Raw genomic sequence first — 127,614 nt, forward strand, 5'->3', positions numbered from 1 at the left:
GTCCCTGTGGATCCTGCTGGGATTCCTTTGGAACAAAAAGGAGCTGTGACACTGGGACAAAACAGTCACACTGGGACTGCAGCTCCTGGGGCTCCTCCCTGCCCTCACCAGGAGTTCAGATGGCTTTGGTGGATCCCTCTGTAGTAAATCCCCAGTGTCACTGGGCTGGGGACACTGGTGAGTCCCTGGTGTCATTGTGCTGGGGAGAGCAGTGAATCCCCAATGTCACTGGGCTGGGGAGAGCAGAAAATTCCTGATGTCACCGTGTTGGGGACACCAGTGAGTCCCCATTGTCACTGGGATGGGGACACCAGTGAATCCCCAATGTCACTATGCTGGGGACAGCAGAAAATTCCTGATGTCACCGTGCTGGGGACACCGGTGAGCCCCCAGTGTCACTGGGATGGAGACAACAGTAAATCCCCAATGTCACTATGCTGGGGACAGCAGTGAGTCCCCTATGTCACTGGGATGGGGACACCAGTGAATCCCTGATGTCACTGTGCTGAGGACAGCAGGAAATTCCTGGTGTCACTGTGCTGGGGCCACTAGCAAATCGTTGATGTCACTGTGTTGGGGGGCAGCAGGGAATCCCTGGTGTCACTGTGCTGGGGGCACCATTGAGTCCCTGGTATCACAGTTCTGGGGAAAGCATAAAATTCCTGATGTCACTGTGCTGGGGCCACAAGCAAATCCCTGATGTCACAGTGCTGGGGAAACCAGCAAGCCCCCAGTGTCACTGTGCAGGGGACAGCAGCAAGCTCCTGATGTCACCATGCTGGGCACAGCAGTAAATACCCAGTGTCACTGTGCTGGGGGACACTAGTGAGTCTCTGGTGTCAATTGTGCCAGGGGACAGCAGAAAGTTCTTGATATCACTGTGCCAGGGGACACCAGTGAGTCCGTGGTGTCACTGTGCTGGGGACAGCAGCAATTCCCCAATATCACTGTGCTAGAGACAGCAGTGAATCCCTGATGTCACTGTGCCAGTGCCACCAGCGAGTCCCCGGTGTCACCCCCGGTCCTGCCCTGCAGTTCCACCTTCAGCCACAGGGCGGCGCAGCGAGCGAGCCCTCAGGACGCTGCAGTTCCTCCCGGCCACCGCCAGGCGGCGACAGCAGCGACTGAAATGCAGCCAAAATTTCAGACTTTTCCAGTTTGTTAGACTGGAAAAAATAAACACAGAAACCTCGATTTCCTCCTCACAGAATCGATTTTCTTACAAATTCAAGGTGTGTATGCTTAATTTTTACATATATATATATAAAAGTTATATTTGTATGTTTAAGAGCTATATGTATCTGTACTCAGAATTCCTTACCTTCTAAAATTTCTGTGTATTATACAGATGAACAGGGTTATTTGGAGAAACCCTCAGGTATTCTATAAATTAATATTATTTTTCAGTATGTGTGTGAATAAGACATTTTAAAGCAAGGAATTAAAACATAGGAACAGGAAGCCAGAGGGGGATGGAAGAAATTCTCATTGAATTCTCAAGCATTCTCATGTTTGGCTTTTAGGTTTTTATGCTGAAGGTGCAAAGCAATGAACAGAGCAGGCTATCAGCATCAGAGGGAGGCGAACAAGGTGAGCACTGAGCCCTAGACTGAACTCAATCCTACTTTTCAGGCCTCCTTCCTTCTTCATCCTCTCTCTCCTTCCCCCTTTCTCCCAGCTTTCCTTCTTCCTCCTCCTTTTTCTAACCCTGTAATGACAGAAAACTAAAATGGAAATGTAGAAAGAATATTGGCACAAAGGAAATAATTAAAGACAGGCAGAGTCTGCCAGGCCCCAGATCTAGCACTTCTCTTCAAATCTCACAGTGCTAAAAGCAGATTGTGGACCTTGTGAGAGGTTTCAAAGACATTAAAGAGACAAAGACTCCAAAACAAAAAAAAACCAGCAGCCATACCAATTTTATTATTTCTGAAAAATGGAATGTTTCACTTACAGAAACTTAAAAGCGATGTCTGACCAACACCATGTTCATTACAAACAAACAAACAAAAAATAAAACCAAACCAAACCAACCCCAAACCAAAGTTGACACAGGATTTGGCTACAGCACAGCAGCAGTCTGGCATTTTTAGAATCACAACCTCAAGGTGACCCTGGGTTAATAAAACTCCCAGCCACGGTCAGGGGGCATTAAACCCCCCCTGGGGCACGGGAGGCGTCAGTAGCGGCGGCTGAAGCGCGGCTCACCCAGCCTGGGGCTCCTCTGGGCGCCTGCAAACACCCCGGGCACAGCCTGGCCCTGCACGGCCGGGCCCTGGCTCCCGGAGAAAGCTCCGCGCCTGCAACGACAGCAGGGCAGCGCTGAGCCGACAGACAGACACACAGACAGACACACAGACAGAGAGACACACAGACAGAGAGACACACAGACAGAGAGACACACAGACAGAGAGACACACAGACAGAGAGACACACAGACAGACAGACACACAGACAGGCTCCCGGAGAAAGCTCCGCGCCTGCAACGACAGCAGGGCAGCACTGAGCCGACAGACAGACACACAGACAGACAGGCAGACACACAGACAGACAGGCAGACACACAGACAGACAGGCAGACACACAGACAGACACACAGACAGAGAGACACACAGACAGGCTCCCGGAGAAAGCTCCGCGCCTGCAACGACAGCAGGGCAGCGCTGAGCTGACAGACAGACACACAGACAGACAGGCAGACACACAGACAGACAGGCAGACACACAGACAGACAGGCAGACAGAGGCTCCCAGAGAAAGCTCCGCGCCTGCAACGACAGCAGGGCAGCGCTGAGCGGACAGACAGACAGACAGACACACACACAGACACACAGACAGACACACAGACAGGCTCCCGGAGAAAGCTCCACGCTTGCAACGACAGCAGGGCAACGCTGAGCGGACAGACAGACACACAGAGAGACACACAGACAGAGAGACACACAGACAGAGAGACACACAGACAGAGAGACACACAGACAGAGGCTCCCGGAGAAAGCTCCGCACCTGCAACGACAGCAGGGCAGCGTTGAGCAGACAGACAGACACACAGACAGACAGGCAGGCAGACACACGCGCAGACAGACACACAGACAGACAGAGGCTCCCGGAGAAAGCTCCGCACCTGCAACGACAGCAGGGCAGCGCTGAGCAGACAGACAGACAGAGCTCACTGCCAGGGCAGCACTGAACAGACAGACAGAGCTCACTGCCAGGGCAGCACTGAACAGACAGACAGACACAGCTCATTGCCAGGGCATCACACACCTCTGGACAGACAGACACACAGACAGACAGAGCTCACTGCCAGGGCGCTCCTGGGGAGCTGAGACAGCTCAGGGAAAATGAGATCCAATTCTTATCTTGGTGCAGATGTGGAATGGGTTATGGAGATTTGTTTAGCAAAGGGTGATTAAGAAATCAGAGGGTGAGTAAGAAAAGGGTGTTAAGAAATCACCCTTTGCTAAATAAATCCCCTTAACCCATCCCACATGTGCACAACAACAGGTGCAGCAAGTGCAGGCAAGAATTGTTCCTCATTTTCCCTGAGCTTTCTCACAGATCCCCAGGAACACCCTCCAAACACCATCACCACAGTCCAGTTAAGGAGATTTGTTTAGCAAAGGGTGATTTCTTAAATGGACTCTGGGGATGGTGTTTGGAGGCTTTTCCTGAGAAAGCTCAGAGAAAATGAGAAACAATTTTTATCACTTGCTGCACATATGTTGTGCATATGTGGAATTGGTTAAGGAGATTTATTTAGCAAAGGGTGATTTCTTACTTGGACACTGAATGGTATTTGGAGGGATTGACTAATTACATCAAAGCTGTGTTGGACTGTGTGGCAAGGGTGATGGGTTTTTCTGAAGAGCAGAATTTAGTATTAGTACAATAAAGTGATTGATCTACAGTCATGGGGAGAAACTTCTGGACTTTTTGCCTTTTTAAGCAGACAAAGAATATTTTAGTCACTCCATCAACAGGGGGCATATTCCTACACTCTGAAAGGTGTTTCTTTAATTTGTTGGGGTTTTTCTTCCCCCTTGCCAATCCAGGCTTATACAGATCAAAGTATCATAAAAGAATTATAAACATTCTGACAGAGGTTCTTACCCTGATGTCCCTCCTCGAGTCATCCCATGGCCTGGTCCTGACTGACCAGGCATGCTTCTATCACCACCTAATTCAAAAAGATAAAAAAAAAAAAAAAAAAAAAGACAAGTTTTTGTGTTTCCCTAATACAAATGTCACCTTGTTCCCAGAATTGCATTTGATTTCTCAGTAATTTAACTACCACTAGAAGGTTCAGCAGCAGTAATTCACAGAAAAGAACCACAATCACACTGGTAAGCAGCAAGTGTACCTTGCCATCTCTCATGATCCCGTCCCATCACTCCTCCATCCACATTTCCCTGCCATGTACGATCTTGATGCCCCTCTAACTTTCGACCATGATCTCCCCAGTCACGTCCATCTCTTAAAAAAATAAAAGAACATCTTCTAGGTATGTCCCCTACCCACTGAGCAGCACAGGGTAAAGCCAAACACCATACCCCATGCCAAAGTGTGTTAAATGGTTAATCAAGCTACAGCTGTAGCCACCCAACCACTCAAAGAGAAACAATGACAGACAATGCTGAACAGCATCCTTCACACAACAAAACTGGGCTTTTTTCATCCAGAGACATCATGGATATTGCAATGGACTGAAATACTCAGGCATGGATCAATTCACTGGCTGCCACTCCTCTGTCTGAAAATCATGCAGCTGGAATAAGCCCAGCTTGATTCACTGGTTTAAAGAGAAACCACTACAATTCAGGTGAGTCCAAGTTCTCTACCCCACCACTGCAGACTTTTCATTCAATTTCCTTTAAAACCTGACCACTGGCCATGAATGAGAGTTGTGTAGCCCTTACTGTAGAAACAGACTGAATCTCATCTGTAGAAATGAAAGTTATTTACAGGAGAAGCACAGTCAGGAGCTGAGCTAACTGAGCAGCTCTTTACTCACTACAGAGCTTCACGTGGCAATTCCCTGCTCCTGCAGATGCTCAAAGATCTGGAGAGAGGATTCACACTTGTCAAGCTCCTTGTGCTGTCACCCTCCAAAGGCTCACTGAGGAGATGTGAAGAACCCCAAATCACTTCCCTGCTGTGGGAGGCACTAACCGGGTCTGTGGGGGGATCCCTCTTCCCTCACTCATCCTCCTGTCGGAGCCGTAGCCCCCCCAGCTGTCCCGGGAGTGCCGCTCGGGGCCCCCGTGCCGCTCGTCGGGGTAGTGCTGCAAGGCAAGCAGGACACAGTCACAAACACCAACACAGGTTTTCTGCTAGTGTAAGAGCCTAAATGAGGCATGTGGGACTCTAGGTGGCTCTTTAAAATGCATCCAAGACATTACAGCAGTCCAGGGTTGTGGGTGACAGAGCCTGTGCCTGCAGCTGTCAGCCCAAGCTGCAGCCAGGCCTGCAGACCCGCATTCCTCATTAAGGCTCTTTTGGATGGCACCGCACGTTGGGCGCCACTGTAAGAGCCTCAATCAGAGATGTGGGACTCCAGGGGCTCTTCAAAATGCAGTTTATTGTATCCAAGAGGTTACAGCAATCCAGGATTGTGGGTGACAGAGCTGTGCCCACATCTGTCAGCTCCAGCTGCAGGCAGGCCTGGAGTCCTGCATCCCTTATTCAGGCTCTTGCTAATGGCGCCCCACTTGGGCACCACTGTAAGAGCCTAAATCAGAGATGTGGGACTCCAGGCAGCTCTTCAAAATGCAGTTTATTGTATCCAAGACATTACAGCAGTCCAGGGTGGTGGGTGACAGAGCCTGTGCCTACAGTTGTGAGCCCAAGCTGCAGGCAGGCCTGGAGTCCCACATCCCTCATTCAGGCTCTTGCTAATGGCGCCCCACGTTGGGCGCCACTGTAAGAGCCTAAATCAGAGATGTGAGACTCCAGGCAGCTCTTCAAAATGCAGTTTATTACATATAAGACATTACAGGGTCATGGGTGACAGAGCCTGTGCCTACAGCTGTCAGCTCCAGCTGCAGACAGGCCTGGAGTCCTGCATCCCTTATTCAGGCTCTTGCTAATGGTGCCCCACGTTGGGCGCCACTGTAAGAGCCTAAATGAGGGATGTGGGACTCCAGGCAGCTCTTCAAAATGCAGTTTATTGTATCTGAGACATTACAGCAGTCCAGGGTTGTGGGTGACAGAGCTGTGCCTACAGCTGTCAGCTCCAGCTGCAGGCAGGCCTGGAGACCCTTAGTTTACGTTACCAATGCATTATATACTTTTCTTTTGGTCACAATGCATTATATACTTTCCTTTACTGAGCATCTTAATACAGTACAACCAATCTATACCTTAACTATTATCTATAGCCCATCATAACTACTGTAATTTCCATATTCATGTTACTACTCTCCAATCACTAAAAGTTAGTACATTACAGTTTAAGCTAGAAGTTGTTTTTCGGTTTTCTTGCAGTGGAAAATTCTGAGACTTTTTTTCTACTTGAAACTTTGCTGACTTGTTTGCCTGTGCTGTCTTTCTGCTCGGTAAAAACATCTTTGAGGTGGATTTATCCTTTGTTCTAAGCCATAAAAACCCCTTCTAACTAACACACCCTTTGCCTCCTTGGTTATCCAGTAAGACTGGCTCAGCAATTCTTTTCTTCTATATCAAAACTTGCTTCCATCTCTATTCCTTCATCAGACTCTACATTTAAAAATCTTTCTGCTAAGTATACATATCTGTGAGATTTTCTTGTCAAACTTTCATTCTTCCCAACATTCTAGGATTGCAAAAATTTGGTTTTTTGGTAAAAAAATTATAGCGCTCTCATTTTTTCAAGGTTCTGTTGTAGGGCATGGCTCATTCCAGACATTTATTTTTCACTGGTGGGAGAGATCTTTTTTGTTTGCTAAGGTTTTTTATGTTCTTGGCTTCAGGTTTTAAATTTTTATATAGAATATCTGCTCACTTCCTACCTCTCTTCAGAAATGAAAGGTTTTGAATCCCATTGTGGCATTGATTTTCACACCTGTCCTTTTACAGCCTTGTTTCACTTAGATAAATGTGAGAGAAGGCATCCATTGCCAGCAAAGTAAGTACAGCAGCTCTCTCTTAACACCTAAGATGGTCAATGAAAAAGCTTTTACTACCACACATCAGCCTGAAAAGATGCTCCCATCACTCAGATGTTTCCCCTTGCCTGTATCTCAGGCTACCACCCCAGAAAGCAGGTAACCTAATGATTTCCTTTATCCTTATTAGCACACAAAATTAGTTCTGCTCAAGTATCTCAGGTGAAAGAATTGTGTTTGTGTTGTGTGCACACTGTGTCCTTTCTGCTTTGGGGTCAGCTTGGTTTGATTTTTAACTGAAGCAGTAATTTGGTTGTAACATACCTGCCCATCTCGATCTGGAATTCCCCTTGCACAGTCTCTCCTGGAACAAAAAAGACAAGTTCCAGTTGAATCAACATTGTTATTCTAATTCCAGGGTCTGCATGAAATAACACATGAAAAGTTAACTTTCATTAGGCTGTAAATCTGGATGCTAATGTTCAGTGGCAAGATAACTCAAAAGAGTTCTTATTTCATAGCATAAAAAGAGGTAAAACTAACACCTATCACTGTAATATGGGTAAAAAAGGCAGCACTGAGGATGGCCAGGTACTCAGTGACACAAAGGGAGAACACTGAGTGAATCTAGCAGTGTCAGAAAAGAGTTACAAGCAAAAAACAAACAGCACAGTTTTCACCAGAGATCCCTTGAGAGCAAACAGAAAGAAATCTCATTGGCACCATGCAGAAAGTATTTTCCATTCTGTGGTGCTAAAAACCTGCATTAGCCAGGCTGCAAAGATGAAAACAGGGAAAGTTTTAAAGCAAAAGGAAAAGGCTAAGTCTTAGGGATTCATAAAGCAGACTTCCATACAGCTTGAGAGGAGCTGTTGTATCTCCATCAACATCATGGCAGACTGCACTAGGACTTGGCTTATAATCTTTATGCAGCCTCTTTCTATGTTCCTTGTAGCCACATTTCCCTTCACAGAGAAAAGCAAGGCACAGTTCTTCCAGAGAATATTTCTAACATTCACATTTTCTGAACCTCAGAGAAAGAAAAACCAATTCTACTCTTATTTGCTGTGCCTGTGTTGTGCCAAAGCAGAATGCAGTATGGATATAGTTTACCCACAGTGATGGTGTTTTGGTTCCTTGGCCTGTCAGGGCCAGGTGTGTGTGTGTGTGTCAGGACTGTGGGCTGACAGTCATGAGATTCCGGGCAGTTGAGTGCCTGGCAGATTCAGTTTAGATGTAAGGCAATATAGTAGAGAATAATATAGTATAATAAAGTAATTAATTAGCCTTCTGATAAGATGGAGTCCTCCTCATCATTCCTCCCTACCACGTGGGTCGCCCTCTTTCCATAGTCCCTAACCCACAGAAACAAAGGATTACAAGCACATGTGCAATCAGACATGAGAAATGCACAGGAGTGATTCCTTTTACTCTGCTGACACGAAGAAGACACCAAATCAAGCCACAACAAGACACCAAATTTCTCTGAAGGCACAGGAAGGACAAGAAGAGGCAGTGCCTTGCCAACCTGTCCAAGCAGTGCTCCTGGTAGCGGCCGCGGTCGCGGTGGTCGAAGTCGTGGAAGCGATCCTGGCGGCCGAAGTCCGAGTGGTAGCGGTCATCCAGCGCCAGGCGCTTGGCCTCGGGCCAGTAGGGGTCATCCCTCCTGCACACACAGGGCTCACATCAGCAGCAGCCCCAGAAACACCTCCCCTTTCCTGCTCTCTCAAACCTCATCCAACCCAGGAATTAAAAATCTACGTGTGTTAAGCACGAGTCGCATTTTGGTTTCAGAGAAAATTTGGTTTACCAAAAATAGCTTAATTTTAGTACGTGGTGATGTGAGAAGAGAATGAGTATTTTTTCCCTTACCATTCAGAGTCAATACAAACAACTCTACTATTCTATTAACTCTATTAGTACTACTCTATTAACTCTAATCGTACTACTTTACTACTACTACTCTATTAGCACAACTCTACTACTCTATTATTACTATTCTACTCTCTATTACTCAAAAAAGTAACAACTCTGTGTTGTTACTACTCTTGGTCATCCCTCTCTGGGAAAGAAGAGTAGACTTGAACAAGGCTTACAAGTGGACAAGCACAGTATTTGCTCTTCTTCAAATTTTATTAGTGTTAGAAGCAGCACCTAAAGGGTCTTTTAGCTGTGAGCTCCCATGACTGCTTTATCCAGAGTGCTCCCCATTCCCACAGGCTCCCCAAGGGGATGTGGCTGAGGAGTCTGGAGCACCACTGCCCTGCTCCTCACCTGCTGTCAGGATCATAAGGCCTCCTCATGGCGGATCTCCGCTCCTGCTCGTAGCGCAGCTGCTCCTGCTGCCGCCGCAGCTCCTCCCTCTCCCTCTGGATTCTCTCCTGCTCCCGTCTCCTCTCCTGCTCTATGTGCATCCTCTCCCTCTCCAGCCTCTCCCTCTCCAGGCGCTCTCTGTCCAGGCGCTGCCGTTGGAATTCCAGCCGCTCCCGCTCCCTCTGCAGCCTCTGTCTCTCATCGCGCTCGTGGATGGCTGCGAGGCGCTGCTCCCGGTCTCGCCTCTCTCTCTCTCTAATTTAAAAGAGATATTTAGTTTTTAATCGAGATTCTTCAGTCCAAGCTTTACTGCTTCTTTGCTTTAGGTTGTGTTTCTTGTTTTGTTTTCCCCTTGTTATGTTCTCCCCCTTCTTTGCAATTAAGCTTAAGGGAAAATAAAAAACTCCATACAAATGACAGATGCAGAAATTTTCACCTTTGTTTAAGTAACACAGTATCTACTCTTAAGTCAGGTCTGAAAAAGCTTTCAGAGAGTACAGCAAGTCCTAAGACAAATCTGATGCACAAAAAGTATTTACAAGCTTCAGGGGAAAAATCAAGGAAATTGAAATCCAGTCAAGTGGAAGACAAAGCCTGAAAGCACCTATGGAAGTCTCATGAGAGCATTGATTTCAGCAGTAAAATCCTCCATCACTTGGCATTATGTCTGTTCTAGCAGTAATTAGTATGAAACCAATCTGAAATAGTAATTAGTCTGAAATCAATCTGAGATGTCACTGTTGGAGGGTCAGCACAGCACTGCTTTGAACAAAAACTCAGAAAGGTAAGGGAGTTAAAGGTACAGGTAAGAGGTAAAAAATGTCTTTTAAAGTTCAGAGGTGCTGGGAACTCACCGGCGCCTCTCCGTCTCCCTGATTTCTCTCTCCCTCTGCCTCTGCCGTTCCCGTTCTCGCTGCTCCTTGATTTTATCAAAGGATAAAATATCCTGCTTTTCCTTGCTCTCCGATTTGCGGTCCTGGCTCTTTGTGCTCTGAGATGAATCAGAACAAGGCATGAGCTGAACACGGTGCATTTCCTAGGCAATTACCTACACTATGTCAACCTGAACAAAACAGGCTGCCATGCCTTTCTCAGAGGTAAAAAACAGTGGAATTCCAGGGAAAACTACCCCAAATTTGAGCAGAACTTCTAAATATTACAAATAAATACTAAAGGAACACAACCTGACTTGCAGTGATTTCAAACAACACACACCAATAACATTCCAAGCTCAGGGAAACACATCATCCTAACACCATTTTCATACTGCAACTCGACTTCTTCCACTAGGTCAGCAGTAGAAAAGTATAAAAAAGGTGAAACAGAAGCATTTCCCCTCTGCCACATCATTAAAACCCTGATGCTTTTCCAAAAGGATAATTGTACCATATTGTACCCCTTCATCTCTGAGCACATAAATCTATTTGGCACCTGTTTTTACACAAAAGCTTCTCTGGAAGTTGGCCTTACCCTCTCTTTTGATGCAGAGGTTTTCACACTAATTACTGGCTCTCCTTTAGATTTATCCATTACCACTGTCCTCTCTGTTCCTCGACTTGCTAGAAAACAAAACAGAGCCAAAATAAATGGTACAAAAGACATTCAGCAATTCTTGCAAGATTCAAAACTGTGAGGACACTAAATAGTAAAAAGTTATTTTAATGAGGTTTTTAATAACTTATGGAACTTATTCATGATTTAAATAGCTTGCCAAGATTTGGCCAACATGAGGATGGGAGCAGTAAATTTATCAAAAATTACAGCAATATTTTCTGGCAGGGATGACAGCTAAAAGAATACAAATTTAATTTAATTCTTCTGTCCACAAAATACATTATTTGCCACAGTTAAAAAAAAAAAAGCCCAAAAAAAGACACAAACCACACATAGTGTCAGGTCTAAACCCAGTGGCAATTCCATAAGAATTATGGAAACTGTTTTAAGTTATTAGAAATTAAAGTAAAAATTTTCAAGGTGTTTTCTGATGTTTGTGCCAGTTTTACTAAGTAAGCTCCTTTTCACTGAATTATCAATCACATCTAATAATGTACAAGTATCCTTGAAAACATTTCTGAAAGACAGCCAGCATCACCTGATTTGCTTGCCCTGGATCTATCAGAAGATCCAGTCTTTTGTTCATCCTTTTCTTTTCCTTCTTTTTCATCTTTTTCTGATTTCTTAGCATCCTCTTTTTTGTCAATCTTCTCCTCCTTCTTAATACCAACAGATCTACAAAAAGCAGGAAAGCAAAATGCCTCTTTCAAAAGCAACAAACCACTTGAAAAACCAATGTTGGAAGTATCACTCCCTAACCACACAGTCTACCAGAAAGATTGACTAAATCCTAGAAATATTTGTCAGTTAAAAGAAGAGTCCAAGACAGAGTCAAAACAGAGGACAAATGACTGGTAAAAATAATGGTTTATCTATAAATAATTTGATTTAGTATCTCCTTATACAGCTAACAAGTTTTTATACTAACACTAAAGAGCTTTTTATTTCTGGACAGAGAGTCAGTTTAGATGCCCTTACTACTGTAAAACATCAATTTTCCAAGTATTATTCCTATTTCAAATGCAGGATAAAACATTAAACAAAGATTTATTACAGTTACTGTTCAACTTGGTCACCTGGCTGTATTTGAAATAAGTGGTCTTTAAGTATCATAAAATACAAAACAACACTTTACTTCTCAGATTTGGACTCTGCAGAATGGTGCCTGTCTTTTTCCTTCCTTGTTTCACCTTCCTTTTTGTCAGAAGGCTTTTTTCCTGCTGGTTCATTTTTTGCCTAGAAATTCAGCCAGAAAGAATTCCATAGTCAGAGACAGAGATTAAAACTGCATGATTTTATTTTCTTACAATGTCATGAAGTAGCTGCCACTTACCTTTTCCACAGAAATCATTTTACCATGCAGCTCTGTTCTGTGGAGGTGATTAATGCACTTGGTGGCCTCCTCAGAAGTTGACATTGTCACAAAGCCATAGCAGCGAGCGCCAGGGCTGCGAGCATTTGTCACCACTTTTGCACCAACCACCTTTGGGAAAAAACAAAATATTCAGTGTTTGCAGGTCTGTCACTAAATAAATTCTAACTTAATGACCATTTCTTAGAAAGATTTGGATGGGAAAGGACTTCTAAAAGCCATTTAGTTCAATCAATGCCCCCTTCAATAATGCAGCTCAGAAAATTCATCTTCAAGTTGCTGAGCAGGGCAGTAGCTTAAGGCAGATATACACAGAGAAGGGTGAGTGGGATTGTAAAAAGCAAAATAAAATTGAATAAAAATTACTACCACTTTCTGGTTTATTAATTTACATATCCACTACATACCTTTCCATACTTGCTGAAAAGGTTCTTCAAATCTGTAGCTCTAGTAGAGGAGGAAAGTCCACTAACCCACAAATTTCTGCCAGAACCACTTCCCACACGGCCTGAGGCACAAAAAACATAAGACCACATGAAACACAAATGCAGGAGAACAAAATTCAGAACCCTAACTCCTCCACATTTTTCCTTCATAAAACTCTCCATAGTAAATGTACATTTGAAAACTCTTAAAAAGTTTGTAGCTACAGATTTTCTTCCTGCACTTCAATTACTTTAAGGAGAATTACAAAGTATCAAATGTTAAATCACAAAAAAATACTTATTTAAAACTCAACTCTGTTTGTTAATAATGTTACAGAAGTTACAAAGAACTGTTATTTTAGTTATATTTTGAAGGGCTGTGTTACAACTGCATTGAGGGTTCACTGAATTAACAGTCCTCTTTTTTACTCCAAGTCCTTTGAAAATAAAAAACCCAAAAAACCCCCAAACATGCACCTACCTTTCTCATCTTTTGTGACTGCTTTTGTATCTTTGTCTTCAACAGGGCTAAAGACAAAACACCACATTACTCAAGAGATCATATGCAAAAACACCATTAATTCTAGACAGCACAACTAAAATTGGATACCTACCAGTAAATTAGTTCCAAAATAAACACTATTATTGGCAATTTTCTAGAAGAGTGACAGGAAATAGGGATTTGTACCCCTAAACGGACAATTCTGTTTCCCACTTCTTCCTGGCCAAACCAGCACATTAGATGACAGAAATAAGAGTAATTTGGGAAAACAACCTTTGAAGGTTGAGGAAGGAAAGAAATCAAACCCACTGTTCTTAAGAAAAAAAAAAAATATATCTACACATGGAGAAATAAAAGAGACCTTTAGGAATAGGCTACAATTTCATCAGTCTCGGAGGCCAATTGAAGGAAACAGCTTATTCGCATCACTTAAGGACCAATGATAAAAGATAGCATCTGGTCTAGAACGGAGAAAAAACAAACCTCTTTTTCTGATCACCGCCCTCACTGGCTGAGGACTCTTTAGTGGCAGGGGAAGATTCCTCAGAATTAGCTTTGTCTTCTGCTCTCTTGCCATCTTCTTTGCTATCTCTGGCTTCGGCACCTGCGCCTTTCTCCGCTGCCTCCCCACTAGAGGCTTCCAGGCCTTGGGAGCGTTTGCTACTCTGATCGCTTAGGGTCTCTACCACTACACCTTCAGAGTCCGGGGCCTCTTCCTCGGGGCTCTGTTCACTTGTCTCCCCTTTTGCTACCACTAAACGCTTTGCTTCCTTCCTTGCCAAAGCTTGGGCCGATTTGCTGTCCAAAGCTAAAGCATCTTCCTCCAGCTGAGCGGCAGCGAGAGCGTCCTCTTCCTCAGCCAGCCTCTTGCCTGGCCCCGCGTTACTGGCTTCCTGCGCACGCGGCCGCTCCGCTTCGGGAGGTTGTTCTTCGTTAAGTAGCTCAGATTTACAAGTTTCCCCCAAAATGTCGAGTATTTTCTCATTTTCTACGGATTTAACAGGAATAGAATGGCACAAGATTTAATCACCAGGGAAATACAGCAAATCACAAATGTGGAACTGGCATGGCTGCCACACTAACACCAAGAGAACTGCTAAGCTACACAGAGATTGGAAAACCCTAGTGTACACAGTGTTACACCTACCACGCTAACTGCTCTCTCACACCCTGCCAAATCAGCCCTAGCACCTCAACAGCCAAGAAAAATGCCCCCACAGATTTAACAAAAAACTTCAGGCTCAGCCTTCATATTCTTCAGCAAATCGTTCAGCTCTGTTTCTTCTCTAGTTAGCTTCCAGAGTCCGAGATGCTTAACTCAATGTATCAAGGCACTGAGAGTTCAATTTTCCAAATTTCTGTTGAGTTCTTTTAGCAGAGACAGTCCAACATGAGAACTGGGCATCTTCTGATGGTTCTGAGTGTGTATGCAGTCCAGACAGCGAGTGAGATCTGTAGCAAATTCCTGATGGCAGCGTGCTCCTTCTTCTGAAGTCCAGTCACTCCTGAATTTCTGTTCTGCACCAGAGCTTTGCACTGCCTACACTCCTGTATTTATATTTATTCACAGAACCACTGTACAGTGTGATATCACAAGATCTGTTTTCAGAACCTTTACATCTTTAAGGCTCGTTCCTTAACTTCACTCTGCAGTAACAGTTCTAGGGAACCATTTCATGGCATTAAACAAGTTTTCCAAGGGTGGTTATTCACAGATCTGGTGATATGACTGGGTTTCCAATCTCTATGACCCTGCATGACCTGGATTTTCCACCATAATAACGTACACTACAGTAATGCATTAAAAAAAAGAACCAAAAAAAACCAAACAGGGACGCAAAAAGCCTAAATGAAGAATGAAACTGTTTAAATGCCCAGGAATTTTTTTTTCATTTAAAAAACAATAAATCAAAGTAACCAAACAAAAGCAAACAGTACCTGGCTCCAAAGGTAACTCTTCAAGTTCCTGTAGTGAAAAAGATTTTAAAAAGGAGAAATATCATTATTTTATAAGCAAGATGCTAATCTGAATGACATTTTTTATCAACCCATTACAAGAAATTATTCAGTAAAAGCATTACTATAATTTAGCCTATTTCAGCTTTGAAAACATTGAAATTCAAACAAATTTCTCAGAAGAAAAATTTAAGATGCGTTTTTAACATCCTCAAACTTTATGTATGAAGTCTGTGAAAACTTTAAAACCTCTCCAATTCAGCCACCTGTTGAACACATGTTACACATTCACATGGATAAATAAATCAATAAATGTAAGCAGAATAAAGGAAAGATTATCCTCATGTTACCCTTCTCTACCCTGTGTGTTTTGAAGTCTCCTTTCTGAAAACAGCATCAACAGAAACACCAGCTTCACCTGGAGCTGGTGCTCTTAACCTACCAGGAGTGATCTGGAAACAAGGGCAGCATTTCAGGAATTGACAGTTCCAGCTTTCTTCTCACCCTGGGATATGTACATTTTTAATGGAAGTTAAACACAATGGAAGGCACTGAGCTGGTATTTATATCAGATAAAAGGAGTCCAATCTACCACCAAACTCAATGTGATACATACATCATAAATATATTTTATATATGTATATACATATTTATATACATATATGATCTGATAAAGAAATCTTTGTTTCTATGAATAAATCCAAAGGCATTAATTCCCATTTTTTGCAGAGGAAGAATGCATCCACTATACACACACAGTTTCAGCATACAGTATTATATTGTGTATTTTATGCTTTTTTTGTTTGTAAAGAAAAACTGGCTACCATTTACCTTTATTATGGTTAAATCTGATGAAGAAGCATCTAAACTGTTCCCAACATCTTCAAACTCTACCTTTAAAAAATAAACAGGAGACACCTTGTTATTTATAAAGGAATATTTTGAGTGAAATCTGAGTGAGAAAATGAAGATTTGTATTTGCACTGACAGCTGTTACCCAGCACCCAAAACAACCAATAATGGTAAAAACTGAGTGATAACCACCACTAACTGAATAAAATCTCTCATTATTTCTTAACCATGATGGTAAGCTCACAAACATCTTTCAAGTATAGGGATTCCAACAGCAAAATCTGATTTTTATCCCTGTCATTTAGAGCAACAACAGAGTCAAAAAAACCTACAGGACTTGGTAATTATTTCCTTCACTGATGAAAGCAGATGATGGGAGCTGACCTGGCCTCAAGATATTTACTCACTCAAAAAAAACACCCTTTTTTCTGAGTATTTCCATTTGATTTGTGTAGGACAAGGATATGCCTGGGGACAGGAGGCCAAACTTATTTCTGCAGCTTTAGAAAAAATATACATAACTTCTGAACCTCGTAGTCAGTGTGGACACACAACAAAGAGCAATACTCCCCCTTTAGATGGGGCAGAAATAATTTTTTCAAATGCTTTGTTGTACATTTCAGGAGATAAAGCACTTGATTTATCTCAAGGGGATAGGGATTATCCTCTAGCCCAGTGTCAATAGCCAGATAAACACAGAAAGTCAACATAATAACATTTTCAGCAACTGAATAACTGCAAGACCCAATCTTAGCAGAAAAATAACATTGAATATAATTCCCTGAATGGTGCTGTTCAGCTGAGGATAAAGTAAGCTACACTATTTGTATGCCTCACATGTTCTCTAAAATAAAGAGATTAAAATAGGAATAATATATACATTATAAATAATAAGGTGAAGCAGAGTTCAAAGCATGATTAAAAACAAACACTCTGTAAACTGCTATTAATACAATCACATATGTACAAACAACACTTAGGTATTTTAAAAATTAAGACACATATTTCCACAAATATGTAAAAAGAAATGCAACTACCATAAGAACCAGTACAGCTCCAAATTTTCTCAAGTACTCTTTAGCTCTTTTCCCAAGTACTCTTTTAGCTTTAGCATTTTGCTATTTAACCCAGAAATAAATAAATTTTAAAAAGAAAACCCCGATTCCACACACAAAAGAGATGCATACCATCACTATTGGTATTTCTCTTGATTCTTCTTTCATTTCTGAAAATTGTGGGGATGCCTCCAAGTTACCTACAGCAAACTCTGTAGGTTGATCTGGAAATTCTTTCACTTCTGCATCAACATTTTCTTTGCTATCAGACAGTGAGTCAAGAATGTTATGGGCACTGTAATCATCTCCACAATCTACTGCATTGCCATTGTCTATCTCAGCTTCATCTAACACACTGATATCCATCATGTCAATGTCCTGCAAGGTGTCCAAACTTGCTTCAATATCATCCTGTGAAAAGAAGAAAAAGGACATTGTCACAGTCAGGGTGACTTGAGAGCCACCTGCCACCATCATCCCCTCCAGAGGCAGCCCCTGTACCTGTCCATCTCCAGAATCCTCCTCCAGGCCATTGTCCTCCACTCCTTCTTCATCTGCTCTACGTCCTAACAACATCATCATCATTAGAATGAGAGCAGAAATTATAACTGCACCCCTCAAGCTTTGCTTTTCCATCAGAGTTGGTGTTTCCTTCAGTTTTTGCCCTGTTTGTGAGCACCCAGTAAGTGACAAACAAGTCACAGTCCAGCACCTGGCAGCAGCTCAAGCTCTGTGACCTCCCCAGAACATCGGGCTCAGCTCAGATTGCAGCAATTTATTACCTCAACACTTATGAGAAGAAAAATAAACCAACCAAACAAAACACAGCATAAAATACTGAAATAACCCCACTCTAGCTGGGGGTTTCACTGCAGTGCTCTGCCCACCAGATGGGAATTATGGGAATTATCCCAATTAATGAATTACTGAAAACACTACACCAGCCTCAGCACCAAGGAGCAACTCCTCAAATTCAGAGCAGCTGTTTGACCTTTTATGAATTTTATTTTCCTCAAAAACACAACACAAAATACTGAAATAACCCCACTTTACCTGTGGGCTTCACTGCAATGCTCTGCCCACCAGCTGGGTGTGAATTATCCCAATTAATGGAATTACTGAAATCACTAAAAACACTACACCAGCTTCAGCAGCAAGGAACAACTCCTCAAACTCAGAGCTAAGCAGCTGTTTGACCTTTTATGAATTTTATTTTCCTCAAAAAATACAAGCACATCACAACTGAAAAGTGAGAAGGATTTTAGAGCCAAGAGGAATATTTCATCTATTTCCATCCCCACATTAAAGGTGCTGTAACAGACATCAGGTGTTTTTCTGAGACTTGGAAATCAGTAAGATTTAAAAGATCTCCTTCACCCAGAGTTGTGACATTTCACATTTTAGCCTGCATTTTAGCAATTGCACCATTACTCCAAATCAGAGGTAATGATAAAAATAAAACAAATTAGCTGGCAAAACAGTTGAGTCTCATCTCACAAATTTACATTTTGTGTAAACCAAATCTAGTAATAAAAAGTCTCTCTAACTACCTTTGTTGGTTCTTTTTGGAGTTTTCTTCATGATATTTTCTGAAACCACTGGAATTTCATCAGGATTCCCTCCTTCCTCCTCAATAGCCTAATAGGGGCAAAAGAGAAAGATATAAAAATAGACATTAAAAATTTCATTTGTACATTTTTGTTGAGTTTAAGAGCTGCACACCAGAGGCTAAAAAATTCCAAACCATGAATCAGCAACTTGGATACACAAACAAAAAACCACCAGAGCAAAGCAACAAGCAGGGAGAAGGCAGTGACATGTTGGTGTAAGGTTATGGGAAAACTGTCAGCAAAAAAAGCCAATCCCATAGCATTTGGAATTGTTTATCATCAGTCTTACAGATGAAACTGTAAATTGCAGTGTTTCTGTATTTGTGACCACGAGGAGAATTGTGTCAAGTACAGAGCAAGCAGCTGCAGCATAAGCTCCATGGAAAGCCTCTATAATTGTATTTCAGTTCTATGTAAACTATAATTAACTATATGTTGCTTCAAAATTTTAAATGTTGTACATGCCACTTTACACGTGGCTTGAGTTGCTGATAACGCTTAAAGTTCTTAAAAATGCTTTCTGATGAGAAACAGATTATTAAGCTGCTTCTTTTACGATAGAGTGGCTAAAATAGAAAAAGAGCTGTTGTTTTTAAATAGCAGTACGAGTTTGGGGGTGACAGATGTGCATAAATGCGATTTGCACGTCCAAGATCTTGAAAGTGAACAGCATTTGGAACTGATCACAGACACACGGGTTGTTTTGACAGGGTAAAAACCTCGGCTCTGAGACACAGCAAGGAGATCAGAGAAGGGATTCCTCATGGGATTAACACACTCAGCGGTGTGATGAGGATACAGTGAAAGGGCTACCAGCTAAACTGCCAGAAAAACGCAGCAAAAATCCCGACAGACAGAGCACAGAACCGTAAATCCAGCAGCTCAGAGAACAGCAGAACCCTGTGGTGCACGAAGCTGGAAATACCCGGGCCGTGCGCTGGGACCGGAGCGGGCTCGGTGACACTCGGTGACAGCAGCAGCGGTCACAGGGTGAGCCCGGGCCGGCCCAGCCCAGCCGGGCCCCGGGCGCTCGCACCGATCCCGCCGGGCGCCGAACGCTCGCACCGATCCCGGCGGGGCTCGGGCACTCGCACCGATCCCCTCAGGGCCCCGAGCGCTCGCACCGATCCTCTCAGGGCGCCGGGCGCTCGCACCGATCCCGCCGGGCCCCGAACGCTCGCACCGATCCCCTCAGGGCGCCGAACGCTCGCACCGATCCCCTCAGGGCCCCAAGCGCTCGCACCGATCCCCTCAGGGCGCCGAACGCTCGCACCGATCCCCTCAGGGCCCCGAGCGCTCGCACCGATCCCCTCAGGGCCCCGAGCGCTCTTTGGCGCCATTTTCCTCAGCGGTGCCGCCGGGCCGGGGTCGCAGCCGCTCTACGCACCCCGAGGCAGCCCCAGCGCCCTCACCTTCCTCAGGCGCTCCATGAGGACGCTCTTGTTGCCGCCGCTGTCCAGGTTGCGCTGCTTGAGCTCGGCCCGCAGGTCGATCACGCGCAGCTCGCTCAGCGGCCGCCGCCGGCTCTCCGACTCCGAACCGGGGACGCCAGGCCCAGCCAGGGACGCAGCCTCCGCCAGCCCGGCCGGTGAATGACTCTCCGCCATGGGCCGCGGTTCGGACCCGTTCGTGCGGGGCGAGGCGGGGAGAAGGCGAGGCGGGAGAGCCGCAGCTGCCGCCGCAGCACAAAATGGAGGAGACCCGGGGCGCAGGGGAGAGCGAGGGGGCGGGAAAGGGAGGGAGGCGCAGCGCGCATGCGCACCGGGACCCGGGCGGGCCACTCGCGCCGCGGCGCCGCCAACTCCGGAGCGGCGATTACGTCACGCGGCCGGCCGGCCCCCGGTCCCCTCTCCCGCGCATGCGCGAGAGCTCGCGAGCCGTCCTTGGACGCGGGCGACGCCTTTTGCGCCTGCGCGGGGCGATTCTCCCGCCAGGCCCCGCCCGCTCAGTCCCGCTCGCGCACGCGCACAGCGCGCTTTGTTTCCCCCTCCCCTCGGCGCGTCTCGCTCCCCACCATTTTGTGCCGTGATCTCCAGGTTCGCTGCTGGGTTGCGCTGCGTTCTCCTGCGCGTTCGGGCTCGAGGCCAAATATCGAAGGGGCCTTGATGGCGGAGAGTCAATCAGCGGCCGGACTGGGGGATTTCACATCCCTTGGTGGGGCCGCGGCTTTTGGCTCGGAACCTGAAACCCGGCGGCTGAGCGAGCTGCGAGTCATCGACCTGCGGGCTGAGCTCAAGCGGCGTAACCTGGACAGCGGCGGCAACAAGAGCGTCCTCATGGAGCGGCTCAGGAAGGTGAGGACGAAGCGCGGCGGGGGAAGCGGGGGGGGAGAGCGGCGTGCGGCCATCCGGGTCCTTTGTCTGTGGCGCTCTCGGCGCGTGCGCAGTCGGGTCCGGGACCCTGAGGGGAGCGGGGCCGGCGCTGAGGGCTGAGGAGAGCGGGGCCGGCGCTGAGGGGAGGGCGGCTCCGCTGCTGCTGCGGGCACCCGCGGGGTGTTGTTGGCCTGTCCCCTTTGCTGCCTCCGCTGCCTTCGCGCTGTTCTGTGGCACCGCTCTGTGGTGTGGGCGCCTGTTCTCCATCGCTGCTCTGAGCGCGGCTCGGGTTGCGCTGAGTACAATGTGAGATGGCCTCGGCCTGTCCGTCACCGCCTGACCCCGGTGTCCGCGCGTCCTTCCCCGCTTTACTCTCCGGTTCCCCCGACACACGCACACGGGCCTCTTCCCCGTACCCATTCTCGTGTTTCTCTGAGCCGTTCGCAGAATCGGTAAGCTGGGAAGGGATCGCACTGGGTCGTCTGCTCCAGCAGGATTTTGTCCTAGAACCCATGGTACAGTATTTCGTCCTGACTATGTCCAGTGACAGAGACTGCACACCCTCCCTGGGCAATCTATTCCAGTGCATGCTTACTTGCACTGTAAAGAATTTTATGCTCCTATTGAGGTAGAACTTTCTGTGCATCAGTTCCTGCTCTGATGCTTGGCACCGCTACACTTGACCCTGTTCCATCTCTCTGACCTCTCTGGAATGTGTTCCCACAGACTTCCATGAGACCAGAACAGCACGCTCAGCCTTGGCTCTTTTAAGGGGTCTAAAAAGCCTGCATATTAAAAGAAACCTCATTCTCCTGAGCAAGTCTCTCCTAGTTTTATACTGTTAATATGTTTATCTGCAGAGCAGGGAGCTTTGCTAAAGCTCCCCAGCTCTAGATTTGCCTGTGGGGATGTGTTACACCCTATTATTTAGCATTTCTGACAGGTGATACAGCTGCCTGGCTGTATGACCTGAGCTAGGGAGGGACACCAATGTTTTTCTTTAAAAAATCCTAAAAAATGCAGTTGTGGTTAAACCCTAGCAGGAAGCCAAGCACCACATAACTCTGTTATCAGCACAAACTCCAACCATAGCCCTCTGTCAGCTGCTGTGAAGGGAATTAACTGCCCCATCCAAAGCCATTACAAATGCACAGCAGCAAATCATACTGGATATCATCTGGTGTCTCCAACAGGCCATTGAGGAGGAAGGAGGAGATCCTGATGAAATTCCTGTGGCCTCAGAGCTGACCACAAAGAGAATGCCAAAAAGAACTAGCAAAGGTACAGTGTGTGGATACTTGCACTTCTACTGTTTGCATGGTGCTAGAACTTGGCATACAAACTTGTTTTCTCCTGTTGAATTAGTTTAATTTGAAAAAAAAAATTGCTTTTTACCTTGTGGGAATGGTGGAAACTCCATTTGTGGAATGGAGTGGGAAATGGTAAAACTCTCTTGCATTAATGAGCAATAACAACTTTAAACCTGTGTCTTATTAGGAAGTTTTGAAACTCAAAGATGAAACTGTAAATTGCGGGTGTTGCTGTATTTGTGACCATGAGTAGAATTGTGTCAAGTACAGAGCAAGCAGCTGCAGCATAAGCTTCATGGAAGCCTCTATAATTTGTAAACTTTAATTATATTTAACTATACATTGCTTCAAAATATTAAATGTTGCACATGCCATTCTACACGTGGCTTACTTGAGTTGCTGATAACTTGTTCTTAAAGTATTTTCTGATGAGAAACAGATTATTAAGCTGCTTTTTTTTAAGACAGAGAGGCTAAAAATAGAAAAAGAGCTGTTGTCTTTGAATAGCAGTATGAGGTGGAGGTGACAGATGTGCATAAATGTAATTTGTATGTCCAAGATCTTGAAAGTGAACACTTAATTCTTAAATCTGTTTAATTAAGGGAGGTGTTTTCATAACAATCTTAAGGTGTTACTCTTAAATGGATTACCCAGAGGCTGTTGTGTCTTTTTAGGTATTGAAGTGTTGTGCAATGAGACTGTAGCTTTAGAAAAATACTGTAGCATTAAAAAAAAAATACTGCTGGTAGTTCATGCTGTGTGCTTTATGGGGTGGCAAGGGGGCCTCAGTTACATCCATACAGACCCAGACTTTGAATCAGCTTTTTCAAGGATTACTTTTATAACAGATAATTCACAAAAGCTTAAACAAAGTACAAAATGTAGTGCTACATCTCACCATAGTGCTGCTGTTTGTAGGAAGAAAGCCAGAAGAAGAAGGTGTGGAAGACAATGGTCTGGAAGAAAACTCCAGAGATGGGCAGGTAAGTGAATGATGATTGCAGTTACTAAGAATGTGCATTGTGTGACCTGCAATAAACACACATTTACCCTTTTCTCTGTGTAGGAGGATATTGAAGCAAATCTGGACACCTTGCAGGACATTGACATGATGGATATCAGTGTGCTAGATGAAGCTGAGATAGATAACAGCAGTGCTGTGGACTGTGGGGAAGATTACAGTCCTGACAATATTCTCGATTCCCTGTCTGATAACAAAGATAATGTGGAAGCAGAAATGAAAGAGCTTCCTGATCAGCTGACAGAAAATGAGGTGAGTGAGGAGAGGTCTTTGTAATTTTTCAGAAGATATTTGATAGAGATATGGGCACATGAAGAAGGGATTTCAGTCCAGTGGAATACAGGACATGAATGTGGTCTGGATTCTATTCCCCATTCACAGCTCTCATGTCCTACTCTTACAAATGGTAAATATTCTTGAGGCTTGAAATGTTCTCAGTAGACAAATCACCATCTTCCTTACCTTGCAGCTTTGCTTGCTGTGAAAGGAGCCTGGAATTGAAAATGCTATATTAGTTTCTGTATTCCCTCTTCTGTCTGTATGTTGTATGTGTTAAAGTGTATATGTGCATACAGCCAGCCATCCAGGTATTTATATGTATAGGGAGAGAGAAAAAGAAATTTTCAACTTGGGTAATTTGGATATTATTTCTGCAGAAATAATGCTCTGGTTTAAGGAAGCTGCTCTGTTTTCTCATACAGATTGATAAAAGAAGAACTTCTTGTGTTACCCTGTTCTGATATTGTCACTTTGACTTGGTTTTGAGAGCAGTTTGCAATGTCATTTGCAGACAGACTGCATTATCCATGTGTCACATTCACTCCCCAAATATTATCCTCTTGGATCCTTGTGGGTTTGTTTTAATTTATTTTAGGTTGTTCACTCATTACACAACATATTCTTTCTTTGGAGTCTGCATATCTGCTTCAACTTCGTATCATTTACCTTCTGTCACCTGAAAAGGGAGATTTTCTCCAAGCCTTTGTGTTTGATTGGTCTGTCAGTGCCACAGGAAAGCCAAGACCCCCAAAATCAGCATCCTGTTCTGGGCACCCCTCACTGGGAGTGCCCTGGAGCAGAGAGTGGTTCCAGTGCCCTGGGGAGGGTGACACAGTCCAGACCCCTGTCCCAGCTCTCCTCAGCTGTTACTCACTGCAGGCACTGGTGGTGCCCTGAAGGACTCACACTGATCCCTTTATGGAATAACAGCATTAATATAATAAAAAAATTACAACAGGTAAAGGTTCCAGGATTGCTGCTGGTATCTGTCTGCAAAATACCCCCACCACATTAACCAGCTTTAATTCCTACCAGAAGCTGGCTGGAGTTCATCATTCATCACACTCAGAGTACAATTCTTACCCACCAGACATCCCTAAAGGGGAAAAGACAGGTTCAGACTGTGGCAGTGGAGCCTTCCTTAACTTCTCCCCACTTTTAACTCACTTTTATACTATTTTTACATTCAGGTGGAGCTTGTGTGACTCTGATTTTCCATCAGTGAGGGTGGGCATGCTTTGGAGGTGGGTGACACCAGTGTGACATCTGAGGTGACTCTTGGCACAGAGCTGGGTCAACAACAAGAAATCTTCTGTCTTTTCCTTTGGCTGAAAGCTGCTCTGAGGCTTAGCAGCTGCAATTTACCACTGAGTCTCTTGCAGGGATTTCAGTGCCCCAACAGACCAAACAAACTCAAAGGCTTGGAGAGAATCTCCCCTTTCATGGGACTGAACACAGTGGCAACAGCATCCCCTTCACCTGAAATCAATTTTGTGAGATTCTATAAATTAACTTCATGTAATGGATGAGTTTTGATTGCATCTTACCCTCCCCTCATTAAACAAAAAAAAATTTTGGGGTATGTTTTCAGTTTGGAAGAGTGTAAACCTAAGTCATCTTAATTTCTAACTTTTTTTTCACTTAGAAATTAAAGTTAAAAAGTGGGAAAGTGAAAAAAAAAATGTTCAGTAACCACAGAAATGTGAGATAAGACTCTAAGAGTAACTTTGAAATAGACAATGTCCTGTTGAAATTAAAATGAAAAGTAATTGGAGAAAGATATTTAAATATCAGGTATGTTCACACATTGCTCCTCATTTCTGGGTCACACTCTGAAGTAGCAATTGAGATTAAAATATTTCTGGTTTTCTTGAAAGGGAAAATTAAATACAGCTGTACTCTCCTTAAGCTGCTTTTGGTAAGAAATACTTTCATTCCTTTCTTACTCTTTTAGGAAGATTATGATGAGATTGAAAACAATTTAGAAGCCTCTTCAGATTTAATTGAAATGAAGGTAAACTGAAAATGTAGCTGTATTTCCTAGCTGTATGTTTTAATATGAATATTTACTGAATTCTCATACTGCAAAAAAGAAAATGTGACCATAACATGAAATTGTACCAGAATCCAAGACCTTGCTCAGCACAGTGTGTGAATTGAGGGTGCCCTGTGGTTTTTTCCCTACTTTTCAGTCAGCTCTCAAGATTTCCTTCACTTTATGGCAGATAAAAAGGGGCTTGTACTTCTGATTTCTTCTGTCTCCCACAATTATATGAATTAGTAGCTGGGTTTGTTTCTTACTATGTAGTTAGAGTTGTGGTATACAAAGGTACTTTATTGGTCTTTTTATAATTCAGATTTATTTGGGAGAATGCAGTTATGGCTGATATTTTGATGTGGCTTTATTGTGCCAGAAAAGAAAATATAAAATACTCCTTATATAAAATATTCCTTTCCAGTGGATGGTGAGAAAAAGAGCTAAATGTGGTAAATTAATTTATTTAGTTTTCAATTTTGGGATTGAGTAGGGAATTGTTATTATTCTGTATTAGAAAATGCATTTTATAAAATCCTCATTCTGTCATCTTTCTTTCCTAAACAGAAAATGGAGAAGCTACACTTGGAGCCAGGTACTGTTAAAGAAAAACATATTCCTGTCTTTTCAACTAATACTTTTTAAACCATTAACTATTAAAAAACCCAAGCAAACAAACATAATTTGCATTATTTTTATAATGGACAATCCAGATCATGCAGGGTCATAGAGATTGGAAACCCAATCATATCCCCAGATCTGTGAAGTGATGCTTGAAATACTTCCAGTGAAATGAAATGGTTTAAAAACCTGTTAAACTACATAAGTGGATTTAGAGAAGTTTAATCACAGTTATAAAAGCTAAATATTCTACTTGTAAACAGATCTTGTGATATTGCACACACCTTAACTCTGTTACTATGTAGAGAGCAGTGAAAGCAGTAAAAAGATATTGTAGGGCATTAAAGTTTAAAGATTAGTTACTGGATACAGAAGAAAGAAGAGAGTTTCTTCATGGAAATTTCATACAGATACTTTTCCCTTTCTGGACTGCAAACACACTCATGCACCATCAGAAGATGCCCAGTTCTCATGTTGGACTGTCTCTGCTAAAAGAATTTCACAGAAATTTAAAAATTGAACTCTCAGTGCCTTGATACATTGAGTTAAGCATCTCGGACTCTGGAAGCTAACTAGAGAAGAAACAGAGCTGAACGATTTGCTGAAGAATATGAAGGCTGAGCCTGAAGTTTTTTGTTAAATCTGTGGGGGCATTTTTCTTGGCTGTTGAGGTGCTAGGGCTGATTTGGCAGGGTGTGAGAGAGCAGTTAGCGTGGTAGGTGTAACACTGTGTACACTAGGGTTTTCCAATCTCTGTGTAGCTTAGCAGTTCTCTTGGTGTTAGTGTGGCAGCCATGCCAGTTCCACATTTGTGATTTGCTGTATTTCCCTGGTGATTAAATCTTGTGCCATTCTATTCCTGTTAAATCCGTAGAAAATGAGAAAATACTCGACATTTTGGGGGAAACTTGTAAATCTGAGCTACTTAACGAAGAACAACCTCCCGAAGCGGAGCGGCCGCGTGCGCAGGAAGCCAGTAACGCGGGGCCAGGCAAGAGGCTGGCTGAGGAAGAGGACGCTCTCGCTGCCGCTCAGCTGGAGGAAGATGCTTTAGCTTTGGACAGCAAATCGGCCCAAGCTTTGGCAAGGAAGGAAGCAAAGCGTTTAGTGGTAGCAAAAGGGGAGACAAGTGAACAGAGCCCCGAGGAAGAGGCCCCGGACTCTGAAGGTGTAGTGGTAGAGACCCTAAGCGATCAGAGTAGCAAACGCTCCCAAGGCCTGGAAGCCTCTAGTGGGGAGGCAGCGGAGAAAGGCGCAGGTGCCGAAGCCAGAGATAGCAAAGAAGATGGCAAGAGAGCAGAAGACAAAGCTAATTCTGAGGAATCTTCCCCTGCCACTAAAGAGTCCTCAGCCAGTGAGGGCGGTGATCAGAAAAAGAGGTTTGTTTTTTCTCCGTTCTAGACCAGATGCTATCTTTTATCATTGGTCCTTAAGTGATGCGAATAAGCTGTTTCCTTCAATTGGCCTCCGAGACTGATGAAATTGTAGCCTATTCCTAAAGGTCTCTTTTATTTCTCCATGTGCAGATATTTTTTATTTTTTTTAAACGCAGTGGGTTTGATTTCTTTCCTTCCTCAACCTTCAAAGGTTGTTTTCCCAAATTAGTCTTATTTGTAACCATCTTCTTAATGTAAGTCTGTTTAAGAATCTGACTTCGTTATTTCTTGTCAGATTTCTTAAATCCAGTATACAAAGGTGTGTTTTCGTTTGCAACATATTTTCTGGTAGGTATTTAATTTTAGCTTTTTTCATAGTTTATATTTAGTCACTTTTCTTTCTGACTTGAATAATGTGTTTTGTCTTTAGCCCTGTTGAGGAGGACAGAGATACAAAGATAATCTCAAAAGATGAGAAAGGTATGTTTGTTTTTAGATGTAGAACTTGAATGATTGCTTGGATGGCTGCTTGTCTTGGATGAGTTATTCAGTAGAAATTGGTTGCAATCTATGCAGCTGTTAAATAGCATAAATTCACCTCTTTCTGCATTTTCTTAGTAATGTCTAAATAAGTATTTTCCTTTTATGCAAACACTGTTGTGTTTGTATCTTGATTTTTAAAGGTCAATGTTAATACATGGCAATTATGTTTTTTTGGCACTGGAGATGCCCACTAACAGTTGTTAGGAACCTTTTGCAATTGTTTGCTTTACTATACACTTGGAATCCTCTTTCCCATTTTCTGTTTTGCTGAAGTAATTTGAGATCCAGTATTCACATTTAAATGCCACAAATATTACAGCTTAATGTTGCCTTGAAATTATATTGATTTTATTAAACTTCTGTCCACACAGATCCTATCTATGGTGCAAATAGGCATCATAAACAAGAAGAATATATTTTGATCAGTGACAAATACCTTCATACTTCTTGCTTTTAATAACCAAGCGAGTCTTTGCAGCACTGTTCTCTTACATGCTGCTGGGCAGGACATCAGCACTTTAAAATATGGAAGTTCCAGCAATTCCTATAAAAATCAAGAAGGTCATTGTGAGGAGGAATTGGATTGGTTTTAATTGGGTTTTACAACCCAGACTCACCTCCCTGTCAGCTGCTTTTTCCAGGATCCTGGGTTATGCCTGTTTGCACAAGCTGCTGGCCCTCCCTTGTTAGGGTCAATTTGCCTCTTGTTTCCAGTCTGGAATCTCAAGTTCTCTTATTTCAGAATATTTCAAGGAGTTTTCTGTGCATGCTGTCCTTTACCTGAGGACTTGAGTGCATTATTTTTGTGAACTGAGAACACCCTTCCATGAGTTTGCTTTCAGAGCAGCCTTGAGGAATTTGGGTGTCTGAAACCACCTTGCTTCTGCATTCCTCTGTGCTCCACAGTATTTGTTTTATTCATGTTCTGGCTTTGTGAACAGCAGTGAGAGGGAACTGCTTGAGTGTAACATTCTCTGCAGTGACTGAGCCTGAAGGAACCTAAAATAGTATGTACAAGTCAGGTGTGACTCATACATTCCTATTTCCCACTTGTATGAAAGGGTTTTATTTAGGATGAAGAGTTTTCCATATTCCATGCAAGAATTCTGAAAACTGTCTTGTCAACAAGAGTGCAGAAAAATAAATTTATGAGCTCGCCCTGCTGGGTTTGGCTGTTGATGGATGCACATCTGAAAGATTTCTCCAGTGTTGATGGTTCACTCCCAATTCCTGCATTGTTCTTGGTTCAAAGTTAAATATTTTCAAGTCCCAGTATTTCTTTGTCTTAAAAGTGCAGAACCATTGCAGGAGCACTTTTTAAAGCCTTGTGGGAGGGCAAAACCTGACATTAAGACTGATCAATCCTTAATCAAAAAGGATATTAACATAGTTTTAAAAATCTTTTAAAAATGCATTGGTAAAATAGCAGAAAAAAAGAAAAATGAGCACTTTCTTCAGGATTCTGGTGCCAGAGTAACTACAGACAGTAATTTTTAAATTGTAGAAATGTGTGGAGTAAAAGCATCAAAGCCTTTGGCTTAGCTTTTTAAAATACCAGCACAATGCATCTCCCATGTGTTTGTGTGCATGCACTTCTGAGCCAAATGATGGCACAAGTGTACTCACCTTTATACAAAAAAAACACCTCTTTTTGGGTATTTTGTAAGAGATTGATACAAATCACTGCATTCTTCCCTAGGAAACCTGTTTAAATATTAATTTAATTAATAAATATAAATTTATTCTTAATATAAATTTAATATTAACTATGTTCTCAGTTACTTGTGCCAGTGACTGAAATTATCAGGTTGTAGAAGATGGAAAGGCACCCAAATAAAATAGCATTTTGGAAAGGTTCTGGGAAAAATGACTTCTGTAAAATTCCATTTATCACCAAAAAAAAACCCAAAACAGAAATATAGAAGCAGGGAGTTGGATTGAAACTCATTCACTGAGGCCTTGGAGCTGCCCAGACTGACAGAAGGACAGGACAGACATTTCAGAGGAGACTGGAAACAATCCTTGTGTGAGTGCTTCATGCAAACACTGAACCTTGGGCTGCAGTTCATCTTTAATCACTTCATGGTGGGTGTTCAGACTTGGCAAATTCATCAGCATTTATTAAATCACCTTTGTAGCTGAGCTGCAGAATTGGCCAGGGGTTTTCTGGAATTCTTGCATGGTTTAATTTAGGTCTGATTTCCTAAATTCCTAGGCCAGGTCTTTCCTAAGGTCAGACTGAATCCCAGCTGAGGATCTGTGTGGGGAGAAAGAGAAATTCCCTTGGTTTCTTGGTGGTGACTATTTTTCTTTGAGAGGAATTCTGCATCAGCATTCCCTTGGAGTTAGGATAAAAATAAGATAAAAATTAGTTAATATAAAAAGACCTGAGCACATGTGGGGTGCAGACACAGTTCCCACAGTTCCTCTGTGTTCTGTAAATTACTTGGATTTATCCTGGCATGTTTTTAAGGGCCTCATTAAGTCAGAGGTGCCCTAATCCAGTTGCTTTCTTGAAGAATGATATATAATATTTCTATATCAAAGCTCATAGTTCCACCCAAATTTTTGCACTTGTACTGCTCCTTACCTTCAGCAAAGCAAATCATGGGAGGAGAATATCACACAATGCATTTCTTGCTCTGTGATTTAAAAAAAAATTAAAAATTTGTGATCCTGCTCTGTTTTAATTCACATAACAATTCAAGTAATTAATCCAAATAATTAGGATTTGGGGTATGTTTTGGTTTTTCTGTTTGTTTTCCCACCTAGGTCGCAGTGCTAGCAGTTCTGGTAGAAACTTTTGGGTGAGTGGATTGGCTTCCACCACCAGAGCTACAGATCTGAAGAATCTGTTTAGCAAATATGGGAAGGTAAGGAGTTGTTTATTAATTTTTGTTGGTGTGTTTTTCTTTTGGTGTGTGGTTTGTTTGCACAAGTTTATTTGAAACTGTTAATAAAACTTTTAAAACTCTCATCACTGAAAGTACCCATGAAAAGATTCTAATTACCAAAAATACTGTGAGATATCAAGGAAAAATGCACATTGAATGACTGGAGGTTTTTTATTCTGTTGCCCAGAATATATAAAAATAAATATAAAATTCCATTTGAAATAGTCAGTAACTATACACACACTTCTGTGCTGCAGTGTGGGATTTTCACCTGAAAATTCACAGGCAATTGAATTAAATGCTTATTAAAGATTTCCTTAGGAATAAGTAAAATATGCAGTAGATGTTGAGACAGAATTACTGGGGAATATCTTAGAAATTGCCTTAGTAACTTAAATTTCAATTTATCAGGAGTTGGCAGTTCCTTTGAAAAACACTTGTTTGGGTAGTTTGGGATATGGGGACGTGTTTGGTTTTGCAGTTGCTGTTAAGGACAGACAAAATGTCAATATCAACTGGAAAATTGAAAGAGTTCAATAAAAAGCTGATATCAGAACCATTAGTGAGGATTTTTGTCAGACCTCTGAATCCTATTTACAGATTACTACCAGCAGATTGTAATAAAAGCAAATTGTGTGTGCTGGCAATCAACCATTGGATGTTTTACTGATAAAAATACTCTGGAACTTAAATATGATTTTACAAATAGGTTCAAAAATTGATTGGTTGTAGCACAGCTTGGAGTTTAAAAGTCATGGGACTGGTAAAACCTTTTTAAAGCTCCTTGTAATGCTATAGTTGCATTGATTTGCTTAGAATTCCATCTGGTAACCTAAAATGTTGGTCATGGAGATGTGCCACAAAACTTTAATTAAAAGCTAAACAACAGCCAACCTAGCATTTGGCTCTGATAGATGTCATGGTACATTGAGTCATTTAAATAAAATATTGTTATTTTCTTCAGGGTGTTAACAGAGTTCCTGGAAGTAGATGTACTTGTGCAATAAAGCAAATGCTCAGAAGTAGGTTCTTTATTCAGCTGTACTTTAAAACATCTCTCCTGAAATATGATTGATTTCTGTATTACAAAGTGAGCTGTCCTGAATATCTGAGCATATATAAACACCATTTGGGTGATTTTTCAAGCTCTAGTTTCTGGGGAAACTTCATGTTTCTTAAAGATTGCAGAAACATTGTTGATCTGCCTCAGCAGAAACACATAAACATTTTTTGGAGGGAAGGTGGCACTTAGCAGCTGAGCATTAATGTGGAAATCTGCTTAAAAATTTATATTGGTATTTACTATTTTATACTAAAGCAAAATGATGTAAAGTTTAGATGCCTTTTAAATAAATTTTATTGTCACTTGTCACAAATTTTATTGACAATTTTATTGTCTTTCTCTGGACAAGATTTCAATCTTTAGCTCCCACCTCTTGGTTCAGCTTTTTTAGCATTCCAGTGATAACAGAAGCATGGTTGGCTCCAAGCATTGCACCTTTATATGTGTTAATCTCTCAAAACCAGAACTTTCCTGCCTGGTAGTGGCCAGGAATTAAAAAAGCAGAAATGGAGCTTGTAGTTGGTGCTGTTTAACCTTGGAGACTTTTCACCAGGGAGAGTAATTCCATTTTTTTCAGCACTTAGCAGATGAACATTAATGTGGAAATCTGCTTAAAAATTTGTATTGATATTTAATATTTCATACTAAAGCAAACTGATGTTGTTGATGTAAAGTTAGATGTCTTTTAAAACAAATTTATTGTCACCTGGGAGGTCTTTCTCTGGAAAATAATTCAATCTATAGCTCCCACCTCTTGGTTCAGCTTTTGTAACATTCCAGTGGTGACAGGAGCATGGTTGGCTCCAAGCAATGCAAAACCAGAACTTTCCTGCCTGGTAGTGGCCAGGAATTAAAAAAGCAGAAATGGAGCTTGCAGTTGGTGCTGTTTAACCTTGGGGACTTGTCCCAGGGAGAGTAATTCCAATTTTTTGGCACTTAGCAGCTGAGCATTAATGTGGAAATCTGCTTTAAAATTTGTATTGATATTTACTGTTTCATACTAAAGCAAACTGATGTTGTTGATGTAAAGTTAGATGTCTTTTAAAACAAATTTATTGTCACCTGGGAGGTCTTTCTCTGGAAAATAATTCAATCTATAGCTCCCACCTCTTGGTTCAGCTTTTGTAGCATTCCAGTGGTAACAGAAGCATGGTTGTCTCCAAGCATTGCATCCTTGTTAAGCAGAATCAAAATCAGAGTCTCAAAACAGAAACTTTCCTGCCTGGTAGTGGCCAGGAGTTAAAAAAGCAGAAGTGGAGTTTGCAGTTGGTGCTGTTTAACCTTGGGGACTTGTCCCAGGGAGAGTAATTCCAATTTTTCGGTACTTAGCAGCTGAGCATTAATGTGGAAATCTGCTTAAAAATTTGTATTGATATTTACTATTTCATACTAAAGCAATGTGATGTTAATGCAAGGTTAGATGCCTTTTAAAACAAATTTATTGTCAGCTAGGAGGTCTTTCCCTGGAAAAGAATTAAATTTTAGCTCCCACCTCTTGGTTCAGCTTTTGTAGCATTCCAGTGGTGACAGAAGCATGGTTGGCTCCAAGCAATGCAAAACCAGAACTTTCCTGCCTGGTAGTGGCCAGGAATTAAAAAAGCAGAAATGGAGCTTGCAGTTGGTGCTGTTTAACCTTGGGGACCTGTCTCAGGGAGAATAATTCCTTTTTTTTTTTGGGGAAGGTGGTGGGGGCCAAGGTGGTGACCAACGCTCGCAGTCCCGGCGCTCGCTGCTACGGCTTTGTCACCATGTCCACAGCTGAGGAGGCCACCAAGTGCATCACCCACCTGCACAAGACAGAGCTGCATGGCAAGATCATTTCTGTGGAAAAAGTGAGTACTGGGCCTCAGAGATGCTGAATTCCCAGCAGATTGTGCAAATGGTCGAGGCCACATTCTCAGCTGATGATGTGCAAAATAAATTTCAGGCAAAAAATGAACCCGCTGGGAAGAAGACAAGTGAAAAAAAAGAGAGTGAAGCAAAGAGAGAAACAGTCAGTGAGAGGTACTGTGTTAAAAATTCTCCTACCAAAGGTGTTTTGCTTCAGTCTGTGTTGATGTCAGAGAAAAGTTAAATTACAGTAAGAATTTCTGTGGCAAAAATTGATAAAAGGAGTACAGCTTTTACTACAAGACAGACTTGAGTTGATGTTCAGTGCCTAAATTAAAATGTTCCTATTGTGTGCTTTAAAGTAGGCATTGGAAGGTTGCATTTTCAAGCACACCTTTAAGTTTTAATTTTAATTTTTAATTTAGCCATATTTGAGGTTTAGTAATGATTGTGGGGCTTTCATGTCTTAAATCTGTAGGAAAGATATGAGAATTTTGATCTGTGTATCACTATTTCCTCATTACCTCCTGTCTCACTGGAATAGGGTTTCCTCCAGGTCCCAGACAGTTAAAACAGAATTGTGCAAGATCTGTTCCCAGATCATGTTCCTCTTGAGCACTGTGCTCTTCCTCTCTAGCATTGCTGAAAGAGGCACTAAGAGAGTAAATTAAACACTGAGAACTTTGCCTTGAATTATCTTCTTGAGGCATAACTTCTGTTAAATGCTATTTGCTGAGAATTTTTTGCTGTTATTTCACCCAGTTGCCTGACAAAAAATGATTCATTGTCATGTTGTGTAAGAAACTCTGGGTATTAAGCACAAAGTGGTGTGAATTTGTCCTCATGCTTCCAGTTGAGATTCTGAATCCTGGCCCAGTTTGTTGACTACTTGGATAGTCTGAATATCTTGTTTTATGGTGCAGGAAGTTGTGGGAGGAAATATTTGGAAATCTAATTATGATTGTTATCACATCAGAATTCTACTTTGTTGCTGGCATTTCCCTTGAATTTTTTTTTTCTCTTAGTCTGTATTAATCTAATCTTTATCAATATCTATCCACAGACCTGGTGGTGCTAAAAGAGATGAGAAATCTGACCAAAAAGATGATTCTAAAAAAACAGAAGATAAAGATGAAAAGGAAAAAAAAGATAAAGATGACCAGAAGTCTGGTTCATCAGATCAGTCTAAAACTATTAAATCAGGTAATTGGGTTGTTGGTTTTTATACAGATATGTTGATGTAGGAATATTTAATTGTAGGTAGTTCTTTCTAAAGATACTGGGATTGTTTCAGATACTTGGGTGGAAATCCAGAATGAGTAAGGGGAGATGTTTAACATTAAAAGAGGTGCCTGGATTAGGTGGAGTGAAAAAATTGATTTTGAAGAGAGAGTTAAATGCCAATTTTCACATTTTAGAGAGCATGGTGTAGCAATGAATGGTGAAGGTCATAAAATTCCTTTCTTTCCACTTCTGATTTATTTAGGAAGTAAAGGAACAGAGAGAACAGTAGTCATGGATAAATCCAAAGGAGAACCTGTTATTAGTGTGAAAACCTCTACTACATCAAAGGACAGAGTAAGTGATGCTTCTGCATGGAAAACATTTTCCTTAGAAACAGATCCTGAATACTGCCAGGCTCTGTACAACCCACACTTGTCTTGCCAGTTTGTCCAATTAGAGTTTCTAAAACATGGTTTTAATTAATAAAATCCCTCTCATTTGGCTGGTACAGCACTCAAATCCCGCCAAACAAATGGGGCAAGGTATCACTGTATTAATATATGGTGTCTGTAATGATGAAAAATAACAACTTTTGGAAAAAAACCGTGACCAAGCTTTGAGATGTGAACTGTACAAATGGAAACAGAGCTCAGAGGATTGTTTATGGTGGTTTTCCTTTAATAAATTGAAGTTTCTCTTTTAAATACAGAGCGTTAAGAGCCAGGACCGCAAATCAGAGAGCAGAGAGAGACAAGGGATTGTCCCCTTTGACAAAATCAAAGCACAGAGGAAAATGAGGGAGGCAGAGCAGCGCCGGTAAGAGCAGCACTGACATTCTGTGGGGTTTTATCCCTAAAATGGATACCATTTTCACTTCTAATCAAATAAAACAAAGAAAAATGCCTTCAGTTTCTTTTCCTCACTTGTAATTTTGTTCTATTTTTATCAGTATCTATGGAACTTAATTTAGTTATTTAATTATTTTTGATGGGGCTTTTTCTTTGTTTTCATATTCTTTATAGGTTTCATAATGTTTAAAGGTGATAGTTTCCATCCTTCAAATTCCTTGTTAGAACTGTGACCTGGATTCCATGTTCTCCACACATTACAAAACTTCTATTTCTCACCTAAAAGTAGTCAGATTGAAGAGGAGGAAAATGGTTTTGTTATATTTATTGAGGAGGAAAAAGTTTCTCCCTCCTAGTTAAATTCATGAGCTTTAACTCAGGAATCATTTTCCACCATACCATCCTGCCTTCCTTCACAAAAATAAAATACTCTTCACAAATACTTTATGTCAATGTAAGAAATTAACTGTGAGTATTTGAATTCAGACTCTTGTGACCATATAGAAATATTTGTTTGCATTTGGATTCAGATTCTTCTGACCATACAGAAGTATTTGTGGGCATTTGGGTTCAGATTCTCCTGATCCATAGAAGTATTTGTGAGCATTTGGACTTAGATTCTCCTGACCATATAGAAATATTTTGTAGGCATTTGAATTCAGATTCTCCTGACCATACACAGCAGTATTTTTGGGCATTTGGATTCAGATTCTCCTGATCCTATAGAAGTGTTTGTGTGCATTTAGATTCAAATTCTCCTAACCCTATAGAAGTCTTTGTGGGCATTTGGATTCAGATTCTCCTGACCATATAGAAATATTTGTGAGCATTTGGGTTCAGATTCTCCTGATCCATAGAAGTATTTGTGAGCATTTAGATTCAGATTCTCCTGGCTATATAGCAGTATTTTTGGGCATTTGGGTTCAGATTCTCCTGACCATATAGAGTATTCCCCCCTGGGGATGGGTTTTGTAGGAGTAATTTGATCAGTCTCTAAATAAATTTGTGTACATTGTATCTTCCCTCCATGTGTGTTAATTTCAAGGGGATGATGCAAGTTTGCGGCCACTGTAATTTTAATTTTTAGCACTCTTTTGACTTCCTTTCTTTGCTGAAGTATTGGAATAAGGCTCCCAGTATTACCAGTTAGATTGTGCCTGGGCCAGTCTGACCCTCGCTGCTGGGCCAAAGGCAGCAACTGTGGTGTATCACCCCAGAGATACCTTGGCTTGCTGGAGAGTGCAGCTGGGCACTGAACAAGTCCAGGCTTGTTAGGAACCCTGTTTACCTCAGGAGGAAAGCTTCAGGCGATGGTGAAGAGAAAAAGGAGAGGATTCTGCTGAAGGGTTTAATGTCCAGAGGTTTATTCCATGGTTACAGAGGTCTGAACGTGAGCAACTGCTCCAAGGCCGCATGGTCTGATTCACCTTTTAAGCTCAGGGACAGGGGGAGGGGAGGGGACAGGTGAGCACCAACCAGGTGAGAGGGGCAGGGTCTCAAGGGAAAAGGGACACCCAGACAGGCCAATGACCCCCAGGCCTGAGGGGCATCCTTTGAACTTGACCAACCACACAACGCCTTGCTGGAATGTTAGGCCTGATGGACAGGACTCACTCAGCATGGGGGCGAGGGGGAAGGGAGAGAGGTGTAGGCACACCTGGGGAAGTGACCTGGAAGTCCAAAATGGGACATTACAGCACACCACAACACTGAAGCATTGCCTGTGTCACTTCTGTCTCTGCTCCACAGCACCCGCGAGCGCCGGGAGCGGCAGCAGCACCTCCAGACCATCCGCGAGCGCGAGGAGAGGGAGAGGCTGGAGATCGCTCGGGAGAGGCTGGAGATCGAACGGCAGCGCCTGGAGCGGGAACGGATGGAGAGGGAGAGGCTGGAGAGGGAGAGGATGCACATCGAGCACGAGAGGAGACGGGAGCAGGACCGGATCCAGCGCGAGAGGGAGGAGCTGCGGCGGCAGCACGAGCAGCTGCGCTACGAGCAGGAGCGGAGATCCGCCATGAGGAGGCCCTATGACATAGATGGCAGGTGAATGTGCTGGTCTCACTGCTACTGAGGGAACCCCAGCCAGCCCCAAGACAGTGAACAGCAGGGGAGACACTCTCTCATGTCCCCAAGGGTACCAAAGGCAGCCAGGCTGATCACCTGCAGCACAAGAGACACTGGAAAAACGGAGAAGATGAAGGGGTCTGCTCTTAGCAGGGGTTAATCCAAGGTTTATTCTAGGAGTTCTGGAGGAGCCCCTACACCTCAGGGGGCTCCTGCTGAGAGCCCCGGGAGAGGTGCCAAGGTTACATTTTAAGGGAGATGGAAACCTAAAATAGATAACATTTTATTAACCCTAATAAGGGATGGATACTGGGAAATGGACATTTAGGTCAGTTTATGGGGGTTGACCCCTGGCCTCTGGCTGATCACTCAACATCCTGGACCAAAGCTTCTAGATGGAGAGGATGGGATGCTGAGTGATTGACACAGAGACAGGGTGGGGATTTGGGGATGATCTCAGCAAAGGAAAGGGATTACACTGGTAAAGGGGGTACAATCTGGGGTAAACCATTTGGGAAAGATACAGGGATACAAAAATAAAACTATTACAAAGTATAAAAACACACTACAACTGGTAAAGCCACCAAATCCTCATGATGCCAGTGGGAAATGGCACTGCCAGATTCTGTCTCATCTGCATAGACTGGAAAAAGCCATACAAGTGCTCTCAGCAATTTTTGGTTGCATTGAGATGGTTGTGTTTAATAACCCAGGTTTTTTGACACCCTTTTGAACCTAATTTCCCTTCTTTGGGTTTGGAAGGAGGAACAATATCAAAAGGCATTTATTGAATATCAAAGATACCCTTGTCGCAGGGAGAAATGACACATCTGACTCCATTGATATCAGAAGGCTAATTAATGACTTTATTATACTACATTTCACTACATCTAGACTGAATCTGCACAAGCACTCAACTGCACCAAATCTCATGACTTCCAGCCAACAGTCCAAACACACATACCTGGATTCAGTTGGTCAATGAATCCAAACACACCAGAATCCATTACCAATTCCCTTCAGGTAAACTCTCTTCCACAATACATTCCACTTGTGCACACCAAGGGGAGCAGCAATTGAGATAAGAATTGTTTTTTCTTTCTCTGAGGTTCCTCGCTGCGATTCCCAGAAAATATCCTTGGGAAGTTGTGCCTTGCTTTTCTCTGTGGAGAGAAATGCAGCCACAGGCATTTATTCTGTGGGCTGAAATGAGTCTGTTCTTTGTTTCAGGAGGGATGATCCATACTGGACAGAGGCAAAACGAATGGCCATGAATGACAGGTACCACTCAGACTTCAGCCGCCAGGATCGCTTCCATGACTTCGATCACAGGGACCGTGGCCGTTACCAGGAGCACTCAATAGACAGGTTGGTGTCTCACCTCTGCTGCTGCTGACAGCAAAATACAAATATGTATTTCATGTCACATTTTGCTTCTATACTCAGTTTGCATTTTATTTTTCAAATGGCTGTGGAATTTCTCTTCTAAAACTATGAAAAGATCTGTACAGTGCCATGAGTTAAAGCTTCTCCCAGGCTTGGTCAGAGTTTTTTTCCAATCTGTTTCACACATTCATAGGATTCTGAAAAATAGTATTGTAGGCACCTAGAATTTTAACAAGAAGTTTTGGTTTATACATTAGGACTAACTCTGTTTCCCAGAAATCCAAAATGTGGCATGTTTTCCATATTTGCTGTTTATGCCTTTTGTGGATAATATGGCATGATGTGAGAGCAGGATTTTTCATCTATGTTGTTAAATAAATGGATTTTTATAGACTGCTGTGGGTTTTACTATCACAGTCTGATTCTAATTGTCTGTTTCTAGGAGAGATGGATCCAGAACAATTATGGGAGATCGGGATGGACAAGTGAGTTGCTTTTATAGAGCTACAGAAATATCTTTACATCTTATAACCTGGTTTTCTATAGTGTGTGTGTGTCAGATTACATTTCAGCAGTTGAGAATTACATTATATCTACCAAAATATGTTGGAGTAATCAGATTGTTTTCAATAAGATTAAATTAAATTTGAGTATTTGTTTATTATAAAAGATATCGTTATTCTGATAGAAATCAAAGCAAGTGAGTTGTGTCAAAATACACTATTCCAAAAGATAGCTTAGAAGAGGCAAAGGTACAAAGCAAATTCACTTTACATGGTTAAAACTGAACTGTAGAGATGTTTGTGGTTGAGGGCTGGGGAAAAGACTTTCAGGGCTCATTCAAGCAGTGACAGGTGAATTTTATGGAGTCATAGACTCCTCAGTGGCCTTTACTGTGAGGTTTGGAGGGACCTGGGTAGGCTGGAGAGTTGGGCTGATGGGGAATATCCTGAAGGTCAAGAGCAGGAAATGCAAAGTCCTTGGCTGATGTTACCAATGTGCATCAATAACTGATGGGAGGGAGGATGTGGATAAGATGTAACAAGGTGCCACAAACTGGAACACAGTTCCATCTGAAGAGGATTCCAGTCCCCTTTAACTGGGAGCTCTGGAGCAGGCTGCATGGAGAGCCTGTGCTATCTCTAGCTGGGGAGATCTTCAAAACCCCCTGGGAAAGCCTGGAGCTGGCTGACCCTGAGCAGCTGTCAGGAGGTCCCTCCCCTCCCAGATGAGGGTGAGATGGAGCAGTTGCAGCTGTGAGCAGGTGTGTGACAGCTCTGTCCCTTCCAGCACTACCCAGACGAGCGCCACGGGGGCCCCGACCGGCACTCGCGGGACTCGCGGGACAGCTGGGGCAGCTACGGCTCCGACAGGAGGATGAGTGAGAGCAGAGGGATCCCCCCACAGTCACGGTTAGTGCTGCCAACACCTCTTCAAAGCTCTTCTCCTGCACCTAAGGAGTGTTCCCACATGTCAAAGTTTTTGGAAGATGGTATTTTGTTTTTTCCAGCTTTCACCAAATGTGTGTTGGATGGACTGCAGATATTTGATGGCTTGTGCATCTAAACATGCACTCGCCTGATCTTTTTAATAACTTCACATCTTAAAGTCATAATGCTTTCCATTAATTTTTGTCATGGTGTTCACAGGGGTCTTAGGATGAGGGAAGAGATGAAAATGTTGACTCCATGTTTCAGGAGGCTTGATTTATTATTTTATGATATATATTATATTAAAACTATACTAAAAGAATAGAAGAAAGGATTTCATCAGAAGGCTGCTAAGAATAGAAGAGGAAAGAATAACAAAGGTTTGTGGCTCTGACTCTGTCTGAGCCAGCTGACTGTGATTGGCCAATAATTAGAAACAACCACATGAGACCAATCACAGATCCACCTGTTGCATTCCACAGCAGCAGATAATCAATGTTTACATGTTGTTCCTGAGGCCTCTCAGCTTCTCAGGAGGAAAAATCCTAAAAAAAGGATTTTTCATAAAATGAGTCTGTGACAAATTTTAACTAGCATTCCTATAAACCTTGCTAATTTCAGGATAGTGGTTCTCCCCCAATATCTTTTTTACTCATCATCTTAGTTGGTTCGAGCAGAAAAATTTTTCTGAGATTTTACTTAAAAGATAACAATGTAAATATTATTAAGATTCACATGAGCCTTGATACAACATTTGTGTAAGTTTGTGACTTAGATTCAAACATAAAAACTATTCCATGTGCTCTGGCTCGTGTGACAAGATGGGAATTTCCTGTGTTCACAGGGATGGACGTGACTGGGGAGATCACAGTCGGAAGTTTGAGGGGCACCAAGATCGTTCCTGGCAGAGCAGCGTGGATGGAGGGATGATAGGACGGGATCATGAGAGATGGCAAGGTATGGCTCTGCACAGCTCCTTAGCTGTGCTGTGTGAAAAAGAAAATTCAGACATTATCCTTGAAGTAAAACTCTTGCTGGGGATATAAAGGGATTGTTTGAACTTTTTTAGGTGGCGGTAGAGGCAGACCTGGCCATGTGATGCATCGTGGAGGCATGTCAGGGTAAGAACTTTAAAAGGAGCAAAGTGTTTGTTTTCCTGTTAAGGGACATTTTTTCTATTTAAATTGACAAAGGGAGTATCAGTTATATAATTTGTTACTTAAATATCAATGAATAATTAAATATCCCCATGGTTTTTATGTAATGCAATTCATGGAAGAATGAAAACAAATAGAACGCCCATTCTAGCAACCTGAGAGTACCAGCATGAGAATACTGAAATGTCTGAATCCCTTTGCAGGCGTGGCAGTTTCATGCAGGGTGGCAATCAGAGTCAGATCATGCACGGAGGAGGAATGCAAGGAGAAGGATTTGCTGGCCAGGAAAGGGCAAACAGACCGAACGATCCTCGGTTCAACCGTCGCTACTGACTGGGTTTGGTTTTTAATGCAAGGTGGCAAGTGAAACAAATCTGTTACCCCAGGGTTACCATTAATTGTAACTTATGGGCTACTGTAAGTGTAATTTTTTTTAAGCTGCTGCCATATTATGTCACTCAATCCAATGTGAACTCATTTGTTTTGTAAGGTGTTGTTCATATCCCATTTAAAAATGTTTGTTAATGAAGCATTCCATTTTCCATAAATAAACGCCAGTTTACAGTTACTTGCTTTGTTTCAGCGGTTCCTGTCAAACAGATTTCTTCAGCTTAACATTGTTTCAAAGATGAAATGCCAAAATGCCTTAGAGGTGTCCCTTTGCACTCCCAGAAATAGTGAAATATTGTATTTTACCACAGCTGTCAGTTACCAACCCATGAGAGAACGTTTGTGGATCACAGCTGCCAAAGTTTGATGCCCTGCCACTGCAAAATTGCCACAGGAGCTTGTAGGGCAAGGAGTGAAGAATTCTTTTCATCTGGTGTCATGTGCAATATAATGTCTGAAAAAGGAGTTAAATTCTGTGATAGCAGCACAGTTTCTGTCAGAGACAGCCCAGAGGTGTTTTTATTTAACTTCTGATAGATCAGGGTAATCCAAAACTCCACCAGTCTTATAATTTCACCTAGCAGTCCATAATTTTCTTAGAAGCAGCCACTGGCTGTGCTTTGGCATAATTTTGTGTTAAGGAACTGACATAATCAAGATTGGTGCAAATGATCTCTTGCTTTATCATATCCATGTTTGTCTTTATGCAGACATCTCTGGAGCAACATGACCTTAGCCTTACCCTAAAATGGCTTTTATGACCCAAGAAGAAAAAAACTGCTGTTACTTTCATTTGTAGGGTCACTGGGGTTTTTCCATCTTTAGAGAAGGGGTTTTTTATGAGTTGCATGAAGATTTTTTTTCATTCATCAATGGAAAAAGCACGATGATAAAGCTGTGGAGAGCAATCATCAAAGGGCATAGAAGTGGTACAGAAGATCCTGAAAAGCATGGAGAACTCAAGTTCTGAGCATAGAGGAAGTGCAGTATTCTGTTTGTACATGCTTTGCTCCAAGTGGTTCCATTTGGTTTGTAGCAAAGCCAGAGAGAGGAAGACTCTCCAGATGAATGTCAGGATTACGTTAGAGAAGGGGGAACAGACCTGGAACCAAAGCTGTGCTGCTTCAGGAGCAGTGGACATTGCAAATTTAGAGAAGAAATGGGGCATTGATAGAGGTTATCTGGGTTCTGGGGTGCTGTGAAGCATCTGGCACCTGCAGGACACAACTCCAGGGTTTACTGAGCTTGAGGCATCTGCACCATCAGGTTTAAGAGCTGCTGATGGACCCATCCTTCAGGAATTAAACACTTTTTAAAGCCATTTGCATCTCAGCCAAATCCTCTGAAATCTCCGGGCAGTTGGCTTCATAATTTATCTATTTGTTAAAAAAGGAAACAAAACTGCAAATCCTTCTTCATTCTCATGTTCTATATTTGCTTCCTAATTTGAGTAAGGACTCATCCTACTGTTCCCTGTTCTGCAGCTGTGTTTTGGCACATTCTAAATTACAACAATCCTATCAAAGAGGGTTAAAAACACAGAAACAATTTGTAACTTTATTTTACAAGTGGTGTTCTCCTTATATTTGCCTGTGAAAAGTGACAGGAGCACCTAAATACATTCCACCTTTTGCACCTACTTTATATTGCAGGAAAAAGCAAAACCTGTGACTGAAAAGTGACCTTGTGAAAGTTTTCATGCACATTAAAATGAAAATGTGCAGTCTGCCAACTGGGCCATGGTGCAAGCTAACAAAAGGTTTCATGCAGATAAACTTTGCTCAGTTATGTATCATCCTCCTAGGCCACCTTTTACAGCATCTTTTACTGTTACCTTGGATTTTTAAATTTTTTTTGAACTCTTGTTGGCTTGGTTTGAATTAGATTGCATTTATCTTCAAGATTAATTCAGCTTCAGAATAATTATTTTATTTCCAAGCTTTAGAACAGAAGCTGTTCTCAGCACTTCACCACAACTATCTGTGATTCCTGGAGCCTTGGATCAGTGCTAAGACAAAGCAGGCTAAAAATTCCACTCTGCAGGCTAAAACCAACCCAAATACAAATAAAAGTTCCACCAAAGTCTTTTATTGTAGCCCTTACACGGCTGAGCTGCCCTCCAGAGGTGGAGATGGAGAGAATCCTGAGCTCTGGAGAACGTGTTCATTTCATGAGATCCTTCACATATTTCCAGCCTTCCACTGTGTACTCACAGGCCCTGCTGGGAGCTGCAGACAAGGCACCCATGACTGTGTGCACCCCTGCAAGCAAAGCAGAAAAATTACCCCAAAATCATCATCCAAGCCAAATTTCCCAATTTCAAACAGATCTCTTTAAGCCCTGAGCATTTGTGACACAGAAATTCCAACCTCAGCGTCTGTCATGAGCTAAGACAATTACAGGACTGAGCTCAGCTCTTTGTTTAATTCCTGTTTTATTTCTGGCCTTGCTACAGACTCCATGGGTGATGCTGGACATGTCACAGTTATTTGTGGATTGTGTTTCCCCACAATTACAGGAAGATTCTTTCCTGCACCATAAAACCTATATATTACTAGGTATTTATAACCTAGTATAGGTATTAATTACTTGGTATTTATAGGCTTGCCCTTCAAACAAAAATGTCTAAAATTCTAATAACGATGGGAATGCTCATCCCTTCTGAAAAACTGAGCCCAGACTCAGTTACTGAGTATTTTACCTTTATTCCAGGAAGCAGAGAGGGAAAAGTCAATTTTTGGAGTGGCTGGGAGCTAGAAAGAAAGAGAGAGAACAAAATATCAGCACTTGAGTGGTTTCACTGGGAATTCACATCACCTTGGCAAAGCCTCTTGACCTCAGATCTCAAAAATACTTAGGTGCCATAAGCCTCAAAATGGACCAGACATGATGTTTAAAGTCTGGGTTTTGCTTTTTCCTGCAATTTAAAGTAGGTGCAAAAAGTAAAACATATTATTTAGGTGCTCCTGAAAAAGCATCTCAATGGCTGTCTCTGTTAGTTTGTAATATGAAAAATTTTCACAAACTTTAAGCAAAGGTTTCTTATTTTCTGAGGATTTTTAAAACTAAGAACCACTCACAGAGGAGGGGCCTCTTCAAGCAATTTAAGTTCAACTTGAACTGTTAGCAGTGTGAAAAATTGGGAGGATAATATTTTCATTGTTTTTCTTAAAAACAAGTAGGATCCTTCAGAAGAAAACTACACAGTGAATTATCTCCCAGAGCATGTTTGCAGTCCCCCCTTGACCCTCTGCTTACCCCTCTCCTTTGAAATAACATCTGTGAGCACTATCTCTGCCCCAAATTTAGCATTTTATTCGCCTTCCATTTCAATCCTCTTCAAAATATTTGCCATGTGAAACCCAGTTTTAGCAGTAAAACTCCTGCCAGCCTCACTGGAATCAGAATATCAGCCCCATATTTTCTCCCCCTGATTCAGAGAAGGTGTTTGTGCTGCAGGGATCACCTGAGCAGCCCTCACCTCCCAGCCCAGGTAATCTGTCCACTCTTGGATAGCTGGAGGCAGCGTTTCTTGAGCTTTTTTCAGGGCTTCAGCACCTTCTATGCCACTGCCCAGCAGCCCCTGGTCGTATGCCACGTACACAGCAGCTCCAGCCAGGCCTCCTTTGACCAGAAACCTGAAAGAATTGAAAGCACAACAGTTCAGTTCTTGTTCTGACCATCAGTGCATCTCTCTCAGTGGTTGGGACTGCCTCATGTGTTACTGTAAGTAAAAATCAGCAGAAAAACACCTTCCTATGTTCCTTGCCTCCCCAGGACAACTATTCCCTGTCAGCCCCTTGAAACTACTTCTGATTCACATTTTATCAGTGATGGTTTTCAATTTAAAAATGAGAAAGCGTCAAGTTCCTCAAGAGCATGTGCCACTTTTTAAAGCCTGAGAATCCCTGGCACATTCCTCTGCTAAAAGCAACTCAAGGATTCTGCAGTGAGCAAGCCATCTATGTTAATTCTTCCTGATAAATCTGATATTTATCTAATAAATCTGACAGACACCAATATCTTGTTAAGCTCATTACAGCCCAGTCAACACCTGGCCACGGCTTTTAACGTTTCCCTGCACGATGTGCAGTCACCAGTTTTACAGCTGTGATGACAACCTACAAAAGGGAAGATGGGAAGAGAATATTTGGCATTTATTGGCATTTCTATTATAAATAAGAGATGGAAGTGACTGATTTTCCCAGATTCACAGAGAGATGTTTTCCCTTTAAGAAAACAGCAAAAGCTGTACAAGGGGACAACCGAAAACTTGGCAGACAGCGGTACTGCAGTAGTAGGATGTAGGACAGATACAAGAGAGCTGAGAAGAGAGAACCAATTTTTAAAGTCGTGTATTCACATGCTCCGAGCTACTCCCGGCTTTGTTACGTGTCCGTGCCCGCAGAGAGCGGCGGGGCCCTCCCGGCCGGTGCAGACACGCTCGGGGAGCCGCGGGGGCAGGCGAGGCCAAGGGCGCGGAGCGAGGCGAGCAGAGCCGCGGGACGGGGAGGCCGCGGGCCTGGGGACGGGCCGGGGATAGCCCGGGCACTGAGCACTGAGGGGCGGGCAAGGAGTACCGGGGGTAAGCGCCGTGCGGAGGGTGCGGGAGGGCCGGGCCGGGAGGGCGGGCAGGGCCTGCGGGACTCACTTGGCAGCGGGCAGCAGCCGGGCGGCCATGGCGGCGGCGGGGCCGGAACCGTCACGTGCGCGCGAGGCCCCGCCCGCGCCGCCGGCGTGAGGGGCGTGAGGGACGGGAGGGGGCCGGGCAGGGCGTGAGGGGCTCGAGAGGGACGGGCAGGGTAGAACAGAACGGAGCAGAGCAGGGCCGGGCAGGGCGTGAGGGGCTCGAGAGGGACGGGCAGGGTAGAACAGAACGGAGCAGAGCAGGGCCGGGCAGGGCGTGAGGGGCTCGAGAGAGACGGGCAGGGTAGAACAGAACGGAGCAGAGCAGGGCCGGGCGTGAGGGGCTCGAGAGAGACGGGCAGGGTAGAACAGAACGGAGCAGAGCAGGGCCGGGCGTGAGGGGCTCGAGAGAGACGGGCAGGGTAGAACAGAACGGAGCAGAGCAGGGCCGGGCGTGAGGGGCTCGAGAGAGACGGGCAGGGTAGAACAGAACGGAGCAGAGCAGGGCCGGGCAGGGCGTGAGGGGCTCGAGAGGGACGGGCAGGGTAGAACAGAACGGAGCAGGGCCGGGCAGGGCGTGAGGGGGCCAGGCAGGGCTTGAAGGGGACGGCGGAGCTGAGGGCGTGAGGGGGCCGGGCCGGGCCGGGCAGGGCAGGGCTGGAGGGCATGAGGGGCGTGACAAGGACGGACAGGGCTGAGGGAGTGAGGGGTATTGAGGGGGCCGGGCAGGGCAGGGCAGGGCTGGGCTTGGATGGGCTTGGGGGGCGTGACAGGGACGGACAGGGCTGAAGACGTGAGGGGCGTGAGAGGGACGGGCAGGGCCGAGCCGAGCCGAATCGAGGGTGTGAGGGGGCCGGGCAGAGCTGAAGAGGCTGGGCAGGACTTGAGGGGCGTGAGGGGGCCGGGCAGGGTTGAAGGAGCCGGGCAGGGCTGAAGCTGTGAGGGTGCCGGGCAGGACTTGAGGGCGTGAGGAGCGTGAGGGGCCGGGCAGGGTCGAGGATGTGAAGGGGCCAGGCTGGGCAGGGCTGAGCCGAGCCGAGCCGAGCTGAGTGAGGGGCCAGGCAAGGCTGAAGGGGCTGGGCAGGTCTTGAGGGACGTGAGGGGGCCGAACGCGGCTCCTGCGCCTTTGTGGCGCTTTCCCCGCCGCTCTGTGTTTTGTCGCGCTGTGTCGCAGCGTGGTGGCGGAGCAGCTCATCCCGCTGCTCTTCTCATCCAGACACGGCTCCGTCCTGTGGGCTCTGCCGCCGCCTCCCTCCCGAGATCCCGCTGCTTTGGGGTCACTGCTGCCAGCTGTCGTTAGTCTTTAATGAATTAAGAGCTCTCTAAGATTAGACACGAGGGTTTTTTTCCTCCTGTAGGCTCTGAGTGCAGAGGGCTGTGGGAATTGCCAGTGAAAAGTCCTTTTTATTCTTGACCAAGGTGGCTGTGGCTCTCAGGGGAAAGACCCTTCAGGTGGGCTTTCGGTTCTACAAAAGCCTCTCCCAGGCTGGCTCCAGGCATCAGAGGAAGGAGAACACGGTGCTATTTTGGTTGAAGTGCTCAGCTTCAAGACTTCACTTTGTTCCTCACAGCTTGGAGGGATATGAAGCCAATTGGAAAAGTGCTTTGTGCTACAGGAGTTGTAGCTGGGCTCATAGCTTTCTTCTGGAAAGACGACTTTAACCCAGGTAGGCTCGCCAGGGGGATGATTTCAAGCTGAAATGTAAGTCACACAAGGGAAGAGGTTGAGTTTCCAAATTTGGACTGATGGTCTCATTCCTGCCCATAGTCTTACTAGAGTTGGTGGCCCCAAAGCAATGTTTCATTCCCAGAAACAAAGAGAAACTTGAAACAAAGAGAAAGATGAAATTATCTAAGAGCAGGGATGCTGCTGTCTCTGTGGGAGAAAAAATGGCACTTTGTTACTGCCTTGCTCTTTTTATGTTTTGGTTGTAAATTCCTTGGTTCAAATTCAAGAACCATCTCTAGAGGTGTGCAGTGCCTGGCACAAGGGGGCTGATGTGCCTCAAGACTGATGGCAAAAAAATGATTTGCAGAAGGCACATAGCCTGGTTCTGGTTTCTGTATAGCTTCTCAGAAGGCGAAAAACAACTTCAGGAACTTGGCTCTTGAAAGATTTTGGTCTAGCAACCAAAATCTAGACCCTGTGACACAGCTAGCTGGCATTCATCATGTCATTGCATCACCAGTCCTGCCTCTTCTAGTTCTGGAGAAGCACCAAGAATTTTGAGCACTCAGGTGCATCTTTCTTATTTAAAGCTCTGCCAGTAGTTAAGGGCAGCTCTTCTGCTGCTTTCTTCACTTATTTCTGTATCTTTTCTTCTCTTTCCCATAAAAAGAGAGCCTGTCTGGTGCCCGTGTTCTCGTGACTGGAGCCAGTGCTGGGATTGGAGAGCAGATAGCATATCACTATGCCAGATTTGGTGCTGAGATTGTGTTGACTGCCAGGAGGGAAGCTGTGCTGCAGAAGGTAAGAACCTCATCCTTGTATGGGGGAACACATGAGAGATTCAGGCTTTCACCAAACCAATAAAAAAATGAGTTGTCAGCATGATAGATTTTCCTTCAGAACTGTCAAGCATGAACCCAGAAGAGAAGAAGATGCAAAAACAATGCCTGAGCTTTAACTGCCTGAATATTTATTTATATGAAGGGATGCTGTGAAGCTGCATCAGGGAAAGTTCAGGCTGGACATTAGGAAAATGTCCAAAAAATATTGTGCAACTTTTCAGAGTCCAAATTGTTCTATTTGTAGCTGTTTTGTTAAAAACTCAAGACTTTTTGTAGGTTAAATGCTTTTTGACCAAGTCCAACGGATGAGACTTCTTCATCTTTATGAAATGGGGCAATATTTAGAAAGGGGAACTCTTTAATTGTGGGGATTTGTGACTTCCAAGGAAAGTTCTTCACTGTGAAATGGTGCCAAAGGTGAGCTGGTGAGCATAATAATAGTTCCTAGTGACTGGAAGGCATTATTTCAAAACTGCATATCATTGTCAGGCACATTCACACACTCAACATAGCAAAGGAACTATGAAAGATGAATTCTTTTTCAGTTATTCTGGAAAAAAGAGAAGAATTTAATGTAAATCCTTGTTCCAGAAGATTTCTCCTGAAGAAGATTGGGGTTTTTTCCAGTGAATCTTGATCCTGTCCCAGGTAGATTGTTTAAGCAGACAGTAAAATAGAGGTGTCTCTTTGCAGGATGCAGATTCAAAGTCTGGATGCAGAATGAGCTCTCCATGGCCCAAAAAACAATAAACTTTAAAATAAAGTGTGTCTCTGTCCAGAACTGACTCTCACTGACTGTAGTTTGTGCTTTAAGATGCCCTTTCCCCCAGTCTTTTTTCACATATTAATCTTTGGGGTGTGTTCTTTTTCAAGGTGATGGAGAAATGCCTGACACTCGGAGCAAAGAAAATATTTTACATCCCTGCAGATATGTCTTCCCCTTCAGAGCCTGAAAGGGTGGTGCAGTTTGCTGTCCAAAAGCTGGGTAAGCATCCTGAGCATCTCTGGCTTTCAGGGGTGTGCACAGTTCTCATTCTAGAAGGAGCTTCCTGCTTCAGTTCCCTGAACTGAGAAAGGTGTTAAGGACATAGATGTACCACCAGAGTTGAGTTCTGCACCTGAATCATGCTGAAACATCATTTCAGGGAGTTACTGTCAAAGTCAAACAGTTTTCCTTTCAGTTCTACCCCTGAGGAGCAGCCAAAGCTGCTCCCAGATGAGCATATTTAACCTGCCTTCATGGTAAAGCACTTCCATCCTTCTGAGGGAGTGTTGGAGCCCTCCTGGCATTGATGCTCAGGGATGGGCTCCTTGTGTCCCTGCTCTTTCTGCTCTCCAGGGGGCCTGGATTACCTGGTGCTGAACCACATCGGCACCAACCGCTTCCAGGAGTGGGCTGGGGATGTGGAGTACACGCGCTGGCTGCTGCAGGTGAGGCTCCCTGTGCCCCTGAGCTCCCTGGGTCCCCTCAACTTCCTGGGCCCCTGAGCTCCCTGGGTCCCCTCAACTTCCTGGGCCCCTGAGCTCCCTGGGTCCCCTCAACTTCCTGGGCCCCTGAGCTCCCTGGGTCCCTTCAACTTCCTGGGTCCCCTCAACTTCCTGGGTCCCCTCAACTTCCCAGCTCCCCTGAGCTTCCCAGCTCCCCTCAACATCCCAGCTCCCCCGAGCTTCCCAGCTCCACTGCAACTTCCCAGCTCCCCTGCAACTTCCCAGCTCCCCTCAACATCCCAGCTCCCCCGAGCTTCCCAGCTCCACTGCAACTTCCCAGCTCCACTGCAACTTCCCAGCTCCCCTCAACTTCCCAGCTCCCCTGCAACTTCCCAGCTCCACTGCAACTTCCCAGCTCCCCTGAGCTTCCCAGCTCCCCTCAACTTCCCAGCTCCACTGCAACTTCCCAGCTCCCCTCAACTTCCCAGCTCCCCTCAACTTCCCAGCTCCCCTCAACATCCCAGCTCCCCTGAGCTTCCCAGCTCCACTGCAACTTCCCAGCTTCCCTCAACTTCCCAGCTCCCCTCAGCTTCCCAGCTCCCCTGTAACTCCCCTGGCTTCTCCTGGGATTTTGGGACTTGTGCTGGTCAGAGTGACCCCAAGATGCATTAGAAAGTCTCTTTTCCCAGCCTGGCAGTCAAAGAAGGAGTCAGAACTCTTCTGGTTTTGTTCTCAAGGTTGTTTATTGATTTTTATCTATAAAATTCTTTCTCTGACCCACCGAGGTCTGTGTGGCAGGTCGGGTTGAGGAGAGTGACAACTTAGGAAGATAGGGAAGACATTAAAATAATTTAAGAGAGCAGTCAAGCTCTGAAGAGATGCTGAATTTTGTGCCTCATAGTCTGAGCTCAGTGAAGAGAAACTTAGAAGGGGAGCAAACTGAGACTGGTGTCTTTGACAGGGATTGCAGAGTAAAGAAAAGCATAAAGAAAAAGCAGGGACAGCCAGTTGTATCTTGTTAGGAAATCTGTATGTTAAAGCCCAGGAGAAACCTTTGCTCTGGATCTTCTTCACTGCTTTTTCTGGAATCTGAAAGACTCATGGATGCAATGTTTGCCCCCATCCTTAGAGATGATTTCTCTCACTTGATGTTTGAAAAGGCAATTCCAAACCACGCTCCTTTCCATTTCTGACCACTCTATTGACTTTCTCGGCTCATGCTTCCAAACCCTCATGCTTCCTCCATGTCTACATTTATCATTCCAGGTGAATTTTTTGAGTTATGTGGCTCTTGCAACAGCAGCTCTTCCCACCCTGGAGAAGAACAGAGGTGCTCTGGTGGTTGTTTCTTCCCTCACAGGTTGGTGACTTTACCTGGAGTTAAGTGCTGGCCTTGTGGAAACAATGATTGCCAGTACTGTTCATATTTCTCTGTTGTACAACTCCTAAACATTTTCAAACTGTGCTTTTTATAGCATATAATAATATTATAATAAATAGATAATATATATTATTACTATAGTAGTATATATTTTACTATATATATTACTATATTATATATTATGTATATTATATATTATATATGTGTATGTATATATATATATACATATGTATATGTATACATATACTATATTATATATATTACTATATAATATATAATATATTACTATATTATTAAATATATAAAATATATATATTTAATAATATAGTAATATATATGACTATAGTAATATGTATTTTAATATACTTACAGAAAGGGAGACTCACCTGAACAGGAGTTGAGATACAGTGTGACAAAGCCTCCATCTTTTCCCAGATTCCTTCTCCATGGATCCTCCTTACACCCATTTTCCTGGGGTTTTCCATTCTCCCTTTTCCCTTTCCAGGGAAAATGCCCACTCCCTTCACCACTTCTTACTCTGCCACCAAGTTTGCCCTGGATGGATTCTTCAGCTCGCTGCGCCACGAGCTCATCATGCAGAGCAGAGATGTGTCAGTCACCCTGTGCATCCTGGGCCTGATTGACACTGAGTCAGCACTGGAGTACACCAGGTGCGTGTTTGTCTGCAGGAACTCATCTCTTCTTGGAAACGTGCAAAAAAACGCACAGCAGCTCTGTCTGAGGGGGTGTGGGGAGAGTGCACCTGCCTGGGCACGCACAGGGGTGTTCACTGTGGAACAGGAGCTGTGGGGTCGGGTGTGTGACCCTGTGCCCGTTGCCTTGCAGGGGCAAAGTGCTGCTCAGCGCCTCCCCCGCTCCCGAGGCCGCGCTCGCCATCGTCCGGGGCGGAGCCGCTCGGGCGCCCGAGGTTTTCTACCCGCGGTGGCTGCGGCCGCTCTGCTGCCTCTGGGCTCTGTTCCCCAGCAGCGGGAACCAGGTGCTGCGGACTTTCTATAACTACAGCAGCCCCTGAGGGGTGCCCAGGCTCATCCTACAGCGCTGTAATCCCATTCCTGCCATCCCGCTAAGCACTGCTGTCAATCAGGAGCAGGGCAGCAGCGCTGGCAAAATCCCATTTTCCTAACGTGACTCATGGTCTCTCATCCTGCTTCAACCATGGTTCTGCTGCTGCTACCCATCAGTCAGAGATCTCTCCCACTCTGCCTCAGCCTTCCTCCCATCTCCTCCTTCAGCCTCACCTGTGTGCTCTGACTGCATCCAGCCTCTGCTCAGCCCCAGTTTAACCCCTGTGTGTCTGCACAGGATGTCCTGGAATGGCTGCACCTCCTCCTCCACTTCATTTTGGATACCATGAACCCTCTTGCTTCCTCTAAGTAGAATTTTTATCTCTATTTTAATTAAACAAGTTTTTAATGTCTTGGTGTTATGTGTTGATACTTCCTCTGTGATGAAATATCCTGTGGGCCAAGGGCTGTTTGCTGAGCCCATGTGAACTGTTCAATTAGCCCAGGGGTCTGGCAATGTCTTTAAGTGTAAGCACTACCTAAAAGCAGGTACAACTAACAACATGAAGTAGAGCCCCAGTTACTTAGCAAGTAAAACTTTTATTAAATAAATTTAGGATTTTTTTTGACCAGAGTGAGGAATTTGACATTGACAAAGCTTGTATCGCACCTGTAACATTGTACAGTCACATCAGTAACTGTGATGGAAGAAACTGTAAATGCTTGTTTTAAACCAGCTTGACCTAGGATTCCCAAAGTCCTTTTTTTTTCCCATTTTGCATTTGTTCATATTTTTTCTTTTTTTTTTTTTTTGTTTTGTTCAAAATTAGACTAAGTTTAAACTTCATGAAATTACTTGTAGCAGAAATAAAGTACATTATACAAATCACATACATAATAGATGTTAAGTATAAAAATGGTATTTACAATAAGTAAACATGGACTATAGAAACACACAGACTCTCACAGCTTCATTCACCTCTCATAAACTCTCAGCATCAGACACAGAAGGGTGGTTGAGGAGATCTGAAGGTACTTAAAGGACTGTGCCACAAACACCTGAACAAAGGGCAAACTGGAGGAGAATGAGAGTTGGCCGAGATTCTCCAAAATCCCCATAGCTCACTTCAGTATCAATTGCACCAACTTTGCCCCACCAACTCTCTTGTCCCTATTTCAATGTGCTCACACACCCTCACACACACACAATGTTTGTGGTACCTTATCAAACTCTGACTATTGGAATCGTTCATTCCTGATCACTCTGGGGTTTGTTGGTCTGTTCTGCCTTGCTTTCCTTTCCTTCCTTTTGTAGAAACTTGAAGAGACTGTTCCAAACTGTTCAAGGGCTGTGCCTTGGCAGGATGACACACTCCCCACTCCCAGGGGATCTTTTTAAAATCCAGTTCTGAACTACATTCTGTGCTTTAGAGTTTGTGTATATAGCGTATAGAGCTGTCCCTACATATATATATGTGTATATATATATATGTATATGCTGCATAATGTAAAATCTGTCTCTTGGAGGGGGTGCTGGGGGGGAAATCCCACAATGGAACCCTCTTTCATCCTGTTTTCCTTGCATCTGCTGGGGAAAGCTGCTGAATTCAGAGGGAGAAAACGTCCTGTGTCACCTGGAATGAGACCTGCCCACTGCCCAGTGCTGGTATCGACACAGGGAGGCAGTGTGCAGCCCTGGGAGCCTCCTCTGCATCTGCTCACTCTCTCATCTCCTCCTGCCTTCATCAGGAAAATGCAGTTGCCATGGAGAGCTGTGCACCACGATCTGTGCCATGTGTGGGGAGGCAGTGCAGCTCCTCTCTGTTAGGGACTGGTTTGCTGTGCTTTCAGCCTGATCACAGCGTGCTCAGGGCAGGGGCTGGCACCACATCCCAGGAGCTTGGTCTGCAGGAGCCCTTGGAAAGGTAAGACAGAGCTCTCCAGATCCTGAACCAGGCTGGTGCTAAGGTGGATGAGTGACTCAAGCTGAGCAGCTGACTGCCCTAATCCTGCAGGAATGTATTTCTCCTTATTCTTGGTCGAGAGATGTGCTCTCCCTCCCTCTCTCTCTCTCTCTCTCTCTCTCTTTTTCTCTCCCCAACCCACCCCCAGCTCCCTCTCTCCAAAATGTTCAGGCCTATCTGCAGTGCATGCTGAGAAGACACAAAGGCAAACCCCTCAATTTCCAACACCTCTTGCAAGCAGTCACTCTCTGAATGGAAAAGTTTGGTCCTGTGAGCTAGTTTAAAAAAAAAATAGAGACTGTATATATTTATAGTTATCTATGAAAGGGCCAGAAACAGAGCAGGAGGGAGGGAGGGAGGGAAATAAATTTCCACACATCACTGCAGTAACCTAGAGACACACCATGGGTTTGCTTGGTCCATGTTCTCCAGCCACACCCCAAGGAAGAGCTCCGTGTCCCAGGGGCTGCTGGTTTGCTGGTCCCTTTGCTTTGCACCACGTTAGCAGCAAATATGCGAGTCCAGGCGTGGCAAGAATCTTCCTCCTGGGCAGATATTGAGCCTTCTCTTTAATTGCATGTCTTGGAGAGGAGGGGAGGAGGAAGATGGGGTGGGAAAGGTGGGAAGCCGAGGAAGGAAAGGGGTGGTGTCAAAAGAGTCGATAAATTTACTGGCCTCTCTGAAAATCAACCTGAAGCAGAAATTCTTCCTCTGGACTTTCCCTTCACCTGAACAGAAATGGAGGAGGGAGGGAATTGGGAGATTAGGAGGGCATCTGTGCAAACCTCAGGCTCTGAGCTGCTGCTTAAACATGGAGGACTCTGACCCAGATCAGATCAGCCCTCCCCTGCTCCCCATCTGTAGGCTGGCAGGAGTTGGCTCTTGGACAGCAAGCCCTTCAAGGGTCTCACCTTCTCTCTGCTTTTCTGTGATCCCTGTGAAGCATGGGATTGTCTCTTCTCACCCCAGAAAGCACAGTTTGCAGACTAACTACTGGGGTTTAATACCTTTTTAGGCAGTCAAAAGCTTTTTGGGAGCAGTTGGACAGCACAGAAAAACCTTGCTTAGAGCACAAACAGGGCAATGGAACCATCTGCCTGTCAGGGCACTCACAGGCCTTGATGAGCTTGACCAGCCCCACCAGTGTCTGTCCACAGTGCCCACAGCTCCAGGAGTCTCCACACAGCCCTGTGCCATCACCCTCTGTCTGACACAGTGTGGAAGTGCCAGTGCCACCTGCCCAAGGACCTGTGCTGTCCATGGATCTCATCACCTGGGCTCCAACCCCTGCACTGGCTTCCCACCTCCATGTTTATTATGATAATTACAGACCTGCCTGGCAATCACTGAACTCTGACCCTCCTCACCTTCCTCAGACCTGACCCTGATCTTCCTGGCTTGGCTTTGGGCTTGCCCCACAGCCACAGATTTCCCTGATTGATGATTGTTTTGATGATCGCTGAGCCTGGCCATCATCACCCTGTGCCCCACCAGCTGTCACTGCCTCCACTCCTGGGGCTCCCACCCTGCAGGGAGCAGCTGGAGCCTGGCAGAGCTGTGCCCTGCTGGGGACACTGTACCTGTGCTGCAGAAGTGACTCCTGCTGGCTCCCTGCTGTCAGTAGGGGTGGTTGGCATCCTTGGGCCGTTTTAGCTGCACCTTCAAGCGCTTCATGCCAATCTGGAAGCCATTCATGGCCTGGATTGCAGTCTGTGCACTGGATGGGTTGTCAAAGCTCACAAAACCTGAAGGAAGGACACAGGATGGGTGACAGTGGCACTGTTGGTGCCATGCCCAGTGTGTCACTGTCACTGATCATGCTTTCCCTGCCTGCACTTACCAAAACACTTGCTCTGGTTGGTGGCACGGTCCATGAACACTTTTGAGGAGATGATATTGCCAAAGGGCAGGAACATCTGCATCAGCTCGTTGTCTCCAAACTCCTGGGGGAGATGGTAGATGAAGAGATTGCAGCCTTCAGGACCTGCAGGTATGGGGGTGATGGAGGAGGACAAAACAGAAAGCCCCCAAAGGGCAGGGGAAGAGAAATGGGCTCAACTCACAGCTCAGCACTGGAGGAGAGCCCAAGCACTGCCTCCCTCTGCTCTGACCTCCCCTTGCTTGTCCCTGCCACTGGTCCATCAAGGGATCTGAGGGCTCTCAAAGAGACACTGGGAGACTCTACACAAAATTAGAGTTTCTGGAGAGCAGATTCTCTTTCAAAGCTTGCCCAGCTCTTACACAGGGTGTAGGAACTCACAGGGTGTAGGAACTCTGTGAGTGTCTGGGTGCTGTTTTGCTGGAAGGAAATCAGCTGAGGTGAGAGCTCAGAGCTGTCCCAGTCCTTGGAGAGTGGCAGACACTGCTGTGTGACAGCTGCTGCTGCAGCACTGCCTTCAGCCCAGAGGCCACAGCCTTAACTGGAAACCTCCTGGATTGCCACACTCCCAATTTATGGACCTGGTGCTGTCCACTCCTTCACTTGCTGCTCCCTTGCTGACACGTGCTCTACCAACCAGGTGCAGAGAGACAATGCCTTTGCCTCCAAATTCTATTCAAGCCAGTTTTGAAGTTGAAAATAAATTCAGTAGGCTATGAAGGCTGAAAAGAGAGGAGAGCACACTGCAGAGGCTGAAAAGAGAGGAGAGCACCCTGCAGGGGCTGGTTTGACTGGCTGCACTGTGGTTCTGGCACCAGCAAAGAGGGGATGAGTGCTCTGCACAGGGAAGGTTCTCTTTGAGCCTGTCCCTGCTCTTTGCACAGGGAAGGTGCTGATTCCCATCTCCTTTGGCATGGAAGGTGTTCCAGGGCCTCCTGCCCCTCTGCACCTGGCCAGATGTGAGGTCAGGAAACACCCTGTGATACTTCCCACTCACTGCAGACACGTTGTTGTTTCCATACCCCAGCTCCAGCATTAAATATCAGTGGACAAAAATCAGTGCTGTCTCCTCTCCATTGGCTCTGTTGTGCAGCAGATGAGCTCCACAAATCCCACCCACACCTCTGGCCACCCCATTCCCAGGGTGATCCTCACCTTCTCTCTGCTGCTGCTGCAGGATGGGAGGCTGCTGGGGGATGCTCTGTGCAATGGGGGTGATGGTGGTGGTTGGATACACAGCTGTAGCCCAAGGAGACAGAACAAAGCATTTACCTGAGGATCTGGTCAGCCACACAAAGGGCTGAGGGAGACAAGGAAAGCTGGTACCTGCATACTGCTGAACTCCTGTGAAGGCTGGGTGCAAAGTCTCTGCTACTGAAGGGCTCTGGGCTGCAGAGAAAAACACAATCAGGACAGCAAAGGAATCACTCATGCATTCTGTGTGTTTGTGTTTCTGTGTTAGTGTTGTTTCCCACCCTCACCCCCAAATGAGTCTCAGTGCCTGGCTGGGAAGGAGCTACAAAAATGTGGGGAATGCAGAAAAGAGGAGCTAATTGTAGTTCCTCAGGTGGGTTTTTTTCACTGCTCTCAATACCTGAATATGGCACAAGGCCATTGGTGTAAACTGTTTCCAAGGTTGGATGCCCATTTGGGAATGGTACCACTCCAGTGAATCCATTGGAAATGGGAGCCACCAGGCCTGGCATGGCTGCTGTTCCCAGGAGAGGTGGTGAATGTAGCCCTGCGGAACAAGAAGAGAGGACAGCCCATGAAATCAAGGTCCCACAGAGCCCCTGCTCCCCCCTTCTGCCAAGACTGCTGTGTCTGAAGCCATTAACTCTTGTATTTGGCACAGGGAGATGACAGACTGGTGCTGGAGCCTTCACTAAATGAAGAGGCAGCACTGGTGGGAAGAGTGTGAGAAGAACTGAGTGCTGTCAGAGCTTTGGGTGGGGGAACATCTCTGATCTGGGTTTGCTCAGCACCTGGCAGGACATGAGGGCTTGAACCCAACATTGATTATTGCTGTGGGGTGAGGATCATGAACAGCCAAGCGCAATGCTGAGAACCCAGGTTTTTACAAAAGCTGCAGCAAGAATGCACAGCCACGGGGCAAGAGGATGTGCTGAACATGTGAGGCTGTCAGAGGATTGCAGGAATTTGTGCAGAGCAGAGACTGCACTGCTGGAAAGCAGCGAGCTGAAGCAGCTGCTGAGCTGGAGCTGCAGAATTCTCTGCCCTGAGGGGACCCTGCGAGCGCTGGAGTTCCCAGCTGGGGGAGCCTCACCTGACGCTGGTGCGATGGGAGTGGCCGGCAGCCCGTTGAGACTGACGGCGCCGATCTGCTGGATGTGGCACGGCGAGAAGGCGACGCCCGGGCTCAGGTAGCTGCCGTGGGACGTGGAGAGAACCGTGGTCTGCTGCTGCATCAGCTGCAAGGCAGGAGCGGGCAGTCAGGGCCTCCCTGTGCCAGGCCCTGCACAGCTGGGGGAGGCTGGGCACAGCTGCCTGGCTGGCACCTCCCCCGGGTGCTGCCACCTGCCCTGGAGCTTCCCCCAAAGCCACTGCTGGGTGGCAGTGCTGCCTGTGCTCCCCTGGCACTGCCAGGGCTGCTGGGTGGCAGTGCTGCCTGTGCTCCCTCACTGCCAGGGCTGCTGGGTGGCAGTGCTGCCTGTGCTCCCCTGGCACTGCCAGGGCTGCTGGGTGGCAGTGCTGCCTGTGCTCCCCTGGCACTGCCAGGCCCACGAGGTCCCTGCAGCTCTGTACTCACACAGCTGCTGTCCCTGCCAGCGTGGGACAGTGAGAGCCACCCCTGCCAGTGAGAGCCACCCCTGAGAGCCACCCTGTGCTGCAGGCAGGGCACACAGCCCAGATGCCAGGGTCACAGCTGGGCACCCCCATGCTCACCCTCTCGGAGGGGTTGTGGCTCACTCAGCTGGGCAGGGCAGCAGGACAGGCCCCTGGGGCTCTGAGAGCTCCTGCAGAGGGCAGGGAGCAGCTCAGGGCTGTGCCCCTGGCACCAGCAGCACTTCCCCATTTCCACTGTCACTCTCCCTGTCACTTCTGCCAGGACAGTGGCACATTCAGTAACACAGCTTTGCCTCCAGGAACAGGGCCCAGGTCCCTCTGCTTCTGCCCAGCCTCCATGAGCAGATCCTGCTCTGGCATGGGCAGGGCTCTGTGCCAGGCCCGGTTCTGGTGCCCTGCTTTGCCCTCAGAGCCCAGGAGCCCTGAGCTCAGGCTGTCCCCTGGCACTGCCCTGCACCCTGGGGCCGGGGGACATCAGCTCCTCGTGCCAAGGTAGAGATGCACAGTACAGAAGGAAGGGTGGGAGAAGGGTTAAGAGAAGAAAAAAAATCCTCTGGTCCTATTTGACCATCAGTGGGAGCATAAGATGCCCTCAGAGCGCAGTGGCAAAAATGGCTTAGCTCTGGATGCAGAATTATCCAGCCCTTTATCAGCTCTGTCCTCACACCGAGCAAGAAGAGCAGGGAAGGCCCTCATGGCTCTCAGGAAACCTGAGCTCCTCAGGAGGAGCTGAGGGGTGACACAGGGGGCAAAACCCAAGGAAACACCAAAAAATCTTCCTGACATTGCCACACAAGCACAGAGCTCTCCAGGAACCCACCCTGCCCAGTAAGGCAGCTGGGCCAGGGCTCAGCTGGAGGATCTGGTAACTCTGAGAGGTTTGTGGCCAGCTAAACCTCCCAATCTCCTCACCCAGCAGCTGATCGTGGCTTCAGCACAAAGAGAAGAGGAATTTCATGGCAGGGCTGCCTCTGGAAGCTGGAACAAGCCCAGCCATGGGGTGCAATTGGATGGAGCCCTTTTGGGGATGGGTGGGAGCTCCCAGGCCCATCCCAGCGCAGGGCTCTGGGGCAGGGGCACAGCACAGGGGTCACTCCTGTGCCACTCCAGACAGGACAAACCCTGGTGCCACCTCTGTGTGCACCCCAAACCACCCCTGGCTCCCCTGGACTCGCTCCTGGAGCCCCCAAGCCAGGGCTGCAGTCACACCTGGGCTCCCTGGGGGATTCCTGCTCCTGTCCCTCTCCAGAGTGCAGGAACCACCACATTTCCCACACTGATCTTCTCTTTTCTCACTTCTGTGCCACACTCTGGCTGGACCAAGGCTACAGCAGCACCAAATTGCCACTCTGGAATTGTTCTCATCACTTGCAGAAAATTATCATAATGAACCATAAGAGCAGAAATAAAAGGAGGGAGGGTGTGAACAAATTATGTTTTGTATTTGGAACTAATTGATTTATGATATACAAGAAATATTCAAGCATTATAAGCACTTAGTAAATTGCTCTAGTTTCTTTTTTAAGACTTCAGGCCTCTTTTTTATCGATAATTTTTTTTTTCAGTTCCCAAACATTTCCCTAAGTCCACCTGAACTGACTTGTTGAATAAAATGAACTCATTTGCAGAAGCAAATGATCATTTTTTGGGATCAAAACCTGATTTAAGCACTGAAATAAACTGATTTCAGATGCTTGGCCAGTTGTACTTCCCAGATGAGACTTTTCCATGCAGTTTCAGCTCACGTGCCTTGTTTGACATTTTAAGCACCTTATTTTGCATATTTGCATAGATCTGAATAACTTCAGACTGAACTTAGTGTATGATTATTTCAAGTTTGATTTAGATTTTGAAGAAGAAGGCTAGTAACAAAAATTTAAAACAGAAAACTGAAAACAAAACAAAAACAAACCCAGGCTCCAAATTTCTTCCTAAACCCCTGGGGACCACTTTGGACTGGTAACTCAGCAAACCCTGTGGGGACAGGGAAAGGAAACTGCTGGGGATGAAATTATGGCTACAAGAAATGTTGTGTATGAAATTATGGCTACAAGAACTGCTGGGGATGAAATTATGGCTACAAGAACTGTGGTGCTTCAGGTGCACCAGTTCACCCCAGCAGCTCTTGCTCCTGTCAGTGTGGTTCAGCCACATCCAGAATGGTCAGAAGGGTCAGAATCCAGAATTCCAGAATGCTCAAAATCCAGAATGCTCAGAATCCAGAATTCTCATCTGCATCTTCCAGCCCTGGAGGGACCCTGGGTGCAGCATTTCCTCCTCCAAGCCCAGAATGAGGAAGGCATGAAGGATTTTGGGTTTCCCCCTCACCAGAACTCCCAGCTGCCAAGGGCTGCCCATGGCAGAGCATTTTGAGGAGCCATAAGGAGATTCAGCATGGAAATTCCTCTATTTTAGCCCCCACTTTCAGAGATGTCAGGTGGAATTCAAAGGGCTGATTCCCTCTCCCCCTGATGGTGGCATTTTGTGTTCTCTCCTCCAGAAAGGAGACAAAGATGGAGATGGCACAAAAGGAGAAAGAGTCAGGTGTGAGGTCAGTGCCTCAGGGAAAAAACAGAACCAAACCCAGTGGAAAGTAAAAGGAAAAGAAGGAAAAAAATCCCCAAAAAGTGGGAGACAGGCTGAGTCTTGAGTCAAGGGGAAAGCCAAAACAGAGTCACAGAGGGAAGGCCAGTGAAGAATCAGAGAGAAACACAGCAACAGACACAACTGAGGAGAAAGAAGATGCAGACAAGCAAGGAGGCACAGCTTAGACCTTGACTCAGGGCTCCTGAGGATTGAAAGGCTGAGTCTGGAAGCTCTCACTGCTCTTGTTCCTTTCACAGCCTGGAGCTCAAGCTGCTAAAGCAGCTCCTGGCACCAAAACCTCACTGTGTGGTCCCTCCCTGCCCTCACCACCACACCATGCCCACGTCTGGGCCATCTCTGGGACACCAGGATCATCATCTCATGGTGGCCACAACTCTGCCCTCAGCTGCAGCTGGCTCCTGGGCTGGACAGAAAAGGATCCTGGCAAAAGGTGGTGCCTGGTGACAAAGGGCCCTTCAAATAAATAATCTGTGTGGGATCAATTCTTTGTTTGGCTTGAGAATTTCCCCCAAGTTGTAGAGCCTCATATGCATTTCCTTTTTTTCTCATCCATATTCTTGCCACACACATTTAAAATGCATTTGGCAATTTCTGGGGGATCTTTGAGGACTGAGCCAACAATTGAGATGCAGCTCCTCCTCTGCCTTGTGAATGAAAGGAAGGCACAGCAAGGAGCTGCTGAAGCCAGAGGTGTCCACATACACAAAACCAGGTTTATTTGCACTCCCCCCTAGGAAATTACTTTCAGTAACAATATCTACTTTTGACTTCTTTGTCAGCACAAGAATTTCTCATTCCTTGAGCAATTTCTGAGCCTTCTCCCATGGGCTTTACCCTTGGCAGCAGAGTGAAAGTGACAGTCACCAAGGAGGCTCAGACAATGCTGCAGCACAGCTGATCTGGGACTTGCTGAGTTTGGGACCTACCTGGAACATCAATGGCCATTGCCACCATCCTCCAGGGCAAGGAGGGTCTCTCACTAAATCCCAGAGCACAGCCAGGCTGCTGAAACACCTCTGGCTCTCTGCTCCCTCTCCAGCACCCTCCAAACTCCCACTGGCCAAGTGAGAGACCCTGGGAGCCAAGGACAGCACTGGGGGAACTCCCAGGGAATTTCAGCAGAGAAATGAACTCCTGAAGCTGGGTCCAGAGCTCTCCTGCTGCTCCAAACCCAGAGAGACACATTTGTGTCACACAGAGGAAGGGTTCCCAGGTTGGTATTGCAGGAACCAATGCTCTGAGCTCTCCTCATAACAAGCCACAAAGGAAATGGGTCATGACTGACCTGTTCCCAACACCTCCAACAACATCAGAGAAATCCCAGGCTCACTTTGAGGAGGCCCCAGCTCTCCCAAGCAGCCTTCCTGCTCTGTGACTCTGTTTTGGCTTTCCCCTTGACTCAAGACTCAGCCTGTCTCCCACTTTTTGGGGATTTTTTCCCTTCCTTTTATTTTCCACTGGGTTTGATTCTCCTGAGGCACTGACCTCACACCTGACTCTTTCTCCTCTTGTGCCATCCCCATCTTTGCTCTCCCTTCTGGAGGAGAGATCCCAGGGTTCACACCTGTTCCAGACTGCAATGCAAGATGTTTTCCATTACCATCTGTAGGGCAGATTATCTTTGTCAAGTGGGCAGTTTGCCTTATCTCTCTCTGAGTGACCACATTCACACCTCCCTCGGGAGGGGACATTGCTGATAACAGCTACTGAATGTCACTGCATGGCTGATAAGAACTACTGCATCCCACTGGGAGATGAGAGCCCAGAGGGAGGAGCCAAGCATTCCTACCTGGATATAATCTGGAGATTCTGGAACACCAGCCAAGCATTCCTGCCTGGATATAATCTGGAGATTCTGGAACACCAGCCAAGCATTCCTGCCTGGGTATGATCTGAGATTTCAAACATTCCTACCCAGATTTAATCTGGAGATTCTGGAACACCAGCACGGCTTCTCCACTGGATTCCCCAGAGGAACAGCAGCTGCCTCTTCCACTGGGTCTTCAGAGGAAGAATACATCCTTCTCTACAGATCCCCTTTGCTCCAACAGAGCCAGCCCTGACACTGCAGGAGGGCTGCAGCCACAATTCCAATGGGACTGCTGCCAACACCCTGACCCACAGGGTGTCAGGTTGGGTTCTGACTCTGTCAGTGTTGTTCTAGCTTACTGCACTGTTTATTTTATCCTTTTATTTTCCTTTCCCTATTAAAGAACTGTTATTTCCTGGTCCCATATTTTTTACCTGAGAGCCCCTTAATTTAAAATTTACAACAATTCAGAGGGGTGGGCAGGGTTTACATTCTCCATTTCAGGGGAGGCTCCTGCCTTCCTTAGCAGACTCCTATCTTTCCAAACCACGACAAAACCTTTGCTGTTCCCTTGCCCCTCCCTCCATTTCCAGCAGAAAAACAACACAAAAACTCTGCAAGACGAGGCAGCTGAGTGCTGAAAGGAGGCAGTGAGTGCTGAAAGGAGGCAGCCAGCTGCTGGGGAGCTCTCCCAGGGGCTGCAATCCCCCCTTTCCCCGTGGATACTCACAGCCTGCGCATAGGCGCTGTATGGGCTGAACGGCAGGGAGAGAGATGGAGTGAGAATGCCCAGCTGCCCCACCATTTGCTGCATACGGCGCAGGGTCCTCTCCTTATCTGTGTCAGCAAACTTCACCACTAGACTGGAGGAGGCACCCTAGGCACAGAGAGAGGAGACAGAGGAGGCAGGAGAGAAGGAAGAGGCGTGGGACAGCCAGAGCAGTCAGGCAAGAGAGGACGGGGCAGGACAGGCAGCAGAAAGGAGTGGGAAGAGGAGCAGAAGAGCAAATATTGGTGTGGAAGTGCTGGGGAGCTGGCTGGAACCTGGGCTGTGCCTTTCCCCCATCTGTCTGTCCATCCAACCCTTCCCTCTCACACCCTGAGCCTCACACAGCTGCCTAAGGATGCACAAATCCCTGGCTGTGCTCACCAGGTGATGCTGCAGCCAGGAACACCCAGGGCATCGATGGCCACAAGCACCACCATGAGCTTGGCTGGACAGGCAAAGCAGCTCTTGGCAGCTGGGAATTCCCTGGCTGCAGCTGTCCTGTCCATCAGGTGCCCCAAATTCAGGTTGGTGTCGCCAGAGCAGCTCCTGGGAATTCCCTGTCTGCAGCAGGACACTGTACTGTCCATAAGATGCCCCAAATTCAGGTTGGACATTGCCAGAGCAGCTCCTGGGAATTCCCTGGCTGCAGCAGGACACTGTCCTGTCCATCAGGTACCCCAAATTGAGGTTGGTGCAGCCAGAGCAGCTCTTGGGAATTCCCTGGCTGCAGCAATGCACTGTCCTGTCCCTGAGGTGCCCCAAATTCAGGTTGGACATTGCCAGGGCAGTTCCTGGCAGCTGGGAATTCCCTGGCTGCACTGTCCTGTCCCTGAGGTGCCCCAAACTCAGTTTGGAGGTTGCCAGAGATGAGGCCACAGCTGCAGCCCCACTTGCACAGCTCCAGCCACACAACCCTACACAGGCACAAAGGGTTCCCACCCACACCCAGCCCACCCCAGGGGTCTCCTCTGCTGCCTGAATCAGAGCAGCCAAGGAGAGCTCACACACTGAAGCCCTGAGCACCCATGTTGGCTGAACTGTCAGCTGTCACCCTGCTCAGTTTTGAACAGGTGGCTGCTTCTAAGACAAAATCATGGCCTGATTTTTGGCTCTCTTTTTATTCAGCTTTTACAGCTGTGAGTGCTGTCCCTCCCAGTGTGGAGGAACACAGGCACAAAGAGCAGCCCAGGGGACAGGATGGTCACTGAGAGAGCACACACACACACACATACACACACAGAGCTCCCAGCCACACTAAACACTGCTGCTGAACCTGTTGGGGTTTTTTGGAGAGTGTGGGGAGGTGCCTGGAACAGGGAAATGACAAGGATGAGGAAGAGGAAGGTCCCCTGGCCTTATACTCACGGGCATTGTCTGGCTGCCATGGAGGGCGTGGATTGCTGCCTGAGCCTCTGTGTGAGATGAGAACTTTACAAAAGCACAGCCTGGAAAGGGACAGAAAGAGCACAGGAGATTGCAGTGACAGGAGTGCTGTGAAAGTGGCATCACTCAAGAGACAGTGTATGTATCTCAGGTAAGGCAAAGGAAAGCCACCCCAAGGAAGCAGGGAACAAAAAGGATGCCTCATCCCAAGTCCTCTAGCCTGGAAAAAAGAGGAAGGGTCTCAAATTATTACTTCAATGATATATTCTGCAGATGATGACACCATCTCCACCCTTGCCCCTGATCACCTCTTCCCCAAATTCTCTGTGGACTGAGTACAAACACTTCAACCTGCAGCCCCAGCTGGACAGGACAGGCTCAGGACAGAGCAGTGACAGCTCAGCTACTCATCCTGCTCTGCCTCCCTCCTGCTCCCTCAGGCTCTGCCCACCTTCCCCAACCCCTCCTGGCAGCACAGGGATCCTGCCTGCTCCCTATTCCTGCCTGGTTTATGGGTTCCCCTAAATCCAGGGTGCCCCAGGGGGGAGCTGAGGCTGGTGAGCAGCACCCAGGGCAGGGACAAAGGGCAGGACACACAGAGGGTGGGTTCACACCTTTGCTGTTCCCATCAGGTCCACGGAGCACCGTGCATTCATCAATGACCCCAAACGGTTCAAAGAGCCGGAGCACGTCATCCTCAGACTGCTGCTTATTTAACATGCCCACAAAGAGCTTCCTGTCCCCTAGGGGCAAACACAGAAACATCAACCTGCTATGAGGCTTGCAGTCCAGGGCAGGAGGAGAGGAACACTTGTGCACAGAACAGCCTGCTGTTAGAAACATGCCTGCTATGGAAATGGTTTGCTGTTGGCTGAAATGCTTCTGGGGTGAAAATGCAGGGTTTGCCCAAGCTCCTCGCACGTTCAAGGGTTTGCGTGGCTTCCCCTGTCCTACCCTCCCCAATGAAAAACAAAGGATTAATCATTTCATTCATTAGCTTTTTCCTTTGAATAATCCAAAAGAAATGATAGTAAGAAAATCTGTCTGGGCAATCCCATTTCCATTGATCAGCAGGTGAAGTCCAACAGGTGCCTTAGGTAACACACCACGATCTTTTACTTCTGTTTCCTTTTCCTTCTCTCCAAGCCACCATTTCCTTGGCTGCCATGTAACCAAGCACCCTGATTTCCATCTGCCCTTCCCCACTCCAGCCTAACCAGCTGCCTCCCAAAGCCTGGGATAAATTCTGGCATAAACCTGGGTCCCAATCTGCCTCACTGTGGGATCATCCAAATCCTACAGATCAGCTCCATGGTCCCTGCTCCCCTCTCTCCCTGTGTACCCATGTCACACTGGCAGGGAGATGGAAGAGTGACCAAATCCAGGACTTTGAGCTCAGCCTCCTCCTGGGCTCCTCCTCAAAGAGAGAGTGAGGATTATGGTTTGTTGGGATGGGTAAGTGTGGAGGCAAAGAAGGTGCAGAGAGCTTTCTCGCACTCTTTCCCCACCTCAGCACCCACAGGAGCCCATCCCATGCCTGGCGCTGCCCAGCCAAGCACAAACACAACCACAGCAGTGTTTGGAGCAGCATCCTCCCCAGCCTGATGTGAACAGCAGTAAAACAGCACAAAACTGAAAAATCCCAGCCCAAACTCCATCCCAGGCTCAGTTTTAGCCAGCAAACAGAGCTAACCCTCCCCCAGTGGCCCAGATGTGGGTGGGGAGACAGGACCCACAGGAGGGGCCGTGTCAGGAGCTGCAGTGCCAGAGGATTCCTTATTGCTAGCGACAGGATCAGAGGGGCTGGTGCCACACACAGCAATGCAATGTGACAGGGGCAATAGCAAGGGAGCTGCTCTCTGCCTCAGAGTGCACTGACCTGAAAAACAACAGGTCTGGGAGCTACAGCAGCACTGCAGCTCCAGGGGGGTGCTGGGGAGGGATGCCAGGCAAGGATGGCACATGACACATCCACACAGCCCCTGTGTGACCGTGCTCACTGGGGTCTGAGCATGAGGGAGGAGCTGAGGATCTGACTCCATGGTTCAGAAGGCTTGATTTCTTATTTTATTATATACATTATATATTTATTTTATATATTAATTATATATGTTATGTTATAATATATACTATATATAAAATATAGTATATATATATGTTATAATATATACTATATATAAAATTATACATATTATATAGGATTATAGTTATTATTTCATTATATATATTATATACTATTATATACTATACTATACTATTATATGCTATTATATTATATACTATACTGTACTATTATATAATATTAATTATATTATACACTATTCTATTATATACTATTATATACTATACTATACTATTATATTAGGGGTTTATATATTATATATTATGGTTTTATATACAATATATATATATATTATATATTATATATTATATATTATATATTATATATTATAATATATAATATATAATATATAATATATAATATATAATATATAATATATTATAATATATAATATATATTATATATTATATATTATATATTATATCTATACTAAAGAATAGAAGAAAGGATTTCATTAGAAGGCTGGCTAAGCTAAGAATAGAAAAAAAAGGAATGAATAACAAAAGTTTGTGTCTCAGAGAGTCCAAGCCAGCTGACTGTGATTGGCCATTAATTAGAAACAACCACATGAGACCAATCACAGATGCACCTGTTGCATTCCACAGCAGCAGATAATCAATGTTTATCTTTTGTTCCTGAGGCCTCTCAGCTTCTCAAGAGGAAAAATCCTAAGGAAAGGATTTTCCATAAAATATATCTGTGACACCCCTGCCCTGCTCCCCTTGGCCCAGGGGATTGTCCCACCCAGGTAAGGAAGGGAGGAACCTTCCCTGCTGCTCACCAGGTACAGACACACTCAGCACACACCTACCAGTGCCATGGATCCTTCACAGAAAAGCAGCATTAATGGCACTCACACAGCCCTGCTGGAACACACTTGGACACCCCAAACCCCGGGGATGCCTTCCAGAAGGAAATTCCTCATGAACAAGAGCAATGTGCAGGCAGCCACACTCACCCAGCATGCAGACACCACCTCACCCTGCCCCAGAGCCCCAGCATGGCACAGCTCCCCTGTAACCCCAGGCAGACATGTGCCATGAGGTGTTAAAAGTGTCTTTTAACCCACTCCCAAGCAGATATTCCTGATTTTTATAACTAGAAGTGGCTGAAATATTCGGCTTTGCATATTTTTTTAAAGGCCAGGTTTCCCATTTTCATGAATCCCTGGGTAACTACACCTACACCCATGGGAATTTCATCCCCTTCTGTTTTCCTTGTGATTCTTTCTACATTCCTCCCTGCACCTGCATGGCACTGGCTGCCTTTGCAGACATTATTTCAGCTGATTGGGTCCATTCAAATTGGTGATGCCCAATAATCCCCAGCCCAGGCACAGGAGTTCATAAAGTTCAAAAAGGAGTTCACAGCTGCTGCTCAGCTGCCTTCTGAGCAGGGAGACAGCACCTGCCCCACAAGGGCCAGCTCAGGAGGGCTAAAAACAGCACACAGAGAAGGTGAAAAATCAGATTGGAACAGAGAAGGTGAAAAAAAAAAGGGGCTGGACAGGAAGAGATTGACTGGGCAGTGAAGAGGAGCATGGAAACTAAAGGAGCAGCAGCTCTGTGGTGTGACTGAGGTGTCAGATGTGAGCCCACTGTGGCCATGGCAGGGACACTGGAGGTCTGGGAGGTTCCTCCTTCCTCCACCTTGAATCTCCATTGCAGCTGCAGCCAGGCCTTTATGGATATTCTGCAGCCTTTGGGTGGCAAACATGGAGAGCTCCTTAAAAAAATCATCAATAAAGGGGAGAAATACATTGGGAAATACTTGCACTGACTTTAGGTGCTGTGAAATAATCCTCTGATCTTTGAAAAAACTGTGGGCTGAGATGTGACAGCCAGAAATGCACCTGATGGTTTTGTCTTTCCCTTCAGGGACCCCTGGCTGGCTGGGGCAGGGGGTGTTGAGATGTTTTGAGTTATCCTACACCTTGCAATCAAATCAACATCAAATTAAAAATTACTCATTATTTTCTCCTTCAGATTTCCTGGGTAATTCCTGCGGTTTATTCCTCACACCATTTCTGTTGAATCAAAAGCATTTTTCTTCATCCTGCCCTGTGGGAAAAGTCCACTAAAACTACCCCAAATCTCCACTGCAGCTGCAGTCAGGCCTTTATTCAGACATGCTGCTGCCTTTGGGTGGCAAACATGGAGAGTTCCTTAAAAAGTCATCAGCACAGGAGAGAAATACATTGGGAAATTCTTGCACTGACTTAAGGTGCTGTGAAATAATCCTCTGTTCTTTGAAAAAACTGTGGGCTGAGATGTGACAGCCAGAAATGCACCTGATGGTTTTGCCTTTCCCTTCAGGGACCCCTGGCTGGTTGGGGCAGGGGATGTTGAGATGTCTTATCTTACACCTTGCACTCAAATCAACATCAAATTACAAGTTATTAATTATTTTCTCCTTCAGATTTCCTGGGTAATTCCTGTGGTTTCTTCCTCACCGCATTTCTGTTGAAACAAAAGCATTTTTCTTTATCCTGTGATCCTAAAACCCTTCCACCTTGCCCTGTGGGAAAAGTCCACTGAAACAGTGACTGCTCCATCCCTGCAGCTTTACAGGTTCTTCTGCTGTCTCAGGGCTCACTGACAGAACCTTTTGGAAGCTCTGCCTTCATGTGGGAGTTCCAGATTTCCTTTTTGGAATTTGGAAGGAAAAAAAATTTAAAAGCCAGTCTTCCTATGTCTGTGCAGCACAGGTTAAAACTGTGACACCTCAGGGACTCAAGCTCTAAATATAAATACACAAATAATACAAATATAAATGCACACACCTATGGGTTTGGAATATTTTCTGAATACCAAGAAGAGCAATAGTAAAGGGAATTAAATCACTGATAACATAAGATTTTTTTCACAGGGAGAGCCTGGTTCTGAAGATCACATGAAGCAAAATGATCCAGCCTGTTCCCTTTGGATGCCTCTGCAGCAGCTGGGGACCTCTGAAAGGGATTTTCTGCTGCTGACCCCTACATCCCTGCATCCTGGAGCCCAAGCCATGATCAGGGATCCTCTGGATCCTGTCAGCTTCCAAGCAGGGCTGTTCTCCCACAGCATCCAGGCTGACTCATCCCTCCCAGCAGGGCTGGAATGCTGCAAACCCTTCCTTCTACCTGAGCTGTGATCCTAAACCCTTCCACCTGAGCTGTGATCCTAAAACCACCCATCCCAAACCCTCTGGCACTCTCAGGGACCCATTGGAACTCTCAGGGCTGATCCTAAACCTGCTGGCACTAACAGAGCTGATCCCAAACCCTTTGGCACTCTCAGAGCTGCTCCCAAATCCCCTGGCTCTCAGGGATGATCCCAAACCCTCTGGCACTCTCAGGGATGATCCTAAATCTGCTGGCATTCTCAGGGACCCTCTGGCACTCTCAGAGCTGATCCAAATCCCTCTGGCACTCTCAAGGCTGATCCCAAACCCTCTGGCATTCTCAGGAACCCTTTGGAACTCTCAGAGCTGATCCCAAACCCTCTGGCACTCTCAGAGCTGATCCCAAACCCTTTGGCACTCTCAGAGATGATACCAATCCCTCTGGCACTCTCAAGGCTGATCCCAAACCCTCTGACACTCTCAAGGCTGATCCCAAACCCTCTGGCACTCTCAGAGCTGATCCCAAACCCTTTGGCACTCTCAGGGACCCTCTGGCACTCTCAGGGCTGATCCCAAACCCTCTGGCACTCTCAGAGCTGATTCCAAACCCTTTGGAACTCTCAGAGCTGATCCCAAACCCTCTGGCACTCTCAGAGATGATACCAATCCCTCTGGCACTCTCAAGGCTGATCCCAAACCCTCTGGCACTCTCAAGGCTGATCCCAAACCCTCTGGCACTCTCAAGGCTGATCCCAAACCCTTTGGCACTCTCAAGGCTGATCCCAAACCCTCTGGCACTCTCAAGGCTGATCCCAAACCCTCTGGCACTCTCAAGGCTGATCCCAAACCCTCTGGCACTCTCAAGGCTGATCCCAAACCCTCTGGCACTCTCAAGGCTGATCCCAAACCCTTTGGCACTCTCAGGGACCCTCTGGCACTCTCAGGGCTGATCCCAAACCCTCTGGCACTCTCAGAGCTGATTCCAAACCCTTTGGAACTCTCAGAGCTGATCCCAAACCCTCTGGCACTCTCAGAGATGATACCAATCCCTCTGGCACTCTCAAGGCTGATCCCAAACCCTTTGGCACTCTCAAGGCTGATCCCAAACCCTCTGGCACTCTCAAGGCTGATCCCAAACCCTTTGGCACTCTCAGGGACCCTCTGGCACTCTCAGAGATGATACCAATCCCTCTGGCACTCTCAGGGCTGATCCCAAACCCTCTGGCACTCTCAGTCATCACCTCCATGGTTCTCCAGCTCCCCACAGGGATTCCTGCAGCACTGGAAGCTCTCCTCTCCCCTCTCCTCCTGCTGTTTTCCCCTTCACTTTCCCTACATCTCCAGCTTTTCACCCTCTGATTGGCAATTTCCCGAGCTGTCCAGCGAGCAGGGAAATTCACTGTGAGCTCTGACTGTCGAGTTCCCATGGAAACGTGCTCTGGGCAGCAGGAGGAGCCAGCACAGAGCTCAGAGCTGCTGATGGAGGTAGCAGGGAACAACCCAGGGGTGGAGGCTGAATTCTGTGACCAAGAGAGAGCAAACATGCACAGGACACAGCTCCCACAAAGCCAGGATCAGGGAGGGAGGGAGGGAAGGCAGCTCCTGGTGTGGATGGGATGCAGCAAATCTTGGAAGCAGAGAGAGTTTCCTTGTCCCTGGGTGGTGCTGGAGGCTTGGGGTGCCTTCATGCCCATCCCTGCATCCCAGAGCTCCAGAAAAGCACAAAAACCCCTCTGCCCTTTCCTCCTGTCACTGCAGACTCACTCCAGGAAAAGCTGGCCCAGCATCACAAATCCCACTCTGAACTAATGCAGGAAACAACTTTTCCACGCAGGAAACAAATCCTCCATAGAATTCAGGTTACCTGGGCAGCAGATAGAATTCATAGAATTTCCATAGAATTCAGATATCTGGGCAGGATCAGGGAGGGAGGGAAGGCAGCTCCTGGTGTGGATGGGATGCAGCAAATCTTGGAAGCAGAGAGAGTTTCCTTGTCCCTGGGTGGTGCTGGAGGCTTGGGGTGCCTTCATGCCCATCCCTGCATCTCTGAGCTCCAGATAAGCACAAGAACCCCTCTGCCCTTTCCTCCTGGCACTGCAGGCTCACAGCAGGAAAAGCTGACAATGTCTGGCCCAGCATCACAAATCCCACTCTGAACTAATGCAGGAAACAACTTTTCTGTCATGAATTTCTTCACTGAGCATCCACATATTCCCACACAGCTCCTGCAGGGCTTGGCCAAAACCGCCCCTTTGGCAGAAAAATGAGCATCTCTCAGACCAAGAAAGACATTCTGGTGTTCCAACTTCGTGTTCTTAATTCAGGGTGCTTCACTTGAGAAATGTCAGTGCCTGGTGAGTACAAAGGAGGTTCCCTTCAATGGTAATGCAGAGCTGTGCCTCAGTGAAGCATGGAGATACTCCTTGATAAATTCCTACTATTCCTTGATAAATTCCTAATCCATACAGTTCTGCCCTGCCCCAAATCTTTGTTTCACCTCCTGCCAATGTGGGCTTACTGCTGTAGGGATATTCCTCTTCCCATATCTGCAAAGTTGTTCACTCACTTCTCTGACAAGTGGAGCATCAGGACAGAAACATTTCAGGAGAGAAACCTGTCCCAGACAAACAGAGGTTGCTGCTCCTGCCTCAGGAAAAACTCCAGTTTGTCCTGTGGGAGCTGCAAGGAGCCTGCAGGGAGGTGCTCAGAGCCCAAAGGTTTCTGTTCTTGTCCATGGGAAGCAGAGTTGGTGTTCTGACATTTGTAACCATTAGGGAATGTGGTACTTTTCATAAACTTAGAGATTTCCTTGGCCAAAAGCTTGTTTCTAAATCAGCACCCTGGTTTTTGAGTATCACACAACCAGAAATACAAACATTCACACAAAATATTATAAAATATATCTCATGTTCTTGGCAGTGACAGTCACTACAAACTGTTTGGGAATGTAAAATAAAAACCTTTGAAATCGAAATAAAATGCTGTCCCACAGCACAAACAGCAGCACACAAACCCTCCCCTGGCCTCGACTAAACTGCTTTCAGGGGCAGCACCAACAGCACGAGGCATGGAGAGAAAAGGAGAAGAAATAGATCAGTAAAGCAAGGAAAAGAGACAAAATGAGTTAATGGATTTGGAAAGGGCTGAAGTTGCAAACCTTCTCCACCTGGAGGAGGCATTTGAGCTGCTGAGAGCTCCCCATTAAATTACCAGCTTCTCTTGTTCCCAGCTCTGAACTTCTCAGCAAATGCTGCTCTGCCCAAGCTGTCCCCTGCAGGCTGACAGCACCTCCATCTCAGAATCCTTTCCCTTCAGACATTATTTCCCCATCATGTGATCTTTTCTGCAACAGCATTTTGGCCTTGACAATGTGCTGGGGGCTGCTGCAGGACTGAGCCAGCTCAGCAGTGATGGGGGAGGCAGTGGAGGGAGCTGCAGACAGGAGAATCAGCTGCAGACCAGTGAGCTGAACACATTAAAAAGCCAGTGCTGCTGCAGGGATCTGCCTCTTAGTGGGCTGGGCAGGTGTAGGAATGAAGGAATCTCTTCCCAAAGGCTGCAGGAGCCCCAGTGCCACACAGTAATGTCCTGGGGACATTGCCAGGCTGATGGCACCCAAAGTGTTGGGGAAGATGAACCAGGAAAGCCTTATAAATACGATTGTATGGCAAAAGATTTTGAGAATATAGAAACTGTAAGTGAGATTGAAATGAAAGCAAGCTCTGAGATCCCTTAGTTACTGAACAACTGGAAAACGATGTGGCTGGCTGAAGGTAATCCCTTTTGATGGAACAACACCCTCTGCTTGCAGGCAGCTCCAAGGGGCAGAGCAGACCCTACTAGCCTGGCAGAAGGGGTCCAAAGAGGAGTTTTTAGGGTTTAAAATGTAACACAGTATAGCAATGTAGTGATTCTTATAGGCTGTATGGAAATGCTATAGGATTTGTGTCCTGCACTAGATTGGTTAGTGAGAATGAGAATATTCAACACAGAAGATGATTTATTGTATTGGAACAGGAACTTCGCTCTCTTACCCTTTTGCTCTCTTACCTTTTTTACTCCCTTGCTCTCTCCCCCTCTCTCCTCTCAGTCCTGCTCTGAGCTGTGCCTGGCAGCTCCCAGCAGGGCCCTGCACCCAGGCCCTTTGCAATAAACCCAAGTTCCACAACCTGGCTGCAGAGATCTCTCATCTCTGTCCATCCTGCCCCCTGACGCTCCTACAGGAAAGCGAGGAGGGGGCAGCCACACCATCACCCTCAGCACCTGCTGTGTCCCTGCACTGCCCTCCTGCCCCCATCTCTCTGCCACACACAGACCCCTCCTCAGAGCCAGGACCCTGTGTCTCATTTCCTGGTCCCCCTCACAAGCCCAGGGCCACCACAGGAGAAACAAGGAGAGATGACAACTACCTCCACGGCTCTCGCTGTCCGCAGGCTTCACCTGGATCGGGCGTGCCATCTGCAAGGGAACAGAAATGCAGAGGTTATTGCTTGGCCCAGTGCCCAGCACAGGCTGCTGAGGGCACTGGCAACAGGGCACAGGAAGGGGAGAGGCAGAAGGGAAACCAAGACACTGTGATGGCCAGCAGTACCCTTGAAGAAGGGAGCGTTTTATTCCAAAAGGAACCTGGCGCTTTTCCCCGTTCAGCTCTCCTGGAAATGCCCACCATGCACAAAGCTCTGCCTCCTCAGCACAGGGAGGACTCTGAGGAAGCAGCTCAGCACCATGTGACTGGAGCCTGAGCAGTGGCCTGAGGTGAGGCTGTGCCTGGGAGCTCTTCCTGTGTGTGCCCTGACTCAGTGCAGGCACGGCCACGTCACCCACTGAGCCACCACGGACTGTCCTTGCAGCAGGGAGGGGACACTGAACGTGGCCAGGAGCAGCACAGCAAGCAGGGCTGTGGTGTCCCCCCTTCCAGAGCCCTCACACTGACAGCTCTGTGCACCACAGAAGCTATTGAGGACTTGAGAACTTGTCCAGGAGCAGCACAGCAAGCAGGACTGTCTGTCCCCCATTCCCCAGCCCTCACACAGATACCAGAGAAGCTCTTGAGGACTTGTCCAGGAGCAGCAGGGCAAGAAGGGCTGTCTGTCCACCCTTCCCCAGCCCTCGCACAGACGGCTCTGTGCACCAGAGAAGCTCTTGAGGACTTGTCCAGGAGCATCACAGCAAGCAGGGCTGTGCCATTCCCCCTTCCCCAGCCCTCACACAGACAGCTCTGTGCACCAGAGAAGCTCTTGAGGACTTGAGAACTTGTCCAGGAGCAGCAGGGCAAGCAGGGCTGTTCTGTCTCCCTCTTCCCCAGCCCTCACACAGATACCAGAGAAGCTCTTGAGGACTTGTCCAGGAGCAGCACAGCAAGCAGGGCTGTCTGTCCACCCTTCCCCAGCCCTCACACAGACAGCTCTGTGCACCAGAGAAGCTCTTGAGGACTTGAGAACTTGTCCAGGAGCAGCAGGGCAAGCAGGGCTGTGCTGTCTCCCCCTTCCCCAGCCCTCACACAGGCACCAGAGAAGCTCTTGAGAAGGGCAGTGCTGCTCTCCAACATCTCTCATCTCCAGCCCTCAGGGGAAATGCTCAGGTTGAAAGTGGCAAATCTCCTCTTGTTTGGGTGTGGAGAAGAGGTTTTTCCTTCTCTTGCAGCCATTAGCGTCAGCAGCAATAATCCAAGCACAAACAAGCCTCAAGGGTAGCTTAGCTCACATGGTTTGGGGACTCTCCAGGTGAGACAGAAGAGCTGCATCAAGGAACACACAGCTTTAAGTGTCTGCTTTGAAAAGCAGGGCAAAACCCATCTGCTGGCAGGGCTGTGTGTCCTGTGCTGCCCAGACAGGCAGCTGACAAGCTGCAGCCTCCTTTCCCAGCTAGCAGGATCCAAGTGCACCAGAATATCCTCCAAGGAATGGTGCACAGGGCAGATTTCCACATTCACAGCACATCTCACTCCATGGCTCTCAGCATCACTCACAGGGGCTGACAGTGACCTGAATCAGTGACATTCATAATAAAAAACCAACCAGAATATTGCAGGCAAGGCCTGCACACGAACTGCAGGTCCAGACACAGTCTGCCCCTCTTTTAGGAAACCCCTGAGGAAAAACAGCAACAAAACAGAAAATGAAATCAAGCCATAAAAGTCACCAAGTGAGATGTGTTTAAAAGCCAGCATGAAATATGTGGAAGTCTTGTCAGTCTCCACATCCCCAAGAGCTGGAGGAAACCTGTGAGGTGGCTCTGCAGTTCACAGGGCAGAGAAGCGAACCAGGAGGTGGCAGCTGGCATGGCCTGGCATGGCACACAGCCTGGCAGCTGGGGGCTCTGAAGCTGTTTTCCTCTGGCTGAAGGACCCCAGGCAGGATAAGCAGAGGCTGGAGCAGACCCACACCATTCCTGCCTCAAGGATTGACCATGGGGCTGCTGAAAATGGCCCCAGGGATGGGCTGGCAGCTCCCCAAAGGAAGGCCCAGCTGCTGCCATGCTGCACCTTGACAAAAACAGCCCCAAGAGCTGCTGAATCATTTAGGGAAGAGAGAGAGCTGCAGGTCTGTTGGGGAAGATGAAACAGGAAAGCCTTATAAATATGATTGCCTGGCAAAAATTTTGAGAATATGGAAACTATAAGTGAGATTGAAATGAGAGCAAGCTTTGAGATCCCTCAGTTACTGAACAACTGGAAAACAATGGTGTGGCCACTGAAGGCAATCCCCTTTTGATGGAACAACACCCTCTGCTTGCAGACAGGCCCAAGGGTCAGAGCAGACCCTACAGCTTGGCAGAAGGGAACCAAATAGGAGTTTTAAGGGTTTAAAATGTAACACAGTGTGGGAATGTAGTGATTCTTATAGGCTGTATGGAAATGCTGTAGGATTTGTATCCTGTACTAGATTGGTTAGTGAAATCAGAATATTCAACACAGATGATTTATTGTATTGGAACGGGAACTTTTCTCTCTTAGCTCTTACCTGTTACTCTCTTACCCCTTTTATTCTCTTATGCTTTTACTCTCTCACCCTCTCATCCTCTCTCTCCCTCTCTTCTCTCAGCCCTGCTCTGAGCTGTGGCTGCAGCTCCCAGCAGGGCCCTGCACTTGGCCCTTTGCAATAAACCCCAAGTTCCATGCCCTGGCTGCAGAGATCTCTCGTGTCTGTCTGTCCTGACCATCCTACCCCCATCAATCCTACCCAGGTCCTTTCCCCACCCTTGCTCAGCTGCAGGGATCTGCAGAGCTCCTGATGTCCTACTGCCATGTGGCCCCAGCATTTGCAGCACTGCAAGTCACCAGGAGCTGCTGAGGGCCCAGCACCCCTCTGCTGAGCTGAGTGGGATGTGGGGCAGTGATTCAGGAGCCTGAGGTCAGGGATTGCTGCACAAAGCCTCAGATTTCCTTGCTGAGAGGCTGCTGCCAGTGCTCACGGGCCCTGGCACGCTGCCTGTGTGAGCTGAGGCTGGCAGAGGCTGAGTGGGAGAGGGCAGGCAGCCCAGATGTGTGCTCAGAACAGAGAGAGCTCCCTGCAGAGCCAGCAGAGGCAGCTGGCCACGTCACATCCAGGACATGGATTCCCCCAGCACCAAGGAATGGTTTTGTTTCTACCCAGGATGCAAAACCAGCTGAGCTGATGGGGAGGGAGGTGAGGCACAGCCTCAGATCTCAGCTCCTGTGAGGAAGCCAAAGGCCCAGAGCCATGTGGGGGTAGGAGGGGCAGCAGGGATGCTGTGGAAATGCAGGGCACACACACCCAGCACCTCCCTGCCAGGGATGCAGGGGCTGAGGGGAGGATGGGGGGAGGTTAAGTACCTGAGGCCATCTCCCTGTCCCCTCCCCCAACAGGGCTGTCACTCCAGCTCCCAGCACCTAGGATAAAGGAGGTGTTGTCATGGAAACGGTTATTCACCACATGGAACCTGACATTTGCAGTTGCCATGGAAACCAGCTCTTGGGGGCATTCCCTGTGCTTTGCACAAAAGAGACATTTTGATATGATCTCTGGGGAAGGGGCCCCCTCTCCCCATCTGTCCATCCCTGTACTTTCCCCCATACCCCAGGGACATGACCCCAGGGGTGGTGACCCCACCAAAGCTGAAATCCTGGGGCAGGATTTCAGTGACATCCCTCAGGGTCACTGACCCTGTGAGGTGATGTGCCCACGATGCCCTGGCAGTGGTGGCAGTGCCAGCACAGCAGTGGTGCAAACCCAGAGGCAGCTCCTGATTGGGAATACAAGAGGAATCAGGGCTGCCCTGCACCCCCAGATATGGCCACAGCTCCTCTCCTGCCCACCTGAAACAGCCCCTGGGGTGGGCATTGAAAGACTTTCCCCCTGCCCATGTCAGATCAAGCCCTGCCCATTTCCAGAGGCTCTGAGCTGCTCTTTATCTGCTCTGGAAGATAAGGGGAAAGAGAAGGAAACAAGATACAAGAAATTTGTGCAGATGCTGAGGCTTGGAGAAGAGCAGCAGGATTGTCTGGCAGATTTGTCTCTCATCTGAGGCAGAAGGAGCCCTGTTCCTCCTTGCACACAAGAGGCTTCCATCACCACTCTCATGTTGCCACCAAAGATGAACAAATTATGAAAGGCCTCTAAAACATAGGGAGTCCACAGCAGCTTTAACTAAACCAACTTAAGGCCTTAAGCACTGTCCCTAAATTCTGTGTACAGGTCTCAGACAAAGAGCTCTGTCCCCTACAGGACACACAGTAGGAATGGTCAAGTTTTACCTCTCCCATTTGAGGGAGAAAGAGAGGAACAGCAGTGGAGGACCCACTTCTGGAAGTACAAATTCTCCTGGCCTCCAGTCATCACCTGAGGCTGCACAGCAATCAGAGAGCACACCTGAATAAGAAAATTGTATTTTTACATACCCAGCTCAGTAATCAGAGAGCACACCTGAATAAGAAAATTGTATTTGTATATACCCAGCAGTCAGGATGTGCCTGCCCTAAATTCCCAGAGTGGAAGGACATGGATGCCTTTTACCACACAGGAACACAGAGGTGAGCACATGTGTAGGATGGAGAATTCCAGCAAATGATTCATGAGCCTGCACCTGCCTCACAAGCTGAGCTTTGCCTTCCCTGTTCAATTATTCAGCTGAGCATTATTAGTCTTCATTTCTTAAGAATATCACATTAACATTTAGCACATGCTGTCAGGACACCAAGGGCCAAATGTCCCCTGTCCCTCACACCTCAGGATCCTCCTCACCCACTGCTGCTGGCACTGCAAGGGCTGGCAGCTCCATGACCCACTGCACTCAGGAAATCCTCTGCAGCAGCACTGGGCACCAGATGGGCAGCAAAGCTCCTGCTCCAGCTTTTCCCTCACATTTCCCTCCTGGCTGGATACACAACACAGCTGTCCCTGCTCTCAGCTCTCACTGAGGTTTCTCTGCCTGCACAATTGCCCCTCTCAGGAGCCTTGCTGGATTTCTGGGGGGATTCCTGGTGGGAAGCAAAGGCAGCCAAGCTCAGGAGCGTCACACACAGCCATGTCCTGTGCAGCCCTCTGAGAACAGAGAGGAGACACCCACAGGGAGGGTCACAGAATCACAGAATTTCTAGGTTGGAAGAGACCTTTAAGATCATCGAGTCCAACCCATGCCACTGCAGCCCAGAGACTTCCAGGAAAGGGGAAAAGCTAAGAGGCCTTGGGGAAAGTGTCTGGATTACATCAAACCCAAATCCCAGGACTGGGCAGCACAGAGAAGCAGGGAACCCTTCCCCTCTGCTTTTGAGGAAATGCTCCCCACCTTTGTAGCACAAGAACCTGGCATCAAACATCCTGGCACTCCTGAAGTCACAGGAAGCTTTGCTATGGTTTCACCAAAGCCAAAATGCACCACTTCTCTCACCACACCCCAAATAAAGACTTGTGGAGGTGAACTGGCTCCCCATGTTCAATCAGTGCCCAGCATGAGCTGGCAGTCAGCTCAGCAATCTGGTAGCCCTGTTCTTCAAGGAGAAGATTCCCAGATTCCCCCTTCTTCAGCTTTCAAATTGCAAAAGCTGGATGGAAGGAAAAAGCCCCCTGAGACAGCAGGGCAAGCCTCTCTATTAATTACAAGTAAGTGATGTAAAATAGCCCCTAAGGTGCAATGCAGGGGAACCTCAGAGTGTAAGAGGGTCACAAGCAGAGTGTACAAAGCACACAATGCAGGCTGGCTCCTCTGGGATGGCAAAAACCAAAAGGCATCCAAGGCCACTGGCAGAATTAGGTCTTAGGCTCTTCCTTTTACAAATTGTGGGCTTGTCCTCCTCTGGCCAGTTCAAAATGCCCTGCCTGAATGATCATAATCACTTCTAAGTGGGCAGAGCTCATAAATCTAAATGCTAATTTGTTCATTTGGATTCTGTTTCTGATTGGGAATGGATTAGTGGCAGTCTCAGTGCTCAAGTGTCCTGCTTGCATCTTCCCTGTAACATCTCAGTGTGCCTCAGTCCTGTCCAGGAGAACCATCCTTCCCTGAGAAAGAGGGGTTGTCTCATACAGAAACATGAGCAACATTAGCACCAAGTTCTGGCACAGCTCTACAGGCTGCTTATGAATTCACCTCATTCAATCCTGCTATGGAGGAGACAAGGATAATTATGAGCAGTGTGTGTTCCAGGTGGAGGAATTGAGGAATGTGGTGATGAAGATCATACACAAAGTCTGTGGCAGAAGCAGGATGTGAATCCCAGAGTACAAACCACACAGCTTCTGCCTGCATGGCTCAGCTACATCTTTATGCACAAGCAAGGAAGATTGCTGAAGGACTGATGAAACTGAAAACCCCAAAAACTCCTCTAGAAAGTTCATCAAGACCACAAAACCAGATTGTTCTGGACTTGAGAAAGCCATGGACCTGGCATGGCCAATGCTCAGACCCACAGTCCTGTGTCAGCTGCAGCATCTTGCTTCAGAGACTTGCCCAAGATCGTCACATTTCCCAAGGAATTGCCCCAAGGAATGCTTAGGGCTTAAGGCCTGCAAAAAGCAGGAGTAAGATGGGTCACCAAATTGTGCAAGAAAGCTGCAGAGGGAAAAGCTGGGAGCACACATCAGCTGGCTTTGATCCACTGGAAAGGACCCCCAGCACCCTGAGCCTTCCCCACTGGTCCAGGGAGCACCTTCAGGGGTTCTCTGTGCACAAGGTGCAGCCCCCAAAAACCCCAAAAAAGCAGGGAAGGGAAGAGCAGTGTCTGAGTTGATGGACACAGCTTCTGTCTGCAAGGCTCAGCTACATCTTTATGCACAAAACAAGGAAGATTCTTGAAGGACTGATGAAAATGAAAACCCCAAAAACTCCTCTAGAAAGTTCATCAAGACCACAAGAGATCATTCTGGCCTCCAGAATGTTGTCTTGGGACAACACTCAGGCATGGCTGGGTGCTCAGACCCACAGTCCTGTGTCAGCTGCAGCATCCTGCTTCAGAGATTTGCCCAAGATTGTCACATTTGTCAAGGAATTGCTCAGACCCACAGCCCTGTGTCAGCTGCAGCATCTTGCTTGAGCCTTGCCCAAGACTGCCACATTTCCCAAGGAATTGCCCTAAGGAATGCTCAGGGCTTAAGGCCTGCAAAAAGCAGCAGTAAGATGCTGTGAGATGGGTCACCAAATTGTGCAAGAAAGCTGCAGAGGGAAAAGCTGGGAGCACACATCAGCTGGCTTTGATCCACTGGAAAGGACCCCCAGCACCCTGAGCCTTCCCCACTGGTCCAGGGAGCACCTTCAGGGGTTCTCTGTGCACAAGGTGCAGCCTCCAAGGACCCCAAAACAGCAGGGAAGGGGAAGGGAAGAGCCTGGGGCAGCAGTGTCTGAGCTGATGGACTCAGCAGCTCTGCAGAGCCTGCACAAACCTCTCCTGGCTGTGCTGGCAGGTTCACTGCTGCACCTTCCCTTCTCCTGCCCCATGGCAGGTAATGACAGTGGCCAGGAAAAGCCATTTCTGGTGATGTAACAGAGGGGGGAGGCACAGGGACCCTCTGCCTGCACACACAGAGTGGCTGTGCCAGTTCCCTTGGCAACCACTAACACTGACAATCCCAGCAGAGCAAAACCTCCGTGGATACTGACACACCCACGGGAAAATCCACCCCAAACCCCACATAAATCCCCTGAGCCTGCTCTGGGCTGATATGAGATAAGCTGTTTCCCTTTAGGGGCGCTGGCAGACAAGAAAAGAGGCCCCAGGTGACTGCAGGATGCCCCTGGAGACAGTAAAATCTCATTTGGAGAAGGCCCTCAGTGATGTGGTGTAGTCAGCCCTGCTTTGAGCGGGTTTGAGCACAGACCCCAGGGGTCTCTTGCACCATAAATTATCCTGTGATCCCAACTCCATCATGTTCACAAAGTTGTATGCAGGCTCACACCCCAAATGACCCCAGAGAGGGGGAAATGTGGAGCCTCACCCAGGAGGGGGTGCCTGTGGGCTGGTGTGCAGGTACAGGTGAGTTCAGCAGCACAGGAAAGTGAGACCAGCAGGGAAGACCCAGCTCTGAGAGGCAAAAGTCAAAGCTTTGTGCTGCAAGGAGATGCCAGGGCCTGGCTGTGCCAAGGGCAGCAATTCCTCCGGAGAAAGGAAGAGCCCTTGTGCACAGGACAGAGCCTGCATGTGTCCAGTTGGGCAGCATGTGGGAATGGGTGCTGATCTTTAATTTCACTGTTCTTCCAATTCCACAGGGAACAGGAGGCAATGTCTGCCTTGGCAGCTTCATCTTCAGTGCAGGCACTTCACTGGGCTTTGCCTCACTGAGAGTTCTCAGCCCCTCAAGTGAAACCCTCAACAGCACAAGTATTTTCAATTCTCTCTGCACTGAACAGGCACTTCTGCTGCTGCTTCTGGGCTGCTTTAGCCCAGCACCTTCATGTCCTGGTGCTGCCATTTCCATGAGATAGAAATACAAAGAGCATGCCAAGGCTAACTGATAATGCTGCATGGCTCTCAGCAATGGGATTGTCTATCAAACCTGCAGCATGGACATGGGAAAAACATCTCCACCCTGCCCTGCTCAAGGGTTCAAGTTGTAAAGATTAATCAGCAGGGTCCAGCTTCAAACCTCAGCCAAACCCTCAACAGCACAAGTATTTTCAATTCTCTCTGCACTGAACAGACATTTCTGCTGTTTCTTGACCAGAGGCTGCTTCAGCCCAGCACCTTCATGTCCTGGTGCTGCCATTTCCATGAGATAGCCTGGAAATGTATTTCTCTGTATTTCTAACTGATAATGCTGCATGGCTCTCAGCAATGGGATTGTCTCTCAAACCTGCAGGATGGACATGGGAAAAACTTCTCCACCCTGCCCTGCTCAAGGCTTCAAGCTGCAAAGATTAATGAGCAGGGCACAGCTTCAAACCTCACCAAACATTTAGACCACTTAAAACTTTCAGAAATACTGGTCCAGGCTGGTTTCACACCAGTATTGCAGAAATGAGAGGGGAGGGGAGAATGAGATGCTCTGCCCTCTCCACCAAAGTGCTCCCTCCTGCCACCACGGGCTGTGGCTGCTGCCAGATGGCCCAGGTGAGCCCTTGCTGCTGGCAGCACAGGACACAGCCCTCTGCTCCAGCTCTGCTGGCTCTCTGCACGATGCTGGTGCCCAACCACCTGAATTAGTGCTGCAGCATCTCAACCCCTGGTGCATTCCCAGAGCCTGTGTCTGCTCTCATGCTGCTGCTCTCTGTAATTTTCCATTCCTGTGTCCCTGCATCCATGAGCTCTCCCTATGATGTGGCCACATTTCAGTACCCTCATCACTGCTCTTAAACTGCCCTTATTCCCAGCTTGGATCAATACCAATTTCTGCCACTTACTTGCCTACCTTTCAGCAGGCCTTTCTTTGTTCTGCATAGAAATAAAACTGGAACCGTACCTTGCCAAAAGAATTACTTTTTTAAACCTCCCCCCCTTCACTTCCTCCCTCTATTCTTCTTCCTCTTCTTCTTCAGGAGCAATTTTATGTAATTTGCAACTGTCTGGCTGCAAATGAAAAGAGACATAAAGCGTTTCTGCGAAATATTGAAAAGCTGCATGCTTTTCCCTCACATTTCACTTAGCAAGAGGCTTTAACTTGCTGTGTGATCACTGTGTGTCATTAATAACCTCTCCAATTCCTTTCAGAACTCAGCAAAGTGAAGGCACAATCACGAATCAAAGGCATGGGTTATTGAGATATAATATCATTTCAGTGAGGCAGGGAGGAGTGTGCCAGGGAGTGGGGAGAAGGTGAAACACTGCACTGCTGGGCTGGCTGGCAGCTGGAGAGGGCACCAAATTTAGGAAATAGCCTTGAAGGCCTGATTTCAACAATTCAGCAGCTCTGAGGGCAGCACAGGTGTGTTAGATAATACAATATGTACAGGTGAGACTGGTTGAGTCACCATCAAATGTGGCACTTAAGGACATGGTTCAGTGCACTTGGCAGGGCTGGGTTAATGTTGGATTCAATAATCTCAGAGGCCTTCCCAACATGATGATTCTATCAGAGTCCTGCTCCTTTACACCCTGAGCACATTGGTCCATATAAAAGAATGTAAAAGCCAAAGTTCTGTCTACCTCAGAAAAAGATGCTGAGCCTTACTGTTAAAAAATGAGCTTTTTAGAGTTTAAATTCCATTCAGTTACCATACATCCAACTGCACTCAATACAGAAACAAAATAGAATTTTGACCTCATACAAAGAGAACTTGCTAAGTTGCTCCAAATGCCACAAGAATAAATACAGACAACAGTGATTCCTACAGACTTATGTGGAAAACCTAAAATATAAATATAACTATAGATAAAAGCCTAGGTAAGCTACACTGCACTCATGGCCCTGCAGGTGGGCTGACATTGCTGGCACCAGACCTGGAAGATCCCAACAACACCTCTGTGAGCCCAGACCTACCCAGTGACAGCCTGGAACAGAACCCAGAAATGCTGCTCCAGATGCCTGATCACAGCCTGAGTATCTCAGAAACCACATCAGAGCATTTCCATACTGTCCTTACCAAATCCTCAGTCTGGACCAAAAATCTCATTTGTCTCTATTCAGGCTCATGAAGTGTTGAGTTCAAGCACAGCTCTCTGCATTGAGGCAAACAAAGGAAGGTATTTTGGTTCTTGTGGCATCTGTAGCTGCTTGGTGGTACAACAGCAAGTGTAGGATCAGCACAAGACCTTTCCTCTGCCAGTTGGATCCCTTGATGTCTCTAAACCTCCTGTCACACACTCAGGTGACAGTTTGTGTCACCCTACACTTCAGAACACTTCAGCTTTCTTTCTTTTCCTGCTATGTGCAATGCAGAGAAAGGATATGGGTAAAATGCACAAGAAATCAGAGTGTGGCCCATTGACTGAAATCTCAGTGGTCAGAACTTTCTGTGCCCTGCCCTGTGCTGGGGCCTGGCTGAACCCCTGGGGATGGATGGGCTTTGCCCCAGAGATCACCAGAAGATGATCCAGATGTGAATAAGCAGAGATGAAATTTTACATCCTTGTTCCTACAACAGGGAAGAACTGCCTGGCTCTGCTGTCTGTGATTCATTTCCAAAGTGCTGCCCACAAGAACAGGTGATGCTACACAAACACCACCAAACTATGGCTGAAAGTCACCTCAGCTCACCCAGCCCATGGCCATGCCAAGCAACCATCTCCACATGCCCAAAAAGAGAGACAGAATTGTGCCTTCTTGGTCACTGAGGGACTGAACAAAAGAGAAACTAAATGTGATGAAGTGGCAGCCTGAAAATAGCTCCAAATGCAGCACAGCTCATCTTCATCCTAATCCTGAAACATAATTACACCACACTGCTCATTAACTGTCTCCAGACAAGGATGTTCAAAAGTACTCACCTACCAGAGATTTCTTACTGTTCCCAGGCAGTGTCTTACACCTCCCTTAACATAAAAAGCCTTTAGATCACCACATCATAGATAAATTGCTGCTTTAAACACTGCTCCACACAGCTTTTACAACCCCTGAGAGCACAGACAGCAGAGAACACAGTGAAACAAGCAACAAATCCCCCATGTAGAACTGTAGCAAACCTGAGATTGCCTTGAATCCACCAAAACTCCCATGAATAATTTTTCAGAGACACATCTGACTTCCCCACTGCATTAACAGCACTGTACCATGACTCCTCTCAACTGCTCCTCCATCCTTTGACTTGTTCTTATAGAACTGTCAGCTCTGCCCTGGACCAACACATGAGGTTTAGTTTAAAAATCCAACACACTGCTTTAGTTTAAAAATCCAACCATTTCCCATCACACAAAAATATCTCAGGCAGATTTGTGCTGGTTATTTGTACTCTTCCCCCTGGCTGGCCTGAGATAAGGACCTTGTTAAGTGATAATTAAGTCACATGCATTTTCCAGCCCATGCCAAAAAAGCAGAGGTAAACAAATACAGAAAATTATGTGTGTATGTGTGGAGGTCTTGAGGGCAGCTGGGAGAGGTGAGAGAAGCTCTTTGGACCTGTATGGGTTAAAGAAAAAATGTTATGGTTAAGAATTCCTAACCACCCTCCAGAGACCCCTGGTTTACATTAATTATTCTGTTGCCTTGAGCACTCAGGGCCTCCTGTGAGCTTCTATCTATAAGTACCCAACTCCTCCTCCTACTCACCTCCAAATAAATCCTTTCAATGTGCTTGATCAACCCCCTCAGTACAGCAAGGGAACTGCCCAGTCAAAGCTCTTAAATCACACCAAAATGGGAAGGGCAACAATCCAGAACTCCTTCCAGCTCCCCAGCAGGTCCCAGGGAGGCAGAGGAGGGACCTGTTCCACAGTGCCCAGCCTCCCTCAAATCCCACTGAACTCTGCTCCCAAACCAGCAAGAGCCAGGAACAGACCAGCAGTCCTTGTCTCACCTACAAATATCTCATTTCTCTTCCAAACAATGGCTTGTGGCAAGTGTGTATTTCATTTTTGAGAGGCTGATCCAATTCAGCCACTGCATCAGAGCCCCATCCAGGCACCCTGCAGGGCAATGGCAGAGTGGAATTGGATGCACCAGGAGGTTCTGCACACCTGCAAAAAGGCTCTGCTGTCTTATCTCCTGTGAGTTTTTCAGCAGTGCCCACTGTGCACCCACACACTTCACCCCAAAGCCCACAGGGATAGAAAGCTGAAGGAGTCCTGACACACCCCAGAGAGCAAAGAGCAGCACAGAAACAGGAAAAAAGCAGAAAAGCAGCAGCTCTGAGGAGCAGTGCTGTGCTTCCACTCCCTTATCCCTGAAACAAACACCCTTCTCTTCCACAAGCAGGAAAACTGATCTAAGCCACTTCTCACCCTCATTCCCTCCCCTGAAAATTCCCCATTATCCTGCCCACAGCATCAACTGCAGACAATTCACACAATTCACTGGGACTTACCCCTGGCAAAGTCTTCTGCTCATGCAGGGCTGTCTGGGCTTTGATGGCAGAGTCTCTGGCACAGTATGTGAGGAATGCACAACCTGCAGCAGATACACACAGTGTCAACTTAGGCACTTGCAGAGGAACATCAACACAAATGTTACATAATTTGGATGTGTCTAAAGCTCCGGGGCGAAAAAAAGGACAAAGAAACAACGTGAAAGGATTTGCAGGCCACATCTGAAGTCTGTTAAGAGCTGGAAAAGGGTCCCAGTGAATAAAGGGGCTTGACACAGGTGTTGAACAAGGGGGAGCAAAAGGAAAGCTAATCCTGTCTGAGGCACAAACAGCCCCAAACACAAGGATCAGGACAGAAGAAAGCACCAGCATGAAGAAGAAAAGCAGCAAGGAAAGAAGAGAAATATCTGGGATTTTAGGCTTACACAAAAGCTCCATGATCCAGATTGATGACAAATCAGGGAGCTGTGGCAGGAGAAGCCTGGCCCTGTGTGATGCACACAAACACCCACCAAAGTACACAAGGACAATACAGAGCCCAGCAGAGCATCCTGCATTCTGCAAGGGCCAGCCTAAGAAGCCAGATAAAAAGCACAGAGAAAAGGCCAGATCCTGACATTCTTAGTCAAGATATGACTCAACATCTCAGAGGAAAGCTGGAGCCAAGGGAGGAGGGGGAGGAGTTGTAGCCCCTCCAGGAAGAAGAGGGATCATCTTTGGGTGCTCTGATGCTAAGAATAAGCAAAGGAAAAAATCTGGCTGGTTATCAAGAAACATTTCCTAGCAGAACGAGATTTAGACTGTGGAATGATCTCCCCAGGGAAGTGCCTGGAGCTCTGTCACTTGAGTTGTTTCAGATGAGGGTAGGCAAAGCACTGGAGAATAGACTCAGAATGCATCTGACCCCCTCACTTGTGCCCCTCCTATCCACAGTGGCATTTCACAACCCAGGCAAAGGCAGGATGAGTCCCTCTGGCTGGCAGATGAACATCCCTGTCCTCACTGCTGTGCTGGGGCTGCAGATGCACTGTTATGGTCAGAAAAGCTCATTTTTCTGCCTCTACATTCTTGTGCCTGGTTTGGGGTACCCCAAAGCTTCAGCTCTCCATGAGCTGCACCCAAAGGTGGGTGCAGGAACTGTCTGGACCTCTCTCCTCGACCCCAGTGGGACTCCAGGTACACAAACTTTGAGGCCAGCTCCTCAGGACAATCCCAACCACAGCAACACCATTATCCTGTTCTTCCATCCCAGCTCCAAGAAACTGCTGCAGGTAAGCACATCACATCTGTCCTCACACTCACATCTGTCCTCACACCTCTTGCTAGGGGAAAAAACCTTCCAGAAACAGCACACAAGCACTAAGTATCTCTGAGAGCTCATTAAAGCTCCTTATTGCACAGATTTTGAATGCTGCACCAAAGTCAAACATGGGACCTACAGGTTTGGTTGTTATAATTAAAATTATAACAACCTCATTATAAATTATAAATTGTTATAATTTAACAAATGTAGTGAGTTCAGGAAGAATGCAGGTGATTCACTGCTCCTGGCAAAGGCAGCTGGCTCTGAAAGTTCCCTTCAGCTTTCACTCTCACCATAAACTGCCCTGACATCAAACCCCAAAAGCAGCTCTATAACCAGAGAGACCAAACTCTATAATCTATTTCTGACAGATTTGAAGGCCTGGTCACCAAAGCCTCAAACACAGATACCCAATTCCACCTGCTGCTGCAGGCTGCTACTTTGCAAGTCATACAAGACTCAGAATTCTAAGATAATTTGGGCCAGGTTTAGCTCACAAAACTCCCAAGTCAGCACTTGGGAATAAGCAATTTATTCCACTAAAAGCTTCAATGCATTGGTACTATGCCCACGTGCAGTGAAGGCACTATTCTTGCCTCAGGAGCACCAGCCATCAACCTCAGAAAACTCAGGACAGAAGCACAGTTATGTCCACATGAAGCATGCAAACCCCATCCTTGATTCCCATATTCCTGTGCTCAGGAATGGCAAAACTGAGGGAAAGCACCCCCAAAAACCCCAGTCCTTGGGAGGACAAGCTGAAAATGAGAATTGGACAAAGGCACATCATTTAGTGGGATAAAGGAGAGACACTCCTCACACAGGGAACTGTTATATGCCAGATCAGGGGTTTGGAAAGGCCAGCAACACCTAGGTCCACCAGCAGCAATGAAAAAATGCCCTGAATCCCCTCCCTAGAGCCTCTGGTCCTTCCCTACATCAAAGGCAGAAACATTGCTCACCTTTTAGCAGCTCAGGTACCAAGAGGCAGCAGCTTCCAGAGAAACGCCCTGTAACTGTGGGGCCTGAAGATGCCTCATTCCAACTCCAACCCAAATGCAATCCCCAGTGCTGCTCTGCTTTCCAAGGGTGTGGGGATTTGCTCAGCAGAAGCCACTTGTGCTCCTTCTCCTCACCCAAGCATGGAGCAGCACTCAGGCAGCCTCTGAAGTCCTGTCTGGACTAGGGCTGCAGGTACAGGACAGCCTGGTCCACTGCTCTCCATGTCTCTAAGCCTTGAGGACATTCCTCTCATTCCTACTTCCCCAACTGCAGGAACCTGGGAAGCTGTACTGGCTCTGGAAAGTAGGGAGATAAAGATGTTGGAAAATATGATTACTGCCTTCCACAACCAGGTGTTTTGGAGATTATCAATTCCATTCTCTTTGCAAAGCCCTGGTCAGAAATAGAGGAAAAGGTGTGGCAGAAACACTGTGCTCTAATTGTGTAAAAAAATATTTGAGGAAAATAAACTTCCTTCCTGAAGAGCCATTATCTCTTGTGCAGCTACTCCTGAGATGCTGGGACAGGATTCTGCTCACCCTGTCCTTCATGGGTTCTTTGGGCTCCTAAAACTTCAAGTTGGACAGAGCCACCCAAGGATCTGAAGAGAGTTGCAGAGGGCCTGTCAACTCTCACTGGCCTTTTTCACTTCCACATTCCCTGCTTTATTTAACAGCCAGCTCAGACAGGCTCAGGCCCCTTTGGGCACTTCTCACACCAAGTCAGCTGTGCCTGCTGAGACAGAGGATGTGGTGTTAGAAAGTGCTCAGGGTGTTCAGAAGTGTCAGACTGGAAAGTTCCAGGCAGTGCCAATGACCCATTCCCAGCACAGGGATGCAGGACAGCACCCAGAGCACTGCCTGCAAAGCCAGGTCTGTCTGCAAAGCCAGGCCACCATCATTCTGCCAAAAATCCCTCTATGTCACAGGGATGCAGGACAGCACCCAGAGCACTGTCTGCAAAGCCACATCACCATCATTCTGCCAAAAATCCCTCTATGTCCCACCAGCGTTGTCCCACCAGAGAGACCAGACTCTATAACCTGTTTCTAACAGATTTGAAGGCCTGGTCACCAAAGCCTCAAACACAGATACCCAATTCCACCTGCTGTTTGAGGCTTTGGTGACCTGGCCTTCAAATCTTTTAGGAAACCAGTGTTGGTGGTACCACCCTCCCTTCCATGGGCTCCAAGAGGGTTTCCAGCTCCCTGAAGGCAGAACCCAGCCTAGTTTCACTTGAAAGAGACTGCATAAAAAATAATATATATATTCAGTGCCTGATCCTCCCTACAAATTACACATTGACTCTGGAATTTACAGTCCCTTCAGATCCTAAATATTACTCCACACATCAGCAGTCTAAAGCCTTGAGCAAGAAAAGGCTGCTGGTGTGCAGGAGGGAGGGATCTCGAGATTCTGCTTAGCATCAGAAATCACATTAAACACTTCAGCAGGGGAAGTGAGGAGTCAGTGGGGAGCTAATCTACAAGGCTGCAGAAGCTGAGTCAAAACTGGGCTGCCAGGGAGGCAACTTGGGCTGAGGGTGGTGTTGTATCATTCTGTATCCCTCTGGAAAAGGCACCTATCTGTCCACACACTGGGAGAGGGCTGCTCCTGCTGAATATTCCCCTGCAATTCATTCTGGCACCTCACACTCCTTAATGGCTCCACTTTCCCCACCATGAGCACTCCTAGGAAACCCATCCAGTTGACACTTGTGAAGGAAGTGCCTTCTGCCTAATCCTGGAACACAAGGCCAAAAAATTTCCACTTGATTCTGCCCACTCAGCCTCCCCTGACCCATTCCAAAAGCCTGTTCAAACACCTCCCCTCCCTTCCCATGAAAATATTAGCTTTGAGACAAACACTGCCATTAACATGCAAATGGATCTGTGATTAACATAAATAGAAAAACTGCCTCATGAATAATATTAGGCTGGAACAGTATCAGCTACCAGTAGCCAGGTTGCTGAGACATGACTAGCCAGGTACTGACAAAACCATTTCATAGCAGGGCTCATATTTTTAAACCTCTAAAATTCTCTTCTGTCTCCACCAAATTCATCCATTCTCAGCACCCATAGAGGAGCTGCAGCCCAAGTCACATCCTCCAGCCCCTGGCAGGCCTTTCCCACCCTTTCTTCCTCCCTGGAGGCAGAGGTGGCTGCTCAGCTCCATATTCCTGCAAGGGAATACAAGAGGACATGCTGGGCTTTACCAGCAGTGCTGGCTTCTCACACAACTGCTTCCTCCCCTTTGGGGAGAAAAAGGGAAAAAAAGCAGATGGAAGCTGCATGTGAGCTGTCAATTGGATCTCACTGCAGATCAGGAAGGTGGGGAGAGAAAACTGAGTCTGCTGTTAGAACTGCCCCAGAAAGGTGGCTTGTGTTCAGTGCAGCCAAAGTGTCCCCAGTTTGGGGGCTGTGACAGTGCTGTGACACTGCAGCTCCTGGGTCAGGCCTGGCACCTTGCAGGCCTGCAGATGCCAGCAGCAGCTCCTCACCAGGGTGAGCATGGAGCACAGGCACTGCAGCCAGAGCTGGGAAATGAGAGTGAGCAGGCACCAGGGTGGGCTGGATCGTGGATCCGTTCCCTGGCTGCACGATAAACCCCCACACACTTCCTTGTCAAGGGATGACTTCTCTGGAGAGGCTGTTCCAAAACAGGCTGAGGATCTGCATGCAAACTCATGGCACCAGGAAAGGAATCCCAGCCTCTCACTTGGTACAAAACAGGACAGGGAGGGGCACAGGGAGCTGGAGAAATGTGGAAATAACCCCACAACAACCACCAGAGAACCTCACACCTCAACAGCCTCTTCTGGACAGAACCCCTGACCAACAACACCCACATTCACTCAAATAAAATGTTAGAACCAAAAGGATGTATTTATTTTGCTGCAGAAATCCTGCTTTTAACAGCAAGTTAATATCACACACATCTGGCTAATACCACTGCTGCCCCCTCTAATTTCCATACCTAAGCAGATCCCTAGAATTTGTCTCCTACTTGGAAGCTGACCTCAGACCACACAGTCTATATTTAAGATGTCAACTGGAATGAAATGTGCAATTGTCTCTTGCCTTGGGCCCATTCTTTTCCTTGCTGGGTTTGAAACCTTGCAACTCACCATCCCCTGGCAGCAGGTTTGGATGCAGTTCCTTGCACACAAGCACATGGCATCCTTGTTTTTCACTCACAACCAGACACACTTCTTCAGCTAAATTCATGCCAGCCCAGCCCCCATGGGCTTCAATGAGAAAGTGCTTTCCTTTTGTGCTGGAGAGTTAGATTTGGCCTTTTGTTTGAAAATACACTTGTTTTTTTCTTGTCCTCTTCCCTTTCTGTTCAGTCTAGAATGGTTCATGTTGCCAAGGCACTGGATTTTTCCTACCCTTCCTCCTAAATCTGAAGCATCATGACTGAGCGTTGCACACTCCCTCCAGCATGCACCAACACATGGCCCCACCACAGATCATTTTAGGGCACAGCAGCCCATGCTGAGCACCGACAGCTCTCAGGGCACTCACTGTCGGCTCCCTGCAGGTTGTTCTACCTGCGCCAGGGAGCGATGCTGCCATCACCCCCGGCATCCTCCAGCAAACAACTCCGTGAGTTCCTTTCCTGGCTGGAGCCGCGCCGGTCACAAGATCCCAAACACCTGCTGGGGTGGGGTAGAGCCGCTCCACTGAAGGGAGCCGCCACGCCGAACGCGGCACCTCTTCAGCATAAAAACACAACAATAAGCGAGGCTAAAGGAGCCTCCTCAAACTTTTCAGCACCCATTAAAGATCCCCCTTCAGCGAAGGGAGACCCCTCATCTCCCCGTGTGCCATCACCAAGGCCCCTCACCTACCCCACACGCCACTGACAGCAGCACGTTCGCGGCCAATATTCTTTGTTGCACGGATTTTAGAACCGCAGCGCCGAAGCCGTGCCCGGGCTCGGTGTGAGCCCCCTCGGGGGTGGCCCAGCGAGGGTCGGTCCCGCTGCGGCCCCCGCGCTCCGCGGCAGCCTCGGCCCGGCCCGCGCTGCCCATCGCCGCCTTTGTCACCGCACCCCACGCGGGGCCACAGGCCCGGGGCTGCCGGAGGGGCCGAGGGGCTCCGCCGCGGGGATGGAGACCCCGCCCGTGGGCGCTGGGGATGCGGACGCGTTCCCGGGTAGCGGATCGGGGCTGCCAGTCCCCGCTGAGGGACGCGGGGCTGTGGGAGAGCAGCACACCGCGGTGGGTCACGCGTGGAGCGACCCGGGGCCCGCCGCCCCTTTGTGCGCGCCGCGCCGCGCTCACCCTTGTGCATGCCGGTGTAGCGGTCCTTGAGCACGGTGAGCTCGTAGATCTTGCCGAACTGCTCGAAGAGCGGCTTGAGGTCCTTCTCCTCCAGGTTGCGCGGGATCTGCCCCACGAAGAGCTTGATGGCATCCAGGTCCTTCATGCTGTCGGGCTGCGCCGGGGGCTCCGCGCCGCCGCTGCTGCTCATGGGGGAGGCTCGGCGCGCCGGCGGCGGCGGGGGCGGCTGCGGCGCTGGCGGGAGCGGCGGCGGCTGCCTCCTCGCCTCGCCCTCGGTGAGTCTGGCCATGCCCCGCGCCCGGCGCGGCTGCGGGCGGGCGGGCGGGCGGGCGGGCGGGGGAGGCAGCGCGGCGGGAACGGCCCCGCCGCCAGCGCCGCCGCCGCGGCGCCACAAAGAGCCGCGCCACAGCGCCCCCTGCCGGGCCCCGCGCCGCCGCGGCCCCTCACGAACGGGGGGCAGCGGGGACGGCACCGGAGACCCCCGGGAGCGACCCGGGAGGGTCACTCAAGACCGGCTGGGACAAGAGGGTGGTGAAGGCAACAAGGCGGCAGTGATCGCTGCGATGCCCGTCCCCGTTGTGTTTTTAGGGCCCAGGAGCGCTGAGGGCCCTGGGAGCAAGGGAGAGCTCAGAGCACCCAGGAAGGCAGAGCCGCTCCACATCCGTGTCAGAAATTAGCATTCGGCCCATTTTCTTGGTGCCTCAGCACAAGGGTCTGGAGGCGAAGAGATTATTTAAAGCTGAAAATTTTGTAACGGAGCCGTGACCCAGCAGCGAGCACGGGGGCTGGAGGGGGCTAAGCTGGAAGGGGAAGCCACACACGGCCCCAGCTCTACAACCCCAGTCAGGCTTCTCTGTCTGTCTGTCTGTCCCCGCCTTTCTAGGGAAAGTCCCTTCTTCCGAGCGGCTCAGCTCCCTCCTTACTGGGGTGGAGGATCCCCAGCCCGGTTCTGTGTCAGACCGTGCCAGATGGTCAGGTTGTGTATCCATGTTGGAGCAGCCATTATTGCTGAGGGGACCGGCTCTCCCTCATGGTGTGAGGGAGGTTTTGCATCGCTCTCCCACCGCTTTCCGCCAGCTCTGCCAGATGCTGTGAGGCACTGAGGGGATGTCAGTGCTCAGGTGGCCTCGGGGCTGTGTCACCTCTGTGCCCCACCTCTGTCACGCCAGGCTGACGCTGAGGCACAGCCGAGGCTCCATCGGGAGCTGCAGGGACGCAGCCCAGCCCCGCTCCGCCGCCCACAGGCACACGCTGCCTGCATCTCCTACAGAGCATTCCCTCCGCAGCAGCGTGCACGGCTTTTGTCGTCACAGCACACATTTCAGCCTGTCATGCTGCCCCAGTGTCCCTGAGGATGAACGCTGGGAGGAGGGAGGGGGTTTGGCTGGGTTGTTTGCGGAGAGAGCTGTGGCAGAGTCAGGTGCTCGGCTCCTCTGAGCAATGCCAGGCTGTGCCTGTGAAAGGACCTGGTGCGGGCACAGCCTGGCCTTGCTTCCCCTTGTGTAGTCTCTGCTGAGAGCTTTCTGCCTTTCCCTTTTCTCCTGCCCTGGATCCTGCTCAGGGAGGGCAGCAGAGAGTGGAGAGGTGACCCTGCTACACAGCACAACATAACCAGGGCAGCCACAGCTCTGTGCTCCTCTGCAGCCCAATTCAGCATTCTCCAGCCTGGTTCCCAAATCCCATCCTTCATCCTATCCTCTCCCCATATGCCAGAACCTCAAACCCTACCCAGATCTCTCAGGTGTGATTGTACCAAGGCCCCTTCACCAGGAGATACTTACAGCAGGAAAAGGCAGGTTAGGAAAAAGAGGGATCCCAACCCTACAGAGCAGAGGGAAGAATGGATATTCTTTCTATCTATCTATCTATCTATCTATCTATCTATCTATCTATCTATCTATCTATCTATCTATCTATCTGTCTGTCTGTCTGTCTGTCTATCTATCTATCTATCTATCTATCTATCTATCTATCTATCTATCATGGATATACTGGTTGTGTATGAGCACCCACCTGGCTCCCAGGCTGAAGTCATGGCAAGAATGAGAGAGACAGATCCAGAGGGATTGGGGATTCCTCTTCACTCCCTGCACCCTGCTCTCTGCAGCACTGCCTGTCGTGCCCAGCTGTGTGTGGAGCTGCCAGAACACTCACTGAAGGCCAGCAAGAGCCTGGGATTTGCATCCAGGCTTTTCATGGAAAGGGACTCACAAAGGCCTGCAGATTTCTGCAGCTTGCTCTGAACCCAGGGATGCTGCAAGGTTAGAGGGCTGTCTTGTGTTTGACGGTGTTATCACCCCTAAAATTCACCCTAAACCCCCCCACACTGGTCAAACTTTCTGTTGACATATCCTGCAGAGGCTGCCAGGGTTCTGCCATCTCTTTGGAAGGCACAGATGCATCAGCTGGGAAGCCTATGGCAAGTCAAGCTGTTCTCAATTTTAACAGCTGCAGGCAGAGAAGGCAATGTTTAAAACAAGAAAGCTTTATGGCAACAGCAGCAATCCTCACCTTGGATGAATCACACCTAAGCAAGTCAAGTTTTCAGGCACCTTTGCATGCCTAGCTTGCTTTTTCTCATCAGCTGCTGCAGCACAAGCTGCTCTAGGCTTTTGTTACAGCTCAAGGGACCCAGTGCCTCGGGTAGAAAATGTCTGTTTAGAAGGAAAGATAAATCCAGTCTCTTTGGAGTCCATGAATGGACATACTAAAACCACCCTGACTGCAGTAAAGAACAACAGACACGAAAATGCTGCTGGTAAATGAAAAACAGAACAGCTGTCAATCAGCACCTGGGGTTTGCAGAGCCAGACAGTGAATTATATACCAGAGTAACAGGATTAAGGGGAAGAGAAAAGGAATCTTAGCACCAAAACAGAGAAAAAGGGAAATGAGAGGTCACCTGTGCAGAGGGAGAAGAAACATGTTGCATCTGTCATGGAGTCTACACAAGAATGCTTGGAAGAACACAACAGAGTTCAGATGCACAATTCCCAGGGGGTGAGGGAACAGATTCTGCCCAAACCTGAGATGCTCCTTCAAAAAAAGAACCGTTAGAAGAAAACCACGTTGTGTACCCAACAAATTTCTCTTTTGCAGAGATGTGTGCTAGTGAAAAACACCCAAAATATTTTCCTTACACACATCTAGACTTGCCTGGAATATGAATTTGGATTCAATTTCTTATGGAATATGAATATTTGTATTTAGATGGGGCAGCTTAAGAAGAAAGGTGAAGAGGTCCAGTCTCAAGGGCTCAAACAAAGGGTGCAGGAGCAGCCAGGTACATTTTGCCTTAGGAGTGCCTGCTTAGTCCTTCCAGCTCCTAAATGCAGTGAGGGATGGAGAAAATAGAAAATACAAGCTGGAGCTCTGAATTTCCACATCACCTAGGAGACACCATTTAAGGCAGAAAATCCTCACCACAGCCCAGGAAAAAAAAAAAAAAAAAAAAAAAAAAAAAGAAAAAAAAAGAGGGAGGGAAATAAAAAAGGTCCTTTAAAACAATCTGTCTTTCCTTACCTATTTGTTCCCCAGGCAGAAAAGCCAAAGGAGTAGGTAAGACAGTCCTGGCAGGAAATATCCAAGCAATAAGACAGTATCTCAGGGAGATAAAAGTTATTCCTCTAATGTGATTGCTTCTTGTCTAGTGTAAAAGATTCTGCAGCCAGACTGCCAGCCTAAGAGAAAAATATCCTGTGTAAAAGGATTTAACTTGCCATCAGCTTTTATCCTCTCTTGTCCACCAAGACCTTGCTGTTTAGCTTTCACTGAATATCTGTATTACCAACCAGACAGGGAGTTTTAACATTTTAACTTTGCAAGAACCCAAAAATTAACTCAGTTTTGAGGTTTGAGGATTTTTTTGACCTGAGTTGTCACAGTGGGTGAACTGAAAGTGACCATCACAGATTCCAGATATCTTTGTGCAGATATTAAAAGCAGCTGTTCTGTGAGGATTGATTTCAAAAACAAAACAAAACCCAAATAAACAAATAAAAACACACCACCTTGTGGAAGAAGTTTGGGTTGTGTGCAGTTTATTCCAATGCTTGAAAGGAAGTTGGTCAGGAAAGAATGGCACAGGGCTGTCCTTTCCCAAATAATGAGAGGCAACTCCTCAGCTCTACAATCCTGCAACACTCAATTAAGCTGATTGAGTTCAGTTTGGACCTGGTTTTAATCAGCAAAGATATTGAGCTCTGCTGATTTAATCTGGCTTCTCCCCCTGCTCCCCAAACACTCCTGGAGCACAGAGATGGTAATTTCTGTCACATGCTGTCATTTGGGTATTCCTTAAAAATAAAAGGAGTGAGCATTCCTAGAATCTTGGGGTCATCCCTACATCCTCTGCTTCTCACTCATCTCTTTCTTTTTGGTAAATTCTCTTTCTTCCCATTACTCCCCATTACACTGTATTAAGATATTTATATTATATTATATTATATTATATTTTAAATATATTAAAATATATTATTATATATTCTATTAAAAATATTCCACAGGAATAAGCTCACAACATTAACAACCTGGCTTCAGGACACAACCTTGTTGCCCTCATGTTCTCATAACCTGAGAGAAATAAATGTGGCACCTGAATAAAGCAGAGAGGATTAGAGGAGAATGTGGCAATCACCACATCATCTCCACCCCTGCTCCCAGCACTACACCACTGAGCCCTTCACATATTTTTTTCAGAAGTTTTATGAGGATTTCTTTTCTCCTGCTATGACAAACCCAGCCTCTAGAAAAGCACATTTTCCACTCAGGACTCCACCCCACATCTTCCACACATCCCCAGGCTATTCCAGCTCCAGCAGCTCCAAAGAGCAAAGCCCTTTGTACCTCCTACTTCAGCAAGGTGCTGGAAGTGTCAGATATATTTAAGAGCATGAAGCATTCAGATACTATGGAAACCAGGGCAAGAGAAAAACCAAAAATAGATGGAAGACGCAAGCTGTTGTAAGGTCTGGAAAAGCCTTGCTGAGGGAGGCTGTGCTTGCTGCAGCTGATTGCAGAGTGGGATCCATTTAGAGCTTGAGCATAAAATATCCTCTCTCCACTCTTTCTGTAGTTTGTAATTTTTCTCTGCCACAGGGAAAGGGATATTCTTTAACTTCCACTCTATTTAACAGGCCTCCTAATTAGCAGCTCCTTTGAATGATTCATATTCTAGTGTGCCCTTGCCATGACCTGGAGTAGACTGCTGCCTGAGTGCTGCTGTAGAGCAGGAGTGTTTGGGAACACACCATGAGGAAAAACCACCACAGAGCACTCTCCTAAAAGGGAAATCCAACAGCAACCTGCAGAGAAGGGTGTCTTGTTAATTAGCCAATCCCAGAATCACTGGGTTGGAAGAGACCTCCAAGATCAAATCCAACCCAGCCCCAACCTCTCAGCTGAACCCTGGCACCCAGTGCCACATCCAGGCTTTGTTAAACACACCCAGGGATGGGGACTGCACCACCTCCCCGGGCAGCCATTGCAGAACTTTATCACCTTTCTGTAAAAAAACCTTTTCCTAATATCCAACCTGTATTTATTTCCCAATATCCAACCTGTATTTCCCTTGGCACAGCTCGAGGCTGTGTGCTCTGGTTGTGTCAGTTCCTGCAGACAGAGCCCAGCCCCAGCTGAGCACAGGCACCTTTCAGGAGCTGCAGAGAGTGATGGAGGCACCCCTGAGTCTCCTTTTCTCCAGGCTGAGCACCCCCAGCTCCCTCAGCCATTCCTCAAATGTATTTTGAGGATTTCTGATTTGCAATCAGGTGAAATGTATGGATTAAATGACCAATCAGATCCAGCTGTATTGATCAGTGTATAAAAGAAGTGGTTCCAAGTAAAGACAACACATTTTAGGCCACTCAGCTTTCTGATGATTGTGTCATTTCTTATTAAACAGTGACCAAAGGCTGCCTGTGTCACTGTGGGGACACCACACAGCCCCACATGCTGCTGGTTCTGGGTTTCCCAAGGAGAATCCCTCAGGGTTCTGATGCTGAACTCAGCACCAGCGTGAGTGCACATCCAGCTCTCCCCTTCTGCCACTCCACACCTCTGACAAACTCAGGGAACAGATCTCTTGCAATGCTTATTATAATTGGAATAAATAGTTCAGTGTTCAAACAGGCATTGGGTAAAGACAGAGGCACAACAATCTCCATGAGCACACAGTGCTGCCTGCTGAGGTAACCAGTTTTTCACAGTACCAAAGCTGTTTTGCATAGAATCTTTAATTGCTTCACATGAGCACAAACCTTCGGAATAAACAGGAATTTGCTCACCTCAAGGTGCTGGAATCATGCTTGGAGTGTGTATATGTTTTCTGTCATACTATTTTGACTAGACAGGATGAAGCTTTTAAATACATAGATTTTCTCCCGTTTTGTAGAGGTGTCTATTCCTCCAAATAATGCAAGGAGATTCCATTTTTGTGAGCAAATAGTTCTCTGACAAATCTATCCATCAATCCTATTCACTTGGTTTATTTTCCAAGGGAAAAAGAGACAAACAAATAAAAAAAAAAACCCCAAAGTTAAAATACTTAAATATTATTACATTTACAGTCCTAAAATATGTAAATCAACTGCATTGAATTTTCTATTAGCTTTTAAATATTCACCTCAATATACATTTGTTCTTCAGGGCACACAAGAGATAAATAATTGAGTTAACATTGCTAGATAAATCAAATCATTTTCCTGAGCTGCAAATATTCCAGAATATAACCTTGGAGTTGCTATGCAGTAACTACAAATAGAAACTAAACAGATTAAAGTGAGCAAGCAGGAGTCTACACTCAAAAATTCTGCCCAATTTTCTGAGACATTCAGGAGCAGCCCCAGCATTTCAGATTGGTGAGTCAAGACCAAATAAAATGTAAAACCCAGCTTAAACATGGGGTTTAAGGAGCAGCCTGGGATTTGAGCTTGGGCCATGAACAATGTAAGAGCATGAGATTTAAAACAAACAAAACACCCTCAAAACCAAGCCCCACAGCAATTTTGGGTATAGCTGTGGTTTTGAATGTCTGAATAGATTGTGGTGACTTCCAGCCACAGACAGTGAGACCTAATTCCATTCTGGCTTCAGGATTTTCTCTGCACTGAGTAGAGGAGTTCATATTGCACAGCATTACTTCTCTCCCAACAACAAACCAACCCCTCTCATGTGGGAGATGAACTACAATAATCCAAATTACTCCCAAACAATTCCCAATAGTGCCCATGCAGGTGGAAGTGGACAAAAGGAATTAACAGCTTCAGTTAAAACCTGCTGGAAAACCTTTTTTTTTTTTTTGTGAGCAGGAGCAGGACAACAGATGAAGTCAGATAAATAGCAAAGAAAATGGATTTCTGGCTAGGAGTAGCAACTGCCAGCCACTTGTGTGTGGATGTGGATAAAATCCTTTCCATGCTCTGCCTTACAGGCCAGGCAAACTCCTCAACAAAAAAGGATATGTAAAAATAAGGGCAACAAGAATCAGCTACACAGAGCTCTTCTGCAATGTTGTGGAGAACTTTTATTTTATCACAACACCTGTTGGATTTCTGCCTTTGTGTTGGTGACTGAATTGATCAGTTATGCTGCAGTGCAGATCAGCTCCAGGGGCTCCTTGCAAGCTTCTCTCTTGACTTACCAAGGAAACAAAAATGTGGGAACTAAATTTAATTCCAGGATGGGCACACTGCTCCAGCCATGAGGAAATTGGGATTTAAATTCAATCCCAGGATGGGCACTCTGCTCCAGCCATGAGGAAATTGGGATTTAAATTCAGTCCCAGGATGGGCACTCTGCTTCAGCTATAAGGAAGTTGGGATTTGACTATCTCAGATTTGAGCATTTATGTTTCAGTGCACATGTACTTTGATCAAAAGCAAAAACTCTTTGATCTGTTGTAAAAACTACTTTTTATGGCAGCCAGGGAGGGAGATAAAAAAGGATTGCAGGACAAACTAACATTGTGTGGGAGAGAGCAATGAACCATCCCAACTGCCCCTCAGGTTTATGAACTCTCCTCATTATTTTTTTTTAGGTTGTTTCCACTGGCTTCTGGCACTGCATCAGGAGTGTTAACAGTTCACTGCTGACACCACACAGAGCTAAAAGTGTTTTCTTTGTGCTAAACACACTGGGTGGAAGTTTTTCACTGTGAACTTTGAGTTTCTCACCTGGAAGACTGAAGGCTGGCAGCTTCCACAGCAAGGAACAAGCTCCAGGTCTGTTCTGTTCACTCTTGCCCATTACTGCCAAATTTTACACACATCAACTCAAGCTGCAGCAGCATTGCTGATATTAATTTTCTATTTTTCTCAGCAAAGTAATCATTGAGACTAGTGAAATAATCTGCTAGACTGGAGGGAACAGCACCTCCTTCAGTGTAACACACCAGAAATTGATGCTGCAGCTGGAGGACTCAAACTACTCTCAAATATTCAGAGCCTACAGAGTTCTTCACTGCACCATGTGTGTTCTAAACCCACCCAGCCCAGGGCCTGCAGCTCCCCAGGGCACAGCAGCTGCAGTCTCTATGGGCAGAGCATAAAAACCAGTGGAAAACAATCAAGGCTTGCCTTGCAGCCACTCCAGCAACTTCTGAAGTCATTATAAATTCATTTGGCAGAGGAGTGCCACGAGCACCTCAGGCATGCAGAGAGACACATTTCAGATGAGCACTCAGAAGAGGAGGAAAAGGCAGGGAGACACATTTCAAATGAGCACTCAGAAGATGAGGAAAAGGCAGATTTCCCTGGGTGGCTGATGGTTCTGGAGTGCTTGGCACCATGCTGGCACCATGGTGAGCCACTGACACCAGCAGCCTTTCCTGGAAAACACAAGATCCTTTAAAGAACAAATTGCTACATATTTAAAGTAGCAGAAAGGACAAATCATGGGATAAGAATACTCCAAGAAGGAGATTAAAATAAACAAAGGAGGATGGAAATCATGGCTTTGGTGCCCATCCAAAGGACAATGACTGGCCACAACAATCCCTTTTCTAACGAGCAGACAGGAATTCAAAGCTGGAATTTTCCTTGCATTCCAAAGAAAATTCAAAATTCAATTCAATTCAAAACTCAATTCAAAAATAGCTTTTCAGCCTAAGATATGCTGCTTTAATTACAAGTAGTAGCTTAAATTTATAAAAAATTGTCACTGTGGCATGTGAAGAGACTTCAGGTACACAGAAGAGGTTACAGAAAAGGACTCAAAACTTGCTGGGTGGCAGGACAGTGCTCAGGGTTATCTTCTAGATCTACAACTAGCTTAGGGCTTGTAATATTTCAATAAAATTTCCATGTCTGAGCTGCTCTTCTCTTGTTATCAACAAAACCAGCTTGTGTAAGTACATGGAGCAGCACAGAACATGATCCTGCAGCAGCTGGAGAAGGGAACACCCCTCAAAAATCAAGCAAGAGTTTAGCACAGAGTGGTGACAGCTGTGAACTGTTCAAGGAGCAAAAACCTCCAGAGAAATCATATACACAGCAAAATGCATCCTGCAAGAGAGACAGGACAGAACCTGTTCCTGGCAGAACCCTGATGCCAGAAACCCATCCTAAATCTTTCCTCATCCTGTAATAACACTCAACACCCCCTAAAAGGGGCAGAGTTTGAATAAAATGCAAGAAGGTGCTTGCTGCAGACACTGCTTGCTCAGCACAACTCCCTGAAGCCAGGCAGTGAACTCAAGGAAGAGGTGCCATAAGGAAACATGCTAATTGCATTCTCTTTAATTTGCATGTGCACTTTTTGGTTTTTTTTTCTTTTTAAAAACTGCTCCGAGTCCTTGTTTGCTGGGCAGAGATGCTGTAGTTTCAGTTTCCAGGTTGGCTGTGTGACAGTGTCCATGAAGGTGCTGGGCTTTGGGTGACACTCAAGAGAAGCTGCTCAAAAATCAAAACTGCAGGAATTGCTGAAGTCTCTCAGCCTCTCCCTCACCAAAATCCAAAGGAAAAACCAGACATGGTGCAAGTCAGGGGAAGAAGGTGAAGAAAAGCACTTCAGAGGTGCACAGGAGTTAAAATTTCATTTTCTTTATGCCTTCCTCCCCTCTGTACAGTAGCAAAGAGGAGACAAAGGGAAAGGAGCAGCAGGGCTCAGTGGAAGGCAGAAGGTTCCCAATGGGCTCACCGATGGCTCAGTGCTGCTGGGTGGGGGACTTGGTGCTTCACTGCTGCTTGGTTTTAAGGGATAATCTCTGTATCAACTTGTAAAGGAGACCAAAGTGCTGCAAACAGAAGGGGAAAAAAGTAACCATGACAGTTCTGAACACACAGCTTGGCAGAAGGCTTAAAACAACAGCAGTAAATGCAGTGCCTTGTTTGCATCAACCACTCATCCTGGACATGGAGTGGGACTTGATGGATGAGGAATTATGACAAGGAAGCCAAGTTATACAGAAAATGATGGCTCACAGAAGTGTTTGTGCAGGTCTGTACCACCTCATTGTGAAGATGTGTTAAAGATTTTTGAGATTTTTATTTTTAATGCAATTCTGTTCCTTCTGAAGGTGAGGAGATTTCAACACATGCAGGTTCCTGGTCTCTATAGAAACACTGCTGCCAGCAGATCCAGGAAGGTAAAAATGAACCAGGCAAACAGAGATTCCAGAAAGTCACAATTCTTTAACTGGATCCTCTCTTTCCCCAGTGACTTAGAAATTTACTTAATTCCTCTTTTGATTTTGCTGGGGTTGATTGTATTTTGATTTGATATTTGACAGATGGAACAAGACCCAGGCTTCAAATAATTTCAAATTCAAATAACAGAACTAATAAAGATTGCTAATAGAAATCAAAATATGTTTTAAATGCTTGTGGTTTCCCTAAACAAATAATAGACACACAAAGTGATCAAAATTGAGAGTGACCTAAAAAGCTTTCCTTTCATGAACCCAGGCAGGAACAAAGCCTTGCTCACACTGTCTTGGTTAACACTGACACAAAAATTACATTTAATTTGGCTGTATTATTTCTGGTTTCATTGAAAAAAGAAAGCAGAACTCTGAAGATGCATTTCTAAGCTGTATCCCAAGTTCAGATATTTCCTAATAGTACAAGCTACAAATCTTTAAATTACCAAGGTAAAATTTGTTGTAAATTTTCAGTTTGGAGCCAAAATAGGTTAACAAGTGAGTTATGCATGTCCTTGAGTACAAGAAACAGCTCTAAAAACCAGGTTTGCATTAGAATGCCAAGAGATTGCCTACAGCACAGGTAAGTGGCATTATTATTCCAGCTTTAGTGCTGGCACTGTGTGAATTTCTGGATCTAACTTGTTTTAGAAGGAAAATAATCCATCAGTGTCTCTTACCTGCACTGCAACATAAGCAACACCAAGGTAGGCTGCAATACAGACAGCCAGGAGCAGGTCAAAGATTGCTGGCTTGACCCTGGAATAAGGAAAAGGGAACATGAAATTGCTGCAGCAGTTCCTGCCAGGGGGTGAGACAACAGCACAGCCTGCCCAAAGGAATTCCATACCTGTATGCATTCATCACCTGCTTCAGCTGGTCATAGAAAACAAACTCAGGGTCCCTGTGCAAAGGAGAAATTTTTCAGATTTTGCTGCATTTCTTGACCCTGCAGTCAGGACAGCTCAGAGCTGTTCCCAAGTTTACCCAACCAGGCAAGCATGACCACCCCCCACACTGGTTTTGAGCTGGTTTTAGTTATCAGGACTTTGTTTTCCTGCTCTCAGAAGCCCCAGGACACAATTCAGAACTCATGCTGGTGTTCAGATGTCTCCAAAGAGGCTGAACATGAAAGATTCCTCCCTCTGTTCACCAAAACAGCTTCAGCCTGAGCAGGTTCCACAGGATGGAAGCTGCCTTTTTGTAACTAACCAAAAATTAACCTTCTCCAGCTCTCAGAGTGGGAATAGTGGAACCAAAACAGTTTAAAACCAAGCTTTTCAGACAGAGGGAGCTGCTGTGCCTTGTTCCTGTGCTGTGAGGAATCACAAGCAGCTTTCTCTGGGAGAACACCAAGCATGAACCAAAACTGACAGGAGAGCAGAAAAGACCAAAGCTGCATGTCAAGAAACCAGGAAAGCTGCAGCTCAGAGACAAAATTCTGTCCAGGGGGAAGCCAGTTTGCATGTCCTGGCTGGTTTTTCATGGCTTTTCTCACCGTTTGTCTGCCTTCACATGGTGCTGCTTGACATCCTTCAGGTAACGTCCCATGTAATATTCTAAGGTGTTGAGGAAGGTGCTGTCCTTATCAATCAGCTGGGCAGCCCTGGGCTGGCTGCTCAGCCAGTCCATCACTGATTCCAGCTGCTCCTGCTGGATTTCCTGCAAAAAAATACCACCAGAGAAAGGGAGTCAATCACACATCAGAGCTTTCTCCCAGAATCTAGGTTATAAAAATAATGCACTGTGCTTACCATCTGATCTGTGAAGATCTGCATATCTGCAGGTGCTCCCTGCAAGGGAAAATGGAAAAAAGAAATAACCCAGGTTGTTGTTGAGCTTGCCTGGGCAGGACAAGTCTGGCCAGCACTGCCACAGTGAGCACCTCTTACCTTTTCTGTTAGATTGTAGATGACCCTTGTCAAAGCCTCAGCAATGATCTGAGTATTCCTGGTCAGTGCTTTAGTGTCTATTCGTGCCCTAAAGCAGAAGAGGGAATCATGAACCTGCCAATGGCATCAGCTTCTTCCACAAACACCCACTTTTCACTGAGCCTGAACCCAGAGCCCAACTCCACCATTTTCCAGCTATACCCTGCCCACCAGAACAGCACAAACAGTTATGAGGCCAGGTTTTTGGGCTGGATTTTGGCTGGATTTGGAGCCCCTCACCTCCTGTCCATGATGCTGTTGCGCAGGCTGTCCCTGTGGCTCTCCAGGTGGGAGATGGTGAACGCGGGCAGGCGCCGGATGGCGAAGCGCTCGTGCTCCCACGCCAGCATGTCCTCTGCCAGGTTGATCTTCTTGTGCACCATGGAGAACTTCACCTCTGGGAACTGGTTGGCAACAACCTGAGGACAAAGGGAAACCATTCAGGGTGTGGTGAAATCACATTCAGGGGTGCTGCCCACTGCAGAGTCCCACCCTGCACTGTCCTGCCTGCCTACACTCGCTTCTGTGTGCTCCAGAACATAAGGTGCAGTTATTGATATTATTAAAGATGGATTTTCAGGGCAAAAAGAGCTGTTTTAATGTCTGTACAGACAGTGGCATGAGGATTTGTCTGCATTTCAAGTGATGCTAAATAATACATGAATTATTGCAGAGTCCCACCCTGCACTGCCCCGTCTGCCTACATTCACTTCTGCGTGCTCCACAACATAAGGTGCAGTTATTGATATTATTAAAGCTGGATTTTTAGGTCCAAAAGAGCTGTTTTAATGTCTGCACAGGGTAAAATCTGCAGATCTAGTCTGCTTCACTTGGGACTGTGGCATGAGGATTTGTCTGCACTTCAAGTGATGCTAAATAATACATGAATTATTGCAGAGTCCCACCCTGCTTTGCCCTGCCTGCCTACACCCACTCCTGTGTGCTCCACAACATCAGGTGCAGTTATTGATATTATTAAAGCTGGTTTATTATTATTATTATTATTATTTTCATGTCAAAAAGAGCTGTTTTAATGTCTGTACAGGGTAGCATTTGTAGATCTGCTTCACTTGGGACTGTGGCATGAGGATCTGTCTACACCTCAAATTGTGTAATCCCAAATAACACATGAACTATTGCAGAGTCCCACCCTGCTTTGCCCTGCCTGCCTACACCCACTCCTGTGTGCTCCACAACATAAGGTGCAGTTAGTGATATTATTAAAGCTGGTTTGTTATCATTATTATTATTATTATTATTATTATTTTCAGCTCAAAAAGAGCTGTTTTAATATCTGTACAGGGTAGCATTTGTAGATCTGCTTCACTTGGGACTGTGGCATGAGGATCTGTCTGCACCTCAAATCAAGTGATGCTAAACAATACATGAATTATTTAATAGCACACTTTTCTTCATATCTTCCTTCCTCTGATGGAGAGCTGTATAGTAAGTCCCAAATTCCCAGGAATTTTTCCTTACCATCTCCAGTTCTCTCAGAAATGCATGCTGCAAGGTGCCCTCCTTGGGAGGCTTTGAGACATGAAGATGAAGGCTATTGCCTCTGCCCAGGGTGTCAAGGCAGAGCACAAATGCTACATTGTCCTGCAGCAGGCTGGAATCTGGAACAGAAAAATCCAAATTTTTATTGCTACATCTTGTGCTGGGATTTCCACCTCCCTAAAAAAGCAAGGATTCTCACAGGAGAGCTGATTAATTATAAACTTTCAACACAACCAGCCCCTTACTCACCAGTGTGGTCCAAATTATCCTCCAGCCACCTCTTAGTTCCTTGATAATTAAACTTGCCACCTCCAGATGCAAAGAACAGCAAGTTATACCTGCCCATCAAAGAAGAAAAAGGTTAGCATGCTGCACTCCAAGAATTCCTGCACTCAGGAACTGGAATTGCACTCAGGAATTCCTGCACTTGGAGGTGTGGTGAAATCACAACCACAAAGGAAACTGGCCATCCCCACTTCCCACATATTCAGGAGAAATTAAAATTGGGGAGCTCCCAGTACTTGAGGATGGAATCTGCTCCCCACATCATCCCCTCCACGTGTCAGCTACATAGATGAAACCCCAAACAGAGCAGTTTCTCACCCAGCATGGGTCCTCCTGTAGGTGTAGAGCCGAGAGAACAGCCTGGCCAGTTCCAGCAGCACTGAGATCCCACTGCCATTGGAGTCAGCCCCGTGGGACAGCCACTGCAGGGTGAGGTGGGACAGACACAAGGTGACAAAGCTGCACTGGCTCTCAGCCATCAGAAGAGCTGCAGGACAGCACTGGGCTCCACTTGTAACTGCCCCACAGCCTTAAGGCCAAGGAAAGACACAGAAACTGCCCCACAGCCTTAAGGCAGAGGGGAAAAGGACAGAAACAGAGAGTTCCAGGAAAAAAATACTCACTGGAGCCACTCCAAAGGAATCATAGTGGGCAACTATCACAACAGTGGGCAGGTCTTCTCCACCCAGCCCTGTCAGCCTTCCCTGCAGAGGAAAGAGAGAATGGTCAGTCCCCATCACCTCCTGTGTGTCTGTACAAGGACAGACTGACTGCTACATTCCTGCTGAGTCTGCTGCGGCCTCAGCTGTGAGGACTTCAGATACCTGGCTGAGACTCCCCTGATAAAATCCCAATAAAAGAAGTCACCTCATCCATCCACAACTCACCTCCACACTGGGGATGAGCCAGTCATTGATAGCTTTGCTTTGAGCCCCACTGGTCACCATCTGGAAGCCATTGGCAGTTGCTGTGTGCAGCAGAACTGAAACAAAAACACCAAAAAAACCCCACAATGTACACCTGGGGATGTTTCATCCCTTCCTTTCCCCTGCTAACTGAGCTTTGGAGAGACCAGCTTTAAACCACTGAAGGCCTCTCAGTTGTCACTGGTGTTTATGCAATGACACAGAATCTTGGTGCTTTTTCATTCTGTACTAAAATCCCAGGTTTTTGGCTGGTCAAAAACTTTTCCCCAGTAGTGCTAAAATTAGTCATAAGCAGCAGATAAATAAAGACAGTCATATTATTTACATGGAAGTATCAAACTGACTTGTGGTCAGACAAAAAGTTTCAGCTTCTACCAACACACCATCATAACTTAACATTTATGTTGATTTAACCTAGTTTTGATTTCTACCTTACTTGAAACAGGGTGAAACTGAGAACTTCCTGCAACTGCATATCCAAATATAGTCAAGTATTGCTTTCTTATACTGTGCTTTTCTTCCACTGAATCTCTAAACACTTTGACAAAGACAGAATAAACACAAAGGTGACAGAACACTGGTTCATGGTGCAGACTCCTCCCAGGGGTGGGAACAGCCCTGTCTTCCTCAAAACTTGTTTCTCCTTGCTAGAACTCACCTTCTGCAGCTGAGGCAGAACCCTGTGATGCAGAAGCAGCTCGTGTTTGTTCATAGATAGACAGCAGCTCCTCATCCTCCACTGCAAAGTAGACTGGCACAATGGTTTCCATAGCAAGCATTTCGGGCTCTATCTCCATGAATTGCTGAAGATTTAAGGGAGACACAAACTTAACATCTGCTAAACACAAGAGGTGTCCCTATGATATTTTATGAAAGATATTTTTGTTAAGATTTTTTTCTCCTGAGAAGCCTCAGAAATGAAATGTAAACAATGATTATCTGCTGCTGTGGAGGGCAACAGGTGCATCTTTGATTGGTCTCATGTGGTTGTTTTTAATTAATGGCCAATCACAGTCCAGCTGTCTCAGACTCTCTGGTCAGTCACAAGATTTTATTATTATTTCATTATTTTCTATTCCTTGCTAGGCTTCTGATGAAATCCTGTCTTCTATTCTTTTAGTATAGTTTTAATATAATAAAATAATAAAATAATAAATCAAGCCTTCTGAAACGTGGAGTCAAGGTTCTCATCTCTTCCCTCATCCTGGGACCCCTGTGAACACCACCACAATTGGTGACCCTGAGCGAGGAACATTGCTTTTCCCTTTTCCTGCTGTCTCAGACTCCCTGGTCAGTCACAAGATTTTATTATCATTCATTTCTATTCCTTTCATGCCTTCTGACGAAATCCTTTCTTCTATTCTTTTAGTATAGTTCCAATATATAATTTTCTTTTAATATACTATATATCATAAAATAATAGATCAGCCTTCTGAAACATGGAGTCAACATTCTCATCTCTTCCCTCATCCTGGGACCCCTGCAAACACCACCACAGAGAGGTGTCAAGAAAAAAATCAACAACCAAAGCAGAGAGAGAAGTTTTAAAATTAGAATACGATCTTCCAACCCTGCAGCAACCAAGCTTCCCTTCAACACACCTCCCATGGGGAAGGGAAAGAAAACTTTTTTGCTTACCCTCACCACATCCTGGGGGACAGAGGAGATGGATTTTGGCAGGATGATGACCACAGCCCCAGCTGACTGGCGCAGAGCCTTCTGGTACTGCTCGTAGGAGAAGTCCACCAGCCTCATCATGACGCAGCGGCGGCTCAGCACGTCCGCCTCCACGGTGCGCGCCTCCGTGTTGAGCACGGCGCTCCTGGTGCCTGCCAGCAGGGAAAGCAGGAGGGCAGATAAGGAACTGCACCCCAACCCCCTTGATCCAGCCTGCCTCCTGCTCAGAACACTCCCGGGGGCAGCCTGATGGGCTGCAGAGAGGCCAGAAGCTGCAGAAAGATGAGTTCGCCTCCTTGTCCTTGTCAGAGATGGGGCAGAGGTCTGTGGGTTTTCCTGTGCAGCCACATCCTGCCAGACCCCTTGTTCCACACCCCACAGCCTCACCTTCCAGTCTAAATCCTACCAGACCTCTTGCTCCATGTCCCACAGCTGCAACTTTCAGTCTCAATCCTACCAAACCCTCCTTGTTCCACACCCCACAGCTTCACCTTCCAGCCTAAGTCCTGCCAGACCCCCTTTGTTGCACACCACAGCCTCACCTTTCAGTCTAAATCCTTCCAGATCCCTTGTTCCACACCCCACACCTTCACCTTCCAGTTCTATACTCTGACAGAACCCTTGTTCCACACCCTACAACTTCACCTTCCAACCTAAATGCTGCCAGACCCCTTGTTCCACACCCCACAGCTTCACTTTCCAGCCTAAATCCTGCCAGACCTCTTGCTCCATGTCCCACAGCTTCACCTTCCAGTCTAAATCCTACCAAACCCTCCTTGTTCCACACCCCAGAGCTGCAACTTCCAGCCTAAATCCTGCCAGACCCCTTGTTCCACACCCCACAGCTTCACTTTCCAGTTTAAATCCTGCCAGATCCCCCTTCTTCCATACCCCACAACTTTACCTTCTAGTCTAAATCCTGCCAGACTCCCCTTGTTCCACACCCCACAGCCTCACCTTCCAGTCTAAATCCTACCAGACCTCTTGCTCCATGTCCTACAGCTGCAACTCTCAGTCTAAATCCTGCCAGACTCCCCTTGTTCCACACCCCAGAGCTTCACCTTCCAGCCTAAATCCTCAACACAACACTCAGCTTACCTGTCTGCTCACCTGCACCTGATAATCAACACACCTGGACACAGCCTGGCCTCTCCAGAGCCTCCCCCAGCTGGAGGATTGAGCTGCAGAAGCCCCTGATGAAAGGACACCAGCCTGGCCCATGTCATCCTAAGGACATCACACATGTCACCCTGAGGACACCAGCCTGGCCCCTGTCACCTTGAGGACACCAGAGTGCCCCAGGTAACCCCAAGGAAGGTTCTGGAAGAGCAGGCTGCTCCTCAGGGCTCGCCCTCTCCTGCTCTCAGTGGCAGCAGATCAAATCCCCCACTGGAAATGCAATCCCCTGGGAGCACAGCAGGCTTGCCAGAAGCTGCTGCATTCCCCAAGGGAGGGCCAGAAGGACATCTTGTGAAATTAGAGAGGGTCAAACCCACCCTATAATTTATAATTCAGTTTATTCTTCTATAATTCTGGCACCTCCACTGGCGAGCTCATTGTTCTGGGACAGACAGCAGCATTGCTAAGAACTACATTTAAACCTGGTTTAGCTTAACTCTAACATTAGTTTGGTCACAGAAACACCTAAACAAGAAAAATCTGCATTTCCCCTGCACATTATCAGTGAGGGCCACACACCCAGAAACAGGCCAGGCACAACGTGAATTTTCCCCACAGAGCTCTGACACTAAACAAACAAATATTAACAGCACCACCACTCCAACCAGAGAAAAACAATTCAAAATGAGGATAATCCCTCCACCATTCCCACAGGAATGATGTGCACCTGAAGTTCTGATCTCTCTGACATCTAAACAGAGCAGACACAACAGTATTCTCCTGACAGGTTCATTTTCTGTAGTTTCTCTACAGAGAGCTGTGTGTAAATGTAAATCACTCATTTCCAAACCAAAGAATTCTCATTCTATCAGTATCAAAGGAAGTCCAAGCTTGTTCTTAAATTGCTCCATGAGTGATGCTGACAAAAAAACTCTTCCCTCTGCAAGAGGAGGCTGAGCAGCAACCTGTTACTTGGTATTTTTGGAAACAAAAATACAATAATCTGGAACAACAAATGAGCTCAGTTGGTCAGAGCATGGTGCTAGTAACACCAAGGTTATGGGTTTGATCCCTCTGTGGGTAACTCCCTTTGAGAGCTGGATTTCTCGTGGGTCCCTTCCAATTCAGACTGCTCTGAAATGCAGCTTTTATCCTGAAAGACATCTCAGAACACACAGGGAACAGGAACAGCAGCAGGAAGGAACAAAGGAAACAGCCCACCAAGCTAAAAGGCTCCAGGAAAAGAAACAGCAGAAAAAGTAAATTGGAAGCATCTTAAAAAAATAACACCTGGCTTTTCAAGAGGTCACAAAATTGTGAGCACTTGGGTAGAGGGGACATTCAGGCAAGCAAAGTGAAAGGCAGCTGAATCAGATCCCTGCTAAGGCTGTCAGCAAACAGCTCCCAGGACCTGAGCAAAGAGAGTCCTACCCCCATGCAGGGCCTGCCCTGGAGCTCCTGAGGCTGTCAGAGCCCTCAAGGTGTGGACACCTTCTGAGAAACTGTGATGGAAGAACCCAGAATTAATTTCATTTATTTAGAAGCCAGCAGAAGCATGAAGTGTTTAAGAAGTACACAGGCACAGCTGCAATTCATATCTCGTATATTTGAACTTATTAAGGTCTGAAAGAATGAGAGGTGGTGTCTCATGGACAGCACACATTAAAAGTGAGGCTGTTAATTGTTAAATCTACAGGAAGAGTAATTCACAAACAGAACACATGCCCTGGCCTGGAATAAAATCTTTACAGAAGATCCAGAAACAACCTTTGCTTCTGGGTTTGTGGGCACACAGGGGAGGAGGCTGAGGGCTGCAGCACCTCAAGGACTCCAGAACAGGGCGTGTCTCCGACCCAGAGAAAGGTGTTGCACAACCAGCAGGCTGCAAGTGAGAGAACAGAGGAAGTAAAGGTCAGCTGTAACACAGGGCGGGGACTGGCTCTGAAATGGAGCCACTGGAGCAACACAGAGCTGAGGATGAGGAGGATGAAGAGCAAAGAGGAACCAACCTGTCAATAAAAGACTCAAAGGCAAAAGGAGAAAGCTGAGCTCACACCCGAGTTTACCACAATGCAGGAGCCCAGAACACAGAGCCCACAGACCGGGGCTCCTTGGCTACCTCTGGGTCACCTCCGTGGAGCTCCAGCCCCTCTCCCGCTCGTACCGAGCCCGGGCAGTGAGACCCGGCCAGCGGGGCCCTCTGGGCACGGAGACCCGGCCGGACCCGGGGCCCTCCTGCGGCCTCTCCGCGCCTGGGCCCGGCCGCTGTCGCCTCCCAAACCCCCCGAGCCCTCCTCTAGGCCGGGCCGCCCTACCCTGGGTTCTCCCCGGGCTCGCGGTTCCCTTCCCACGGCCCCACCAGCCCTGAGGGAGCCGCTGCCCGGCAGCACCGGGCCCGGCCGGGCCGAGCCGTTCCTCACCGTAGGGCTGCCCGCCCAGCTCATACTGCTGCATGCGGTAGACCGTGAACTCGTGCGCGGCCTCGGCGGCAGGCGGCGGCCCCAGCAGCAGGAGCACGGCGGGCACGAAGAGCAGGACGCTGATCGGGAGGCATGAGGCCTTGAGCACCGACTCCAGCACCTCGCCCGCCTCCTCCAGCATCGCCGCGGCCCCGGCCCGCACTGCGGCCTGCTCGGCACGCACGGCGCGCCCCGCGCCGCACACCGGGACCCGTAGTTCGTTCGCCGCCGCGAGGGGCGCTGGGAGTTGTAGTCGCGGTAGCTCCGTGCGGGCCGCGGTGCCGCCACGGCTTGGCCTGCAGGGGGCGCCTCATCCGGCCTGGAGCTCCCGAGCGCCCCCCAGCGGATGGGATGAGATAATGGGATGAAATGGGATCCATGGGATGGGATCAATGGGATGGGACGGGATCAATAGGATGGGATGGAATCCATGGGATGGATGGGATAATGGGATGAAATGGGGTCCATGGGATGGGATGTGATCCATGGGATGGGATGGAATGGGATCCATTAGATGGGATCCATGGGATGGGATTAATGGGATGGGGCAGGATCTATAGGATGGGATGGGATCGATGGGATGGGATGGGATAGGATCGATGGGATGGGATCGATGGGATGGGACAGGATCAATAGGATGGGATGGAATCCATGGGATGGGTGGGATGGGATAATGGGATGAAATGGGGTCCATGGGATGGGATGTGATCCATGGGATGGGATGGAATGGGATCCATTAGATGGGATCCATGGGATGGGATTAATGGGATGGGGCAGGATCTATAGGATGGGATGGGATCCATGGGATGGGATGGGATAGGATCGATGGGATGGGATCGATGGGATGGGACAGGATCAATAGGATGGGATGGAATCCATGGGATGGGTGGGATGGGATGGGATAATGGGATGAAATGGGATCCATGGGATGGGATATGATCCATGGAATGGGATGGAATGGGATCCATTAGATGGGATCCATGGGATGGGATTAATGGGATGGGGCAGGATCTATAGGATGGGATGGGATCCATGGGATGGGATGGGATAGGATCCATGGGATGGGATGGGATCCATGGGATGGGATGAACAGAATGGAGTGGGATGGGATGAATGGGACAGGACAGGATACAATGGGGTGAACAGGACCTGTTGCCTCCTGAGCAGGGCAATTCCCTGTCCCAAGAACAGGAGGGCAGCTCCAGCTGTGCCCAGACTACAAAAACATCCCCAGGCAGTACCTGGCCTCCAGAGGAAAAAAATCAAAGCAAATCACCCCAAGGCTTTCTGATCACCCTGATTTATTAATGCAAAACAAATGAGCTGCACTCTCAGCTCCTGCAGAGGGGCTGGGCCAGCGCTGTGAGTCCCCAGTGCTTCTGTGTCCTTCTGGCACCGTGAGAGGAGGCATTTGGGTGCTGCTCTGGTTATTCCCCACATGGGAGAACAGAAGAGCAGGGATCTGAGGCACAAACTGGCTGTGTCTTCAGGCCCAGGATGGCACCAGGCTCCCCAGTCCCTCCTTGTGTCCATGCCAGTGCCAGCCCTGTCACTGCAGCTCCGTCACAGCATTTGTCCTGGCTCAGTGCCCAGTCTGCACCGTGGGGAGAGTCTGGGCTGTGGCTGCAGCTCTCTGCCATCCTCAGGCTGGGCAGGACATCAAGCTTGCATTCCTTCCCAGCAGCTATGCCCATCACAGAAGATCCAAAAGGATTCCAAAGTCTTGGAAGGGCCACCTGGTTGGGAAAATCCACCCTATGGGGCAAAACACCCTCAGGTGGGCAGCTACAGCACCTCTGCACACCCAAAGCTCACACAGAGAACCTGAGCACTGCAGCTGTCCCAGCATAGCATCCATCCCAAAACGTCCCTGTGTCTTTCACTCAATTCAAGGAGCAATTCCTGTCCCTGTGCTGCATCAGTCTGATGGTGCAGTTCACAACTGCTCAGCCTTGCTACAGCCCTGCCAGGCCAGGAGCAGCCCCACGAGCTCCTGGGGGCTGTCTGGCACCTCTTTTCCCCTCACAGGCTGGGCAGATTGCTCATCATGCTGGAGTTGCTGGACAGAGGCGCCCTGGGCCGAGCCCTCTGGGCCGTGGGGCCTCGGAAGCTGTCCCGGCAGCGCAGGGAGCTCTCCGTGGAGGAACCAGAGTTGATGTCCGAGATGGCCACGCAGCTGCCAGGCCTGCAGAGCCCAGCCCTGACACAGCAGCAGCACAGCAGGCTGCCCACGGCCCGGCGAACCTCCACGCTGCGCAGCGAGTAAATGACGGGGTTGACCCCCGAGTTGAGCAGCGCCAGAGCCAGGGTCCAGTCCAGGCTGCGCAGGTGGTTGCAGGCCCCGGTGTCACAGAACACATCCAAGAGCAGCAGCACAAAGAGAGGGCTCCAGCACACGATGAAAGCCCCCAGGATCATCAGCACCGTCTTCAGCAAGCGCAGCGAGCGCCGGCGGCCATTCCGCGAGCAGCTTTGCCTGGAGCTGGCCTGCACCAGCAGGAAGATGGAGATGTAGAGCCCGATGATCCCCAGGAGGATCACGCTGAACATCACCACGGAGAACAGGATATAATTCTTGGAGTAGAGCGGCAGGAGCACGGAGCAGGCCTGGAAATCACAAAGGCAGTTCCACCCCAGCATGGGCAGCAGGCCGATGGCGAGGGCCAGCAGCCAGCAGGCCGCGATGAGGCCGCGCAGCCGCAGCGTCTTGCTGGCCTCGCTCTCCGCGATGGGCCTCACCATGGCGCCGTAGCGCTCCACCGCCGTCACCAGCAGGCTGAAGGTGGAGGCCGCCAAGGCCACGAAGAGGATGCCCTCCCTGAGGAACCAGAGCTGAGGGGACAGCTGGAAGGTCTTGCTGCCCGACAGGCAGAGGTTGCAGAGGTAGGCGATGCCTGCCAGGAGGTCGCTAAGGGTGATGCTGGCGATGCAGGAGTAGACCCAGCGGCGGCCCCGCAGGCAGCGCAGCACGGCCAGCAGCACCAGCAGGTTCTCCACGATGATGAGGCAGCTGATGACGGCGAAGGCCGTGCGCAGAGGCCCCATGCCCTCGTCGGCGGAGTGGCGCTTGCTGAGCTTGCCTGAGAAGTTGTAGTGCTGCAGGATGATGTTGATGTTCCCGGCGGCAGCCAGCTGCAGGCAGGAGGCTTTGGGGGCGAGCAGGTGAGCAGAGTCCAGGGGAAGGAGGAGGGAGCGATTCACCAGCCAGCCCAGCATTGGAGCAGCCATCTTCTGAGCCTGGGTCGGCACTCAGCGGGTGCTCGATGCAGGAAGGGTCAGGTGAGGCTTGGGGCAGAGCAGATCCTCTGTTTGAGGGCTGCAGCCAGCCCTGCTCAGCAGAGGGGAGAGTCAGAGCCCTGTCTGCCAGCACTGCAGCACTGAAAGAGCAAGGGGAGAGGAGGGTGAGGTGTTTTGTAAGTCCACCCATGAGCATGGGCTTCCTGTTGTTTAATAAAATTTCCTGTTGTGACTGCCACTATTGACATCTCTTCTAACAACTGTCATCATTTCTTGGTAAGGGTCTGGTTATTCTGAGCTTTGCTGTGGTTGTGAAGGTGTGACATGGGTGAAGAAACGTGCCAGGGTTGGAGCAGGCTGTGTCAAACAGGGACAACGCCTTGATGGGTGGGGTCTGGGAGCCTGAACAGATCCCAGTGCTGGTAAGAGCACCCAGACAGCTCGAGACACAAAGTGCTTTGCTTGCAGAGCCTGGCAGAGAGCCACTGCCTGTTCCTCAGCTGCCCTGTGCTCAGATCATCCCTCTTCCCTCTTCAGGAGGAAGATCCATGCTGTCACTCCATGGGCCCAGCTCCTGCCACTCTCTCAGAACACATCCAGGCACATCCACCCTGTCTGTGCAGCTCCTGGCACCTGTGGGGTGCCTCCACTCCAAAGCAATCCAGCTGCTCCAAGCTGAGCACGTGCCCTGACACTGCAACTACACCTTCAACTCACCAAGCACCTGCTAGGGATGGGTGAGGATCCTCCCACAGGCAGGGAAGGAGGCAAAAAGCTGCTGTTTCCCACCTTTGAGGAGGCACAAGGTGCTGAGAGCAGAACCAAGGAACCAGAGCATGGCTCAAATGTTCATTTCCAGCATTGGCCTAATTCCTTATATTTGCAAAACTCAATAGAAGAGCCTTGGAACGTGCTAGTCCCAACTGTGGATGTGAATTTGCCTTTGCACTCACCTGTCATGCCTTGTGGGAGGCTCTTGCTGCCCCAGGGAGGTTCAGCAATGCTCTCCAGCTCCTCATCTGAGGCCCAGCACGGTGCAGGTAGTGGGGACAGCTCCTCGTGCAAAATAAGTGAAGCTTCTACCTACCAAAGTAAAAAAGGGGAAGTTACACCATCAACCACATTTCTGTGCAGGGTGGACCCCACCCAAATCAGCTGCAGAGTGGCAGAGATGAAAGAAAAGCAGAGCACCCTTTAACTCAGCGTCTCAGAGTCCTTGGGCTCTCACTCCAGACTGCCAGGGAGCCATGGAAATGTCACCAAGATGAGAGGAAAGAGCAGGGAGCTGTCCAGGGAGCCCATGGACTGATCCCAGCCTGGATGGCAGCTCAGACAAGAGGAAAATGCAAAGGTAGCTCCTGCAGAAAGCCACGTGCAAGCAAGAGTGGTTCTCATCAAAAGCTGAGGGCTCCATCCTCCACCCTCACCCTTTCAGCTGAGGCTTTGGCCTTTCCTATCAGCAGAGTGGAAAGAAAGTCACACTGATAAGGTCAGCAGATGACCCCAGATTGAAGGGGAGGAAATCAGCAGGAAGGCCGAGCCACGAGTGCAGGACTGCACGTTCAGCACCAGGAGATCACCCCCAAATTCTCCCCAAATCTGGAATCCAAAGGGTCAGTGAGACCCCGGCACATCACCCCTGAGAGCTTTGCTTTATCCTCAGGGGGAACCTCCAGCTCATGGGTCTGTTCAGGACAGAGCTGGTGGAATGTGGGAAGTGGATTTGTAGGGAGTTTTTAGGGTTTGGTTTAAGGAAACGGATTTGTAAAGTTTTAGGGCTGGATAGAAAGTTCTGGGTCTCTGGGTCTGGGTCGGGAAAAGGGTATTGTCCAACAGTGGAATGTTCCTGGGGCTCTGAGTAGCTTCTCCAAGAGCTGGCAATGTTTGAGTCTCAGGGATTCCTGAGAGATCTGTGGAGAGGATGGGACTGGGGCAGACAAACTCTTCTGCCCGAGGCAGGTGAGCTGCTGGGAGAGCTTGACCCCCTCACCCTTGGTGTTCTGCTTCTCTGGACCAGCAAAACAAGGAAAAATCTTCCTAAAAAATGCCCTTTCCACAAACACATCCAAGGCAAGGAGTCCCCAGCTCATGACTGAGGATTAATGGGGTCTGAGCCCCCACATGAAGAACTCCTGCTCTGTCTCATCCCCATTGCTCTCTGCAGCCACAGCCTGAGCTGGATCTTGGCCTTTCTCCCCTGCTGACATCCCAGTTCAGATGTTCTTTCTTTGAAGCCAAGTGGGGCAGAGGAGGGACACCCCCTCCTGCAACATTTCTCGTATTTTCCCTTCAGATCAGAGCCAGAATCTGCCTGAAACTGCTTGACACTGCCAGAAACTGTCTGAAACTGCCTGGTGGCTCCTTGTGCTGGGCTGGGAAGGGTCAGGGGACACACAGGGGACACCTGAAGCCCTCTGGACCTCTCCAGCTCCATGCCTAAAGCAGGTATTGATGGATGAGGCACCTCAGCATCCCTGGCACCCTCCAGAAGTCAACAGGAAAGCCAAAACACCTTGGCCTCAGAGAGAGGAACTTGTCTGCACTCAGAGAGGAGCAGGAGAGCAGCTCAGCTCCCTGTGCCCATGGCCTGTCCCTCCTGTCCTGGGGCTGCTGCTCCCAGGAAGGTTTCCACCCACAGATTGTGGGGCAGCCACAAGTAACTGCAGGGCAAAAAGAGCAAATTACAAACACAAGATAAAATATTGATGATTCCTCTTGAGGTTTTCCTGCTGTGCTGCTGTACAGTCCTGATTAAAGCTCGTGCTTTCAGATATTAAGATTTAAAATACCAAACCATGGGTTCAGCTCTGTGGAGAGCTCAGTGTCAGGCTGCATGGCCCCAGCACAGGCCATGGCATCCACTTGCAGGTGTTTTTGTGCTCCAGGAAGGGTGGAGCAGATTTGGTTTAAAAATGACTGAGCACTCCTGGCAGTTGGGTGGTTGCACTTCCCCGCTTTGGTCTCTTCTGCTGCACAGAGCATTTCCCACATCCCAGTCCCCAATCTTCTGCTCCCAGAGGAGCCAAGAAGAGCCAAGAAAGCCCCTCTGATCTGGGCTGACCCAAACTCTGCAGATTTGACTTTTTACAGTGCTCAAAAACCATCCCAGGCACAGCTGTTGTGCCCTTTCATTTAAATGGGTGATGGTGAATCTCTGTAAGAAAAGAGGCTCTGCAGAGCATTTCTCAAAGGAAAACAAGGATATGAAAGACCAGATTTCAGGATTGTCTCCTCAGGACCACATTCACAACTTTAAATGGCCACGTTTTTCTGATTATTTTTTTAAAGTGTTTTTTTTCCAGAACCTTACATTTCCTCAGGGCAAAAAACATTAAAGAGAAAGTGTGGGAGAATTATGAAATCACACCTCAAAATCACTTCTAATCTTGCTTTCAGCACCCCCTGAGGCTGTGACTGTGCTGTGCCAGGCTCTATCTGCCCTGGCATTTCCACCCTGGGCTATATCACCCATCAGTGCCAGTCAGGGGGACGTGGGCACTGAGCTGGCCAGGCCAGAGATGCCCTGATTAACCCAATCAGCCGTTTGCACATGGTTTCCTGGCTGCTGGGCACAGCTGCCTGCAGGCTATAAAAGCAGCTCCTGGCTAGGGGCAAACTCAGGATTGCACCCAAGTGGGCAAAGATGTGCCAGCTTTGGACAGTGCCAGCCCTGTTTCTGCTGCTCTGCTGCCCCTGGGCCAGTGCCAGTGAGTCAGGGCTGTGCTTTGGGGCTGCTTTGGGGGTCTCAGAAGCCCCTGGCTCATATTAGGCTGGGTTTTTTTGCAGGTGCTCTACAGGGTGAGATTGTGGGGGGCCACGAGGCACGGCCCCACTCGCACCCCTACATGGCATATCTGAAGATAGTAGAGCATGGGTACTGTGGGGGCTTCCTGGTGGCCCCTGACTGGGTGATGTCAGCTGCACACTGCCTGGGGTGAGTATTGATACAGGGTTTTATCCCTTTTTTTCTCCCCTAGTGTGGGAGTTCTTTCCCTGGAGTGATTTTGGAGCAGGTCCCTCCTGTGCTGGGCAGCTCTCCGCACCTGCCTGTAAAATGAGTTATATCAAATGAGGGAGGGAGGGGGTGACACCCAGCCTGATTTCCCCTTTCCCCAGCCTGATTTCCCCTTTCCTCCCCCTTCTGCCATGGCCAGGAACACCACAGTCATCCTGGGGGCTCACGACATCTTTGAACCAGAAAAATCCCAGCAGGTCCGAGGAGTGCTCAAGTATCATGAGCATCCTGAGTACAACCCCATCACCAATGCAAATGACATCATGCTGCTGCAGGCAAGGAGTTCTGAGGGTGCAGAGGGGCTGGGGGACACCAGGGGCTGGGTAGAGCTTGTCCTGGTTGGGGGCTCCTTCCCCAAAGCTGCTCCTGCCCCAGGTGCTGGAGGTTGGGAGGGATCTGGGAAGGAGCCATGGGCAGGGGTTGTGTGGGATCTCAGCACCTCAGGATGGAGGTGCAGAGTGGCCGAGAACACCCTTGGGGGGCTCGGGAGTCCTGGAATGTTGCCAGAAGTGTCTGGTGGCTGGACTTTGATCCTACACAGGAGATGACACCTGTTTGAGGACTGGGAGGAATTCACTGGGTGTATGGTGAAGGGATAAGTTAATTAGAGTGTGAAACACAGGGTTTAGGATTTTGGTACAGGGGGGTCTAAAGAAGTAAGATGGAGGAATTGGGGCGTGTCCTGTTCTTCTTCTTCTTCTTCTTCTTGGCCTCCATCTTCTGTGGTGATGGTGGCACTTTGGGATTGGTTATTACTAAAAGTGCACCGGTTAATAAGGGTAGAAGGTATTGGGGAAAAATGATAAATATTGTACACGTAACTTCGGGTATAAAGATAAGTGACCGCCCACGGGGGCTTGCAGAGTGTGCCCATGGCTGACATGCTGTGCAGACCTCTATCGGGCTGAAAGAAAATCTTTTAGATAAACAATTAATAAACACCGAGACCGAGACAAGATCAGAAGTCTCTCCTCGTCCTTTGAAGCGCCGGGCTCTTCAAGGCCATCCCTGGGCCTTTCCAGGCCACCTAAACAGCACAGAAAACTTACAAGTGGCGTCCCTGAGCCACACCGGTCATAAATCAGCAAAGAGAAACATGAAAATCTACAGGGTTGGAGCCTCGTGTGGCTCTCACAGCAGCTGGCAGAGCCTGCTAGACCCTGCCTGCCTCTGCAGAGCAAATATCCCGCTCACAGCCCTCTCTGAACCCCCTCTAGCTGACATCAAGGGTCACTCTCAATGAATACGTGCAGCCCATCCCTCTGCCCAGGACTGGCAGTGACCTCCCCACGGGCACCAAGTGCATGATTGCAGGCTGGGGTCTGATCGACGAGGACAGGCCCACCAGCAAGCTCTTTGAGACCCAGGTGTCCATCTACAGCCGCAGGAAATGCAGCCTCTTCTACCCACACCTGAATTCTGGCATGATGTGTGCTGGCAGCTTCCACCAGCTGAGGGATTCCAGCCAGGTAAGGGAGGCCACAGGGGATGTTCTGGGAGCTGGGGCAGGTGACAAATGTTTGAGCACAGGGTTTGGCTCTCTGGATGTGCTGGCACCAGCCACAGGGGTAGAGCTCAGCCCAGTTGGGAAATGGGGCAGGAATGGAGCCCCAGGGCAGGGAGGGAGCAAATCTGTTACCACAGGCAAGAAAAAAAAAAAATCTGTTGTCTCTAAAATGAACTTTATCTCTCCCCAGGGAGATTCTGGTGGGCCCCTGGTGTGCAATAAGGTGGCACAAGGAATTGTTTCCTTTGGCTATGATTCCCCACCCGGGGTCTACGCCCGCATCTCCAACTACCTGCCCTGGATCAGGAAAGTCATGAATAAGTAATGGCAGTCAGTGGGAGCATTTCTCCAGCTCTGCTGTGCCCTGGACACTGCAAATCTTCCTTCCTGCCCCTGCTGAAGGCTCAACTCCCTGCTGTCTCCTCAGGAACCCAAATTACTTGCTCAGGGCACCTTCACTGGGTTCTGGGGCTGCTGTCTGTCCCTGTCTGCCTGTCTGTCCCCCCTGGCAGGGGCAGAGATGGCCCCAGATGGCACAAAAAGAGGCTGTGCCACAAGAAACCCCACTTCCTTCAGAGATAACCCTGTTCCTGCTTGAACCCTGCTTGCACTTCGAGTAAACTCAAAGCTGCCCCTCCCAGCATGTGTTGTGTGTTTTTTGTGGCCTTGCCACAGAGAGAAGTGTTTAAATTGCATGTTTAATGTTTAAATGTTTAAATCACATGTTTAATGTTTAAATCACATTTAACAGGAGGGAGGCTCTGGCTGCTGCACCTGAGAGGTGCAGAAATCACAGCTCTGCATCCTCAATCTGTGGCAGAATCAGAAATAAGAGCTGGATTTGTCCTTCTTGGGGTGATGAGTATGGGAATGTGCCTCCTATTGATGGAGTGACAAAAGTATCTTTTGTTCCCTCAAAAAGGAAAGAAGCCCAGAAGTTTCTCTCTTCCATTAGGTGAAAAAACCTCATAGGCCTGGGGAATTTCACCTCAAATTTAAGGATAGCTAATTAGACAGAAGCCAAAAAATCCTGCTTGGGCAATTTACTAGAAAAAGAAGAGAACAAAGAAACTAAAACTAATCACTTTTGTGAGGTGTTTTACCAGGAGCAAGAACCTCTTGCACCTAGCTCAGTTTTCCTCCGTTTGTTATTTTGCCTTTTATTAAACCTTTTTGTTCCCAACACTGCCACAGCAGCCATCCTGCTGATCTTATGCCCCTAAAAGTAGCTGAGCTATCTTGGTTGAGTAACAGACCTGCAAGAACTTATGGGACCTGACTTGAAGAAGCTGCAATTACTGATGAGGAGTAAAACGGCCCAGGTAGAAATGGGCAGGATGATGGGCACAGATCCCTTCACCAACTCCAGTGTGGTGCCACCCTCCTGGGAGCATGGGCAGCAGGGCTGTGGGCACCAGCAGTGCCCAGGGCTCTGAGGGTTCCATCTCTGCTCCCTCTCAGCACCCCAGGGCACAGAGCAGCTGCACAGCAAGGTCACAGGGCACTCTTGGGTTTTCTGTGGTTAAGATGACCCCTGAGGTATTAAAAATCTTTTTACCCAGCCCTGTGACCAAAAAAGAAGTTGAGATTCCTCAGTTCTGCTTCTCAAAGTTGTTTATTTTCTCTTATCTATTCCATTCTTTCTCCAGCCTGCTGAGATCTGTCCAGCAGGTCAGGCTGTGGCACAGTGCCTGTCCTTGGGGGTGGTGTTAGCTTTTTATACTAAGAACTACGTGTACTTTATTTACAATAATTTTCCAATACCTATCACCTATGTTAGACAGTCGGCCTCCACTCTAAACCAATTCAGAAGTGTCACCATCCCAGCAGAAGATGGAGGACAAGAAGAAGGAGAAGAAGGACAGGACATACCCAGATTCCTCCATCTTGCCTCTTGAACCCTCAATCTAAATCCCTAAAATTCTGCTTTTTCACCCTGTGACAAATTAACCATCATTCTACTCAAACTTTTGTGGCTTGTAACTCTTCACACAAAGCTGGTAATTTTTTTCCATGGGCAAAAATGGAAGGCACAGGTGGTTTTGACCCCATGTCAGGGTCTCTGAGCCCCTTGCCAGGGTCTCAAATCACCCAGGGCAGCCAGAGGAATGTCCTGGTCCTGACAGGGCACAGCAGGCTGGTCTCTCTGAGCTGCAAGAGGCTCCACTGGCTGCAGGCAGCTGGATTTTCTGTGTTCTGAGCCCTTGGGTGTGGGCAGTGGCTGTTAAACCACCAGGTCAGGGCTTTGGGATCCCAGAGAGGAGGCACAGCCCAAATCCCAGCTGTCACACATCCCCTGCTCCCAGGCTTTGCAGACACAATCCATCCCCTTTTCTGGGGGTAGAAGCACAGAAAGGCTTGAGCTGAAAGGGTTTTGAAGGACCTGGCCTCACAGAAGTGCCTGACCCCAAAGCCACATCCTCCTCTCCTCCCTGCAGGGCCCTGGGGAGGGCAGGGACCA

The 127,614-nt window shown here is 47.4% G+C and overlaps 8 protein-coding genes across 17 annotated transcripts; 3 read left to right on the forward strand and 5 right to left on the reverse strand.

Annotated features, from left to right (window-relative positions):
• Positions 1-1,894: 1,894 nt before the first annotated feature.
• On the reverse strand, positions 1,895-20,384 carry LOC132084535 (scaffold attachment factor B1-like). 3 transcript variants are annotated; one of them, XM_059489707.1, is made up of 21 exons: positions 20,135-20,384; positions 18,663-18,750; positions 17,614-17,678; positions 17,245-17,523; positions 16,037-16,099; positions 15,188-15,215; positions 13,733-14,237; positions 13,229-13,275; positions 12,730-12,830; positions 12,284-12,433; positions 12,086-12,186; positions 11,489-11,625; positions 10,867-10,955; positions 10,251-10,387; positions 9,358-9,651; positions 8,612-8,749; positions 7,408-7,447; positions 5,171-5,283; positions 4,362-4,474; positions 4,112-4,178; positions 1,895-2,300 (listed from the first exon to the last, which is right to left on the reverse strand). In XM_059489707.1, the coding sequence occupies exons 1-21, from the start codon at positions 20,327-20,329 to the stop codon at positions 2,180-2,182; spliced, it is 2,871 nt and encodes a 956-aa protein (XP_059345690.1). In that variant the 5' UTR covers positions 20,330-20,384; the 3' UTR covers positions 1,895-2,179. The 3 variants fall into 3 exon arrangements, 2 of the variants coding, with proteins under 2 accessions (XP_059345690.1, XP_059345691.1); XR_009420077.1 differs by lacking the exon at positions 4,362-4,474 and having other exon boundaries at positions 20,135-20,383; XM_059489708.1 differs by lacking the exons at positions 17,614-17,678; positions 20,135-20,384 and having other exon boundaries at positions 18,663-18,732.
• Positions 20,385-20,728: 344 nt separating this feature from the next.
• Positions 20,729-42,683, forward strand: LOC132084499 (scaffold attachment factor B1-like). 2 transcript variants are annotated; one of them, XM_059489634.1, is made up of 21 exons: positions 20,729-21,016; positions 22,228-22,315; positions 23,263-23,327; positions 23,411-23,617; positions 25,599-25,658; positions 26,247-26,274; positions 27,175-27,679; positions 28,107-28,156; positions 30,992-31,092; positions 33,859-34,008; positions 34,104-34,180; positions 35,070-35,209; positions 35,493-35,584; positions 35,940-36,046; positions 37,828-38,121; positions 39,373-39,510; positions 39,971-40,013; positions 40,819-40,940; positions 41,803-41,915; positions 42,028-42,079; positions 42,319-42,683. In XM_059489634.1, exons 1-21 carry the CDS (start codon positions 20,828-20,830, stop codon positions 42,446-42,448), a joined length of 2,751 nt encoding a protein of 916 aa, XP_059345617.1. In that variant the 5' UTR covers positions 20,729-20,827; the 3' UTR covers positions 42,449-42,683. The 2 variants fall into 2 exon arrangements, with proteins under 2 accessions (XP_059345617.1, XP_059345618.1); XM_059489635.1 differs by lacking the exon at positions 25,599-25,658.
• A 1,729-nt stretch (positions 42,684-44,412) lies between these two features.
• On the reverse strand, positions 44,413-47,206 carry MICOS13 (mitochondrial contact site and cristae organizing system subunit 13). Its single transcript, XM_059489712.1, has 4 exons — positions 47,157-47,206; positions 45,987-46,143; positions 45,207-45,258; positions 44,413-44,766 (listed from the first exon to the last, which is right to left on the reverse strand). Exons 1-4 carry the CDS (start codon positions 47,183-47,185, stop codon positions 44,669-44,671), a joined length of 336 nt encoding a protein of 111 aa, XP_059345695.1. The 5' UTR covers positions 47,186-47,206; the 3' UTR covers positions 44,413-44,668.
• A 986-nt stretch (positions 47,207-48,192) lies between these two features.
• On the forward strand, positions 48,193-53,959 carry HSD11B1L (hydroxysteroid 11-beta dehydrogenase 1 like). Of its 2 annotated transcripts, none has more exons than XM_059489510.1 (7): positions 48,193-48,798; positions 49,471-49,601; positions 50,516-50,627; positions 50,982-51,073; positions 52,337-52,430; positions 52,887-53,122; positions 53,298-53,959. In XM_059489510.1, exons 1-6 carry the CDS (start codon positions 48,714-48,716, stop codon positions 53,093-53,095), a joined length of 723 nt encoding a protein of 240 aa, XP_059345493.1. In that variant the 5' UTR covers positions 48,193-48,713; the 3' UTR covers positions 53,096-53,122; positions 53,298-53,959. The 2 variants fall into 2 exon arrangements, with proteins under 2 accessions (XP_059345493.1, XP_059345492.1); XM_059489509.1 differs by having other exon boundaries at positions 52,957-53,122.
• A 97-nt stretch (positions 53,960-54,056) lies between these two features.
• On the reverse strand, positions 54,057-96,150 carry CELF5 (CUGBP Elav-like family member 5). Of its 2 annotated transcripts, none has more exons than XM_059489508.1 (13): positions 95,862-96,150; positions 89,267-89,349; positions 76,330-76,378; positions 67,311-67,439; positions 66,679-66,758; positions 65,275-65,421; positions 59,607-59,751; positions 58,914-59,060; positions 58,646-58,708; positions 58,475-58,558; positions 57,281-57,424; positions 57,021-57,185; positions 54,057-56,168 (listed from the first exon to the last, which is right to left on the reverse strand). In XM_059489508.1, the coding sequence occupies exons 1-12, from the start codon at positions 96,148-96,150 to the stop codon at positions 57,058-57,060; spliced, it is 1,488 nt and encodes a 495-aa protein (XP_059345491.1). In that variant the 3' UTR covers positions 54,057-56,168; positions 57,021-57,057. The 2 variants fall into 2 exon arrangements, with proteins under 2 accessions (XP_059345491.1, XP_059345490.1); XM_059489507.1 differs by having other exon boundaries at positions 76,327-76,378.
• Positions 96,151-101,941: 5,791 nt separating this feature from the next.
• NCLN (nicalin) lies at positions 101,942-116,558 on the reverse strand. 5 transcript variants are annotated; one of them, XM_059489581.1, is made up of 16 exons: positions 116,356-116,558; positions 112,778-112,968; positions 111,798-111,942; positions 111,101-111,195; positions 110,837-110,917; positions 110,532-110,635; positions 110,178-110,266; positions 109,908-110,047; positions 108,669-108,847; positions 108,390-108,477; positions 108,252-108,290; positions 107,996-108,159; positions 107,348-107,401; positions 107,178-107,256; positions 105,996-106,092; positions 101,942-102,332 (listed from the first exon to the last, which is right to left on the reverse strand). In XM_059489581.1, exons 1-15 carry the CDS (start codon positions 116,534-116,536, stop codon positions 106,033-106,035), a joined length of 1,689 nt encoding a protein of 562 aa, XP_059345564.1. In that variant the 5' UTR covers positions 116,537-116,558; the 3' UTR covers positions 101,942-102,332; positions 105,996-106,032. The 5 variants fall into 5 exon arrangements, with proteins under 5 accessions (XP_059345564.1, XP_059345563.1, XP_059345562.1 ...); XM_059489580.1 differs by having other exon boundaries at positions 101,942-102,339; XM_059489579.1 differs by having other exon boundaries at positions 101,942-104,685.
• A 1,858-nt stretch (positions 116,559-118,416) lies between these two features.
• On the reverse strand, positions 118,417-119,622 carry S1PR4 (sphingosine-1-phosphate receptor 4). The gene has a single exon (XM_059489962.1). The coding sequence runs from the start codon at positions 119,620-119,622 to the stop codon at positions 118,417-118,419; it is 1,206 nt and encodes a 401-aa protein (XP_059345945.1).
• A 3,642-nt stretch (positions 119,623-123,264) lies between these two features.
• LOC132084589 (mast cell protease 1A-like) lies at positions 123,265-125,796 on the forward strand. Its single transcript, XM_059489784.1, has 5 exons — positions 123,265-123,338; positions 123,418-123,565; positions 123,786-123,921; positions 124,864-125,115; positions 125,344-125,796. The coding sequence occupies exons 1-5, from the start codon at positions 123,275-123,277 to the stop codon at positions 125,476-125,478; spliced, it is 735 nt and encodes a 244-aa protein (XP_059345767.1). The 5' UTR covers positions 123,265-123,274; the 3' UTR covers positions 125,479-125,796.
• Positions 125,797-127,614: the final 1,818 nt, after the last annotated feature.

Source organism: Ammospiza nelsoni, chromosome 27 (genome assembly GCF_027579445.1).
Source record: "Ammospiza nelsoni isolate bAmmNel1 chromosome 27, bAmmNel1.pri, whole genome shotgun sequence".
In the NCBI taxonomy this organism is placed as follows: Eukaryota; Metazoa; Chordata; class Aves; order Passeriformes; family Passerellidae; genus Ammospiza; species Ammospiza nelsoni.

Bases quoted from the DNA above. Each gene is read 5' to 3' on its own strand.
- LOC132084535 (XM_059489707.1), bottom strand. From the start codon at position 20,329: ATGGCGGAGAGTCATTCACCGGCCGGGCTGGCGGAGGCTGCGTCCCTG. The intron at 13,276-13,732 runs GTTTGTTTTTTC...TTTTGTCTTTAG, and splicing joins GGCGGTGATCAGAAAAAGAG to CCCTGTTGAAGACAAAGATA. The intron at 4,179-4,361 runs GTACACTTGCTG...TTTTTGAATTAG, and splicing joins GGATCATGAGAGATGGCAAG to GTGGTGATAGAAGCATGCCT.
- LOC132084499 (XM_059489634.1), top strand. From the start codon at position 20,828: ATGGCGGAGAGTCAATCAGCGGCCGGACTGGGGGATTTCACATCCCTT. The intron at 21,017-22,227 runs GTGAGGACGAAG...TGTCTCCAACAG, and splicing joins TCATGGAGCGGCTCAGGAAG to GCCATTGAGGAGGAAGGAGG. The intron at 35,210-35,492 runs GTAATTGGGTTG...TGATTTATTTAG, and splicing joins GTCTAAAACTATTAAATCAG to GAAGTAAAGGAACAGAGAGA.
- MICOS13 (XM_059489712.1), bottom strand. From the start codon at position 47,185: ATGGCCGCCCGGCTGCTGCCCGCTGCCAA. The intron at 46,144-47,156 runs GTGAGTCCCGCA...CAATTCTTTCAG, and splicing joins CGGCTGCTGCCCGCTGCCAA to GTTTCTGGTCAAAGGAGGCC. The intron at 44,767-45,206 runs GTAAAATACTCA...CTTTGCTTGCAG, and splicing joins CTCTGCTTCCTGGAATAAAG to GGGTGCACACAGTCATGGGT.
- HSD11B1L (XM_059489509.1), top strand. From the start codon at position 48,714: ATGAAGCCAATTGGAAAAGTGCTTTGTGCTACAGGAGTTGTAGCTGGG. The intron at 51,074-52,336 runs GTGAGGCTCCCT...TTATCATTCCAG, and splicing joins ACACGCGCTGGCTGCTGCAG to GTGAATTTTTTGAGTTATGT. The intron at 53,123-53,297 runs GTGCGTGTTTGT...GTTGCCTTGCAG, and splicing joins TCAGCACTGGAGTACACCAG to GGGCAAAGTGCTGCTCAGCG.
- CELF5 (XM_059489507.1), bottom strand. From the start codon at position 96,150: ATGGCCAGACTCACCGAGGGCGAGGCGAGGAGGCAGCCGCCGCCGCTC. The intron at 58,559-58,645 runs GTACCAGCTTTC...CTTGGGCTACAG, and splicing joins AGGAGTTCAGCAGTATGCAG to CTGTGTATCCAACCACCACC. The intron at 57,186-57,280 runs GTAAGTGCAGGC...TCCTTCCTTCAG, and splicing joins CAACCAGAGCAAGTGTTTTG to GTTTTGTGAGCTTTGACAAC.
- NCLN (XM_059489581.1), bottom strand. From the start codon at position 116,536: ATGCTGGAGGAGGCGGGCGAGGTGCTGGAGTCGGTGCTCAAGGCCTCA. The intron at 108,160-108,251 runs GTAAGCACAGTG...ATTTTTTTGCAG, and splicing joins AGATCTTCACAGATCAGATG to GAAATCCAGCAGGAGCAGCT. The intron at 107,257-107,347 runs GTATGGAATTCC...TCCTTATTCCAG, and splicing joins CAGGTGATGAATGCATACAG to GGTCAAGCCAGCAATCTTTG.
- S1PR4 (XM_059489962.1), bottom strand. From the start codon at position 119,622: ATGGCTGCTCCAATGCTGGGCTGGCTGGTGAATCGCTCCCTCCTCCTT.
- LOC132084589 (XM_059489784.1), top strand. From the start codon at position 123,275: ATGTGCCAGCTTTGGACAGTGCCAGCCCTGTTTCTGCTGCTCTGCTGC. The intron at 123,339-123,417 runs GTGAGTCAGGGC...GTTTTTTTGCAG, and splicing joins CTGCCCCTGGGCCAGTGCCA to GTGCTCTACAGGGTGAGATT. The intron at 123,566-123,785 runs GTGAGTATTGAT...TGCCATGGCCAG, and splicing joins TCAGCTGCACACTGCCTGGG to GAACACCACAGTCATCCTGG.